The following is a 123,502-nucleotide window of genomic DNA, read 5'->3' as shown; positions in this document are numbered from 1 at the left end:
AGGGAGGAGGGAGGAGGGAAGAGGGAGGAGGGAAGAGGGAGAGAAGAGAAGGCACAATGGCTCATGCCTGTAATCCCAGCACTTTGGGAAGCTAAAGCGGGAGGATCCCTTGAGCTTAAGAGTTCAAGGGCAGCCTGGGCAACATAGCAAGACCTCATTCTCTACTAAAAATCAAAAATTAGCCAAGTATCTGTAGTCCCAGCTACTCAGGAGGCTGAGGCAAGAGGATCACTCGGGCCAGGGAGATCAAGGCTGCAGTGAGCTATAATTGCACCACTGCACTCCAGCCTCTGTGACAGAGTAAGACCAGAGAAAAAGAAAGAAAGGAAAGAAAAGAAAGGAAAGAAAAGAAAGGAAAGAAGAAAGAAAGGAAAGGAAAGGAAAGAAAGGAAAGGAAAGAAAGGAAAGGAAAGAAAGAAAGGAAAGAAAGAAAAGAAAGAAAGAAAGAATGAATGAAAGAAAGAAAGAAAAGTGGTACCTATTCATCACAGAAAATTTTCAAATTGTAGATCAAGAAGAGCTATTTTGGTTGTTATACAAATATACTAATAGATAGGATATTAAGATATTTAGGGGCTTTTCAAGTATATTGACTACTTTTAATCACAGTAAAAATGTATCATTGATTATATTTTTCCCCTACACGTTAGGATTGCACAGGGCTCAAATGCTCATGGATGGCTTCTCAGCCAAACCCTAGCACATTGTGGAATTGATTTCTTCTTGAGTACCAACTTGGAACAATTAATTAAAATGGTCAAGTGCTGTGCTACAAGAATTATGAGGCAATCTCTGAACCCAAATCAGGACATTGTGATTGACTGGCAGTGTCCATCAGCAGCATGGGGTTCGGTGGTACAGTGTTGGCTAGAAGACATTTTTTTAAACCAACCTTGCAAACTGCAAGGGACACTTCATTAATAAAAATCTCTGTGTAAAGTTTCTTGAAAAATCACCCATTCTTCTGACATATCCAAATATTATGTTGCATTTTATATTTAGCGACTATTATATATGGTTTTTTTGGTCCAATAAATTGTACACATAAAGACCAAAAAGCTTCAGACTTTTATAGGAATTAGTTCTCCATGCTCAGTCTAGAACACAATACTTCTTACTTCACTAAGAGAATGATAAACTAACAAGCATTATTTAATGCTGTGTATCAGATTTTATATTAGGCAACCATTTAATCACCAATAAAGTCATTCAGTCTATAAATATGAACACTGCTGTATGCCAAGGTTAAATGACAATGTGAGGTATCTGTACTGTGAAAACTCAGTCTATTGAGAGGATACTGATAACTATGAAACAATTATAATAGATAAGTACTCTTCTAGGGGCAGATAAAATGCTATGAGGAACCCCTAACATATGCCTATAAACTGGACTTGGGGATCAGAAAGTCTTCCTGGAAGGGAAGGTATCTCAAGTGATACCCAAAGATCAAGAGGAAAGGGAGAACAATGAGGCAAGATGAGAAGCATCCTAATAAAGAACACTTAAATACCAGAGTCCCAAGTAATCCCAGCACTTTAGGAGGTCAAGATGGGCAGATCACTTGAGGCCAGGAGCTCGAGACCAGCCTGGCCAACGTGGTGAGACACTGTCTCTACTGAAAATGCAAAAATGACCTGGGCATGGTGGCACACGTCTGTAGTCCAGCTACTCTGGAGGCTGAGGCACGAGAATCGCTTGAACCCGGGAGGCAAGCTTGCAGTGAGCCAAGATCCTGCTACTGCACTCCAGCCTGGGCAACAAAATGAGACTCTGTCTCAAAGGAGGGAAAAAAAAAAAAAAAGTCTGAAAGAAGAGCTGAGGTTAGGCTGAAAAGATATGCAGGAACCCAAGTCATTAAGAACAGAAACCATATTCCAGAATTTGAACATTTTCCTGATTGAAACATTTGAAACTGGAGAGTAAAGATTATTTTAGGATTAGGAACAAGGCCGGAAACAGTTATTGTTGTTAGTAGACTGTTGCAATAATCAGGTAACTAATGACAATCGTCTGCACAAGGGTAGAAAGTAGGGAGGCAGAGAAAATGAAATGTTACCAGAAATTCTAACTTGATGGTTAAGGATTAAACTAAAGTACATTCACATGTATGCCAGCATCTAAAGCCTAATACATATACCCATTGCTGGTAGTCTTGTTTTTGCCCCGTTTTCTGGAGACCAGAACTCACCCACACACGTATGGAGGCTGGCAAACATCACAACCACCTCCAGGAGATGCTTTGCTGAGGGGTCAATAAACTAGTATTGTAGTTGCCTTTAGAGAAATCTGGGAAGATTCACTACAACTGCCACACTATAACAGAAAGCTCTTCAAGAGAGGACAAACTCACTTTTCAGCACAAAGAAACTTGACCTTATAAGCCACTAAGGGTAGGTGAGTTTTTCCCCCTGAAAAATGCAGCTATGTGCCTTAATGAACCATCATTTGTAGAAAAAAAAAAGAAAAACGAGCTTCACCCAAAGTAATAAGGCTAGCATCAAGCCCCCTTTCGTCAGCACTGGCATGACTGCTGGCATGTCCTACCTGAGTTGGGACTCAAGGTCACAGCTTTTTGTATCCACTCAGAGCCACTGGCCCAAATCACAAGTCTACTCCCAAGAGAACAGAGCTGTGACTTCTCCAATGCTACCAGCTTCCTGGATCCAGCACCACCTAACAGTGGAAACTCAGCAAGAAAACCCAGATGCAGAAAGAAGATACAAGTGGCTGGAGGAGAGAAAAACCTTAAAATGGAGATGAGAGAGGTGAAGATAGGGATGAAGTTTTGAAGTAGGAGAAAACAGAAAGAACAAGTCTCCTGCTGAGAGCACAGGAGGATAGAGTAAAACAGATTGAGAAGACAGCTACAATATGGCTTAAGTGGAGATTAATAGGAACTCCGAACAACAGCAAGGGCCCAGCTGAGAACACACAGCATGAGTAGGAATGGATCCGGTCAACAAGGTTTCAGGAATTTTCTAACAACTAGAGACACAGAATTTAGAAGAGTCAGACTATTTTGGGTGGGTAAAGTGAAGCTGGATTGTAGAATCTCCCTCCCAAATTTTAAAATCTATAAAATCTAGCAAAGATAAAATTCACCAGCAGCAGCCTAAGGGACATTTCTTCATACCATAAACATCGAAAAGTAGCAGCCAAAAGAATTCTCACTGCTATCAAATTGTAGAGACCTGGACTGTAGAGTCATCAACTTTCCCTCTATCAAGTGGTTCAGGGTGAGGGGAGTAGGAATGAATGGTGGCTAGGCGACGTGGCTCACACCTGTAATCCCAACACTTTGGGAGGCCAAGACAGGAGGATTACTTGAGCTCAGGAGTTTGAGATCAGCCTGGGCAACAGAGAGAGACCCCTTCTTTGCAAAAAAATAAAAAACTTTTAAAAGTTTGTTTCTTGCAACAAACTGAACTAAGAAGTATTAAAAACATAGGACATTTATTTAAACTATTACTTTTCATAATTCATCAAGTTTTATTACAGGTCAATATCTTCATTCCACTACTTTACTGGGTACATTCACGAATATTACATAAAACTTCATTTAAAATTAAATAAGAATTAAAAGTACAGCTAAGAACAGAGTCATGATCTGTATGAGAGGCTTTACCATTGTGCACCCTAGTCCCTAATATGGTCATTTTTTGTTTCGTGGGCCTCTCAACCTTAAACTCATTTTTATTTTAGAGAGAATAAAAGTGCTCCTTTGAGCTCTCGCCCACCACGTGCCCAGTCGCTGCATCATCGGCGTGTGTTGACCCAGTGGTACCTGTCCACCCGGTGCACAGCAGGCCTGTAACACTTAGGGTGCTTCTGCGAGCCATGGTAAGTGTTTCCCAGGAGTCCAACATGGCTGTCTACCACATTCTTTTTGTGGGGGATTTGGAACCAAGATTGAAAGGGCTGTTTCAAGTTTTCAACCTGAAAAAAAAAAAAAGTATAAACATCTAACAAACTAGCTGTAAGGACTAAATATTAACCCATAATTCAAAAGTCAGGCCCCTCAAAAGCACAGGGAGCAAAAGTGAAGAGAATTGAAAGTACATAACCATCTTTGAAAAATTCTCTAGCACTTGGTGGGGACATAAGTCACTTTATACTGTACCTTTTTAAAAAGTTAATTAATTTAACTAAAAACCTCTTAATACACTTATCCAAGTTTGTGTTTATTCTTGAGTTGTTGACTTCCATCCCTACCTCACCCCTGCCAGCCAATCCAAAACTGCATGTTCGTGATCTCTGGGGCCACGGCCTAGAAATCTTCATTTTTAACACCTAAGATGACTGATACACTTTTTTATAGATCACACTTTGAAAATACATTGCTGTAAAAGAATATAACTGATTACAGATCTGATCCCCAAATGGAAGAAGACCTTTCTAAGCATAAAAATAGAATTAAGGGCAAATACCATAAATCCTCATTCAACATTTCTTGGAAACTAATTTTAAGTGAAATGACATAGAGCAGGTCTTTGAATAACAGTTTGGTTATAACACTGAGAAAAAAAATGGCTTTGTCATACATCGTTTTACTTAAAGTCACTGTTTCCAAGAAACTATAATGACACAAATAGTTTAAAAAACCAGGGACAAAACATTTGCCAGAAATAAGACAAGGAGTTAAAATAGTTCTGGCATATAAAGAACCTATAATAATACATTAGAATTTCAAATAATGAAGGAGTGAAGAAGGGAAAATTTGTAAGACAGTAGGTGCTAAAACATTTGGGCACATGGAAATTTAATTGTTTAATTTCACTAATACCATATTACATATGCATATCATGTTAATCTAATTATCTGTTTTTTAAATAAGAATAGCCAATTCTAGAGAAAGGCACTTTACGTACAGCTGGTGAGACTACAAATAAATACAATTTTCTATATGGTGATTCGGCTATATATTAAAGACCAGTAAAATACTCACACTCAGTGACCCAGTAGTTCTGTGCTCGAGAATCAAATCTCAAGAAATAACCTAAAATTCAGGCATCACTCTACAAGTTATCAGCTTTTTAAAAAATGTTACAACCATGTGGAAATAATCTAGAATGACTGCCAGTGATAAGTTACAAGGGAGACAAATGAATATTAAAATGTTAATTGCCTTAACATGTAATACATAGGTGATTAAGAGAATATACAGACAAGTATATATATATTAACAAATTCTCTGTAGATCAGTGTTTTTCAAATTGTGGGTCATGAAATCAATTTAGATGCTTGAAATCAAATGAATTTAATTGGAAGTGTTGGGAGCATTGCTCCTAGTAAAGATAAGCACTGTTTCATGAAACTTTTTAAATATAAATATGTATATCTTTCAAGGGGTTGTGGTTTAAAAAGAAGAAAAAAGTTGAGGAAAACTGCGCTAGTGGCAGAATTTATAGCCATTTGAGCTTTCCTAAGTCCAAATTTTCTATAAATGCCATGGTATTCTTAATTAACAAAAGAAAGAAAGAAGGAAAGACAGAAGGAAGGAAGGGAAGGAAGGGCAAGCCAGCCCACCAGTCTAATCTTTGATTATGTAGGAATTTAAGTAAAAGGAAACCTGTGTGTCTTCAAATACTGTATGAAGAAACAGGACAATAAAAGATTAGGGTAGATCCTAAAAGCTCAGTCAAGTGTATGGAATACTCTGTGCAGTGAAGGAGATAGAAAAAGTTTTGCCAAAATACTAAGATTGTGGCTTAAAAATCTTTATGGTTTTGTTCTTTCTATGTTTTGTTTGCTTCTTTGTTTTTATAACAAGTACATTCTTTTTAGAATTAGAGAGTAAAAAGTATAAAAAGAACTGGAACACACTTGACCTGATAAATACTCTTTGGATTGCTAATTTTAGGAATGACATGAGGTTCTTTGCTACAACTTTCTTCGTCGCAGGAAGTGCCAGAGGAATCGTCTGATGAGGCTCTACTAACTGCATAACTGATCTGTTGATACAGTTCCCATTCCTCCCATCTGCCTTTAAAAGAAGCAACTGTAAATGGATGGCTTTTCTCACCATACCTAAGTAGGAAAAGAAATTTAAGTACTGATTAGGGATTCAACTTCCTACAAGTTTTTTAATTGCATTTTAGGTTTTGGGGTACACGTGAAGGACATGCAAGATTGTTGCATAGGTACACACATGGCAGTGTGATTTGCTGCCTTCTTCCCCATCACCTATATCTGGCATTTCCCCCCATGCTCTCTCTCCCCAGCTCCCCACCCCCTGCTGTCCCTCCCCTATTCCCCCGCCCCACAGACCCCAGTGTGTGATGCTCCCCTCCCTGTGTTGATGGGTTCTCATTGTTCAACACCCACCTATATGCTAACTTATTTTAAAAGAAATTGCCTTTAAAAATTGAAGGACATTATGATCTTCACCTACTACACTGTTATAAATGAGGATATTCTATAAGAGCTATTTTGGTTAATTGCTCAGAAAAAACCCGACTAGTTTATTCTGATTCAGTTAATGAATTGTCCCATAGTAGATAACTCTTCTTCCTTTCTGATATTGCCTATAAAACTTATCTGCTATCAACCTATGGTATGTAATAGATACTGTTACCAATCTATAGTTTGTAACACAGTGCAGTGATTAAAGCCAGATTTCAAATATTTTGCAAAATCATTGTGCTTTCCACTTCACCCACTTTGAATAGAAGTCTGCATTTTCTAACAGAAGTTTGCATCTAAAATCTTAACCAAGAAGTGTCCCTGCTGCTAACTCAAGGTTTTGGGGCATCATCTTTTATGAAGGTATATGAGGTTGTCTAACCTAAGGTTTCCAGGAATCACACAGCACACAAACTATGAGATTACTCACCTACAGCACACTTCAAAGGGATCTACCCATATGGTCAGCTCCTTTGGAAGTCCCAGGTGAAAAAAATCCACCTTACTCTCTGCACACGCCCTTTCTAGAATGGGATCTTTATTCTGATTGTTGTTTATCCTGATGCACCTTTAAAAAAAAAAAAAAGTGAAGGGAGATGAAGATGTTATAACAGGTACTTCAGCAGGAAAATTACATTGTGCACACACTGTTGCAATACACATAGCTCCCACCTCACCCCCACCTTCCCCTCAGCCTCCCCTACCCTCCACTCTTACAAGTAAGACATCATCAACTTTGATACAGTGGCTCAGAATGTACGCTACATCACCTAGTCACCAAATTCGTTTACCAGATATTCACAGCTTATTTTTCATGGCAAACACAAATTAGAAATTGCTTAATCTACCTCACATAGGGTGTTTATTCTGTTGTTTCCATTCACACTGTCATCTACTATGTCTCCTCCTTTCGAGTCCACATTCAAACACATGTGATGTCGAGCCTATAAAATTTTCATTATTATATACAGAAAACAAGATCACTCCATTCTCCTAGGAGTTGGCTGTTGCTTGGTGATTACTTCCCTTTTCATCCCATGTGCTAGCTCTCACCTGAAGGCTTGCCCTTTAGAAGGGCAATCAGAGTGCCAGTGACTTCTGTATGTTTCAAACAAGATCGTCATCAGCTTTTCTGCAAAGTCTTCTATTTGCTTTTTACTTAGTTTATCATGTTTTTTCACCAATCTTGTGACAAAGAAAACTGTTGTTGCAATTTCATCCCTCATGATTCAAGAAAAATAGATAAGGTCTGAAATCATTTAAAGGGAGCAAGAAGAAATAGAAACAAATGTTTAACTCATTCTCAATATTTAATTGCCATTTAGAAATTTTACATGCCTTAAAACAGATAATTTGCTAGAAAGAAGTCTTTAGTAAACTAGATAAGTACACGAACACTATAAATCAACATAACAGCCAAGAACAGCAATTCCTCAAACAGCCCATGTTTAAAGGTTTTCAAAGAAAAAAAAGTATTTTTAAAATTTTAAAGCACTTAGTAATAAATGAAACATCACTGCGCAACTTAAAAATATCCGGATATGGGAGAGTAATTACCTTAAGCATCACTTTTTAAAGATATATTAACAAAGAGCAAAATATTTCAGGAGAGAGTAATTCCAAAATGTGGCTCACAAGTTGCATGCTCTAAGAATAAACAAACACATTACTTGCCAACAAAAGCTCTTTAGCCCTCGAGAAAAGTGAGAGAAAACCAACTGCAGGATCTCCTTTGTTTCCAACTCTCACCCACACCTGCTTACAAGTTTGAGGCTGAAGTTTATATAAGCCTGGGCCCTAAAGGCTGATGGGTGCTTCACCTTGCACAGGTGCTGCCTATTGAGATAATCATACAGCTTTTTCATATACCAATCTGGTCTCCATCTGACTGCTTCTTGGCATAAGTGGAGTTGGTTCTCTGTTTAAAGTGTTTAAAAATTTCAACTGGATCTATATTTTCTATTTTGCTGTTATAATCTTATCTTTTATAACACAGAGTGAGAATCAAGCATTCTTCTTCCGTATCCTTATATCATACATTCCAATAATGTCATCTCTAACTTAGCTGTTAACATATTAAAGAATTCTGCCTTTGATTTCTTACAAAACGTGAGGACCACTTTGAGCAGTCATTATGTTAACGACACATTTTTTACTAAAGTGTTTACTTGTAGGATAAGAGGAAGAGATCTGAGTTTAACCTCACCAGTTCTCAAAGGGTGGGTCTGTGACCATGTGATCTGGACTCATCATATTGCTTGTTAAAAATTCAGATTCTTGGCTGGGCATGGTGGCTCATGCCTGTAATCCCAGCACTTTGGGAAGCTGACATGAGCAGATCACCTGAGGCCAGGAGTTTGAGACCATTCTGGCCAATATGGTGAAACCCCGTCTTTACTAAAAATACAAAAATTAGCCAGGCATCGTGATGGGTGCCTGTAATCCCAGCTACTCAGGAGGCTGAGGCAGGAGAATTGCTTGAACCCAGGAGGCGGAGGTTGCAGTGAGCTGAGATCACACCACTGCACTCCAGACTGGGTGACTGAGTAAGACTCCGTCTCAAAAAAAAATTTTTTTTTTAATTTTCAAATTCAGATTCTTGGACCTTATTTCAGATCTGCTGAAGCAACTCTTCTCAAGGTAAGGGCTGGCAATCAGTAGTTACCAAGTTCCCCCAGGTGATTCTGATACCCACTAAGCATTAAGAACCACCACACCTGATATACCTAAGTCTTTAATGCTCATAATTGGTGATCATTCAGTTTCTTCATTAGTGAAAAAGATTCCACTGTCTTACAAAGAAGTCCATTTCATTTCTAAAAAGCTCCAAACAACAGCCAGCACTTCCTATCTATGTGGAGCCTAATCTACCTCTGATTTTTCTACACGTACAGCCTAGTTTCCTTCTGGAACTACACCAGTTGTGTCTAATGTTCCACCACTTGATGACATTTCAAATACTAGCTACTCAGCCTCCCTCAGCCTTCTCTTTGTGGAGCCTAAATAGTCTCAGCTTTTTAATAGTTCCTCCTATAGACTCAGCTCACCATGCTGGGTACTCACATCACAGTGAGTGTCAGGTGTGTGAGTAATCCTCTTTTTCCAGTGTGAGGCTCAGACTTGCACACGATGCTCCAGGTGTGCTCCACCCCTAGAGACTGTCACGGGACTGTTGCTTCCCTCCCTCTGAATACTGTATTCCAGAACACAGCCTCAGGTGGTTTTTACCTTGTTGGCAGTAGCACCATACCACTGACTCACATTGAACTTGCAAGCACTCTTTTTCACTAATGCTATCATGTTGTCCTATCTTTCCCTTCCTGCACAATACAACGTTTAAAAATGTGGGCATTAAGAACGGATACACCTGGGTGTGAACTGCAACTTTAGGGCTCACCATCTGTGTAACCTTGGACAACTTAATTTTCTGCCTGTGAAATGGGAGGTACAATAGCAACCTCATTAGGTTGTTATTAAGATTATAATAGATAACATTAAAGCACTTGCTCTTGAGCTGGGCAGAGGGCCTCATGCCTATAATGCAAACACTTTGGGCCCAGGCAAAAGGATCACTTGAGGTCAGGAGTTTGAGGCCAGCCTGGGCAACTTAGTAAGACCCCTGTCTCTATAAAAATTTTAAAAGTCAGCTTGGTGTTGCATGTACCTGTAGCCTTCTAAAAAGGCTGAGGTAGAAAGATCACTTAAGACCAGGAGTTCGAGGCTACAGTAAGCTATGAGCAATGATTGTGTCACTGCACTGCAGCCTGGGCAAGAGAGCAAAGACCCTGTCTCAAAAAAAAATTTTAAAACCTTTCACCAGTGATGAACTGAGATGAAATACATATATTAGGTAGTGTGCTGGCTATTGTAATATCTTTGATGCTTGAGAAGTATATGAAATGGTAAATATAAGGATTATCAAAGTTGGTTAAGGATAGAAAAATGGATAGAAGGAATTAGTCCTAGTATTCTAGTACAGTAGAGAAATTATAGGTAACAACTGTTGTATATTTCAAAATAGCTAGAAAATTTGTAATGTTCTTAAAATACAAAGATAAACATTTGAGGTAATGGATATCCCAATTACCTAATTTGATCATTATACATTGTCTACAAGTATTAAAATATTATGTGTAACCCCAAAATACATTATATATCAATTTCTTTAAATTGTTTAAAAGAACTATGAAATTGGATGGCTGAGTATCTTGATATCTAAGAATATGATTTAAGACTTAAGATTAATTCAATTTAGTAAATATCTAAACGTCTTCTATGTACCCAGAACATATTAAAATAAACAAAAGTGAAAGTAGGGCCTTAATAATCTTCCAATTCCATAGTTCTTGTTTGTTTCAACTGTCCATGATGTAGTTCTCATTCCTCTTCCTCAGTGGCTGGGGTACACAAAATGTTACACTTTGGAATCACATGAAGATCTTTTAAAAATACCAATGTCTGCCTCCTATCCCTTACCCCAGACATTCTTTTTTTTTTTTTTCAATAGAGATGGGGTCTCCCTCTGTTGCCCAGGCTCGTCTTGAACTCCTGGGCTCAAGAAGCCCTCCTGCCTTGGCCTCTCAAAATGCCAGGATTATAGGTGTGAGCCACCATGCCTGGCAAGACTTAATTGGTATGTAGTGCAACCTGCACGTCAGGATTTTAAAAAGTTTCCCAAGTGATTCCAATGTGAAGCAAAAATGGAAATCATTAGATACATACCACCTTAGTTGTGAAGATTTTAAGCTTATTTTACACTTTTGATTGCTTAATAATGCCTTAAGTTTAACAGATTATTAGGATAAATTTGCATCATTTATTCTCACATTTTCCTAGCCATTTGCTGGGGTAACTTTTGCAAAGATTATTTTTTAAAATTTAGGTTAGAAGAGACAAAGCTGAAAATTAGGGCAACTCCCTGTATGCTGCTGAAATTTTGCTTCTGAGCTAAAGGCAACAGATGCATTAGCAAACACAATTTTTTTCTTTTCAAATGGTTAGTTTGCATTTACAATAATAGAATGGTGCCAGGTGTTTAATAATTCTTTCATTACTTCATATTCCCGATGACAAACAGTTCCCTTGCACTTTGAGTTGGTGAAGTACATTAACTGATGAGGTTTTGAACCCTCTCCTAGCATCATTTTCTACAACAGGCCCAGGCAGGCCTTGGAATTTATGAATAGAACGGTAGAATAACGATGTACTTAGATTTCAGGAAAGAACAATCAAATAAAAAGTAAACATCATGCAAGATTTCCTTCAGTTACTTGCTTATGACTTGAAACACCTTATTTAAATCACTTCCTTTACATTAATGACAACTACACCTTCTGTTTTAATTAACACTCAGTGACTATTTACTGACCACCTACTACACAGACACTAAATATTAGTGGGGCTGGGGGTAAAAACAAAATTCAACTTTCCTTTCAAGAGGCTTATCATCTAGAGAAGGAAATCAAATATATACACAAGGGACTACTTGGATATAAAGTTTGGGAAATGAAATACTCAAAATTTACTTCAAAATACTAGTGACCAAGAGATGAATGTTATCATTAAAAGAATGAAGTTCAGTGGAAGAGTCAGCATAAAACAAACGGTGATTCATTCAGATTGAGGTATACTAAGCTTTCAATGGTAATTAAATGCCCAAGTAGTAATGTCCACTGACAAGATGTTAGAATTTAGGAGAAAGACCAACCTGGGCTGGCCTAAGCCAATCCCCAGCTAAGTAGAAGTAAAAGTGACTGCTGAAATTTGAACAACTCTCCCACTGTGCTTGTGTAAGGTCTAAAATTCTCATTATAAGACATTTGTTCCCTTGCTTAAAACTTTGTCTTTCAAGGATTTCTTTTTGAAAATGTCTGATGAGCTATCTGTAGTAGAGCAACAGGATGGTGTTCTGTTTGGGTGAGGGGAGTATTTCTGGGTAAAGAACCACACAAAACAAGAAATAGGAGGTTCTGGCCATTTGGAATGAGGATAAAGAACAGAAAGGAGGTGAAGCAGCAAAGACATGTTTTACTTCCCATTATGTCTGTAACAGAGAATCAAATGGTATAAAACATGAATATGGCTGAAATGACCTTGTACAAGTAACAATTTCTAGAATTGCATTCTTCATTTTAAACTGAGGAAATTCAACTTGATAGCTAAAGAATAGTCAAGCCCCAAAGTTCATCAATGAAGGTGAAAGTCAAAAATCTGGTTCCACATTTGTCTTCTGTGTTTTAGCAAAATTCCACTTATAAAATGAAAATATTTATGCTTATAGAAGTTTAGAAATAGACAAAATAAGTTTAAAATATCCTCTGAATTGAATATTGTTTGCTGGACTTATGATATAATAACCATTCTTATAACCCCATTTCATTTCTTTAGCTTCCCTCCCTAAACTACAACTTATTTCCCTAGGTTCACCCATCCATTTGCAAATACATGTCATTGCCAAAGAAGGGAAAGGTATAGATGTTTTAGCAAAATTCCACTTCTGACAGAAGTATATTCTTTTAATAACAGCCAGCAAGTAGCACTATTTTATAAAACAATGAACTGATTCTACCCACACATAAACTTAGTTCCATTATGGTCCTCACATAAAAGGAAGTTACACTAATTATTGAAACAAAATTGCATATCCCAAAACATTACCTAATAAAATTCCACAGCCATACAATGTTGATTTGAACCCAGAAGAAGTTAATTTTAGGGTAGCCTGATCAAAGTAAAATTCCTTTATTGATAATACTATGCAAGTGTTTTATTTGCCACAAGACCTTCTTCCTAATTTGTATTTTCTATGTGCATACTGAGCATTCACAATGTAAGTGGCATTGTTTCAAAGAGCACAAAAGATACATACACTTAGATAACATTTCAAGTTAGAAACCAAGATAACTCCTATTCAACGTAGTACTGGAAGTCCTAGCCAGAGCTATTAGGCAAGAGAAATAAATAAAAGGCATCCGAATTGGAAAAGTAAGTCAAATTATCTCTGTTCACTGACAATATGATTGTATACCTAGAAAACCCTAAAGACTCCTCTAGAAAACTCCTCGACCTGATTAACAACTTCAGTAAAGTCTCAGGATACAAAATCAATGTACAAAAATCAGTAGCATTTCTATAAATAATAATCAAGCCAAGAACCAAATTAAGAACCCAATCCCATTTACAATAGCCACAAAAAACAAGCAAACTATCTAGGAATACATTTAACCAAGTGAAAGATCTCTACAAGGAGAACTACAAAACACTGATGAAAGAAGCTGTAGATGACACAAATAAATGGAAAAACATTTCATGCTCATAGATTGGAAGAACTAATATGGTTAAAATAACCACTTGCTCAAGCAATCTACAAATTCAATGCAATCCCTATCAAATTACCAGCCTCATTTTTCACAGAATTAGGAAAAACAATCCTAAAGTTTTGGACCCAAAAAAAGCCCAAATAGCCAAAGAACTCCTAAGCAAAAAGAACAAAGTCAGAGGCATTATACTGCCTGATTTTGAATTATACTATAAGGCTATAGTAACTAAAACAGCAAGGTCCTGGTACAAAAACAGACCCAGAGATTAATGATACAGTATAGGGTTTTCTAACCCAGAAATAAAGCTACGGCCAACTGATCTTCAATTCAAGTCAACAAAAATAAACAATGGGAAACAAGACACCCTATTGAATAAATGAAGCTGGGAAAACTGGCTAGCCATAGGCCAAAGATTAAAACTAAATCCCTATCTCTTAACATATACAAAATAACCTACAGATGGATTAAAGACCTAAATGTAAAACTATAAAACTAAAACTATAAAAATCCTAAAAGAAAACCTAGGAAAATCCCTTATGGACATTGGCTTAGGCAAATAATTTATGATGAATATTCCAAACACAAATGCAATAAAAACAAAGATAGAGAAATAGGACATAAACTAAAAGTTTCTGCACAGTAAAATAAATAATCAATAGGATAAAAAGACAACCCACAGAATGGGAGAAAATGTTTACAAATTATACTTCCAACAAAGAATTAGTATCCAGAATCTACAAGAAATTCAAACAACAAACAAAAACAAACCCATTGAAAATGGGCAATGGACATGAACAGACATTTCTCAAAAGAAGAAATACAAGCAGCTAAAAAAATATGAAAAAATGTACATCACTAATCATCAGAGAAATTCAAATTAAAACCACATTGAGATACCATCTCACTCCAGTCAGAATGGCTTTTATTAAAAAGTCAAAAAACAACATATGTTGGCATGTATGCAGAGAAAAGGGAATGCTTACACACTGTTGGTGGGAATGAAAATTAATTCAACCTCTATGGAAAACAGTGTAGAGATAACTCAAAGAACCAAAAATAGAACACAAAATTCGACACAGTAGTTCCACTACTGGATATCTAACCAAAGGAAAAGAAATCATTATATTAAAAAGACACTTGTGTATTTATTGCAACACGATTTACAATTACAGCAAAGTCATGGAACCTACCTAAATGTCTACCAACTGTTGATTGGATAAAGAAAATATGGTGTATATATACACCATAGAATACTACACAGTCATAACAGAAGAATGAAATAATATCCTTTGCAGCAACATGGATGAAGCTGGAGGCCATTACCCCAAGTGAACTAACCCAGAGGTAGAAAATATTAAATATTCTCACTTATAAGTGTGAGCTAAACAAATGGTACATGTGGAAATGAAGATAGAGAAAACAGACTCTGGGGACTCCCAAAAGGGGTGAGAAGGGTTGAAAAATTACCTACTGGATACAATGCCTAATATTGGGGTGATGAGTACAGCAGAAGCCCAGTACTCAACATTATGGATGTAATACCCATGTAACAAACAAGCATATGTACCCTTTAAAAAAAAAAAAAGATAATTCACTAAAATAATTCAGTGTGTAAAAAAAGCTACAACACTCTATACTAATATAATATATAATATATATACTAATATAATATACGTGTGCATATGTATCAGCACTCTATACTATTATAATAAAATGCCAAATTAAAATTACAATCAAAATATAGAAAATAATGCTTTCTTACTAATGGAACATACTAATTTTAGAGTATTAAGTGTAAATAAGTGTATTAAGTGTAAAAGAGATTAGAGAAGAGAAAGGATCACAATGAACTAAAGGTACTAGGGAAGATTTTACCCAGGAAGTAGAATTTAAGCTTGAGATTTCAACAAACTATCGAGGAGCTAAGAGCAGGAAGGACAATATGAACTTTACCAAAAGTAAGAAAGATGAAATCCTTGAAATATATTCTATAAATACAGAGGAAATAAAGATAACAAATGAGGATTATGTAAAATTTTTAAACAAAATATAAATTCTCCACTTTAAAAAAAGCTTAAGAGCCAAATGAGGACAGTGGAAATAAAAACAAGAATAAGTAGACATAGAATAATGTTTAAGAGGATGGCATATTTTCATTCTTGTAAATCGATTAATTAGCAGGATAATCAGTCTGTTTTCTCCTTTTGGCTTAATAGAGTTACAGAATACTACCTGTTTTTTTGTTTTGTTTGGAAAGATGATAGAGGCCAATTAGTAATGGGACAAGGCCAGGAAAGTTCACCTGTTTAGTTCTAACCTAGAGAAGATCATTGATCCTTCACTGACTCAATGAATAAAGCCCTGGACAAAAAACTCTGGTAGAGCCAATCCAATCATCTGCTGCCTATTGCTAAATCTACTGACCAAACCTTGATGATGTGGTGGTGCCAGGGCAGCAGATTCTCTTGAATTCACAAGCATATGAATTTTAAAACAGCTTGGTTTTTGTGATACTCCTCTCTTCTGCTTCCTGTGGGCTAACCCTTCCCAAGATTTACTTCCTCCTGTCAGCCCCTGAAGAGGAAAGGGATCCTCTCAGATTTGATCCTGAGCCATTTTCCTCATTCTATTCTCTATTCGAGATTAATACATTACTGTCATCACCTGCTCTGGCATCCTTGCTAGCAGGAGCTGGTAGCTCAATGAAGAATCAGCCAGCATATCTTTCTTGGAGAACTCTTTATCCTTGCGACTTCAACTGGTAAGAGGATAAAAGAGCTTCAGTCTCTTTTCATTGTCTCTTTTCAGTTCTGGTCTCCTGCCAGAGTTCTAACTCCACATATCTAACTCCACCACAATATTCTTCCACGACCTGAAACTAAACATTCCTACACCTAAAATCACAATTATTCTCTGAGTAGACTTTCCCCCTCAACACCTCTACTTGTCATCGAAATCTGCAAGTTAATCTTGTTCACTTTGTTCACTTGAATCAGTTACCAACCATGTCATGCAACTTCTCTTCATCCCATATTTTCTACATCACTTTATATTGAAATTTACTAATCTAAATGGTCTTTAAGTCTCCTCTGTCTCACCCTCTTCTACTCTATGCTACTTTATTAATTCTCATAAAACAACACATTTTATACATCTGGGGCTCCTCGAGCAGAATATTGAAATTGAAATTCTCTGGACTTTTTGCCTTTTTTTTTCTGATGAACTTCATAGCAACATATAAGCAGGCAGGTAAGTAGGATCATGGAAGACTTTAAATGTTAAAGTCCTCTTTAATCTTATTTCCCCAATGAGAACGCACTCATTGCTCTTCCAATTGGCCTCAGACATTACAGTCTCCAGAAGCTTGCTTGTGTTTTTCCTCCACAAATGGCTTCTGCTACCAAAAACATCCCCTCTTCATCTCTAGTATTTTTGCTTCTAGGCTCAGCTAAGTCTCATCTTTCCATATAGCCTTTTCTGTGTCCTAACCTTTGATAATTTTCCTTTTCCTTTTTCCAAAATGTTGGCAATAATGTTGTATGAGTCATCAGGATTCCTGAAGCACTGTTTCATATAACCATCCTGATACTAAATAATGATATATAATATAAACAGAATATATAACATAAATATGTATTTAATCTAATAAAGTTATATTAATATAAAGATATATTCATATTACATACTAATATAATTAACATAACTATATTATCTATATATACACACATTGTGCATATCGCCAACTGGACCACATAAATCCCTAGAGATTGTTCTCTAAAGATGGAAAATATACAACTGTTTACTCCTACTGCTGAAGCCATAACTAAGAGCTCCAGCAACTTTAATTATAAAGCCTATTTTGTTAGACTGCTTGTGATTTACCTGAAAGATAAATTAATTTAACATTTTATACTGAAAGCAACAGTATTGATTAATCAATAAATATAAACAAGAAGCTAATTAAGAATCTGGTGCACTCTTACTAATGAGAGTACAATGAAATGGAACTAGAAATATGGAATTATAAAAACTGCTGTTAGTTCATTTTAGCTCAAAAGAAAATCTCCTCTCATAAATAGATTCAATAATTTTTAGTTCTTCAAAGGTACTGAATTGACTTCAATTTAGTCTTGCTTCAACATATAAACTAGTTTCTAAGTATACTATCATGAAGGTTAATAATCTGATATTTATTGGTCTATACACCAAGATATGGTTTTATATTTCCTAAGAGAAAATATGCATTTAAAAAAAAATAAAAGAAAAAGATTTAGACCCGGGGCAGTGGCTCACTCCTGTAATCCCAGCACTTTGGGAGGCCAAGGCAGGTGAATCACCTGAGGTCAGGAGTTTGAGACCAGCCTGGTTTCTCCATTTTTAATAGAGAAACCCCATCTGTATTAAAAATACAAAAAAAATAGCTGGGCATGGTGGTAGGTGTTTGTAATCTCAGCCTCGAGAGGCTGAGGTAGGAGAATCGCTTGAACCCGGAAGGTGGAGATTGCAGTGAATGAGATCGCGCCATTGCACTCCAGCCTGGGCAGTAAGAGTGAAACTCCACCTCAAAAAACAGGTTTAAAAAGCAGCTGCTAAAATCCAGTAATTTCTAGTTAGTCTAATTGTTCATTTTTTTTTCTCTTCTAACAACATCCTTCAAAAGCTGTGGGAGATGGTGAGTTTGTGTGTACTGAGGGGAGAGATATGTTGCCTCCATTGTCTCCACCTTTTCTTGTTTTTTTTGTTTTTTTTTTTTCAGAGTCTTGCTCTGTCACCCAGTCTGGAGTACAGTGGCATGATCTCCACTCTCTGCAAACTCTGCCTCCCAGGTTCAAGCAATTCTCCTGCGTCAGCCTCCCGAGTAGCTGGGACTACAGGCACGCACTACTACCCCCAGCTAATTTTTGTATTTTTAGTAGAGACAGGTTTCACCATGTTCGCCAGGATGTCCCCAATCTCTTGACCTCATGATCTGCCTGCTGTGGCCTCTCTAACTGCTGGGATTACAGGCGTGAACCACCACACCTGGCCTGTCTCCATCTTTTCTAATTCCCAACTCCCATCAATCTAGTCTTGTATCTAGAAGTGATAAATTAAGTCAATATAAATTTGCCAAAACTAAAGCAGAAGGTATTTGTTTTCTATACTCTTCTTGGCTTCCTCCTAATCATCAGCCTCATCAGTCCTTACAGCTCCTTTTCCATCTCCCTAATCACCAAAAGCCCAGAAATTAAACAGTAAACAATTCCCCAAAAGGTGGCTTCCTGGTACTGTCTAAAACAAATGCAATCTTCTGTGTGGGCATTTACAACACCACAAGCATTCTTACTTAGATTAAATCATGGGTCTCCCTGGTCTCCAGGCATGCCTAGACATGAACCATGAAGGGAATGAGATCCTTGGAGTTTCTCTAGTAACTGCAGGCCAAATCAACAGCAACCCTAAGAACAAGCATTCTCTTTTTTTTTTTTTTTTCAACAGAACTAGGCCACACACATTTTTTTGTCGTTATTTAGATTTTTTAGTTGTAGTACATAGAAAATAAAACTCCTTTTAAAAAATTATTTCAGTAGGCAATGCATCTTGATGACTTTTATATATGAGTTTTTTTTTAATTACTTTTAAAGAAAAGTCTGTATGCAACCATCGCCTTGGATGGCAGCAATCCAGCTCAGGTAAGATATTTAAGATGCAACTAATAATCATAAAACATCAAATGGGAAGAAGTATTCAATATAGTATCGGGTAAAAGTGACTAACAATTTGGTAGTTATAAAAACAGGATCGTTTTTATAACTATCTCCTAACCAAGATTTCTAAGTCTGCATATTGTTATTGGAATGTAGACTATTTTGCTCCTACTTTTATATATGTATATTTAAGTGAATGAGTCATTTATGTAATGTGTGCTAAAATATTGTGCCCCTCCCAAAAACAAGATGAGTACAAAATACAGTTATTGTAGATGGCTTGTCTTTCACAATTTAGTTCTACAAGTTAATTTTTACAATTAACATTTTCTGTGCTATACATTTTATATTTTGGTTTCTTTCTCTTCACTTTGGTTGTGTACAGAACAAAGTATGCATTTGAGGGGAAAAGTGCTGTCTTTCATATGCAAAGAAAATGATATAACTTATTTAAACATCCTTAGGCAGTTCTTTAATAGTGTGAGTTTGGAGTTTGTATTGAATGAGCCAGATGACCTGCCCATGTTCATGTTACTAGTGGCATCTGTGAGTCCATGTGCTGGTTTTAGGGAATCGATTTATACCTGGGAAGTTTTCTTTTGTGGAAACTAATTTAGAACTAAGCCTTTGGTGTCAGCAGTGAGTGCTCTGTATTGGATACATGAAGACCATATTTCTAGGGGAGGCTGCTTCCAGCTGAATTTCAAGGTGAGGATAAAGAGAACATTCCTTATCCTCTCCTGATTCATTCATTTAAGGCAAAGCGGAAAGGAGTAATTAAAGGAAAGTTATTAGCAGAGATCTCCCAGAAGTCCTCTGTAACTGTCCCTTTTGCCAAACTGCCACAAAACATTGTCTGGCATTGACAGCCCTAACCCTGAATATCCAAATGTATTCTTGCATCAAGGATCTACTCAAGTCTCACCTCCTCTGGGAACCTTCTTTGACCTATTACAGCTCTCATTGAGGGCCTCCCTTCTATTTCTATCAGTATCTAGTTTAGTAATTTATAATATATATGCTGTCTTGAATGGTACGGTCTTGATCTCAAGAGGACCACGATTTGATGTAACTAACAAGCTGCCTGGCTCACTTCGCATCACTGCATGGCCCTCTGAGAGTATAAGGCCAAGTCCCCAACACAGCACAAGGCTGCAGATAAGACTTTCAAAGGTATCTTCCCACATGTCAGAGGCTACCCAAGCCCGCCTCCATTTGGAAAATTCAACCTATAATTTAAGGTACCTGGGAAGCCGCTTTCCCAGGGCAGAATGGGCACGGAAACTGGGTGGGCTGATGGGTTTCTTGGGGAATGAGGGAGTGGGGAAGGAGCTCTTTGCCCCTCCTGCTAGATCAGAAAGAGAAACGTCTCAAGAATCTGGGCCTCCATCTTCCAGGCGTCTTCCTGGAGGCCATTCAGGGACCGCCCACAGCCCCTTCTCGCAGCCTCCTCCCCTCCCCCACCCTCCCCCACCCCTCCCCCCGCCCCGTCTCGCGCCCGCCCCGCCCTCGGCCCGCGGGGTTCCAAGGGCGGTTGGCCGCCCCCGCCACGGTCACTCGGCCGCTCGGAGCTGCAGGGCGCACGGGGTCTAGAGAGCCGGCTCTAGGGGTTCGGGCTGGGAGCTGAAGCGGGGCGTGCGGGAAGTGGAAGCCCGGGTGGAGGAGGCGAAGGGGAAAGGAAAAGCGAGGGGAACCTGAGCGGGAGGGCCCAGAGAGGTGCGGGAGGCTGCGGGAAGAGGAGACGCGGCACTCCCGGGAGGCCCCGGCGTCGGGGCGCGGCGCTGGAGGGCTCGGGTCTTCCCCCGCAGCGCCGCCCGCTGGCCTGGCCACGCGTACTTGAGCGGCGAGGCCAGCGGGGGTCCCCATGGGCCCGGGGGGCGTCCTCGGGGACCTCTCTCCCCGGGCATCGCGCCCAGCCACTGACGGGCGTCGCCCCGGGTGAAATGGGGTCCGAGGAGGGCCCCGACCCTGCGACCCCGCGTCGGCGCTGCGGACCGTCCGGGAGCTGCAGCCGCGGGCGTCCGGTGCTCGGTTTGTAGGCAGTGTCATTAGCTGATTGTACTGTGGTGGTTAACAATCACTAACTCCACTGCCATCAAAACAAGGCACAGCATCACCGCGGCCAGGCCGGGAGGAGGACGCCGGCTCTGACCGCCCGCAGCCTTCGAGAGAAGGTGCCTGAGAAGCGAGGCGTCGGCGTGGGTCCTGCGCAGGCCTGCTCGGCGAGCGCGCGCTCCAAGTGCGAGGAAACCCGCGGTTTCTCCAGATACAGTTAAACTGTTAGCTCTCTCTAGGAGTCACAGAAGATGGAACAGTCTCATGCCGGGCCAGGAAAGTGAAATCCCTGGAGGGAGAAGCCCCTCCACCCATGTAACGGTTAATACTGTATGCTGTGATTCACTATGTCTATTTGCCATTATCTAGTATTTACCAAGCCAGCAACTCAGTGGAGCTCCAACTCAACCAATGAATTGCCTGTTACAACGTGTGGGGGTACCAGCTTGAGACTGCAATTTTTTTCTATGAGTCTAGTTACTAGGCAGTGTAGTTAGCTGATTGCTAATAGTACCAATCACTAACCACACGGCCAGGTAAAAAGATTTGGGAATTCATCCAAATGAGCTGCCTGTACATCATCAATGTGCTTGGGGAAGAAGGGTGTTGGAGAATGCTGATTTCATCCATTATCAATTGCTCAGCCAAGAGAAAAAAACATCAACATTTTAGCTACTAAGTATACGATGTATGTAATGTGTATGTATGTGGGTTGTTTCTGTTTTTGTTTTTTGTCAATATTCCGTCAGGCTCTTAACCAAAATTTTAGACATAATGGGGAATAGGATTTTTTTCTTAGCTGATTGATGTAATTATATGAACATGTGATTATTAACTGAGACTATATTGTTGTATTTTTGAGACTATTTTGAAAGAATAAAATGCCATAAAGACATAAATTGTGGTTATCACCATGTGTCCGTTTCCTTTGTTAAACTGGCTTTATGTTGTCCATCTCAGTTTCTGCCACAGTAATTTTAACTTATCAGTGAAGTGGTTAGGTTGTTCCTGCCTTAACAAAAAATTTCCCGGGAAAGCTATTCACACACACACACTTGTTAATACTTTTATAAGAATACATTAACAAAATTTTTCATACTTTTTTTTGCCGTGAAGCGACTCTGTCCACTCATTAAGATATATCCCTTCTTTAATCATTTACAACTGTTGCAGTCTAGGCAACTTCTAATGGGAGTGATTAGTAAATGCAGTTACACTTTTAAAAATCCAGCCAAGATTTGTTTTCTAAGATTTGTCTTACAGGTTTCAGAATTTTTAAATCACAGAAACTATACGCATGGTTCAAGACTCTAGCTCCCAAGGGCTAGGCTTTCAGCCCCTCATGAATTCTCCAAGCAACGTTCTCAGAACTTCTACCTAGCAGGTGCTGTGCCTGGCAATCTGGTTTGGAAAGGGACATTGGGGTGACGGGGCTGAGGAATCTAAAGTTTATTTAGCTATCTTTGGGGGAAGGGGAGAGGACGTGGCGTGCCGACTGAGGTTATAAGAAGTTAAGGTACTCCCCCACTGACTCCGACAAGACAGGACACATCCCAAAGTTGTTTTGACTCTCCCATGCCATCTCCAAGGTTTGGACTGGTCCCGAAACCTGATCACCGCAGGGGTGGGCTTTCTGACGGCCCCAACGCGCGTGGCGGACACCAACACCTACCTATAGGAAATCGAGGGCTGCGGGCAGTGGCCAGTATCAACTTGGCGGTTCTCGGAGGGGCGGGGCGGGGGCCAGGCGGGGGGAGGGGCGAGGACGCTTGGAGAAGCGTCCTCAGTTGCCATGGAAACGGGACCCAGTGAAGAACCTAGCGGCCAAAAGGAGTCCCAGGAAATTTGCTCCCCGGGATTACTGGTATTTGCCGGCTCCTCAGAACAAGATGCCAACTTGGCTAAGCAGTTCTGGATCTCGGCGTCAATGTATCCCCCTAGCGAATCTCAGCTGATGCTGCGCAGAGACAGCAGTCAGCGTCTGCCGGTGGCCCGGCCCACGAGGAGCAGAGGGTCTGGTGAGTAGAGTAGCGGCCTCCTGTCTTACCTGCCTCCACCGTAACCTGCCTGCAGGATACCAGAGCCCCTTCCAGGAGAAGCTGCAGTGGTATATACAAATAGTCATAGGTACATACAAATACATTTATAAATAGTTCCTAAACCTTTCCAGCAATCCTTCCACCCGAAAAGGATCAGTGGTATATTTGTTACATCTAAAAACAGGTAAGTTTCCCTTAAATTATGGTGTCTATTTGTAAACAGTATAGAATAATCTGAGGAAATGGTATTTGTTGGCTGAAAGGATAGTTTACACAACTGAATTCAAACAGGAAAAGCCCTGGAGAAAGATGAAGGTGGAGTCAACATTATCAACAAACTTTCTGGACCTGTAAGCCCTTAGTGAGGTCTAGGATGTGGAAACTGTTATGCAATCGTTACAGGTATAAAAAATTCAAAAACCTTTAATGTTGTGGTCTTTTCCAATGATGTCTTTACTTTCTTTTTGTATTTTTTAGAGAAAGGTCACTCCTCACAATCTTTTCACCTTGCTAATGACAGTAAGTATCAAGTTTTATGCCTTTCAACATTCTGACTCCTTGGTTCATCAGAAAATAGAAAATACATACAAGGGTACTACTTTACGCTGTGGCATAACTTTCTGAATTGCACACCTAAGTCCCTGCTCAGGGACCACTCTGTTCATCCAGACAGCAATGCCTAAATTCCTTTAACAGTATGAACAGGAATGTAGAAATTGGAATCTCTGATCCTGCAGATATGTTCTCGAGATCTTTTCTTGTCTTTGGACTTGAGCTCACTCATCATCTAAAGGATTAGAGGTCCCTGCAGCCATAGCTAATTAATTCAGTCTCCAACTATTTGCAAATCTCGTTTACAAAGTTTCAAGACACCACATGTATTTTTGTTTGCCTTCCTACTCTATGTATTCCCTTTCAACCCATATCCAATTTTATGTCAATTTTAATGTAAATTCATGATTAATCATTTCAGATTGAATTTATTTTATTCTCTCTAGAAAACAGAGACATCTTTGCTGAAGCCCTAAAGATTCAGGAATCTGAGGAGAAAGTAAAGTATCTCCAAAAGGTACGCCAATATTTCAGAAGGTCATCTGATTGTCATTGTTTCTAAATAATCTTGATTTTTTTAAACACATGTATATAAAAAAAATCTGCTACTTCTAGTGCATTAGCTTGAGCAAATTAAGGAAAACCTTTATTAGAATTTTAATTGAAAATTAAGAAATTCTGTTCAACTTTGGCTAGTGTCAATCTCAGCAAAAGTCCAGGAATATACAGGAACAACAGAACCAGAGAGAAATAGAAATAGGTAGAGTCACACACTTTCCATCCAGTAAGGTGCCCAACCTTATACAGCATTCTAAGAACAGAAATGGCATAAGAGGTTGGTGCAGTGGTTCACACCTACAATTCCAGTGCTTTGGGAGGCCAAGGCAGGAAGATCCCTTTGAGGCCAGGAATTCAAGACTAGCCTGGTCTACATAGTAAGACCTCTATCTCTACAAAAAATTTTTTTTTAATTTGCCAGCCCTATTGGTACATACCTGTAGTCCAAGCTACTTGGGAGACTGAGGAAGAAGGATCCTTTGAGTCCAGAAATTTGAAGCTGCAGTGAGCTATGATCTCACCACTGCACTCTAGCCTGGGCAGCAGAGTGAAACACTGTTTTAAAAAAAAAATCAAAAGAACAGGAAAAATCAAGTAGAATCGATGGTCTTAATAGGTCAAAATTAAATGATCAGAAGAATGAGTCTGTCATCTAGACCTGTTTTGACCAAAGGCTGAAATTAAACACATTGGTGTGTCAAATCAGCTGAGCACACATCTCTTTTTGGCAACATCCTTTGTTTGCTTTTCATGATACAGGCATAGCCTTTAATACAGCAATTAATACAGTGATTTATAGAAACATTTTATTTGTTTAATGGATAAATTATATTCCTGTAACTTTTCTTATACTGTAAAAGCAAAGATAGAGAACTCTTTTGGGCCTAATATCTTTAATCATTGGACATGCTGGCAAACTCTGAAAGAGTTATCAGGAATTCTACATAAATTGCAGAACAATGCATTTGAGTTTGTTGATCACATTAATTCAATTTGTGGACTACTGGCGATTCCCTCAAACAAATTAGGTAATTAGAAATAGTCAGAATTTTCTTCTCTCTTTAGAATATTATGTACTGTATATTTATATCCAGACTTTATAGGGAGGGGAAAGGCCTAATTTTCAGTGGATTAAAAATCATTAAAAGTCAACTTCAGTACTTTTGGAATTTGATTTTCATTTTATTTCATTTTAGGAAAGGATTAGAAATAAAAGGTTAAAGACAAACTATTATATATTTTTATCAGTTTTTGTCAAAAAATAAGACAATATGATGTGAATTACCAGAGGAGAGGCTATGCTAATGGACTGTTAGGCTAATAATCTTAGAACTGGTTTCCTTGCCTTGGCTCCTTCTGTGAACTTATATTAATTACTCAATTCCACAAATATTTATTGAGAACCTGCAAGTACTGTACTAGCTGCTGGGGATCCAAAGATAAAATGTGGTCCCTGATCTCAAGGAGTTTACAATCCAGTGGAGGAGACAGCCAATTAAAGTCAATAATTATGACGTATTATAATATCATCATAGATGTATGCATATAATACTATAAGAACACATTCAGGGACATCAAAATCAAGTGTAACAAATAAAGAAACCTTCCCAAAGGTGCTGGGTTTTGAAGGATTTGAAGAATATGCAAAGCAAGCCCTCACAGCGTATTAATTGTCTTCCTAAAATACAAATATGATTATGCTAGTCCTCCTGCCTTTTTTTCCACATGGCTGCCCATTTCCTATTACAAGATCAAGGCCAAACTCCTTAGCATGTTCGAATTCCTTTCTAATACAACCCTAACCTGTCTTCTCCCACCACTCTCCCCACTTCTGCCTATGCTCTCACCCCAACTCTGTATGGTTGGATCTCAAGCATGTAGCCCAAGGAACACTCTTTACTCCTTCACATATATGCTTGCAAAGTGATGAAGAGGAAAAGTATATTTTTGTTATACCTAAACATGCATAGTATCTGCCAGGTTGTACCTTAAGCCTAATGGTCATGAATTGCAATATAGAAGATGATTCCATTTGTTCAGAGTAGAAGACAAGAGGCCTAACAAAACCATAAGGCATTGGGAAAGAAAGAGAAGTTACTGAAACTGTGCCTTCGTAGTATATAGGGAAATTTTGTCAGTACTATCTAATACAGTTCAATTCAAACAATGCCAAAGTACAAAAAGGCAACCAAGAGAATCCTGCAATAACTGAATGCTCTCATAGATATCCTGAGATAATATAATATAATATTCATAACAACTAATTATTAAATGTATATTAGGTACTATACACTAAACTAAGCAACTGACATACATCAACGCATATACTCCTCAAAATAGTCCATTATGATTATCACCATTTGGCCAAACAAGGCCTAAATGATTTTCCTATGTCCCCACAACTGGTAAGTGGCAGAGAAGATTCAAAGCCTGGAATCCTAACTCCAAAGTCCATGAAATTAATCCCATAATAGACTCATTGTATCATAACGATTGCTGGCCATGGCATGGTTCAGGTGTGCTGCCAAATATTCTAAAACGCGAAACTATGGTATGAATACAAATGTGAGAAACACTGTTTCCAGCCCTGGCACTATAAGCTGGTTCTTCATTCTGCAGTGCACTTTCATGTATCTACCTGAAATGCTCTTCCCTATTTACCTTCAAGGCCTAACTCAAATGCCAGCTCCTGTGAAGTCTTCTCAGGGGTTACCCAGAGCCTAGCAGAATGAATAGATCTCTTCTCTCTGCTCCCATGGCAAGTCACATATCCTCTCTCGTAGTATTTGTGGTTTCTGATCTGTGTTGTAGATAATTGTGTATGTTTCTCTCTTTCCTGCTAGATTATAGGCACCATAGTGTAGTAGATTTTGGAGACCACAAGATAGGTTTGGAAACCTAGCTCTGCCACTTACTATGTGTGTCACCTTGAGCAATTGATTTAAATCCTGGGATGCTCAGCTTCCTCACATATAAAAGGTGAAATTATTTTTTTTTAAATATCCACCTCATAGAGTTGATGTAAGTAAGGTATACGAAGCTCCTGGCCACAGTTTACCAACAACAAATGACATCTATAAGGTCAGGGGTCATGTTTTATTTGCTTAACCTAGTGCCTTTTTGGTTATAAAACTCAACAAATCTTTGTTAATTGAATAAATGAATGCATAATTAAATGAATTAAAGAGCAAATGAATCCCCTATATATTGATATTTCAATTTTGTTTAGCCTTTTTCGCATAGACGCATCTGGCAAATTTTTCTAGGCTGATAATCTTTGCAAGAATACTCCCAAAATCTAATCTGTTAGCACATCATCTCTCTTCCTAGTTTTGCTTTATCTCATGGGTCATGGATATAATGGGAGGAAACATAACTTCCTGTGATTATTGAAACAGAATATGGTTTTGGATAGCACTTTTTTTCTAAGTCCATAAAACTGTCTCTGCATTGCTGCCACCACTGTTCTAGAATTTTAAGCTTGATATGAGAAAATAGATGAGGGGAGGGTATCTTCTAACCTAACAAAACATTTACGATGATCTATTTAAGAGCATCTTCTACATGTTTTGAACATATACATGTTAAATATACATGTTTTTAACATGTTGATAAGTAAATTCCATATATAATTTTCATCTTAAATTGGGAAAAACATCACCCATAAATTCTCTTTAAGGTTTATTCTTCCACTTTCTCCTTAAAATTAGTGAAAATATAGAAGCTAATTTTCATCTCTCCTGAAAGTGCCTTTATAACCCTGTCTCCCCAACAGATACTGATTTTTCAGTTGTTACAGTTTTTTACACTTTAATATTATTCTCCATTTTGAAATATTTTCCAGGTATACATTATAACAAATGCTTTTGGTTAGTGGTCAAAATGCTATTAATCACAACTATTATTTCTGTGATGGATATCCATGGCAGGAAATCAAAAACAATTGAGTCTGTCAAGATTAAATGGCTTACTATGTCCATAAAGGAAAACTCACAGCACTACACTGGACCATTATTCTTCCTCTGAGAGTTCTAAAGTAGTCTGGAAACATTATAATAAGTGGATAGTCAGCTAATTCTTTGAAATCATAAAACTAATTTGCTTTTTAGTTTTGCCACCTTTAAGAAAGCTCTTTAGCTGATTATCCCTTTATGAAAAGAATTATAAATAATTCATTTGCTGGGAGAAGGAAGAAGAGGTCAGAGCAGTATTTGAAGACATATATGTAGATGACAGATTTGGAAATGATCTGTAATCAAGGCTTTAACATGAATGAATATAAACCAAAGGTTTTTACAGGGAAATATGCAATCTGCAGAACAGCATCCCAGGTATATTCCTTATTTGGGAATGGGGTTTTAATCTTTTCTATTATACATTCTATATAACCAGTAATGTCTAATAGTGCAAGTCTTTCTCAAAAGTTTGTTATATGACACTCCCTCGAACCAGAAGCAAGTCATGCTATGATGAGAACATTACAGTAGTCCTCCTTCCCATGATTTTACTTTCCTCAGTTTCAGTTACCTGCAGTCAACCATGATTCAAAAATATTAAACAAAAAATTCCTGTAATAAACAATTCATAAGTTTTAAATTGCTCGCCATTCTGAGTAGTGTGGTGAAATCTTGTACCAACCCGCTCGGGATATGAATCATCCCTTTGTCTAGTGGATCCACTCTGTAGACTCTACATGCCTGCTAGTGACATAGTAGCCAAGAGAGATAAATCACATTCACATAACTTTTATTAGAGTATATTGTTATGTGCTCTATTTGTTATTAGTCTCACTGTACCTAATGTATAAATTAAACTTCATCATAGGTAGTATATATAAGGAAAAGCATAGTATATATAGGGTTTGATACTATCCGCAGGTGCAGGCAACCACTGAGGGTCTTGGAACTTCATCTATCACCATTGCCCCTTAAATGAAATTCATATTATAGCCGTTTTGAACCACTTGTGGTTCCAAGAACCCCCCAAGGTGTTTCATTCTTCTATGACATTGAATCTATAGTTTCTTCTGCCTGGAAATGCCTTTCTCCCATTCCTTCCCATTTAGCTAATACCTACTTGAATTGCACTGTAATCTGCATTCTCAGAAGAAAAACAATCTTAGAACTTCAAAAGGTGGTATTTTTAGACACTGATCATGAAAGTGGAAAAGTTTTTAACATTATCAACTGTTGGATTATCACTTTCATAGTAGTGAAGAGGATACTTTGAATCATCGTAAGTCAACTTCAGAGAACCAAAGCAAAAATGTAGGGAATTTCCTGTGTCATTGCCAAAATGCTCAGATAAAAGAAAATCCTCTTTTGTGTCAAAATGATAGGGATTGGCTTCTTAGACAAACCTAAAATTTCCCAGTATTACCTGGCTTTTAGTTTTGCTTTCTCACCCTAATATAATATTTATAAAAATTCCTTTTCCTCCATAAAAGGAATACCAATAGGAAGTGGTAGATATCCCTTCACCAATAAAAGATGTTTAGTCATTTAAATTCTTGCTCTCTTCCTAATTTGGCAAAGCACTCAAGTGGCAGAGTCATAAAAACAGACTGTGCATTACAGTAACAAGCAAATATTTTGATAGCAAATGATAATTAAAAGATTATAGTAATATACAAATGTTTTATGCTTTTATATCATCCATAAGTACCACTTTGTTTTCAAAAGTTATTCAATGCTGGGGAACATTTCCAGTTGACACATAAGGTTCCCCTCTAAATCTTCTTTAGTAACATCTACAGTCTGTAAAATCATAATTGGGAGAGGAATGAGATTTGGGATCAAATAGCTGAATTCAGCTACTCTGGGCATGCTGCCTATGGGGTAGCCCTGCTCTGCAAGAAGTGGTAAAAAAAAGAATTGCTGAATTAATTTGCCTCGTATAGACCTACCCTCAGAGTTCCACAGGGACATATCCCAAATGCATCTCTTCCTCTTTTTCCAGAGATCTGTGTATTATATCTTCTATATCCTTCACCTTAAGAACAAAACGAAAACACTTTAAATGCTGAGATGATATTGGGCAATGATTCACATTCATTATCTGCTTATAAAGGGTAATTAAATGAAACTATTAAATGCAAAATGAAACAAAAAAGATCATGTACCTTTTTCCTTTTTTAAATTAATGCAGAACTATCAATTTGGCTCCAGTTACATGAATCCTTATTGTTCAAGTTAGTAAACACCTTATAAGCAGCAGGGCAAATCAAATTGTGAGTTTATTGAAGAACTGGAATGATTCTGTGGATCGGGTAACTCAGAGAATAACCATGGAAAACCTGAAATTAAAGCCATTATCAACCTTTGTGCTTTGCCTCTATCTAAGGCAAGATGAAAACGTTCTTAGACAATTATAAGAGGGCCAGATAATAAATGATTGATGTATCTATATTTACTTCACTTTATCATTTTCTGTGATAATGTATTCTAGTCACATAAAGTGTGGTCAAGAAAGCCTCACAGCTCGAGATGATACAGTCATTTGTCTAGTTTACTCTTGAAGTTGAACAGTTCCCAAGTCACTGTATTGCCAATATAGATCTTCATTATTCATGGATTCCTTATTTGCAAATTTGCCTACGAGCTACAGTTTATTTACAACCCCAAAATCAATACTCATGGCACTTTCATGGTCATTTGCAGACATGTGGAAAGTGGTTTTTAAAAAAATGGAGTTGCTCAGCACACACGTTTGCAGCTGAGACTGAACAAGGTGATGCTTTGCCTTTGTGTTTCACTCCCATAACTCCAAACAAGAGTCTTTTTGCTATTCAGTGCTAAGTCTTCACTTTTTTTTTTTTTTGCCCTTTTTTGGTGACTTTGCTGTTTAAAATGGCCTTGAAGTGCTAATGTTCCTAAGTGCAAGAAGGTTATGATGTGCCTTATGGATAAAATATGTGCATTAGATAAGCTTTGTTCAGGCATGAGTTAGAGTGCTATTACCGTGAGTTCAATATTGATAAATCAACAATATATTTTAAGATGTCTTTAAACATAAACACACATTAAAGAGGCTATGTATTGTTCCACTGATGAAACGTTACGACCAGTGGCTGGCAGGACCCTAGGAGCAATGGATTTAGTATTCGTCTAATTCAGTGTTTGTGGTGACATTCTAGAACATAACTATGACAAACAATGAGAATCAACTGTACTCCTAAAACTGGCTGAATCATAGTTTAATATACCAAGACTTTCACTATCTGCCTCCTGCCATACCTCCCAGCCTCATCTACCTACCATTCCCCTTAAGTGCAATTCATATTAAGCTATTTTGAACTACTTGTACTTCCAAGAACTCATCAAGGTGTTCTGTGACATTAAACCTACAGTTTCTTCTGCCTGAAAATGCCTTTCTCCCATTTCTTCCCATTTGTCTAATACCTACTTGTATTGAACTGTAAAACAGTTCAGTGGTCATAGTCAAGCCTTTTCTCACCCTCACCTATTGATATAATGCCTCTTTCTCTAGTCTGATAGAAATCCATCTTCCTTTAATTCTCTAGGACCCCGGGCATCCCCTGTCATCATCCTCGTGATATAGTACTGTGGTATAGTTGATCTGTTTCTCCTATAGTTTCCAAGTTCCTTAGGGTGAAGGACCATGGCTTTTTTGACATTATAATCACAGGGGCTTACAAATAGGTGATCTCCTGACCTACAAAATAAATGTTATAAATGAATAAATGGATAATATAACTTGTCTGGACTAGGATTCTGTATAATAGCCCAGTTCCTTGAGCTAGATGTCATATGAAGTATTCATTTAATAGGAAAACAGGCAAGAATCATATTAGCCAAGACCCAGAGGCCTCACAGACTCATGGATATTGAACAGACATGTAGTCAGTTGAGCAAAAGGATGTGGGAGCAACAGACAAGAGTGGAAGTACATTGTTCTCTGTAGGTCACAGAAGAAAGTCACCGTAGATGAGTACAGCATTGCATGTTCTCCAAAGGAAATGATTCCAAAAAAATTTAATAGAAGTTTGAAAACATTATGCCAAGGTTTAACAGCATGTAAGAGAAACCCTGCCATGGGAATTGAAATGTAGAGTCAGGAGTAGAAAATAGAGCAGAACCCTCTGTCTCTGAGAATCTGAAATGCTAGACAAGAAATTGAGACTAGGAGTTGGACACAGGGCACAAGACAATATTCCATATACTAGAACTTTGGTACAAAAGAGAGGCCTGGTCAAAAAAAAGGGGGGGGAGAGAAAGCAAAGTCCTAAAAGCATATACCCTTCCCCCAACTCCAATCATATTGCTAAATGTTTGTGTCATTCCTTACTGCCATACCCAGAAAACCCAGAAAGGTTTAAACCATCAATATAGGAGACAAATTGACCTATGATTATTTTGACTTTCTTGGCCAAGTCAAAAAAAAATTCAAAAATCAATTTACAAACAGTTGATTCTATTATTGATATAAGCTTTGATAAATAGCTTTTTAAAGAAAATGTCCATTTTTTTTTTTTGAGATAGGGTCTCATTCTGTCACCCAGAATGGAGTGCAGTGGCACCATCATGGCTCACTGCCGCCTCGGCTTTCCTGGGTTTAGGTGATTCTCTCACCCCAGCCTCCCAAGTTTCTGAGACTGCAGGTGCACACCACCATATCCAGCTAAACTTTTTGTATTTTTTATAAAGGCAGGATTTTGCCATGTTGCCCAGGCTGGTCTTGAACTCCTGAGCTCAAGCTATTCACCCACCTTGCCTCTCAAAGTGCTGGGATTATAGGCGTGACCCAACACATGGGGCAGGAAAATGGGGATATTTTCATTGTAACAATAATTTAGTACTTTGTTTAAAAAAAAACCTGAAAGTTATTTAAGATAGGGTATCTAAACTTTGAAACTTTTATTATAAAGGACATAGTTTTAGAGCACTGAATGACTAAAAATAGAAAAAGATAGTTCTTAACTGTGGTTATATTTTATATATTTCTTTGCATTCTCTGGAGTTTCTGGTCCTAAATGCTACCAGTAGATAAAATAGATGGTAGTATAAGTATAGACATTAGTCTGCACGTGTGAGGTTGGATTGGACATTAAATTTCACTCCAGACATGCGGGCGCCCTCCACTGAAGTCATGGAGCCAAGCTGAACTTTACAGAATGTTGGCCAGAAGCAACTGAAAACTCTGTAGGCTTCAAAAGAAATCTAGGCAAGTTAGAGGTCAACGCTGAAAAGCCAATGTCAAGTTCAAGCAGGAAAGGCCAAGCAAAGCCATAAACAGTAAAATGAATCATGGGCCCAAAAGATGGGACCATTTTATTTGGAAGAATTGTGCAAGATTCATTCAGCAAATATTTATTGAGCACGTCTATGTGCCTGGCAATGTGCTAGGCACTGGAGTACAAAAATGAACAACAACCAAAAAAACATGTTTTAACCCATTTCCCATTTAGAAAAAAAAAAAAGTGCAGCTTGCTGCCAGCAGTGTTCTTGGGGCAAATAGGAAACGGGTTAAAGATACAAACTCTGCCCTTGTCTGAAATTTGGAGTCTAATAAGGGAGAGAAATATTTCTGAAAGAATTGCATTGATAGATGTTACGAGAATGTTAGAAGGATGTATAGGGTGGTATTGATCTAATCAAAGGAATCAAGGAGGATTTCTACACAGGTTAACCAGACTGAGATTTGAAGGAAGAGTGGGCATTAACTAGGTCAGAAGGAGGGGGTGAAGGGAACATTGGAAGATCATTCCAAGCAGCAAAAACAGCATATGCAAAGACCCTGTGCTGGGAACTGGCACCGTGCAAATCAAAAGCTGAATGGCCAATGTGGTAATATGGGAGGAAGGTTAGGCTCCAGTAAGAACAGTTAAGAAGCTACTGAAGGGTTTAAATTAGGGGATGAGAATATCAGATTTGCTTAAGAAAGATCAGCAGACTGTAATATGGAGGATGTATAGAAAGTGGGCAGCGCAGAAGTGGAAAAACCAAACTGGAGGCCATCACAAAATTTCAAGCGGGAGGTGATTCGATGTGAATTAGGATCACACAGGTAGATGAGAAAGATGAGATAGACTGAAGGGATAGTTAGGAAGTAAAATAACTAGTATTTAGGGTTATATACTGGATATGGGAGGTGAGGCAGCAAAGTACCCAAGATAACTCAGTTTTCTGGCATGTGTAACAGGACGAATCGTGTCATTCTGAAACAAGGAACATTAGATGAAGATCAGGTTTGGAGGGTTTGTGGGGGAGGGGCTACAATTTTAGTTTAGACTTACCTAGCTTGAGATGCCTTTGAGATAAGCAGGTTAGCTGTCAGATAGGCCTGTGAATATATGGGCTAGAAACTCAAAGAAGTATGAGGCGGAGATGAAGTTTGAGGTCATCTGTGTGGGAAATCCCTAACCTCTCCTTCTTAAGTCCTTATGGGCAGGACAGGAAAGACATAGCTGAAAGATGAAGTCAGTCTCATTCACCCACTCATCATATCTGTATAACCAGCAACAATGAAAACCTTCAAGACTCAGTAGTCTTTGGTAAGGAAAAGCTTTGATAATTATTGTAAACTGAATCATCAATAGCATATAATTCAATCCTATAGAGTTAACATCAATATATGTATACTTTGCTCAATTTTAAAATGCAATGCTCATTTTATGCTCACATTTTCTCAACATTAAAATACAAGTCCACTTATTACCTTTTTTAAAAAATAAGTACCTTTTAAAGCAGTACTAAAGGAGTTTTTAAATCACTTATACTTCTTCTCTGCATGTATTTTGTGTGTGCATGAATGCTTTAAAATCTACATCCTTCAGGCGATTATTATTGGTTTTTCCATTAAAATATATGTAACAGAACTAAAAAAATATATGTAACAGAAACAAGAAAATACACACTTTTTTCTTCCTCACAATAGATAAATTCATACTTGATTGAAATCTGCATTTAAGAAAAGTTGTATTGACTCTTTCTTATGTAATGACTGATATTTTTTCTCATTTTAGTAAGATGTTATTTTTCAAATGAAAATTATATACATCAGACCTAGGAATTGAGCCAGGATCAGGCAATTTCCAGGAGGTATAGAAAGATGCTTAGGTCTGCATCTTTTTCCTGCAAGTCAGCATTCTTCCTTTCTCTGATTAATAACCCTATAACATCTTCCATCCACTCCCATAGATTACTATAGTTAGGTCTATCTTTTAAAATCAGATTAGTACTGGGGAAAGATTTCTCACTGATTATTCAGCCTGTTTTTTAAAGTGCATAGTAGATAATTTGAGGTCCAACAGTTCTGTATCTTATTATTATAGTAGATATAAATTTTCTATATGGCAGTTGTAGAATCAACATAGCAGATTTTAATTAATAGGCACAGGGAATGGTAGTAAATTCATAGAGTAAATTCATAGTTTAAGCATTTTGTTATCAAAATCAGCAAGACAAGGTGCATATTGCTTTTTGAAACAAGGTCCAAACATGAGATTTTTTAAAAATGATAAAGGGATAAAAACCTTAAGTCAATCATAATTCTCACCTTCCTCATGATTGCATTTGTAACATAAAGATGAAATGGGGACTGGGCATGGTGGCTCATGCCTGTAATCCCAGCACTTAACTAATACTTAGTTAAGTGACCCTGATTTTTTTTAATTATTTTTTTAATTAGGCTGAGGTGGGTGGATCAAAAAGATCAGGAGTTCGAGACCAGCCTAGCCAACAAAGTGAAATCCCGTCTCTACTAAAAATACAAAAAAAAAAATAGCTCAGTGTCATGGTGGGCGTCTGTAATCCCAGCTACTCAGGAGGCAAAGGCAGGAGATTTGTTTGAACTCGGGAGGCAGAGGTTGCAGTGAGCCAAGATTGTGCCATTGCATTCCAGCCTGGGTGACAGGGCAAGATGTCGTCTCAAAAAAAAAAAATGAAATGGAACCTACTGAGGAGGGAGATTCTTGCAGAACACAAACTGAAATTCCCTGGTACCCCTATAGACGATGAACTCTCAATTACCAGGATAGAATTTAAAATTAAGGCCAGGTATGGGGCTCATGCCTGTAATCCCAGCACTTCAGGAGGCTGACCGAAGTGGGAGAATAGCTTGAGCCCAGGGGTTCAAGCCCAGCCTAGGCAACATAGGAAGACCTTGTCTCCACAAAAAAAAAAAAAAAAAAAAAAAAAAAAAAAAAAAAAAAAACTTTTTTTAATTAAGTAGATGCGGTGGCATGTGCCTGTAGTCCCAGCTACTCGGGAGGCTGAGATAGAAGGATTGCTTGAGCCCAGGAGGTGGGAGGTGGAGGTGGCAGCGAGCCCTGATCGTGCCACTGCACCTCTACCCGAGTGGCAGAGCGAGACTGTGTCTCAAAAATAAATAAATAAATAAATTCTGGAGCCTCAGGAAAATAAAAATCAGGTAATGTTCTCAATTTCTGTTAAACCATAGAACCTTGGCTCTGCCTAGGTAATATTCTGAATTTGGAATGTAATTCCAATTTTACAATTAATTTATAATTTAAAAATCCTTACATAAATATTTTGTTCACACTAAATAAGATATTAGAAAGTTCCTCAGTTTATAAATACCACTATAATCCAACTATCTTTACCCTTTAGCCACATTTTGCAAAGGGCCACATGATACCTTCAAATAAGTAAATTAACTGTGATCAAGGCTGAGCTCAAACTGGATTAGCTCCACCTGCCGTATTCTGAGAGCATGTATTTTTTTACAAGAATTTTTAAGAATTTTCTGTGACAGCAGAGACTATGCTTTTCTTCTTTACCATGGTTACTCCTAATTAACTCTTCATTTTTAGCGTAAAGATTGAATGAAGAAACCATTCTGTCTCTGTGTGTGTCTGTGTGTGTGTGTGTGTGTGTGTGTGAAGTCTGTCAGCTTGAATCCTTGGCTCTGCTAGTTACTACTTAGTTAAGTGATCCTGATAACAATTGTTCATTTTTATGTGGTTGAGTTTCTTCTACCTGTAAAGAGGTAATAATAATCATGCCCACCTCACTGTGCTATAAAGATTAAATGAGATAACCTGTAAGGAACTCACACAAGTCCCGACATTTAGTAATTACTCAGTGAAAGTTTGTTTCTATCTTTTCTATTTCCCCCTCTTTTTTTTTAAACTCATGATTGAAAAATAAAATTTTAGCAGGTTCAAAATAAGCATTAGTATTAAATGGAAATGCTTTGACTAAAAGGGTAACTCTCAAAAGATGATGAATAGATTACTAAAAGCATGGTCACTCAAGTATCCACATCCTGATTAAAAGACACGATCAAATTGGCTTGCTCATACTGTTAAAATGAGACTTATACTATTTTCTCTTAATCATATCTTTAGTTATTTCCTGCAAAAAGAAAAATTACCACTGAAGTTATATTTTGAAATTTCAAACACAGAGCAGAAATGTCTGGCCAAAATTAATTAATGCTTTGCAGGTAGATAAAAAGTAATTAAATTTATCATAATGCCTCCTTCTACAAGTATAGATTAAGAGGTGAACGTCATAATGATTCTGAAAGTATGGAAGTGGCCTCAATTTGAACCCCATCGAAAATAAACTGGGAAAGGAATTTTCAACCATATACATGCTTTGCAACAGTTGTTGGAAGCCTATGAAAAGGCTAACTTACAGAATCTAAGGCACTATTGTATACTGGTGAATACTACAGTGACTATACCCAAGTTAACCCCAGATGAACCCAACTGATTAGCCAAATGGTAACTGAAATTAGTTGAGGTGATAAAGATGGTCCTACTCTACATAAACCTGTAAGTTTGGTTTCCTTGTTTACTTTGTTTTTGTGTTTGTTGGATAAATGGGACCACTTGCTGTTTCTTGAATTCTTTTGGTAAGTTTTTTTACTCTAGGATATTGTTCATTTCATCTACATGTTCAAATTTATTGGTGCAAAAGACTCGTGTTTTTAACATCTTTTTGATCTCTGCCTTAGCTCTAGTTGTTACCTCTTTTCATTTCTAATCATTTGTGTCTTTTTTCATAGATAATTACGCCAAAATATTATCTATTTTAGTAGTCTTTTCAAAAAACCAACATTTGGCTTTATTGTCCTCTATTTTTATTTTCTAGTTATCCATAGTTGATTTTTATTAATTCTTCCTTCAACTTTGGGTTATTTTCCTTCTAACTTCCTTCTCTTTTCACTTTGTGTCTTAACTTTCTGCTTTCTTTCCTAATATGCAAATTTAAAGCTATAAATATACCTCAAAGTTCTATTTTAGCTACATCTCATAAGCTATATAGCATTTTCATTATTATTCCATTTTAAGTATTTTTACATTTCTATTTGGATTTCTAATTTGTCTTATAAATTACTTAGAAGTATGCTTTTTAATTTCCAGTGTATGAGGTCTTTTTATGTTAACTGCTTTTATCTCTAACTTAATTATATTGAGGTAAAAGAACATAGTGCCTATCTTCTACTAAATCAAGTTTAAACAGAGGTATCTTTATGTCAAGGTTCTCAACATCCCATTCACCTATCCTACCCTTCATATCTCTAATCCTCAAAGCACACATCTTGCTTCAGTCAAGCAAGGCTTATCTTTAAGCATCTTTAAGTTCATTTAAGATCTTTAAGCATCTTTAAGTTCATTCCTACTTCCATGTCTCCATTTATTTTTAAGTGGACTGCTATCTTCTTTTCATCACTGGGTATAATTTTTTAAATAATTTCAATTGTTATTTTAGATTTGGGGGTACCTATGCAGGCTTGTTACATGGGAATATTGTATGATGTGGGTATGAATGATCCTGTCACTCAGGTAGTGTGCGTAGTACCCAATAGGTAGTTTTCCAGCCTTGTACCCTCCCTTCCTAGTCCCTCTAGTAGTCCTCAGTGTTTATTGTTCCCGTCTTTACGTCCATGTACACCCAATGCTTAGCTCCCACTTATAAGAACATGTGGCATTTGGTGTTCTGTTCCTGCTTTACTTCACTTAGGATAATGGCCCCCAGCTGCATCCATGTTGCTGCAAAGGACATGCTTTTGATCCTTTTTATGGTTGTATAGTATTCCATAATGTATATGTACCACATTGTCATTATCCAATCCACTGTTGATGAGGACCTAGCTTGATTCCATGTCTGTTGTGCATAATTTTTGTGTTCTAATCATTTTAAGCTAGCCCACAACTTCTTAGCTACCTTTCTCCTTTTGATGAATTATTTTTAAATCCATAGAATATTTTGGAGCTTCTTTAAGGGTCTTCTGAAATGTTTGCATGTTTAAAATATTAAAACATTTTAATATTTTAGATTTAGCAGTTGGATTTGTGTAAACATCATTTCCTTTGTATATTTTTCACATTTTCTGATGTTTATACCATGTACATATGTTGCATTTATAGTCAATGGAAAGAATTTTGAATGTTTTTAAATTATCATTTGAGTTAAAACATTTCCCTCAGTACTTCTGAGTCTGTCTTCTTTACGTTTTTTCTCTCCAGCTATCTGCTCCTCTCACTATATGATAATAATATTTTTGAGAACTAACTGCATGCACTAAATACATGTTGTGTGCATTGTGTCTTACTTTCTTATTTAGTCCTGAGAATAACTCTGTTGAAAGCACTATGATTGCCCCCATTTTACAGATGAGGAAGCTGAAGCTGGAATGTGACTTTTTCAAGGTCACACATCTAAACTATAGTATAAGGGTTTGAACCCAGATCCATCTGATAGTGGAGCCAAGGGGCTTAACTACTATCCCATGCTGATTTCAAGAGTTCTTTGATTCTCTATGTATTGAGACGATTGTCAAGTATCTAAGCAAATAACTGATTCTGGAATCAATTCAATATTCTTCTAAGACATTTTTAAAATTATATTCAGGAATTCAGCTTTCATACTATGATAGTCAAGAGAATGTTTCTTCTGGCTAAGTAGACAGATAATCAGAGAAATAAACACTACTTCATGTTATTTTTGATGAATGTTTGAGTCTAAACATTTCAATCATAATCCAAGAAAGAAACGCAGTTTTTATGTGGGAACCAGGCCTTGAGAAGAAAGGACCTTTCTTCTCAAATCTAGTGTTTATTAAGAGCTTTTTTTTATAATTAAAGATTAACTGAAAAGAAAGTTGATAACACACCAGAAAATTCATGGTCAGAGGAATTTGCACTGCATGTTTAAAAATAAATCATATCTTAAATATCTCTCCTTGTTTCCCCTTTTCTCCCTCAAACTGTATTCACTAACTGACCCATAGGTCAGAGGCTGAATCATAAGAATTCCTTCATGCCTGTACTCAAAAAGCAGACAATCTATCCTCTTTTTTTCTTAATCCTTTCAAGATTTTTTCTTTTTTTTTTTTTTTTTTTTTTTTAGACAGAGTCTTGATCTGTTGCCAGGCTGGAGTGCAAGGGCGCATTCTTGGCTCACTCACTGCAACCTCCACTTCCCCGGTTCGAGAGATTCTCCTGCCTCAGCCTTCTAAGTAGCTGGGACTACAGGCATGTGCCACCAGGTCCAGCTAATTTTTGTATTTTCAGTAGAGAGGGATTTTACCATGTTGGCCAGGATGGTCTCGATCTCCTGACCTCATGATCCGCCTGCCTCAGCCTTCCAAAAGTGCTGGGATTATAGGTGTGAGCCACTGCACCCAGCCACTCTTTTCAAGATTTTAAAAGCACTGAAAGAAAAGTTTTCTCTTCTAATAATAATAGTGTTATAATAGCTACCATTTATCAAATGTATGTCATGCATTTCATTAAGCAATTTTTGTTTTATCTCCAATTTTCACAACAACCTTCTTCACAGATTAGACATCCACAAGGGGGAGGAGTGGTTCTTTGGTTACCCAAGATCACAAACCTCTAACCTATAGGTCAGTGATTACTGCATAGTTGCAGGGAGGAAAGGAGGAACCAGGCGGGACAGTTAAGCTAGCACTTGCTATTCAATACACACCAGAACTGGGATTCAAACCAAATGTATCTGACTCCACGAATACACACTTGCCACTCAAGTCACTTGGCTCTGAAAAGCCAAAAAGAGAGAACCAATTTAACTCTTGAAGTGACACTAAAATTCATTAACTATCTATGAGACATTAAATGTATATGTTATATCACATCCTAATTTTCTGGAATCAATTTTATTTCACAATTTATTTTTTTCAGGAATAGTATCAATATAAAAAATAAAATATATCAATATGTTAATATTCAATGGTAAGATATTATAAATATAAATTCTGACCCCCTTGTATTAACAATTAAACAATTTTTAAAAAGTCTTGCTGGGCATGGCGGCTGACGCCTGTAATCCCAGCACTTTAGGAGGCTGAGGCAGGTGGATCACAAGGTCACGAGTTTCAGACCAGCCTGGCTAATATGGTGAAACCCCATCTCTATTAAGAATACAAAATTATCTGGGCATAGTGGTGCTTGCCTGTAGTCCCAGCTGCTTGGGAGTCTGAGGCAGGAGAATCGTTTGAACCTGGGAGGCGGAGGCTTCAGTGAGCCGAGATCGTGCCATTGCACTTCAGTTTGGGGAACAGAGCAAGACTCCATCTCAAAAAAAAAAAGTCTTATAAATATAAAATTCCATTAATAAGCCCAACCAAAATACTATAATTAGAAACGAAAATTTTTGTCAATATGAAATTAAGAAGTAAATTATGCTTCCTTACTAATAAGTTATAAAGATCTTCTCTTGTCACTGAATTGTATTTAGCTTTACTGACAGAGATTTCCTAGAATATTCCTCAATGTTTTCATTTAGATGACACATTTACAGTAGTTTTGTTATTTATTTCCAGGAAACATGTCCAGGAGGCACAAATCAAATCATATTTAAAATATTTGTTTCTAGTGCATTATGTGACATTTCAACACCAATTAGGTATCAAAATCCTTTATATTAAAAAAGAACTTGAAATCAAGGAAAAAAAATGAATGAATATTATTTGTTATTCTATTATTTTTTAATCTTGTAAGTAAATAAATATTTGTCATTTTATATTAGAAGCACAGGATGATATAACTTGTCCATGGTTTCCCAATAGTTACACAGAAAATAATCATATAATTTTGTTCATGGGGATTTAAAAAACTAAATTTACTCACTGTTTAATTTCACTTTCCAAAATTTTTTATTTTTTGCTTAGGCCAATAATTGTGGATTACACAGTACAATTATTGCATTCATATATCATGACAGTCAATTCAATTCAACAAAAATTCATTGAGTATTCACATACAAAGCACTGTGAAAGCACTAAGGAAGGATAAAGAGATGAGTAAGATTCTGAAAGAGACATGGTAGCAACTAAAAGATAAAGCAGGAAAAGTAAGATCAATACCATAATAAAGGTATAAAGTGCTATGTAATCACAGTGTGAGAGCAGTTAATACCAACTGAATACATGTGTAATGGAAAAGTTGGAAAAGAAACTAACATTGAATACATGCATTAAAAATATCCCAGGACGTTATCTACAGACATTATTTTACTCAATCTATGCAAGTTGACAGATATTGTGAAACAGTTTTTAAACATACTCTCAATATTTTTTCTTTCAGTAACTGTGATATATGATGCCTAAAACTCAAGTAAAAAGTAGAAATCCTATCTCAAAATAAATAAAATTAAAACTTTGTAGTCTTATAAAAGACAAGCTTCATACGACTTAAACAGAAAGATGCAAAGCCAAGGCACCCAGTTCGCCACTGATTACAGCTTCCCAGTGTGGACTCCTTCTCTATGCGTCTTGGTGGATCACACCTGAGATTTCTAGCTTCTTTTGCAGCTGAGCCATCAAGGCTGGGGAACCGCCCTGAAGAACTGCTTAGCCACACAGCAGCTTCTGGGGCTTTGCACGTGCTGTTTCCTCTGCCTTAAAAGCTTTCTTCCCCATCTTGTCTCCATCATTATCTGGTGACTATCACTTTCAGGTCTAAGCATGGACATCACCTCCTCTGGCACATCTTCTGAGTCCCCAACCCTACTCCACACACAACTTTGTGTTAATTAAGGGTCCTTGATCTTCAGTTCTTCCATTGTACCCTATACTAACCCCACATAGCACACTCAAAACTATTTACTTGTCTTTTGTACTTAAGTCTGCAGTCACCTGGAAGGCAGGAACTGTGTTATGTTCAGCCACTAGCACAGCAATGTTACATCATAGGTGCTTATTATGGGTTGAAACATGACCCCCCACATGCAAAAATTACATTGATGTTCTAACCTGCAGTACCTCAGAATGTGACCTTATTTGGAAACAGTATCTTTGCAGATGAAATTAGTTAAGACGAAGCCATAGTAGAGGAGGTTGTGCACCTAATCCAGTCTGATTGGAGTCCTCATAAGACAATTGCCATGTGAAGACAGGGACACAAAGAGAATGTCCTGTAACAACAAAGGCAGAGATTGGGGTTATGCAAGCCAAGGAATGCTGCAGCTTGCCAGCAAACCACCAGACACTACAAAGAAGCAAAGAAACCCTACAGGTTTCAGAGGGAGCATGACCCTACCAATACCTTGATTTCAGCCTTCCAGTTTCCAGAACTAGATCAATATTGTTTTAAGCCATGCAGTGTGTGGTACTTTGTCACAGCAGCTGTGGGAAAGTACTCAATAAATCTAGACAGATAGATGACAGAATCTATACCTGGTTATGACAAACCTGTGTCTATTCTCACTGCTTATTTCTTTCTTGCAGCCTTGATCTAAACAGAATTTCTTTGATTTTGTCTGGCTATTCGAAGTTACAAGTTTTGTTTGTTAGATTCTAGATTCTCAGCCTTTTCTTTTGTTCTCAAATACAACAGATGTGATTGTCTGCCTGGCTATCTCCAAAACTTAATATAGACGAATTCTATGAAAAAAAAATTGAACCTATATTTGCCCATTTTTACAGTATATATATTGATAAATCTTCATGCCTGCACTAAGTTAGTGTTTTGCACTTAGGAAAACTTTCCTGAGAATGTGCATATCTCAATAGCTAAGCCAGAAATAGGAGAGATGAGAGAATAAGGCTTTGTTACCCTATGCAAGCAACTAAGAAGACCCTCCTTACCATGGACTTGGTGGCATGCTGTTTGAGCTTGCTAATCCTGCTTCTTGACACCATTAGTGGCAATTTAATGTGATGGTTAATAGCTTGAACTTTGTTGCCAAATGGAGCTGGGATCAAATCCAGTTCTGCCATTTAATAGCCTGGGTAAGTTATTTAACTTTACCAAGCTTCAGTTTCCTCACCTGTACAATGGAGTAACAGTAGCGTCAAACTTCTGAGTTGTTATAAGAAAATAATGATATGTCTATAAAGCTCTTAGCATAGCTCATCTGGTAAAGTCTTAATAAATATTAGTTATTTTTTAAAAGTTAGTTATTATTAGGTGGAGAAAAACCCTCCATTTAGGATCAGTTATGTAAAGCAGCATTTTATTATTTTGCAACAATAAAATTTCACAGCATTTTAATATTTTACAAAAGTATTTTGTAAAGCAGCATTGTCTTCAATAAAAACAGGATTTTGGCACAAACAAAAATGTATAAATATATCTTGGGAAAAAATATTTTTAAATTCTGCCAATACAAGACAAAAATGGAAGAATTTTACCTTCCATAGGCATAAGTCTTCATTATTGAGTCAAGATACCCACTTTTTTCTTTCTTTAAACAGGCTAAAACAAGAGAAGAGATTCTCCAACTCTTAAGAAAACAAAGAGAAGAAAGGATCTCGGTAAGACCAATAGTGAGGGATTTGGATTAATCTATCTGAAGGGATGAGTTGTGGCAAATTTGCATAGGTTTTATAGATTGAACCCTTAAATCTAGATAGCTATAGTCCAGAGCCATCTATATACCAGAGTGGGGCAAGGTACAGACATCAGATAATTTGGCAATCCTTGATAAATCAAAGCTATCTCCAGAGTTTGCAGACCTCCTGGCATAAGAAATTAGGTATTTATTCTCTGTGGAGTTTATTGTTCACATATTATAAAGCTGTAAGATATTAATATGGACTGTTTCAGTGTTAATATTTGTTTACAATGATTGATCTTGCCTAGATCATACAAAAATAAATGTTAAATGAAGAGAAACAAACCTAATAAAAATAATAATAGTATCATGTAAACTTGTGTATGTACAAAACGCATACTCCTGAATAAACCCAAAGCTCCCTAATGTGCAACATTTCTGACCCCTTAGTTTCCAGGTTTAAGAAGCTAGTCTTTATAAACTCTGTGATGATTTTATCTCAGATTTTTTTTCAAGTGAGTAAATTGCAGTCCGTGAAAGAAGTAAAATTTTACGTTTTTGATTTTTATTTTGTTTTGTTTCAGAAAGAACTGATTTCCCTTCCTTACAAACCAAAAGCCAAAGAACACAAAGCAAAGTAAGTTTACTTCTGTCAAAAATATTCTCTCACCTTTCAACTTACTGTGTAGGGAAGCACTTCTTTTTTCTTACTTTGCAGCTTACCCTTAAATCTTCTAGAAACCCACCCCACTGTATTACAGATTTTTTGCCTTGAATAAACTTTCTTCTCCACTTAAATATTAAAGCCTGTGTACCCACTTGTCTGTTTGTGGAATATGCAAACATAAGTGAGTGCAAACTGGAAAGCAGCTCAGCCTTGAAGTTTTGTGCACATTTTCTGTCCCTCCCTTCTCATCTTGGGCTATATAGTCAGTCACCTGTCAATATGCCCTCCTGGCTCCACTATCCCCATCCACTCATACCTGGCCCGCTTCTTTAGTGAATCAGCAGGTGTTTGCAGTTCACCAGCTCTGAGTGGGCTAAGATTGCTAAAACTCATGTTCATGTAGCAAATTCTCAGTGATGAGTGAATAGACTTATCTCTGGAATAATGTTAGAACAGGACTAGGAACAGTGTAATAGTCTAGAAGAGTTAAAGGAAATAAGCTAGCACCAGTTAATCACTAATGCACCCCTAATAAGAAATTGCTCCATTTTTGTTATGACTAAAAACCAGTGTGCCTAACTCAACATTAATTTGACAAATATTTATTTTCATACTATGTTCAGGGAGAAACAGCAAGTGCTAGAATTTTGATTCTTCTCTCATTGCTTTGAGGCTAACTCCCTCTAATGTGATCAAAGTAATACCATTAAGAAAGAATATGTCTACACTAATTTTTAAAACATCTAAAAAAAATAGAAAGATCATTTAATCACCTAGCTATATCATCTACACTTAGCAACTTAATCTCTTGCTTTTTAGCCAGACAATTTGACTTACCTTCTAAAGATGAAGCAAAACTAGCCCAATTAAGAGTAACTTACCTGATACAAATAGTGGATGAAGACTGCTGCTTAAATAACATCAATAGATATGTCTGTGTGCCTTAGATTTCTGCATGTATTTTTACAGAACATTCCTGCTACTACCCATGTTGACCCACCTAATAATAAAACATTACTTCACAGCTTGGACAGATAATTTTCTTAATAATTTAAATAGTTGCTTAATTCCTTTTGTAAATTAACTTTGTCCTGCATCCTGAAGCCTTGAATTTCATTCTGTTTTGCTGTGATATCTTCTTACCATCAACTTCTAGTTACTTTTTTTTTTTTTTTTTTTTTTTGAGACTCACTCTGTCACGCAGGCTGGAGTGCAGTGGTACAATCTCGGCTCACTGCAACCTCTGCCACCTGGGTTCAAGTAATTCTCCTGCCTCAGTCTCCCAAGTAGCTGGGATTACAGGTGCCCGCCACTGCCCCCAGAAAATTTTTGTAGTTTTAGTAGAAATGGGGTTTTGCCATCTTGGTCAGGCTGGTCTTGAACTCCTGACCTCATGATCTACCTGCCTCTGCCTCCCAAAGTGCTGGGATTACTTAGACATGAGCCACCGTGCCCAGCCTCTAGTAACTCTTTGTACATTCTTTGGGCAAGTAATCATGCACTACTCTGTGCCCATATTTTATAATTATTTAACTCATACCATTCCTTGCATTACTTAACTTTTTCTGTATTTTTTATATTGTCTGTAACTATATTGTTAGCTCCATGAGGAATTGGGTCACCCAAAGTGCCAGCATATTGCTTACATATTACATTCAGAAAATATTTATGACAAAAAGTTCAGTTTAAAAATATCATGTAGCCGGGCGCGGTGGCTCAAGCCTGTAATCCCAGCACTGTGGGAGGCAGAGGCGGGTGGATCACGAGGTCAAGAGATCGAGACCATCCTGGCCAACATGGTGAAACCCCGTCTCTACTAAAAATACAAAAAATTAGCTGGGCATGGTGGCGTGTGCCTATAATCCCAGCAACTCAGGAGGCTGAGGCAGGAGAATTGCCTGAACCCGGGAGGCGGAGGTTGCGGTGAGCCGAGATCGCGCCATTGCACTCCAGCCTGGGTAACAAGAGCGAAACTCCGTCTCAAAAAAAAAAAAAAAAATCATGTAATTCAGTATTAGCCAATTTAGAAAGTGATGTTTTCATATTACACATTAATTTATAAACTTTAAAAAATATGCTAAATATTGTAGGCACAATTGTAAAATACTTTTAACTTTGCCTTCTTTTTCATGCCTCTGTCCTTTCCTCTCTGCACAAAACTCCCCTACATACACAGATGCCCCCTTACCATTCCTCCTTCAACAGATATTAGTATAATCCAGGTCACCTTCTGTTAGAAAGAACTGGAAAGTGTGTTTATGGTAAGGTTTTAGTAGCAATATGTTTATTATCTATCCCAGAATGTTTGCATTTTAAAAGAAGTCTGAATAAATAAAACAATGGATAATCCAAAGAAATCAATTACCAATGATGAAATCTCAGGAGTCTGACTCTTGAATAAACAAACTATATTTAGGATAGGAGGGCTCCTGTACCTCCAATCCACACTTCACAGTATCATAACCACTTCTCCCACATACAAGTTTATACTTGGTTGTAAAACCCAAAACATAGAATCCACAACAGTGAATTTTTACTGGGGAAATTTTCAAAAGTTGTTTTCATGCTACATCATATTCACAATGACAGAGTTCTGTGTATTGGAACTGACTGATATTACTACCAACAGGAAACTGGTATCAGAGTCAGATAAAAAGGACCAAGAAGAAGTCAAAGCCTTGGAATAATTTGCTTGATACATGGCAGAGGATGGCTCACTCACACCTTCACTTTGGAAATAACCTTCTCTTAGGATCATTAAGATCACTGGCCACATTATAGAAGACAAAGAAATACAAGTTAAGTATGCAGATTTCTAGGAATTTTACCAGTTATTGAATACTTGTGTTAAAATAAACTAAGAAATAAAAGTTAAATATGCAGACTTCTATGAATTTTGCCAGCTACTGAATATTTGTGTTTGTTTTACTTATTGGGTACTACTCTTTGACACCACACCATAATCATCTCTTTCATCTTATCACATTCTCAAACTCCTATTTATCTTATTTTCATTTCAAAGATATTTCCAGAATTTCTATGTCAGATCTATATTATGAATATCAGATAAGCAAGAAACAGGTGTTTTTATGTGTCTTGTAGACCACTAGTAAAAAAAAAATATGGCAATAGGAATGAAAAGGCAGTTTTGAAAACTTAAAGTCTACTTGCTTTAATAAGAAAACCTTTTAGCAAAATTTGGTTTGTTCCATTTCTGGAACATGTCTGAAGTCAGAAATGAGTTGCTTCTACCTCTGTGAATAACTGGCTTCACATGCCTTTGTTTTACACATGTACATAATCCCAGTGCCAACCTCCCTCACTTTCATTCCATTTTCTATATAATAGAAAAGATTAAGGATTTGTCCCTTCTGCATTGTCCAAATGGCAGTCCTACTCAGGGTTAGATGTTCTTCCCCATCCCTCCTTTAAGAGATCTTAGCATAATCCAGGCCCCCCTCTGTCAGAAAGAAAGAACTACAAAGTGTGTTCATAGTAAAGTTTAAGTAGCAACATGTTTATTATCCACCCCACGAATATTTGCATTTTTAAAGAAAGCTGAATAAAAGGAACAATGGGTAATCCAAGGAAATCAGTTCCCAATGATGAAATCTCAGGAGTCTGACACTTGGGTGAGCAACATATATTTAGGGTAAGAGGGATACCCAGTGTTTGCAGCTCTATTTAGGACACCCATTCCCTTCACTACTTGGCCTCCACCTGGAACTCTTGGACACAGACTCCATAAGATGCAGCCCCCATCCACTGTGCCAGCAGAAGACTGGGTGACCCACTGGTCAGGACTTAAGGACACATCAGTCTGTGAGGGAGGCTGGAAATAGTCTTTAGATAATGGGTAGGGGTCATGTGTCTAGTTAAAATTCAGGGATTCTATCACCAAAAGAAGTGGTGAATGGATATTAGGGGACAATGACAAAGTTCTGGCACAACACTATTTGAAGAAAAATGTTTGGAACAAAAGGAAAGTCCGGCCTATGAAAGGAAAAATTTTTAAGTTATAAATTGGAAGCCCCATCCCGGCACCAGTAAGAATAAAGGGTAACCTGTCTGGCTGATATATTTGTCTGTCTAATAGGTAGGTCTTTGTTGTGAAGATGGACACAGCAGCCTATCAAATCCTAAGTTTTAAAATCATATAAATAATTCCTTTCATTCTGATTTTATGCTGATAAATCTTTTTTGCCCAGAGAGAGAGTATGTGTTCCACAGGCCAATGCAAGCATTAGTTTACCTGAAAATTATATTTCTCAATGTGTAAATATACTAGTCACTTAGATTGGGTTTGTGCTTGTTAAACTAGGAATTGGACCCTGGACCAAGATAATTTCCCCAAGAAAAATTCTACTTTGGTGAACTTTCTTGGCAACCAGCCTTCCCCTGGTGATACCTCCCCTACACTGCCAAGTGTAATGGTTAGCTATTGCTGCAACAATGCTGCCTAACAAACAGGTTGAAAACAACATTTATTATTACTCACACCTCTTCAGGTCAGAGAGGAGTTTGGCTGATCTAGGCTTGGCCAGACAACTGTGACTCAAGCTACAGCACCTAGAGCAGCTCTGCCTCTTACTACAGGTTTGTCAATTGCCTGAGGTAGCTCTGCTCCATTTGTCATCCTCTTAGGGATACACATGGACCAGTGGGATATTTAAGGTATGTTTGTCCCAGAGAGTGGCAGAGAAGCAAAAGAAATATGAAGACTTTTCTGGTCTAGGTTCAGAACTACGTCATTCTGTTAGCCAAACAAGTCAGTCACATGGTCAAACACAAAGACAAGAGGTGGGGAAATATACTCTGCCTCTTTAGAGAAACTGCGAAGTCATACTGTAAAGGACGTAGGTACAGGGAGATGTGGAGAATCGGGGTCATTATTGTAATCTACCATGTTTGAGTGACTGTATTCCCTAACAAAGTCCATCTGAACCAAGGTTCAGGGTATCAAAGCAAGAAGTTGGGACGTGATTTAATTATGTGGACCCAAGTAACAGCTTTTTAAACTTGAAACAGATGGCCAGGCACAGGGGTTCACATCTGTAACCCCAGCACTTTGGGAGGCCAAGGCAGGCAGATCACGAGGTCAGGAGATCGAGACCATCCTGGCTAACATGGCGAAACCTCCTCTCGACTGAAAATACAAAAAATTAGCCGAGCATGGTGGCACATGCCTGTAGTCCCAGCTACTCAGGAGGCTGAGGCAGGAGAATCGCTTGAACCCGGGAGGCAGAGGTTGCGGTGAGCCAAGACCGCGCCATTGCAACAAGAGCGAAATGCCATCTCAAAAAAATAAAATAAAATAAATAAAGTTGTAGTAGATGTTATAATATTAGAAATTAATCCTTTTCAATTAACATTAAGTGCCTAGCTATCTGAACATTTACGTATATATTTGTCTTATCGAACACAAAACTCTTAAGGCAACTGTTAATGTTACCAACAGTTAAGTGAAACTTAGGCAAAAGGACTTGCTAAAGGCCACACAGAGGTTAAATAAAGAAGAGCAGGATCTGAAACAGAACCTCAAATGCCAACTCAGGTGCTTCACCATAACAGTTCTGTGGTTGTTTGGATAACCAAGAATTTCGAAAAAGAGTATGTGTTGTATGTAATATTGACGTGTTATGAGACATAGGGAAGGGCTATAAATGAACTTGCCATAAAGGTCAGGCCTCATCCTGTTGTGGCCACTCTGGCCTGCGACAGACGCTATTACCTGCCACAGCAGAGCTCCCGCACATTGTCAGCTGATAATGAAATACATCCCACTCCACTCTCACCCCCAGCCTGTATTCAGGCTGTGGGTCTAGAACTGCAGTGGCTAGAGGCCTTAGAAGCATCACTGCTTTCTTGGCTGTTTTGAAAAGCAGAAAGAGTAGGTAAGAAGCAGCAAGCTGGAACCAAAATCCAGAGGTCGTGGCCCAGATGGGGCTTCTGCTATGCTTCACAGCAGCACGGTGTGGCAGAAAAGGCAGAAACATCCAACTTCTGCTACTTAGTACCTTAATCTTTGGACAGGTGGCTCACTCTATTACTTGACTATACTTAAAAGCCTTTTGTTTATGAAACGAAAGTGAAACACACCTACTTTGGGAGTTTACAAGGGGAAGCACACATTGAGGGTTGGGAAAGCTTTTCCTGAGATAATAGTTTGATTCTTTCTTCGGGGGTTGGCAAGGCTGAACTCCCTAACTATGACCCTCACCTCCCAACATATTTCCTGCAAAAGCCAGAATCATTTCCTTCCTGGGGTCTGGGACACCTTTTGGCGTCTGGTGGAAGCCGCTCTCCGTTCCGCCGGGAGGACTCCAACTCAGCCGCGTTCTTTGGACGCCACCCGCGCGGTGTCCCATAACTTTCCCGGCCAGTGGGCACAGTGCCTGCGCGAGTATTTGCTCTCTAATCGACCATTCCTTGCTCAGGTGTCGCCCTTCGTGCCGGGACTGCGGCCTGCTGAGCCTCTGGTCGGAATCCACGCCTCGCCTCGCCCTCCGGCCTGCACCCGCACAGCTGGTGAACTTGGCTAAGGTCCGGGGAACGGAGGTGAGATGTGGCGCTAGTTTTAGGCACACTGTACTCGTCCACAGATTGCAGAGGAGCCGGACTGGAGGATTCCTTTGCCTCAGGCAAACGCGTGATCTCCCAGGAAAGCTCGGAGGGGGGCGGGGAGCTGGCCCACTCTGCCACTCGCTCCCCTCCGGCTGGCCCAGTGTCTGGGGCTGGCGCCAAGCTCACTGGACGAGGCTGTCGGGGGGCGGGACGGCCAGCTGGGCTGCCCTCCCCGCAGTGACGTCCCACGGGGCGGAGGGGCGACCGACTGACTCCGAGCGCTCCCCCTTCCTCCCGTGCGGTCCGTGGGTCCTCGGGTGATGCTGCTGCCGCGGTTACAGTGGTCGCGCACGCCGCCGCCAGCCAGCCCGCTCCAACGCCGTAGCGCCGGGGTGTCGGAGGGCGCACCCGAGTCGGGCCATGCGGCCGGGAACGGCGCTGCGGGCCTTGGTGCTGGCCGTGCTGCTGGTGGGGCTGCGGGCCGCGACAGGTCGCCTGCTGAGCGGTGAGTGCGCGCGCTAGGGAAGGGGTAGGTGCCGGGGCGGGGGCGGGGCGGGGGCTGGTGCCTGGGCAGGCTCGGCCAATGCACTCACTGCGCCCCAGTTGTTGCTGACCCTCTTCTGGGCCGCCACGCTTGCAACTAGGCAGACGTCCCATGCCCCAGTCCCAGACGCAGCCCTCCGGAGTCTCCGGCTTCCAGGGAGCAGTCGCACGGCGTGGGAGACCCGCGCCAGTTCCCGGGGCCGCCCAGTTCCCTGCGAGTCCTGGAACGCTCGAAGCCAGTTCCCGGCCCAGAGTTACGGGGTTAGGTTGGAGGATGTAGGAGAGGTGGGGCAGTGGGCAAACCTGCCTCAGTGGGTGCCTCTTCGGCCCGCTCCTTTACATGCATCGAGGTAGTCCCTGGGACCATCCCTGCAGGGGAGGCTTGCCAGCTGACCGCTGCCTACCTCGGGCTGGGGGAGGCTGCGGCAGAGACGGCGGGGTAGGGATGCTGGGTCCGGTACTCCTCGTGTCTGCTAGTGGGGAGGATTGCCGGGTCCAGCGCCTGGAATGAGAGCGCTTGGAGATCGGGAAAGAACTCCAGTTAGGGTGGGACGAGACTCGCCTGACTCCGGGGAATGACTCTCTGCTTCCTTCCTCCTGTTGTGTCACTGCAGCCTCGGATTTGGACCTCAGAGGAGGTACAGTGCTCTGGCCTCTGGCCTCTTTCAGTTGTTCTGCAAGTCGAGGGGAGAACATCCGTGCCCTTTCCTTGGGTCCCCTTTCTGGGTGCCAACAGGTTGACCAAATGGGACAGAAAAGACAGGGAACCTCCTCCCAATTTAAAGAATGTAAAGTTGGTTTCAGGATAGGGGAGGGGCGCGGGGCGGCAAAAGAGGTAGGAAACTGAATTGAGCTGCTTGGGTTAGGGCTGCGTGGGCTCAGTTCATGGTCGCGGGGAACAGAAGGCCCTTCAACACTTCCTCTTCCTGCAAACGAGAAGAGAAAGACACTTCCTGAAGGCAGGGGAACCAGACAGTCCCGCGGGCCTCCTTCCAGCTCTGACTGTCTCTGGCACTCACCCGCTGACTTGGGATGTGTGGCCAGCCTGAACCATACAGGAAGCTCGCTTAAGGTGTTCTGTTTCCCTTGACAACCCAATGTGGAAAGTGGGGATTGTCAGGAAGTTCCATTCCGGCTTGTTGTGCTGGTGTTTCTGGGGGCTCATTTGCCTTTCTTCTGCAACCCAATTTGGAGCCAGCTTTGAGGAATCGCCAGAGTGCCTGGCCCAGCCCCCTTCCCCGGAGTGGGGGACGGGATGGGCATCCCCGCCTCAGCCTCTCTGAACGCCTTGTTATAAGCAGGTCTGGCTTTTAAACCCTCCTAATGTGGTGCTGGGCCAGTCTAGTTAGAGTTTCTCTATTAGCAGCAATAGCCAAAGAATGAAAGGAAAAGGGAGATGTGGAACTCTTATAACTTGTTGCTCATTGAGAATTTCTTTATGAAAGTGACGAGAGAAGAAAGAAAATGAAGACTCACTGGAGCTTTCTGGGTAACCTGTATGTGCTCTTTCCCCTTTACCACTAACAACGTAGTTGTCGCTCTGTGGCCTCTTGCCCTGTATGCTGGCCAGTGTTGGGAATAATGAATGCTCTCTGGCTCCCTGCGCAGCTGCAAAACAAGTTGGGAAAATGGGAACATTCCAGAAATTCTGGGAGGAGGTTCCCAAACCAAAATCATTTACCCCTGGCACTGTGGCAGCATTTCACACCCACAGCCCACAATTTGGCTTTCTCATTGCAGGGGACTACTCCCCGTGTTGATATGTGGTTTTCACTTTTTTGAATCCAGGAACATATGCTGTGTCTTCCTGTGGACTAGGAAGTAGCTTTTGCTCCTGTATTCCCAGCACTCTGCACGGTGCCAGGCACAGAGTGTACACTCATAAATGGTGATTGAATAAAAGGAGCGATGAGGCTAATGTTTCTGTTGCAGCAAGGCTTCAGTCACACAGACACAAGCCAGAGCAGTGTGTACTGTGAGCGATTTGTTATTGGCTCCTCAGTAAAATCTCATTTGTTTGTCTGAGATGATCTTCAGCCCGTCAGGGGACAGTCTGATAAGACATATTACATCGTCTCCCAGTAAAACGTGACCCTGGGCTGCAGTGGGGAGCCAGCATTATAGTTCACTGGCCTAGCATGGTTTTGTAATTAGATCTGGGCTTAACACCGGTGATGCTGCTGATCACTGTGTGATCTTGGCCAAATTACTTAACTTCTCTGAGCCCCAGTTTTGTCATTTGTAAAATGAGCCATAAACAGTATGTACATCAGGGGACTATGATGAGGGGTTACATGAGATAAAGTATGGAAGTAAATGTTAAGCCCTTACCATAGTTCGTGGCACATAGTAAGAGTTCGTGGCACATAGTAAACCTTAACTGTTGTCTTCAGATCAGGGGGCTGACTGTTAGTGGCAGAAAACCCCTTGGATCTGATGCTGTTAGCTTCTGCTTACACCAGAGGCTGGGCACTCTCAGTTCTGCTGCACAGGCAGAGGGTTCCAGAGTGGAGGAGCCCATTCCTGACTTCAGAAAGCCTCTCTTACCTTAAAGAACCACCAGAGACACCCCACTTTAAGCCACATTATCCCCTGAGACTCCGTAATAAAAGTGTTATTTGCATGCCTTTCTGTGAAACCGTAAATCTTCATCTACTTCTCTTCTAAAGGATAGTCAAAATAAAACATCCTCTTTTTAAGATTCTGTAATGGAACAAACAAAACATGATGTCCCTACACAATAAAGACATCAGAGTTTAAATCACTACGTCTCTGTGCTGGAAGGAGTATTAATTTGCACTGAGAACCCTAACTGACATGATAACAGTCCACTGATGAGTAAACAAAATTCCTACCCAGGGATCCTTCCTTCAGATGCCTCCATGCATCCTTGCCCCGGTACACTTTTTGAGACACTGAAATAGGTTGGCTTCTTTTTTCTCTAGGGCAGCAAGTCTGCCGGGGAGGGACACAGAGGCCTTGTTATAAAGTCATTTACTTCCATGATACTTCTCGAAGACTGAACTTTGAGGAAGCCAAAGAAGCCTGCAGGAGGGATGGAGGCCAGCTAGTCAGCATTGAGTCTGAGGATGAACAGAAACTGATAGAAAAGTTCATTGAAAACCTCATGGCATCTGATGGTGACTTCTGGATTGGGCTCAGGAGGCGTGAGGAGAAACAAAGCAATAGCACAGCCTGCCAGGACCTTTATGCTTGGACTGATGGCAGCACATCACAATTTAGGTAAGCGTGTGGAACCCGTAGCGGCTGACTCACTTGACATAACGTAAAAAAGAGGCAGGCTGGATCCACAGTGCCAGATCAGTGAGGAATAGAAGACCAACCAGGCAGGCCTCTGAAGGGGAAGTAGCAGCAGAATAACTGCTGACCAAAGCAGTCAGTGCAGGTGGTGAACTCAGCCTTGATTTGTGCCCAACTGGTGTCCAAGGAGCTCTGTTCAGGTGAGCACAGCCCAGCAGCCATGTTTCAACAGCATACAATGCTTGAAGCCAGTGGCTATCTGGCCTTTTGGACCAGAACCTCATTGAGAGACTGAAGATCCATGGGGCTATGACTCAGGGTAGGACTCCAGTCCACAGGGAATTGTAACAATGGGCAAGAAATCAGAGCCAAGATGTATCTCTGTGGATTGGCCAAGAGTGGGACCTCAGAAAGGCTGCAGTGTGTAGGGACCTGCTAAATGCACAGCATCAAGACTCACTCATACCCCACCCTGGCAGCATGACATTGCCCTCTTCTCTCCCTAAGAAATGCAGTGACATAGACAAACATCTAAAAAATATCAAAATTAAGAGACAGGCATGAGACTGGGAGAATGTGTGTAACAAATCCAACAAAGAGTTAATATCTTTTTAAGATAAAGGGTTTATGTGTCAATACAATACTAAGACCCCAAAACATAAAGAGACAAAAGACCTGAGCAGACAGTTTATAAAATAGAAAATCTAATGGTAAACAATCATATGGGGAACAGTCTAAACTCATCAAAAGAATGATGATTTTAAAATATATTTTTTAGTACTTAGCTACTATGTACCCCTCAAAATTTTTAAAATTAAATATATATATATATATTTACCTATTATATTTAAGGCAGCACATCAGCATGTACCTTAGTGCACCCATTATGCTGAGCAGGTGCACATCTTCATGTAAGTTCTAGGAGTAGCTCCTCCAGGATTCTCATGAGCCTCCCTTCCTGGGAGAAACTTTAGAAAGGAGGGTTAGTAGGATGAACTACACTTGCCATCACTGCAACTGGTCCCAGGGCCACAAATGGTACTTACCGACCTCCCTACTCTACTAGCCAGTCCATATTCCCTCACCCTCTGCTGGTCTCAACGGTTGACCTTGTGGCATAATCCACATCCTCGTATCTGAAGAATCTGAGGCTCTAGTCACCTTGCCCTTATCATGCTAGCGTTGATGCACTTTTCCATTGACCGGCAAAATTGGGCAAGTGAATTTCAAGAGGTATCTGAATAGATAATTCCTTGTCCATAATATGTCCATGTATTATCTATTCGGTTATCTATTTGGTTATCTATCACCTCCTGATGGTTAAGGTCACTTACCTCTTGCCAGAACAATGGCATCACTTTTTGCCTGGTAGTCCCTGGACACAAGGATCCCAGAGTGTCCAAGTGGCAATGATAACTCATAATTTACTAAGATTCTTGTATCTTCTGGCAGAAGTATTCCCCTCTGGGAACCAAGACCTCTAAACTTCCAGAAGCCAATGTTGCAGAGACAAGAAGCACAATGTCCTAAGCGAGTCACTGCCAGTGATGCTAAAGCGAGGCTGCTCCTGCTTCCACCCCTTGGCTCCCAGGCCCATGTATTCTTATTCTTGGGAACAGAGGACTGTATAAAGGGCACTTGAATGATTGCCCCTTTCAGAAGTCCAGTGTAGTCAACTTGCCACCAAGTGCCACATTGGTGTCCTCAAGCGTTGGTGCTGTGTCAGAGACTTAGCATTGGTTTATGTTGCTGGAAGTTGAACATTCAGCAGTAGCAATAACTAGATTAGCCCTAGTGAGTGAGGGCCCATCTGTTGAGCCCATGCATAGCTTTCATCTCTGCCGCTACCTGTTAGTATCTATTGTACTAGCACTGGGGTGGCTGACGACAGGCAGGCTGGCATTACCTAGCCGAGTTATTTTGTCTCCCTGGTTGTTCAGTGCCTCTTCTACAGTAGATATTCCCTGGTGGTCTTTAACATCTAATGGAAAGAGTTGCATATTTTATGTTCACTTCTCTATGTATATTCACATCCCTCTATCCAAAACTTCCTAGTCCCCAACCTTCTGGTCTATTTCCATGTAGACTCTTGATCAGCTGGGCATGCCGTTTGCCTTATCCCTGAGTTTTTATATATTCTAATCTCCAATAGTTTCCCTTTCCTTACAAAGTAATTAACTAGATGTACCTGGGAGGATGTTCCCTTACTGCTTTCAAGGCCACCTCAGTGGGACTGCAGTGCAGCTGCTTTCCATTTCACTGTGTACTCTCATACTTAGCTGACCTATCCTTGAACCAGGCTCAGGCTGCCTGTATCAGCTAGTCAAAAGGGATTCCTCCACGCAATCACAGGTGTGAGCTAAGGAAGAGGCTCTGGTCCAACAGTCGCAGATGTCATGGAAGTCTGCTTTACCCGCTCCTACAGCACTCTTTGGTCTTGGATGTACCTCTCCCAGATAGATTCCGGGCTTGCCCAATCTCTAATTAGGTGTGTCTGACAGTACCTCGCTCATGATGGGCAGATTGTGCTTCGTGGTCTCTGGTGCTCCTTGCCTAGTAGCCAGCCAGGAATTGTTTCTCAAAAGGTGACTAATTTTCAGCTACAGATGGTATGGCCTTGCTTCAGACTCCTAGGGGTCTGCATTGTGATTCTCTCATTGAGACTTGTTGCAAACTCTATATGGCATTATTTGTCAGGAACTGTTTCTCAAAAGGTGACTAATTTTCAGCTACAGATGGCATGGCCTTGCTTCAAAATCCTAAGCATCTGCATTATTATTCTCTCATTGAGGCTTGTAGCAAACTCAGTGTGGCAGTATTTTTCCCACCACTGACATCTCTAATAAAAGGATCTGCTGCATCATATGGCCCAAGTGGCAAATCTGCTTGCACACAGCCTACACCCAATTCAGAGTTCTTTTCTGCTATGAATCCTACTCAAAAATGGCCATCTTTCATGTCACCTGATTTATGGGCCAGAGCAGTATTCCAAGCTGTGAAATATGCTGCCCCTGGAGCCCAAAGAGACCTACGAAGTGCTGTGCTTCAGGCTTCAAATTACTGCAAGGTGTAACAGTTTGTTCTTTAATTTGAAAGGGATGTTCTGGTATTCCCTAGATCACTAGACACCCACACATTTTATTGACGTAGTAGGCTCCTGAATCTTCATAAGATTTATCTCCAATCCTCTGGAGTACATAAGTCTTATCAAAACATCCAATGTACTAACCACTCTCACTCATCTGTTCCAATTAGCATGATGTCAGCAATACGGTAGGCCAGCATGATTTTCTGCAAGATGTCTAGGAAATCCAGATCTCTTTACACCATATTATAACAGAGGATGGGGAAAAAATAATATAGCCTTTAGTCAGGATCATAGTATATACTATGGTCCATTCCAACAGTTTCAGATTATCTTTCTGATACAGAAGGAAACGAATGTGTTCACCAGATCTGTGTACTAGGTACCCAAGGGCATGTTAACCTGCTCTAGCAAAGACACCATATACGGCACGGGCAGCTGCAATTGGGTTTCCACTTGGTTGAGTTTGTGCTACTCTATTATCACCTTCAGGATCTTCCTGGTATTTTCAGGAGTGAGACTAGTGAATTAACTAGTAACATAACAGGAAACACCACTGTTGCATTCTCTGGGTCTTTAAGGATGACACTACTTCCTGCCGTCTTTCCCTGGATAAGATATTGTTGTTGATTTATTGTCATGGCAGGGGTGGGGAGGAATGCAGATTCAAAGCCTTCCCTACTTGACATTCTCCTCTGTGATAGCTCTTGCCCCACAGTTAAGTAGACCAAGAGATGACGCAGCTCAACCTGCCCATCATAGGCCAAGTAACCAATGCCGAACTGTACCAACTACTATCAAATATGTCTATTCAATTCATACATTTGGGGACCTGGGAATGACGACTGGCTGGGTGCCACTATGAGCTGGTCCTGGGCCAGATCTCTATTTAATACCTTTCCCCAGTATGCTCCCACTCTAATGGGTAGCTTTGAGGACATTGTAGGTCTGAGTATTAATGTCAACTTGCACCCTGTGTCCAACAGCTCTAGTAATATTTGGATATTCCCTCTTCCCCAGTGTATGGTTACTTGAGTAAATAGCCATGGGTCCCTTTAGGGGAAAAATGGGAAATTATTACCATGTGCACCTGCCATGTGTTGCAGGGTCCTTCTTACTGGAAACCTGGCACCTCTATCAGTGAGTTCTGGGTCTGAAAATTGGCTCAAGTACAGAAATTATATGCCAAACATAATATTCAACCTATAAGACAAACTAATGTAAAGCCATAAGGCCAGTGGGGAGGAGAACAAGGCAAGTCAGGGTAGGAGGCCCAACAGGGCTGAAATCTGGACTGGAGATAACTAATGAGGTGGCCCCAGCTGTCCAGGCATGGTGTTTAAGGAGTGTTTATTGTAAGCCAAGCCATTTTCCAGGAAATTCAATCCAGTGGCTGCAGCAAAGGATCTTCCTTCTATAGACAGTAACAAAGGCCTCAAGCAGAGTCTTACTGTGGTGCGACAGGGAAAACTGCCTCTTAGCTGTCTCTTTCTTGCGGAGGGCTCTGACAAGAGCTAGGCAAAGCAGCATTGCCTGCTCTGAGCACCAGGGAAAGATCTGAGCCCCAGAAAGAAAACAGCTCAAGTGACTAACCAGGCAGACTACAAAGCCCAGCCCTGAGTCAACACATGGGGTGAATACTCACAGATGTAAACTCTCCATAGGATCCAAGACTTTAACCTGGCACCCACACATCCAACTGGGTGGCAGCACCATTTAATTTCAAGTGCCACTGGATAGTAGTGTAAGGTTGCTAATGCACCCATCTGGGGGGCTATGGAGACAAAGACAAGACATCTGGAGGTGGAGGCTGAGGGGCTCATCAGCCTGACCAAGTGGAAACGGCTTAAAAACTGAAAAAGACCACATGGTCCTTTTGCTTTGTCCCCACCCCTTCACCTGTTTTGACAGCCTCTATGTTTTGGAATGTCTTGCTCATGTGCTTGAATTTCTTATCTACTTCCCAAGGCTGAGTTTGGTGGCTATTGAAAGGCAAGGAGAGATTAGAGCAGGGCAAGCTCTGGATGAGGTAAGTCATGTCTCTTCTTAGTGCATCTGAGATCTAAAAAAAAAGGACAAACAAACCCAATTAGCAAAAAGCAAGAAAGAAACAGGATCATCCAGCCTACCCCTGCTAGCTGCTTTTTCTCATAATTACTTTGCAGACATATATAGTGACATGTTCCTCCCTGCAAAGAGGTTGTGGCAAATGTCAGCTGATTGATTGTGATGTCCATATGAGAATGCGTGTGGTTCTACTTATTGGCAGTACTTCAATTCCTCCCTCTCTCTGTATCATGTTCTAAGGCAGAATCTTATGTTTACGGCTCAGTGGGACTTGATGGGAAAATAAAGGCTTTGAAGTCTTAGGAGACCCTCCTCCAATTGCCTCCACTGCTGATCCCTTTCCTACAGGAACTGGTATGTGGATGAGCCGTCTTGCGGCAGCGAGGTCTGCGTGGTCATGTACCATCAGCCATCAGCACCCGCCGGTATCGGAGGCCCCTACATGTTCCAGTGGAATGATGACCGATGCAACATGAAGAACAATTTCATTTGCAAATATTCTGATGGTAACACATCCTCTCCCAAGCTATGCAGCTGAATTCTCAACCTCTCTCATTTCATGAGCAGCTGCTAATACCAAGAATTTGTCATGTGGTCTCTGAGAAAGCTTATTGCAAATGCCAGCAACATAAAACCTTAGGAGTTCTTGTAAAGGGCAATGTAATGACAATTCCTCACTGAGGAGTAATCCCAGCAAAGGAAAAGTTATCAGATGTTAAGAGAATGGATGAGAAAAAGAAAAGGTCTAATTTATGTGGAATAAAGCAAGTCTTACAAGAACATCAAGAAATAAAAAAACCCTCTAAGTGGACACCACAAATGATTACTCTTTCCACATGTGAGGTTGGCTGTAGGGGTTTAGAATAAGCTAGCCATTGCTCCTACAAGTCTTCTAACAGCCCTGTGAGATTATTTTCTGGGGCTTTAAGGAAGCAGGATACATAGGTAAATGATAAAGTATGCCAATTGAAATTTCACTGGGCAAAGATAGTAGGTACTTTGATGAGCAGATTTAAATTCCCAGACCACCCTGTATATAACGCCTTGCAAATTCAACTTACATTTGCTTTCAGATCTGTTCGGGTTTTAAACTGGCTACAAGCCTGTAGTTTCACCATACTGGGGTTTCCGAGACTTCTCCGTTATAACTGACATATTTGAACTTGAACTGATTCTTAATCTGCTCCTGAAGTTCCTCACCTCCCTGATGCCAACAGCTTAACCCCAGTTCTTCATTCTTTCTTGATAGGAGTAGAGTGACTTGTTAGTTATATCTAGTTTGGGGCTAAGTAATCCTGTCATTTTAAAATTGTTTGAATTGGGCTGTGGTTTGGTGGCAGTTTTTGCTGCCAAAAGATGTTTTTCTCTCTTTTTATCCTCTCGGATGAATTATTCTCTCCAGTGACCTGGCCCTCCCCACCATACAGCATTGTCTCAGGCAGGGAGATTGCAAAGACCTAGGCTGACTTAGCAAGTCACCCTTATAAACCGGTGAAAGCAAAGCACTCATTACAAACTGGCTTTCCATCACTTTTGTTAATTATATTCTATTATTAATAGCTCCATGGTTTAAAATTTTGCACTTCCTTTAACAGTTTTTGAAATGTGAGATTTTGAAATTTGCTTTAATATCCTTTTATTTTTGGACTTGGCACTTTAAAAAAAATCATATTCTTCATTACTTTTGCTTTGCCTGTATTAGTTACACTGAGTGCTGGCAGGAAAAAGATGGCACACACAAAGGGTTTAATGAAGAGAGTGTAATAAAAAGGACATTTGCTGAGGTGTAGGCGAAGAACAGAGATGGTAAAATATCCAGGGACTAGCTACAGTGGGAAACTGTTTCTCCCATGCCTAAAGGAGTAAAAGGAGGGAATGGTTTTAGCAGAACCCAGGAAAATCTTGGGGTCATGAAGGAGGACCCACCTAACAGGAGCCATTACCACAAAATGCAGCTACTGTCAAACCATGCTGACATGGGATGGCAGCGTGGGGAATAAATACTGAGACCTCTCTTTCCTCCTTTCCTCTGATCTTCTGCCTTTGTCTCTCATTGCCTAAGTCCAATTAGAGACCAAAGGACAAGGGAACAAGGATGCCCATTGAAACAGTTTATAGAGCTCAACCTCCCAAGGCACAGAGAAGGACAAAGAATGGATCCAACAGAGGGAGGTGGGCACATGGAGAAAAACTAACACACTGCCTGTATGTGGCCACCCATGCCCAGAACAGTTCACACACTTTAGCATGCCGAAAGAGGATCAGTGTGACCAGACCCTTGCCAACCTGTCCAGTTCAATTCTCACACTCTAACTCCTTCCCCATACTTTTCCAACACCTTTGTACCAAATGGAATCCCCCAATAGCTCTTAAATGCTGTTTCCTGTGCTTAAAACACCCCTTTCCCAGCCAATTCATTCTCACCTTTGGGCTTCAAATCAGACAACACCTTCTCTCCTAACAACTCCTAAGTGCAACCGGTGATCCTGGGTTTGATCCTGGTCCATGATGTGATGATTTTATATAAATGGCATTATCAGGAAAATTGGTAGAATCTGAATAAGGTCAGTAGATTAGAAAATAGTATTATATCAATGTTGATTTCTTGGTTTTGATCATTATACTGCGGTTATATATGTTAAGGCCCCTCTCCCTTTGTAAATATGGATGAAAGTCTTTAGTAGTAAAGGGGCACCATGTTGGCAACTTGTTTGCAGGAACAAAGTTATACATGTGTTTGTGTATGTGTGTGTGTGTGCATGTGTGTGTGCATGTATGCACACACACACATAAACACAAGTGTATGTGACACAAAGAGAGGCAGACAGAAAGAGAAGAGAGAGGGAGAATAATTAAGTAAATCAAATGTGATAAAATGATAAGGTGAAGGATATGGGATAATTCTTTGTGCTATTCTTGAAAATTTACATAAATCTGAAAATATTTCAAAATAAGACATTAAAAAAGCAACTTCCTTTGGAAAGCCTTCCACGGCCCCTCAAAGCTAGATTTGGTGTCCCTCCTATAAGGATCATAGCGCCTCACACGCACAGTACTTTAACTGCCTATTTACAAGGCTATCCCCTCCACTACATGATTGGCATGAAGTCTGGAAACTTAACCAGTTTAACCACTTGGTGTTTTAGGGAAGCTCACTTCTGTGGTTCCAGCAGGAGGGCACATCATCCCGTTATGCCAGAGTGGCAAGAAACTGGGTGAATGATAATATATAAAACTAGATTTGAGAATATAATCATGTAGAATAGGTGACATGCTAGCAATATCTGAACACTTGCTTACTTCTGGGGTATGCTAAAGGCACAGGCATCTTCAGCGAAAATCAGAAACAAATCATGAGTCAACACAGATGCACATGCAGGGATTGATGGGAATGCTGCATTGATGTGCTGTGTTTAATTTTGCACTGTGAAGTATGGAGGGCCAACAGTATGAAAAGATCATGTATTGAATAGATCATATTACATATGCCAGTGTAATGTTACAAAATCAATGTTCATTAATATTCTCCTGTATTTCCAGATTTTATTGCCATCCTGTGGAATATAAGCTCCTTAGAGGGCTGAGATTTTTTTCTCATTTGCTGTTTTATCTCTGCTACCTAGCACAGTTATGTCGCCTTACTATTTTAATTTTAATTTGAATTTATTTGGTTGAAATCCCTTTACAGCTACTTATTAGCTGTGAGATTTAGACAAGTTATTTAATCTCCCTGAATCTTGGTTTCTTCATGTACAAAAGCAGAATTATAATAAGGCCACCTCACAAGGCTGTTATTTGGATTAATTGAGTTCATTTTTGTAAAACACTTAGAAGAGACCAGGAACAGTGGCACATGCCTGTAATCCCAGCACTTTGGAAAGCTGAGGCAGGTGGGTCACTTGAGGTCAGGAGTTTGAGACCAGCCTGACCAACATGGTGAAACCCCATCTCTACTTTTAAAAAATGCAAAGTTAGCCAGGTGTTGTGGCACATGCCTGTAATTCCAGCTACTTCGGAGGCTGAGGCAGGAGAATTGCTCGAACCTGGCAAATGGTGGTTGCAGTGAGCCAAAATTGTACCACTGCACTCCAGCCTGGGCAACTGAGTAAGACTCCATCTCAAAAAAAAAAAAAAAAAAAAAAAACTTAGAACAGTTTCTCTTATATGTTGTATAAGTGGGTTTTTTAAAATAAGTGGGTTTACATCACCTATACATACACACACACAAACACTTATGGGAAGATGACTAAAAGTTTGTGTCCTTTCTGAGTGAAACTTCAGAATGGGCTTGACATCCTGGCCTTAGGATTGTGATTTTTAAGGTCTTTCCATCAAAGACCCTGTCCCTGGGAACACCACAGCATCTGACTGGCATAAGAGGCTCATTGCCAATACAACAGGTGAACATACTCCCAGTCAAAAGCAAAACCATTTTATGTCAGTTGTCTGTTAAATCTGATATTCTCAAGACACTTTGAAATACTGATTTACAGTAACTCAGAGCTCTAGATCACCAGCCTCTTCCTTGGTGCTGGCCACTGATCTACTGAGCCCCTAAACCACTTCCACTACTTGGAGATCAGCGTTTGTTGCCCTCTAAAATATTCCTACTATCAACTGATAAAATATCTTAGACTGTTTTAAAATAATCCAGGCCAGGAGTGCAAGGGGAGAACTTGAGTAGGCTGTTGTTGAAATTAGATTAGCTATATATCCATAGGAGTTGAAGCTGAGTACACAGGGTATATTACACCAGTCTCTGCTTTTTTGTATATTTGGAAATTATCATATTTAAAGGTTTCTAAATACTTTTTGAAAAATAAAAAAGGCACTGAAATAAAGCTGGGGAAGGTTAGTCTTTGCGCAAAAGCAATTCTTTTGATTTACTAGCCTAGTTAGTTCCTGATATCTGATAACAACCAATAAAGTTTATTGGAGGACTGAATCAGCAAATAAATGGAGACCATGATGTGGCTGATTTCATTCAGATGCCCTGAAAAATTACTTATTATTTTGTTTTTGTTTCTTTCTTCTGCAGAGAAACCAATAGTTCCTTCTACAGAGCCTGAAGGTAAGCCTGTCATTTGAGATTTGAGTTAACTGGGGCTGTTTAATAGCCCCTCTTCACAGGTTTAAAGCCATATGTCCTTTGGACCAGATTATTCAACAGAAAAACTGCTGGTATTAACCCAGGCAGTTGGACAGGTATACCCACACCCAGCCTTGACAGCTAATTTAGTCATCTCACTTTCTAGTGGTGTCTGTTTCCCTCACAGCTGAAAAGCAACAGTTACAAGTTCCATTTCAGCAACAGTTACAAATTCCGTTTCAGCAACAGTTACAAATTCTGTTTCAGCATCAGTTACAAATTCCGTTTCGGCAACAGTTACAATTTCTGTTTGGGGTGTTACTTGTCATTATTGACAATATGAATAATGTAATGAGACAAAAAAAAAATCAGCCAAACTGATCATTCACGTCCTAGAAGTGAGTCATGGGCCCTTCCCCTTGACACTTTGGTATTTTATGTACCTTGATGTCAGCTGCCTGTTGATTGTTTTGGTACTAGATTCTTGACAGCAAATGTCTCACCAAAAAGACAAAGACAAATTAAACCTCTAGGACAACAAATTCAACCCTTTACTTGTCTATGTTTATCGATGGTGCTGGTCAAATCGCTACTGCTTTTTTGCATCCCAATTTGAACATGGTAGGACCTCAAAGCATACTTGAATTAGGATGCCTTTCTCCAAGTTCACAAGTCCATGTGTCTCTCTCCAGGTGAGGCAACAGAGCTGACAACACTTGTACTTCTAGGAGAAACACAGGAAGAAGATGCCAAAAAAACATTTAAAGAAAGTAGAGGTCTGTACAAAACTCTCCTGGGAAAGATGAATAATGAGACTCCCTTGATCACAAATTACCCATGGTTTAATTCCCTACTTTGTTCTTTCCCTCAGCTACCTAATAGAATAGACAAGGCATGTGTGACTTTGCAAAAGCTGTACTCAGTGCTAGGTTTCATCAATGAAATATGCAAATAGAACTATCCTAAGATGACTGGAGTGACCAGACAGGAGGTGAAAATTTTGCATGAAGACAGAGACTTGGGAGCTACTCAGAGGTCAGGCGGGGTGAGGTGGAGTGAGGGCCGAGAGAGAAAATGTAGAGAAATAAGAGCAGAAAGACCCAACCTGTGATGCATAATATCCATGATTAATATTCATCAACACTGCCTCAACGGCCCCTGCTTTACTAAAGGAGGACAAAAAAAGAGGGACTCCTTTTTCTTTGAAAAAAAAAAAAAAAAGAGAGAGGCTTAATTAACAAAAATATGCTTCTGATATTTGCAAGAGACCCACAAATTTAAACTGATTTTCATTATTACTTAGGGTAATAGGATGAGTAGAAAATTCTCATTCGTTGAAATCAAATCTGCTAATTGGCTAGATGTGTCTCAATCACCTAGGAACAAACTCTTTGGAATACTCTCTTGATTAGGCTTTTTTGTTTTGTTTTGTTTTGTTTTTAATTTCAATAGATTTGGGGGTACAAGTGGTTTTTGATTATTATGTTTTTTTAAGCCTGTTTTGAAGCACAGAAAAACAAAACAAAAAAACAACCAGTGCTGATCATGTGCTTTCCTTCTTTTCAGAAGCTGCCTGGAATCTCGCCTCTATCCTAATCCCCGGCATTCCCCTTCTCCTCCTCCTTGTGGTCACCACAGTTGTGTGTTGGGTTTGGATCTGTAGAAGAAGGCAAGTAAAACTTTCACTGTGTAAATCTTTGCATCTTCTGCCCTCTTTGAGATGTGGATATTGCCCTGTTTACTTCATTAAAAGCCATGGTAGCACCAAGAGTGTCACCACTGCAGATCTGAGAGTAGATTCTCTAACAAACCAGGGCATTCAGAAGTACTGGGCATTTGTGCTTAGTTGTGATTAAGAGAGCGATCCTACATGCTTTACTGTGTGTATATGGAAGATTTTAAAACAACTTTCTTGAAGGATGAAATTGCATTATTCACCTCCTGTGCACCCACATGTCACCCAGCAAAAGTGCTCTCATGAATGTATGCCCTTGCTCTGAAAATGTTTGTGGACTGAGTGAAGAAATGAATAGTGAGCCACATGAAAAATGACTGTTGCAAAGCATTCTGCTAAACATCTGAAACTAAACCACTTAATTCAAAATGAAAGAGCCAAATTCCTTTTAATTGACTTTTCTTTTAATTCAGTACACAAGTATAGAGTGCTATAAAATAGCTACATTAGGTGGCATCAATAATATCTGTATATGGTCAGGATCATGTGCCACATTTTTTTTTTTTTTTTTTGGTACGGAAAGCTCTTCTTAGTTACCTTTTTATTCTCCATCATCATGGCAAAGATGTCTAGTATTCCCATTTTACAACTCGAAAACTAAGGCCCAATTTAAGATTTGACTCCTTTTAAAGACCAATTTGAGATGAATTAGTAAGATTCCAAAGTAAAATCTATTTCAGTTAACTGTAACTTCCATATAGGATTATTGTAAGGATTAAGGCAGTTAAAGCTTGCAGAATAGGCATATGCTAAGCACTTAAAAATGATAGCTATTATTAGGATTATTTTATTAGTTATTTCCTTTGAATCTAAAAGTAGAATTTAGTTCAAAAAATTACAAGTATATTTTCCAACTGCTTCCTCTGCATTTGGTTCTTGATTTCCCTTCCTGACCATCTATTCTGCACTTCACCAGGATTTGGGAATTGTGACTCTAAAGCTTGGGTGCCTGTCTATCCCAAGGGTTTTTGGGCCCAGACCCCTGCAGCAGACTGGTGAAGCCTAGGGACTCCCTCCAGAACAATATTTTATTTACTATTATATATATATATATATATTTTTTTTTTTTTTTGAGACAGAGTATTGCCCCGTTACCCAGCCTGGAGTGCAGTGGCACAATCTCTGCTCACTGCAACCTCCACCTCCTGGGTTCAAATGATACTAGTGCCTCAGCTTCTCAAGTAGCTGGGATTACAGGCACATGCCACCACGCCTGGCTAATTTTGTATTTTTAGTAGAGATGGGTTTCACCATGTGGGCCTGACCTCAGGTGATCTGCCCACCTCAGCCCCACTAAGTGCTAAGATTACAGGCAAGAGCCACCGCACCTGGCCCAGAACAATATTTTAAAAGCATAAAATACAATACATTGGGTTTCAAAGAGAGCAATCATACTGTTATATAGTTTAGCAAAATATTTCCAAAAATGGATAGTGATTAGTAATGCATGTACTCTTTTATTGACATGTCTTTATTTAGTGCTGGGTATAATTATTATAATTGTGAAATAGAGATAAGGGTAAAACATTTCAGGACATCTATAACTGTGATATGAAAATATAATTTCTAGTCGTGATCAAGTCAAAGATATTATTAATTCTGTTCTGTTTTATTGCTTACATTCATAATGGAAGGACATGCTAAATTTCACCTATGGATGAGTTGAGTTTTTTGTTGTTTGGTTTTTTGTTTTTGTTTTTGTTTTTGTTTTTTTGAGACAGGGTCTCACTCTGTCACTCAGGCTGGAATGCGGTGGTACCATCACAGCTCACTGCAGCCTTGACCTGCCAGGTTATCCTCCCACCTCAGCCTCCCAAGTAGCTGAGACTACAGGCGTGCACCACCATGCCTGTTTAATTTTTGTATCTTTTGTAGGGATGGGGTTTTACCAAGTTGCCCAGGCTGGTCTCGAACGCCTGTGCTCAAGTGATCCAGCTGCCTCAGCCTCCCCAAGTGTTAGGATTATAGGCATGAGCCACAGTGCCCAGCTGAGTTTTTGTTTGTTTGTTTGTTTTATAATGTGATTTTTTTCCTATTCAGTTCTATCCCTGGACCCTCCAGGGACTCGAGGGACCCCAGGATAATAACCCTGACCACTCTTGGGCAGCAGTGAATGACAGATACACAATCACTTTGAATATAATGTCTCCCTGGTTGGTTCCCTCCCACCTTGAAGCCCTGGCCTGTAAGTTACATAGGTGAGGCCTGCAGCAGGTGTCTGCCCAGGGCTGCTGCCTCCAGTCTGAACAGGAAGCACAGGGGTATTCTCAATTGCCTGGTCTGAAATACTCAGCCCTTGTTTTCTTTCTTCCTAGAAAACGAGAGCAACCAGACCCTAGCACAAAGAAGCAACACACCATCTGGCCCTCTCCTCACCAAGAGAATAGCCCGGACCTAGAGGTCTACAATGTCATAAGAAAACAAAGCGAAGCTGACTTGGCTGAGACCCGGCCAGACCTGAAGAATATTTCATTCCGAGTGTGTTCGGGAGAAGCTACTCCCGATGCCGTGTCTTGTGACTATGACAACATGGCTGTGAACCCATCAGAAAGTGGGTTTGTGACTCTGGTGAGCGTGGAGAGTGGATTTGTGACCAATGACATTTATGAGTTCTCCCCAGACCAAACGGGGAGGAGCAAGGAGTCTGGATGGGTGGAAAATGAAATATATGGTTATTAGGACACATAAAAAAACGAATCTGACAAGAATGGAAAAGAAATGACATGCAAAATTCTCTTATTTTCTGTGAGAAAAATATGCAGAAAGTCTATGAACAAGCTTAGATCAGGTCCTGTGGTTGAGCATGTGGCCCCCATGACCTCCTGTTGGACCCCCATGTTTTTGCTGTATCCTTTATCCCAGGCAGTCATCCAGCTCGACCTCATAAGAAGGAAACTTGCCCAGGTCTGACACATAGTATAGTCTCAATAAATGTCACTTGATGATTGGTTGTATCTAACTTTTAAGGGACAGTGCTTTACCTGGCAGTGATAAAGATGGGCTGTGGGGCTTGGAAAACCACCTGTACGTTCTGTTTTCCTCGCTTTATACAGCAGCACATATCATCACACAGACAGAAAATACAGAATCTTTTCAAAGCCCACGTATGGTAGCACAGGCTGGCTGGCACATCAGCAATTCTCATATCTGTTTTTTTCAAGGAATAAAATCAAATAAAGAGCAGGAAACAGAGTGTTAGTCTGTGTCTACAGCCCGTCCTCTGCATGTGGCCACAGGGGACCTTTTTTCTTTCTCCTGACATCCAAACTTGGAAATATCTGACTACTTTCAAAACTAAAAGTCGCCGGGCTCGGTGGCTCAAGCCTGTAATCCCAGCACTTTGGGAGGCCGAGGCGGGTGGATAACGAGGTCAAGAGATCGAGACCATCCTGGTCAACATGGTGAAACCCCGTCTCTACTAAAAATACAAAACATTAGCTGGGCATGGTGGCACATGCCTGTAATCCCAGCTACTCAGGAGGCTGAGGCAGGAGAATTGCCTGAACCCAGGAGGCAGAGGTTGCGGTGAGCCCAGATCGCGCCATTGCACTCTAGCCTGGGTAACATGAGTGAAACTCCATCTCAAAAAAAAAAAAAAAAAAACTAAAAGTCAGGTCAGGCATAGTGGCTGATGCCTGTAATCCCAGCACCTTGGGAGGCCAAGGCTGGAGGATAGCTTGAGTCCTGGAGTTCAAGACCTGCCTGGGCAACATGGTAAGACTCTGACTCTACAAAAAATTTTAACATTAGCAGAACATGGTGGTATGTGTCTGTAGTCCCAGCTACTCAGGAGGCTACAGTAGGGGACTGCTTGAGCCAAGGAGGCTGAGACTGCAGTGAGCTAAGATCACACCACTGCTCTCCAGCATGGGCAACAGAATGAGACCCTATCTCTAAACAAAAAGATTTTTGAAACTAAAATTGAAATTTGAATCTCAGCTTCTAGGCTTATTTTTACTCCCATCCCTTTATACTGCACGTTGTTCTATTTGCATGTTTGTTACTGGAGCATCAATGTAACATTACTAATAATGATGAGAATTCTACCTTTTGTTTACAGACCTCGCTGCTTCAGTTGTGTTTGGTCTCAAATTCAGAAAAAAGCTCCTCAACCCAACATCAATCACATACATGTTGGAAGTCTGAAAGCCATTATTTAAATCACCAGCAACTTCCTTCAATCAGCTTCATAATCTCATATTTTAACCTTTCCTCATTCATCTTATTTTTTAATAGTTAAGCAACTTTGCCTCCCATATGGGGCCCCAACCCCTAGAGTTAACTAGTCTGGGTCAAAGCAGTATCAAATATCATGGATTGTAATCCCTGCCAAATTATCTGCCCTACTGGGAAAGTGCATACAATGGGAAAAAAAAGCATCATGTCTCCCTGCTTTGGGAAGTGTGTTTTGTGGTTATATTTCAAGCAAAAACTGAGCACATGGTCCTGAAGGACCGATTCACTGCTCTAAAATGTCCAAGGTCCCATTCTTGCTTCAGACAGCCTGGCTCTGTCATCTACCCTCTATCCTGCACTGTGCCGCACAACTCTGGCCCTTATTAAGCTGCAAGCTTCACGAGAGTAGGCGTCTCACCTGCCCGTCAGCATCGTACCTCCCGTAACCCATGGCAGCACCTTGCAGGGTAGGCAGTCGATGTCTGTTGAAAGGATGAACAATGCATCTTTTTGGATTAATGTCAAATAGTTTGAGTATTTCAACTTAAAAGTTTGTTTTACACAGTCCCCCTGAGTGGAGGAGGTAACTGAGTCATTGTAATTGGAACGCCTCCCAATAAGGAAGCATAGTAACAAGTAAACAGATGCTGGTGAATTGTGCTAACAACTTACTTTAATTATGTCACTCATGCTTGAACTGAGGACCCACTGTTAATCTTAAAGGTAGTAAGGTTATCATCAGAGCAGACCCTCAGCATCTTCCCTTCCCTTTTTTCATTAATGTATTGTCTCTTCTGGGACCCACAGATCTCATCTGTGTTTGCACACAGCCAATCTTACCCCACATTTTAATTATTCACTTTCTTTATTTCTCCTCTGGTTTACTGGCCTGAGTTTACCCAACTCCACTTCTATCTCTAATAACTGCACTTCTCTTAGGTAACAAACATTTGCTAAATGTTAAGGGTTTGCCATGTTCCCGTTGAGCTTGAGCTTGTTCATTGAGCTAGTATCACATGGAAATTTAGTAGGCTTGTTTCATCATTGCTATGATGTGAATGTTTGCCTCCTTCAAAACTCAGGTTGGCCAGGCATGGCTGATTCCTGTAATCCCAGCACTTTGGGAGGCTGAGGCAGGAGGATTACTTGAGCCCAGGAGTTCAAGACCAGGCTGGGCAACTTAGGGAGACCCTGTCCTTATAAAAAATAAATAAATAAATAAATAAATAAGAAGAAGAAAATTAGCTGGGCATGGTGGTGCATACCTATGGTCTCAGCTATGCAGGAGGCTGAGGTAGAAGGATCACTTGAGCCCAGAGGTCAAGGTTGTAGTAAGCCATGATCGTGCCACTGAACTCCAGCCAGAGTGACAAGTGAGATCCTGTTTCAAAAAGAAACCAACCAAGAAAAAAAAAAAAAAACAACAACAAAAAATCTCATGTAGAAACGTATTTCCCAATGTGGCAGTATTGAAAGATGGGGTCGTTAAGTGATGATTGGGGCATGAGGGCTTTGCCCTCATGAGTGGATCAGTCCATTCCTAGAATAATGGGTTTTCACAGGAGTAGGACTTGTGGATTTATAAGAAAAGGAACAGAGACCTAAGCTAACACCCTCAGGCCCCTCACCATGCTATGCCCTGCACTTCTGCCTCAGGACTCAAGAGAGAGTCCCCACCAGCAGCCCCTCAACTTTGAAGTTCTCAGCTTCCAGAACTCTAAGAAATACATTTTGTTTCTTTATAAATTACCCATTTTTAGATATTCTGTTATAAACAACAGGAAATGAAGACAGCCACTTAAAACCGTATTTCCCAATCTTTTTTCCCACTGTGACACACATGACATAAAATGTATGTATCAGACAACCACTTGAGGCTCTTCAGTCGACAAACATTTCTTTTTTTTTTTTTTGAAGAAAGAAAGAGAAAGAATAAAAAAAAAAGAAAAAGAAAAGAATGAAGGAGAGGAAGAAAGAGGAAGAGGGAGAGAGAACAGGGGTGTTGCTTTATTGCCTGTAATTGTGTTTAATAATAGAGACATTTAAAAAAAGGCCGGGCGCGGTGGCTCACGCCTGTAATCCCAGCACTTTGGAAGGCCGGGGCGGGTGGATCACGAGGTCAAGAGATCGAGACCATCCTGGTCAACATGGTGAAACCCCGTCTCTACTAAAAATACAAAAAATTAGCTGGGCATGGTGGCGCGTGCCTGTAATCCCAGCTACTCAGGAGGCTGAGGCAGGAGAATTGCCTGAACCCAGGAGGCGGAAGTTGCGGTGAGCCGAGATCGCTCCATTGCACTCCAGGCTGGGTAACAAGAGCTAAACTCCGTCTCAAAAAAAAAAAAAAAAAAAAAGAGGGAAGAAAATAACTAACAAGCAGCCAACCAATATTTCATTTAAACCTATAAATAGGTGTGATGTGGTACTGATAAGAGTGTATATTTTGTGTATTTAAAGTGGGGAGTTCTATAAATGTTAATTAAGTCTACTTGTTCCAGATATGAGTTCAAGTCCTGGATATCGATGTTAACTTTCTGTCTCGTTGATCTGTCTAATATTGATGTTGAAGTCTCCCACTATTATTGTGTGGGAGTCCAAGTCTCTTTATAAGTCTTATATATCTGGGTATTTCTGTATTGGGTGCATATATATTTAGGATCTTTAGCTCTTCTTGTTACATTGATCCTTTTATCATTATGTAATATCCTTCTTTGCTTCTTTTGATCTTTGTTGCTTTAAAGTCTATTTTATCAGCAAAAATTGCAACTCCTGCTTTCTATTTATTTATTTTTGTTCTCCATTTGATTGGTAAATTTTTCTCCATCCCTTTGTTTTGAGTCTTTGTGTATCCTTGCATGTGAGATGGATCTGGATGTAACATACCAATGGGTCTTGGCTTTTTTTGCCTGTCTGTGTCTTTGGATTGGGGGATTTAGTTGATTTAAATTTAGAATTAATAACAATATATGTGAGTTTGATACTGTCATTTAATGTTAGCTGGCTGTTTTGTCCATTAGTTGATGCAAGTTCTTAATTATGTTGATGTTCTTTATTTTTTGATATTTTTTAGAAAGGCTGATACTGGTTGTTCCTTTCTATTTGTAGTGGTTCTTTCAAAAGCTCTTGTAAAGCAGGCCTGGTGGTGATGAAATCTCTGAGTGCTTGCTTGTTCACAAAAGATTTTATTTTTCCTTCGCTTATGAAGTTTAGTTTGGCTGGATGTAAAATTCTGGGTTGAAAGTTCTTTTCTTTAAGGATGTTGAATATTGGCCCCCACTCTCTTCTGGCTTGTAGGGTTTCTGCTGAGAGATCTGCTGTGAGTCTGATAGGCTTCCCTTTATGGGTAACCTGACCTTTCTCTCTGGCTGCCCTCAGTATTTGCTCTTTCATTTCAACCCTGGTGAATCTGGCAATTATGTGCCTTGAGGTTGGCCTTCTTGAGGAATATTTTTGTGGTGTTCTCTGTATTTCCTGGAGTTGAATATTGTCCTGCCTTGCTAGGTTGGGAAAGTTTTCCTGAATAATATCCTGAAGCATATTTTCCAGCTTGGATTGATTCTCTTCGTCACATTCAGGTACACCTATCAAACGTAGATTAGGTCTTTTCACATAGTCCCATATTTCTTGGAGACTTTGCTTGTTCTTTTTTATCCTTTTTTCTCTAATCTTGTCGTTTTGTTTTATTTCATTAAGTTGGTCTTCGGCCTCTAATATCTTTTCTTCTGCTTGATCAATTCGGCTGTTAAAACTTGTGCATAGTTCGCGAAGTTCTCATGTTGTGTTTTTCAGCTCCATTAATTCACTTATATTCCTCTCTAAATTGTGTGTTATTGTTAACATTTCGTCAAACCTTTTTTCAAAGTTCTTAGTTTCTTTGCATTGGGTTAGAACAAGTTCTTTTTATTCCCAGAAGTTTCTTATCATCCACGTTTTAAAGCCTGCTTCTGCTAATGGAACACAGTCTTTCTCCATCAGGCCTTGTTCCATTGCTGATAAGGAACTGTGATCCCCTGCAGAGGGAGAGGCGTTCTGAGTTTGGGTATTCTCAGCCTTTTTAGGCTGGTTTCTTCCCTTCGTTATAGATTTATCCATCTGTGGTCTTTATAATTACTGTCTTTATAGTTGGGTTTCTTAATGGACGTCCAACTTGTTGATTCCTGGCGCTTAAATCTGAGCAACCCACTGCGCTGGCCAAAACAGCGGCTTTAAGATTGATGGTGCTTTTCTGACTCTGCACCAAGGCAGCAGCAAAACCGCCTCACCGGCCTCAAGAGTTGCGCTGGCGACCCGTGGGGCTCCTCCGCTGGGAATCTCCTGGTGCTTGAGCAACAAAAATTGATCTGAAAGTGTGGCGTCCTCTCATTCTCTGCGCTTTCAGTGGGAGCTACAGTCCTGAGCTGCTAGTGATCAGCCATCTTGGATCTCTCTCCGACAAACGTTTCTGTTTGCTTGTTTGTTTTTTGAGACAGAGTTTTGCTTTGTTCCCCAGGCTGTAGTGCAGTGTCATGTAGGCTCAGCTTACTGCAGCCTCCACCTCCCAGATTCAAGCAATTCTCCTGCATCACCCTCCCAAGTAGCTGGGATTACAGCATGCACCACCACACCCATCTAATTTCTCTATTTTTGTACTTTTTGTAGAGACAGGGGTTCACCATGTTGGCCAGGGTGGTCTTGAACTCCTGACCTCAAGTGATCTGGCCACCTCAGCCTCCCAAAGTGTTGGGATTACAGGTGTGAGTCACTGCACCCAGCTTCGACAGGCATTTACTGAATACCCACCATGTGCCACACACATGTAACACAGCCAGATTTCAGACGGAGACTTGGATAAGTTGGGTTGTAGGTTATGTGTATTTCCCAATATGCTAGTTGTAAGGCTGTTTTCATTCACTTATTGAAAAGTTTTAAACTCACATACTTTGTATCAGGAAGCATGCTAGGTGCTAAGCAAATAATACACACAGGCTCCATCTCATAGAGTTTACATTCTAGTGGGGAAGAGAAGATACATTGGAACATAAGTGTGTAGAAGACAATTTGCTGTAATTTGTTTTTAAAAATTATTTACAGCTCTATTCTCTCTCTCCCTTGTCCTTCCCATCCCTTCCTTTCTGTTCCTGAACACTTGGATCCTAAAGTAAAAGGAAGATAGGCACCTGTGCTCAAGGAGGTGGGGGGACTTGGTAGCCTAATCGGGGTGTCAGGCCCTTGCAGGGTGAAGAAGGTGTCCACTGGTGCAGGTGTAGCCTGGATAGGCAAGGAGGCCATCCACACAGGAGATGGGCAGCAGCAACAACAGGAGATTGGCTGCATGCAGTGGGATTGATGAAATCGGTAAGCATGCTTAGGATACGGAGAGCCAGGTTTTTCACTAACAGGCAAGGCAGATACAGATATAAAAAGGGAGAAAACTCGCATGGACCCTATGGTGTTGATGAAAATTAGAAACACTGGTGTCCCCACATGGTTTTCAGCATTGAGTATACACAAAAATATATGTGTATGTATGTACATACATCTTTCTTCTAGCTAGTGACCTGATTGTGGCTTCTAAATACCATTGTCCACTAAAATAAACCAGAGATCCTTAAAAAAAACACTGGCTGATTCCAGGACCAGAACAGGGAAAATACAAGATTGTCTTGGAAATTATTTTAGTGCCAGAAAGCAAGGAAGTATTCAAGAATGACGGGAATACGGGCTGGGTGCAATGGCCCATGCTTATAATCCCAGCACTTTGGGAGGCCAAGTCTGGTGGATCAGTTGAGCCCAGGAATTCAAGACCAGCCTGGGAAACATGGTGAAATCCCATCTCTTAAAAAAAAAAAAAAAAAAAAGGAAGAAGAAAGAATTGGATATGTCAGTGAATTGGGTAAGTCTTAAGGTAATGAAAGTCAAACAATGACTGAGTGACAGCTCTAAACTAAAAGATGGTAAGGGAAAATGACAACTAAAGGCACCACTTGATTCTGAACTAGATCGTTTTTGCTGTTTGTTCGAGACAGAGTCTCGCTCTGTTGTTGCCCAGGCTGTAGTGCAGTGGCGGGATCTTGGCTCACCGCAACCTCCACCTCCTGGGTTCAAGCAATTCTCCTGCCCCAGCCTCCTGAGTAGCGGGATTACAGGTGCCCACCACCATACTTAGCTAATTTTTATATTTTTAGTGGAGACGGGGTTTTGCCATGTTGGCCAGGCTGGTCTCGAACTCTTGACCTCAGGTGATCCGCCCGCCTCACCTCAGCCTCCCAAATGTTGGGATTACAGGCATGAGCCACTGTGGCCAGCCTGGATCATTTTTCTATAGGAATATATTGGAACATCTGACAAAACTTGAATGGGGTCTGAGGATTAAATGGTAGTAATGTATCAGTGTTAACTTCTTGATTTTGGTGGTTGTATTGAGGTTATCTAAAAGAAAGTCCTTGTGTGTAGGAAATACACATTAGAGTATTAAAGGATGATGGGACATCCTGTTGGCAACTTACTCTCAGATGATTCTGAGGGAAAAAGTTCTTTATACTCTATTTGCAACTTTTCTCAGTTTGATATTCTTTAAGGAACAGCATCTGCAAACACAGGTACTAGAATCGTTGGTAACACATTACTTGTGGCACGCCTTGCGTCTAAGCTCAGCACACTGTTTGCCGTGATGTTGGAGTTGAGAACATCTAAGAACCTTTGATCCAAGATAAAAATAAATCGTTGGTAAAGCTTGTCAATCAGTACCCAAGCCCCAGACTCAGGCCCAGTCCCCAAACCCCACCTTTGCCATTTCCTGGCAGGCTACAGGGAGCCATGATGAGCCACCCCACAAAAGTGAATCCAGAGATTCCTTTCCTCCAGAATTTCCTGTCCCTCCCATGTGAGAACGCAAATAGGTTGTGTGATCTAAGGTGACTTCCAGCTCTAAAACTATTCAATATGATTCTTTTTTAAACTGTTTAAACATGTTATGCCCACATTAATTCCAAACTTGTAGTAAGACACACCTAATGGTGGATAGCAAACTGAAGACAGAGGTGTCAAATGAGGTCTAGGAAATTGCAAGCCCAGAGATGGAGAAACAACAGAGCCGATTATTCTGTACTGCCCCTTCCTTCTTTCTTCCAAAGAACAGTAAATGATTACTAATGGCTAAAGAATCTTAAGTTATTCTTGAATCTTGAATTTGAAGAGTAGAAAGAAATAGTGACTAGAACAAGTCTTCAGGGCACCAAGAGAAACTGGTTTTTAAAGCAGAATAATACCACTTATAACAAGGGTCCCCAGCCACCAGGCAGATAACTGGGACCCATCCCTGGCCCGTTAGGAAGCAGGATGCACAGCAGGTGGTGTGTGAGCATTACTGCCTGAGCTCCGCCTCCTGTGAGATCAGTGATGACATTAGATTCTCACAGAATCTAATGAGAATCTAATGTCGTCACCGATCTCACAGGAGCTTGAACCCTATGAACTGCACATGCAAGGCATCTGGGTTGTGTGCTTCTTATGAGAATCTGACTAATGCCTGATGATCTAAGGTGGAACAGTTTCATCCCGAAATCCTCCACCCCCATGGAAAAACTGTCTTCCACAACATCTGTCCCTAATGCCAAAATGGTTAGGGACTGCTGATGTATAAAGTTTCAGCAAAATTTATATCCCTTCAGGGGATCAAAGTTTGTGCTGCTCCCTTCTGTTTTCATCTGCCCTGTGCTTGATTTAAAGTAGGATCAAGGCTGGGCACCATGGCTCACGCCAATAATGCCAGCACTTTGGGAGGCCAAGGCGGGCGGATCACCTGAGGTCAGGAGTTCAAGATCAGCCTGGCCAACATGGTGAAACCCCATCTCTACGGAAAATACAAAAATCAGCCGGGAGTGGTGGCTCATGCCTGTAGTCCCAGCTACTTGGGAGGCTGAGGCAGGAGAATTGCTTGAACCAGGGAGGTGGAGGCTGCAGTGAGCCGAGATCACACCACTACACTCCAGCCTGGAGGACAGAGCAAGACTCTGTCTCAAAAAAAAAAAAAAAAAAAAGTAGGATCAAGCAGAATTCACCTTTGCTTGACAACATTGATATATCAGGGAAAAGGCCTGTCAGAATTTTTGTGTGATGCAATTTTGCCCGGAAGTTCGAGGCTGCTTTGTTTTCACCACCAGGTGGCAGTATTAGGCTGCCATAGAAATTTTACCTAATTACAATGACCAATTTCTGGCAAGCAACTGTAAAGAAAAGGGGAGGTAAGGATATATGGAGAAATAAGAAAATACAATGCAAGTTAAAATCCTGTATTCTGGAATCAGGTTGTTGAGGTTATAAGTCCTATTACTGCTACTTACTGGCTGTGCAATCTTGAACAAACTACATTATTTAACCTCGGTTTCATCATCTCTAAAATGAGGATAATATGACCTACCTGGAAATACTGCTATAATAAAAATCGCAACATATGCACAAGTCACCTGGTTCATTTTGTGGATTGAATTTCGTCCATCACCACCACCACCCTCAAAAGCAGTATCGAACTCCTAACCCCAAATCCCTCAAAATGTGGCCTTTTTTGGAACGAAGGTCATTTCAGATAAACTTAGTTAAGATGAAGTCATTAGTGTGGAACCCTGTTCCAGTGACTGGTGTCCTCCAAAAAAGGGGAAATTTGGACACAGAAATGCATACAGGGAGAGTGCCATGTGAAGATGAAGGCAGAGAGCATGGTGATGCTTCTACAAGCCAAAAAATGTCAAAGATTGTTGGCTAACCACCAGAAACTAGGCAAAAGGTGCAAAACAGATTTTATCTTATTGCTCTCAGAAGGATCCAACCCTGCCGATATCTTGATTTTGAACTTGCAGCCTCTAGAATGATGAGAAAACATTTCCGTTGTTTAAGCCACCCGGTTTGTGGTACTTGGTTATGGGAGCCCAAGCAAACTGATAGAGCAGATAAGCCCTCTTTAAATATTAGCTAGTGTTAGTCCTATACTCTAAATCTAATTGTACGGAGACAACAATATTGCTTTTACTGTAAATTGAAGCTCATTATCCAGCTATCATGGGTTTACATCTCCTGCCCTTCCCCTACAGAATCATGGCATTCTGTGGGGCTACAGAGGGCAAAACTAGGACAGACACAAAAGTCACAGCGAGGGGGGGTTTCCATGACATACAGGAGGATGCCTGCTTACAGTGAACACTGCAAGACCTTCACCCCTCCAGAGGCTCACAGAGAGACCACATGAGCCCTTGGGAGAGGGGAGGCTTCCAAGCCCCCAGGTGCAAGTTTTTGCTGATTGATGTGCTATAAGGAGTGACACAGGTGTCGGCTCTTATTGCCAGAGGGCTCTTATTCCACCTGATGGTTGAAAACAGATTGGGTGTCATAACCTTTAGGACCCCTCCATCTCATCTCAATGCACGCATCTCAGCCACTTTCCTTTGAGCGTATAGAAGCTGGGAATAGAAAGTGGGCAAATAAGGTTGGTGGTAGTTTGTTTCTTTTTCTTTGGTGGGACCTGGAATCCCTAACAGCTGTTTTTATTAAAGGCTGAGATCAGCTAGGTAGGATCAAGGTTGAAGAACCCCAACCCCCAAGGCAATAAATAAGAGTGTTGAATAAATTGAGCTGGAATAGGCAGCTCTGAAAGTGACCACATTTGGCAGACAATTCATCCCAAATATTCTCTTCCACAGGCTCAAAAAGAGACTTGACCTTGCTAGGTTGGCTGGGGTGCTGTCAGCAGTCAGCGGGATTTGGAGCTGCCTCTATTGTATGTACGATAGAGAAAACAGGGAATACAATTTGTCCTTCACATTCCCAGGTTCTACATCCAAGGATTCAACCAACCATGGATTAAATATATTTGGAAAAATAAAGCAAAATGAACTCTAAGAAAAAGAAAACATTTAAGAAAGAAAGAAAGAAAATTAAAAAAAAAAATACCAGAAAATGTTATGTTGTTGTTGGAGTTAGGCCTAGATGGTTGCATCTGTACCCAACATATGTAGCCTCTTTTTTCTTGTCATTATTCCCTAAACAATACAGTATAACAACTGTTACGTAGCATTTACAGCATATTAGGTGTTTTAAGTAATCTAGAGATGATTTAAAGTATACTACATGTGGTGGCTCAACCTGTAATCCTAGCATTTTGGGAGGCCAAGGCAGGAGGATCACTTGGGCCCAGGAGTTCCAGACCAGGATGGGCAACATAGGGACGCACCGTCTCTACCAAAAAAAAAAAAAAAATAGCCAGAGGCTGTGGCTCACACCTGTGGTCCCAGCTACTAGGGAGGCTGAGGTGGGAGGATCAGTTGAGCCCAGAAGGTTGAGACTGCAGTGAGCTACAGTCACACCACTGCACTCCAGACTAGGTGACAGAGCAAGAGCCTATCTCAAAAAAATAAATATATTTTATTTTATTCCCAAATAAAATATATGGGAAGATGTACTTAGGTTGTAGGCAAATATTACCCCATTTTATAAAAGGGATGTGAGCATCCACGGATTTTGGTATCCACGGGGGCCCTGGAACAAATATCGTGCAGATACTCACAGGCAATTGTATTGTCTGCCAGGGTGGCCCCAAAAGCCCCACACCCAGGCTGATGCCACAAATTGCCTCTAGGACAGACCTCTCCCTCAAGATGGATTAGAATTTTAATCAAGAGGAATTCTAGATATGATGGTCTTGTTTAGATCCTGATTTGAACAAGCTAATCAGAAAGAGACAGCTTGAGATAATTAGAAAAATCTGAACATGAACTGAGTATTAGAGAAAATTAAAGATTTTTTTTTGTTTGTTTTCATTCGGAGTCATAGTGGCATAGCGGTTTTATAAAAGATAAAAGGTCTTATCGCTTAAAGATGAAGGTAAAATGACCCAATTTCAGCTGGGTGTGGTGGCTCATGCCTGTAATCCCAGCTCTTTAGGAGGCCAAGGCAGGCAGATCACAAGGTCAGGAGTTCCAGACCAGCCTGACCAACATGAGGAAACCTTGTTCCTACTAAAAATACAAAAATTGGCCGGGTATGGTGGCATGCACCTGTAATCCTAGCTACTCAGGAGGCTGAGGCAGGAGAATTGCTTGAACCTGGGAGGCAGAGGTTGCAGTGAGCAGAGATCTCACACTGCACTCCAGCCTGGGCAACAGAACAAGGCTCTCAAAAAAAAAAAAAAAAAGACCCAATTTCTTGGGCCTGTTTTAAAATATGCTATTAGATTGATGCAAAAGTAATTGCAGTCTCTGACATTACTTTCTCTTTTTTTAGACAGAGTCTCACCCTGTCACACAGGCTGGAGCACAGTGGCACGATCTGGGCTCGCTGCAACCTCCACCTCCTGGGTTCAAGCGATTCTCCTGCCTCAGCCTCCAGAGTAGCTGGGATTACAGGCGCATGCCACCATACTCAGCTAATTTTCTTTTTTTTAATTAGAGACTGGGTTTCACCATGTTGGCCAGGCTAATCTTGAACTCCTAACCTCAGGTGATCCTCCCCACCTCAGCCTCCCAAAGTGTTGTCTTTTGAGGCATGAGCCACCATGCCCAGCCTGCCATTACTTTCAATGGCAAAAAGCGCAATTACTTATAGCAAGAAAAAAGGCAGATAGAAATGAATGAAACAAGATCAGCAAACTGATCTTGTCTTTTAAATAAGTGAGAGGCACATGGTGGTTCATTATGTTATTTTCTCTCAACGTACATTTTTATGTATGTGTGAAAGTTTCCATTAGAAACTTTTTAAAATAAAAATAATGGGAAGGAAAAAAGAATCACAGTTCTTTCTCCTGCTGAGGGAAGAACTTCTACTGGGGTGTGAAAGAGAAAGGCTTAGAAATTCCACTGAGTTTCTCCTCACAGGAAATAATAAAGTGGATGGAGGGAACATTACGAGAACTAGTTTATCATGCACCCAACTTCTGCTGTCTCCCAGGGCCCAGGATATCATAAACAAGAAGAAATCTTAATTCACAGAACACCCACTCTGTACCAAGTACTTTCACAAACATCATCTTTGTTAATACTCATAACAATATTGCTCAAGTAGATGTGAATGTTTGAATGAGACAGAAAGATCACCCAACCAGTAAGGGGCAGGGCGAAGAGGCCTTTTGGTTTTGTTGCACATTCCACAAATCATTCCACAAATAGCCAAGCTGTGTATCCCACGGTGGAGGCAAACGGGGATGTGATTTTTTTTTAATTTGTATTATTTTTTCTATTTATAAAAGCACATGTGGAAATCACTTGCATTTCACATCAGCCCTCCCATTTTTTCACCAACATACGTGTCTTAAGTACTTTCTGTGTTTCCAACACTGTGGACATGAAGATAAATAAGGCCCTACCCTCAAGCTATTCACAATTCAACTGGGTAAGCAGAGCTGGAAATAAATGTCACTGGGTGTTACGTGCTCCCACAGGGGGATGTCACAGAGGCAACTAGCACCCACAAGGGGGAACCTGATGTCCTACCTCCTCCTCTTCACCCCACCAAGAGCTTTACAGAAGTTCCAGCAGCCCATGGAAGCTTCCCCAAGCCCCTGGGCAAAACTTGCCCACTCTTGCTTCCTGCAGCAAACCCTTTACCGTGGCATCCTTCACAGTTGCTCAAGTAGATGTGATTGTATGAATGAGACAGAAAGATCACCCAAACAGTAAGGGGCAGGGCGAAGAGGCCTTTTGGTTTTGTTGCACATCTAGAATTCATGTGGTTCCTCTGGGTCACCCAATTGCAGGAGCCACCTGCTATGCATTGTTGTGACCCCCAACTCTTAGGGCAGTGGCTTGGACTTAACATGCAATCAATAAATGCATTAAATTAAGACAAAAACCTTTCCTGGCAAGTGCAACCAGTGTTAATTTTCCACCCTCCCAATTGCCTTTCAGTTTGTCTTTTCCTTATTTTACTAACTAGAAATATTCAATATAGAATCTTTTAACAGAAATCAATGTTTTTAAAAGTATCTACAAAATAAGCAAAGAAAAATCCAAAGATTGAGTCACTTTCTATAAAATATTGTTTATTTCATGAAGTCCAATACAGAGAGATCCAACATAAATATTTACATTCTATGAAGTTGCTCTGCTCTAGAAAACAACTAGCCAGCCCATGTTTTTGAAAGACTGTCCTGCATTGTTTTGTTTTTGAGAAAGAAACTGGCCTCCCTTTTGGAAGAGATTGCATTTTCCTCCCCCTTTATTTCTAGAAAGGAGCTTGCTCCAAATGGATTTTTGAGGGTCAGTGAGCCATTGAACAATGAATAAGTTCTTAGCATCTTGGGATCAGCTCTTTTTTTCTACCAATCTGTCCTTTCTCTGTGTCCTCCCCAAGCTAACTTCACACTTTTCTGCTTTTCTACTAAACATAATGGTGAATGTTTCCTCTGTTGATAGATGCCCACAAAAACAAAAGTCCTTATCACCTCATGAGTTTTAAGAATCTGCTCCTGGATACAAAGATGTGTCATCTGTTACGTGCTGCCGATGGAATGAGCGGGAAACCAGGTGAAGGAGACACTGTGAGACATAAAGCCAGCCCCACCTGCCCTGTGGATTTATAGGGAATCACTTTAGTAATACGCACAAGGTGGCCATTTATAAGGTTATAATGCATTCCTAAATGGACAGATGTCCCAGCATCTTCCTTCTGATCTAAAACCATCAATGACTCCTTGCTGTCTACAGAATCCAGTTCAAACTCCTTAATCCAGCATCCAGTGGCCTCAATGATGTGGTCCAATTAACTACCTAATCTTACTACCATTCCTGTAATGTCAGTCAAGACCCATTGCTCTCCCACAAACTCAGCACACATTTTCCCATTGCTGCCTCCACTTGTCCTCCTTCCTCAGACTGGAGTGTCTTTTCCTCACTTCTTTATATGACACATCCTACCCATCTGTCAAGACTCAGTTAAGTGCCACCTTGTCCTTAAAGCCTCTTTCTTCTTCCAAAGTCCTTTAGCTCTTGGCCTGTTTCTGCCTTTCTCGTCATTCTCAGTATGTTTTATGTATAGGAAGGGCATGAACAACAGGAGAAAACACCCTAGACCTAGAAATAAAGGGGCCATATGAGAATTTAACCATGGAAATCAATTTGTACATGTATGATGACTTGCAACTGAAGAAGTGTCTCCAAGACATCTGAGTGTGACCCTCAGGTGAAGACTAGCTTAGGCCTGTAGTTACTGGAGAGTAAATGATATTCATGTGTCTATTCAGTGAATAAACAAATATGTACTGAGCACCAAAAGGACAGTTACTGTGCCTGACAGTGGCGATGTGCAATGGGGAATAAGATACAGCTTCCACCCTCATGGCAGTTATACTCATACAGTAAAAAGCCAGATTAACACTAACATTGATGTAAGTCATTATCATCAATGACTTACACGATGATAGGGCTGTGCTAGCGATATGGCGGAGCCCAGGATACAGATACTTCCTAGGGGAGGGGTTGCCCAAGGCAAGAATGTGGCATATATGCAGGATTTCAAACAGTTCAGCATGATTGAGCTGAGGGTGTTGGGGGGCTGAGTGACAAGAGGTAAGGGGGGACAAGACTGAAGGGGCTACAAGGAGCTTGATAGTAAATGGATTCATAAGCCTTGCTAAGGAATTTGGACTTCAGCCCCATGCTGATTATTCGCCATTTGCCATCTCTCACCAAATCCTGCCCACATCCATTTTCTACCCTACTCGGACCTGCTCTGTGCCCCAACAGGATGACCCCTGCAGACTACATCACCCAGCTCCCTTGCCAGATGGTTTCCTGTACAATTTGGGCAATGAGAGGCTACAGTAGGTCAGCTGTGGGCAAGGGGAGTGAAAAAAAGGTCATGGTATTGCTTGCACATTCCTTTCACATCAATAGCAGCAGTTGCACTCTCTACAGTTCAATCTCCACCAGTAGGCCCTTTCTCCAGCTCTCGCTGTTACCCAGTAACTCTACTTTTTCTTCCTTGTCCCCTTCTAGCGTGGTAACAGCTTCCTACTGTTGCTAACAAACTCATTCATAGTTTGCATCCTTAACCCTACCCATATATCTGCAAGCGGTACTTTCATTAAAGTCTCTTCTCTCCCTCTGAACCATCCAAGATGAATTCTGTTTTCTGACAAGACCCTAACTGATACAATCCTGTAAGTTATAAGGAGACATTCAAGTGTAGGGAGCCACGCACAAAAATATGGCAATCAATGTGTGCTTCCAACACTACTTAAGGGGCAAGGCCCTCAAATTTTAGCCAATCTCTTCTCAATGCTAGCACCCTGTGTATTGCAGAGATGCATGCATCAGCAATCACAGACCAGGAACCTCTGAATCTTTCAACTAACCCCCAGTTCTGATGCAAGATTGCAAAGGCAATCTTATATATGTAAATAAGCTTCTTGCATAGTTCTAACAACAAATAAGGAAATAGGACATAGGTGCTTTGGTCTGCACGATATTTATTTTGTTATAGACACCACTATGAGGCCGGGCATGGTGGCTCATGTCTGTAATCCCAGCACTTTAGGAGGCTGTGGCAGATGGATTGCCTACGGGCAGGAGTTCAAGACCAGCAGGGCCAACATGGTGAAATCTGTCTCTACTAAAAATACAGAAATTAGCTGGACATAGTGGCAGGTGCTTGTAATCCCAGCTACTTGGAAGGCTGAGGCAGGAGAATCACTTGAACCCAGGAGGCAGAGGTTACAGTGAGCCTAGACAGCACTGCCACACTCCAGCCTGGGCAACAGAGCAAAACTCCATCTCAAAAAAAAAAAAAAAAAACCCAAAAAAAAAAAAAAAAAAAAAACAGTATGAGTTTGGTTCCTATAACTTTATCTCCAGAGTCCAGTCCATTCTAAGACTCTGCAAAGAAACTGGATCTTCAAATAAACTGGATACAGGTTATTTTCCATCCCAGGACCCCATGTGTATCTGCTGCTCCCTTTCTTACAATATACATTCTGCCCCATTCTGCTCTGTCTGAACTCTAATTCATCCTTTACAACTCATCTTCAAGGTTATTTTCTCCCTTAGGCCTTCTCTAACCCCTGTATTTATCTGTCTTAAGTTCGTGGAGCAACATGAAGTCAGGAACTTTGTTCACCTCTGCATCCCCAGCACCTAATTCAACGCCTGGCCCACAATTTGTCTTCCTTATTGGGTTGAAAGTAAATTGAAATCACCATATTTGCCTGATTCATTTTTGTATCTTTCCAGAATGCCTAGAACAGTGCCTTGTACACAATAGGAGATCAATAAATATTTGTTAAATACATAAATGACAAAATGTAACAAGTGTGTTCTTTCTTCCTATACTTCAAGGGAATATACAGTAAATAATCATGATACCAGAGCTAAACAAATCCACAGGAACCTCCCAGGAAACCAAAACGTGCAAATGTGCCAGGAGGTTTTACAGAGTAAGTCCATATGGGGCTTTTAAAAAAAACAACACAAGTGCTGTAGGACTTTATTGTGAATTGGATCTGCCAATATCAATGCTGAAAAAGCCAACCCTGAAGCCAAATACCAGCATTTGTTTCCCAAACACTGATTAAAACAAATATTTTTCAGTTGCCATAGCTTTTGGATCTATTTTTGACATGCACACTGAATGTAGCAAATAACATGGAAACTCTGGCTCCCTTCATTGCTGCTTGATATTGAGATTCTAACTGCCCTAGTGAGGTCAGAAAACACCAGCTACACAACCACCAAAGGTACCTTTCCTTGCTTCTAGGCTGCCAACTGCAGTACTATCTTTGGGATGGTTCGTCATGTTCACTAGCTGCACGTGCTTTAAAACTGAATACAGCCTCAATGCAGCCTTTAACTTTGGAAACTAGTCAAAAGTAGACTAAGTCTGGTGTCTTTGTAGGAAAGTATTGACAATACCTCTTTGACACACAGTGTAGCCCTGATAAACAACTTTAATTTTTTACTGTGCAAATTTAAGAACATATACAAAATTAGAGAGAAGATTAAAAGGATCTGAAGTACCTTTCACTCAGCTTAAACAACTATCAATTGTGAAAGGAGAACTCCGACACAAAACCATTAAGAACATAATTTTTACTTTCACTATTCTGTAAGGCAGATCATACTTCGGAACAAGTGAGCTATCTAAACAAAGAGCCCAGCAGGTTTTTAGAGAAAAACACAAGAGGTTACCAAGTGTACAGTTAATCTGTTCCTCACATGACTATCCTGTCTGCAAGGGTTATCACCTATATGCAGATATTAATATTGCAAAATCAGGAATTAAATTGTTTGCATTAGGTTAGCAGCTTACAAAAAAAGGCATGGGTCTTCAGTTACTGAAAACTGTTAGGGTGTCTCTGTCTTTTTTAGTACTTTTAAGAATTCCAAGTGTTTGGGGTTTTGCGGGTGCAGGGGTGGGTTTTTGTTTTGTGTGTGACTGTGCTGTACAATGTGCTAAGGCAAGATGGCAGCAAGGCAAGATATCATTCCTGCTTCCTCAGCCCCTCCTTCTGGCCACTGGCTGCTAACGTGTAGATTTGACTACACGGGTTTGTTCAGAAATTTTCTGATCCATATTATTAACTTGATGGGTTTTTCTCTTTGACCAGTTTAATTTACATAGGTTGCCACAGAAGATGTTGATTAATACTAGGAGATTTCTTTGCTGTATGGTTTTAAAAATTAAAGCCTTAAAATATCAAGGCTTGGAGAATTAACTTCTGTCTAGAGGTTTCATAAAGCCCCTAGTCAGACTTGGATCACATCCGTTTTGCAAATGATTTTGAATTGTTGTTCTTAGTCAGCTTGTCCTTTCTAGGTCTAAGAGAAAAAAGGCATCCAGTTTGCCTGTTTGCCTGGACCAGGCTTTTCCTCAGGAACCACATAACTAGGATGTCCTTCCTTCTCTGAGGTCCCCAAGTCTGTCAATGTTCCTGCTGTGTCAGCAAGTGACGTTCTTTACTAACTGTAAAGCTGAGATTTCACTACCAGAGAGCAGGTACAACGTAAGTTTCCTGGGAGGGTTCTGTGGGCATCATTTCCACATATCAAGTACAGTCCGTGTTTTATTTATTTATTTATTTAGAGATGGAGCTTCACTCTTGTTGGCCAGGCTGGAGTGCAATGGTGCAATTTCAACTCACTGCAACCTCTGCCTCCCAGGTTCAAGTCATTCTCCTGCCTCAGCCTCCCAAGTAGCCGGGATTGCAGGCATGTGCCACCATGCCCCGCTAATTTTTGTGTTTGTAGTACAGACGGGGTTTTACCATGTTGGTCAGGCTGGTCTTGAACTCCTGACCTCAGGTGATCCACCCACCTCAGCCTCCCAAAGTGCTGGGATTACAGGCATGAGCCACCTCGTCTGGCCCAGTCCCTGTTTCTTGAAGTGAGCTTATCATGCCTAATTAAGTCAGACTTGCTTTAAAATGTTATATTTCTTGCAGGGAAACTGTGACAAATTTTCTCTATCTAACCATATCCCAAGACAGAGGTGTACTGATCCTATATAAATAATGACGTGGTCATGAAAAATAAAGGGAAAGGGTGCTTTAATAGTAACCACTGTTACATGCCATTTTACAGACAAGCCAATAAATGTGTGTCACTCTTTCTCAGAATCATTTTTCTTAGGTTTTTCTCTTGATTTATCCACTTATAATCTATGCCTGAAGATATTTTATAGATTTTTTTTCTGAATTCTGAGGGATCAATTGTAATGCGATACCATTTAAAGAATATTTTGTTCCACTTTGTAGAGGGTTTATTAAATCGACAATTAGTGATAGATCAAGAAGAAAGAAAGGATTGTTTTTCTCATGTGTCAAACAGAATATAGATTAGCCCAAGCAAATTTTCTTTTTTTTTTTTTTTTTTTTTTTTAAGATGGAGTTTTGCTCTTGTTGACCAGGCTGGAGTGCAGTGGCGCAATCTCAACTCACGGCAACCTCTGCCTCCCAGGTTCAAGCAATTCTCCTGTCTCCGCCTCCCAAATAGCTGGGATTACAGGCATGCATCACCACGCCTGGCTAATTTTGTATTTTTACTAGAGACGGGGTTTCTCCGTGTTGGTCAGGCTGGTCTCAAACGCCCAACCTCAGGTGATTCGCCTGCCTTGGCCTCCCAAAGTGCTGGGATTACAGATGTGAGTCACCACACTCAGCCGTGAATTTCATCTTAATTTATTTCCATCCTGCATCATTAATTCTTGTTTTCTAATCTTGGTTTAAGTAGCCCTACTATCACAAAGTCATCTGCTTCTGGACTAAATAAAAGGTCCTAGAAATGCTCAGTCACATAGTCCAACCATGGGCTCCTGGTGACAGTGTCAGCTTATACTGGAAAGCCTATGTCCATGAATCTGCTCCATTTAGTGTCAATAGTTAAAAGAACCTAGTTCAGGCCATTGCTAAGGTTATGATCCCTTTGATGTTTCTTCCAGAAGACTCCATTATTGATTTATTGCTTAATAGCAAGGCTGTTTAGATAACTGCAAAGGAAAAGAAGAAACTACCTATTGATAACAAGACTGAATGGCTTGGGTTAATTTACTATAATAACAAATCCCAGCTACTCAGGAGGCTGAGGCAGGAGAATTGCCTGAACCCAGGAGGTGGAGGTTGCGGTGAGCCGAGATCACGCCATTGTACTCCATCCTGGGTAACAAGAGCAAAACTCCGTCTCAAAAAAAAAAAAAAAAAGAAAGAAATATGAAACATAATGCACAGTATGTTTTAAGGATTTAATCAACAATAGCTCTGAAAGTAGTAACATCATATAGACAACAAAGGCATTGACAGATCTCCAGGAGTTTTTAATTTATCCCACTGTGTGTATTTTATTGTAATTAATTGACACAGGTATTTTAAAACAGAAAACTTTGAATAAATCTTGCTGACAGTTGTGGTGCCAGTCTTCACACATTACCTTGAGTATGCTCTATCCATCCTGAAAGACTGCAATTGCTGAAACATGTTCATTTTAATATTAATAACATGCCTTGTATATAATTGACCTAATATTAATAACACGCTTTCTATATTTTTTGTATATTGACCTCAGGAGATTGGTTTGCTAGCTCTTCCCATACTGCGGGCTTGGCAAATGCTCTCACAAATACAGAGAATTCCAAGGATATTCGATGACTTCCAGCACCCCTCCTTTTACAAAATGAGAAAACAAACCTTGATGTTGTCTAAGAAAGAAGCCTCAAAGTATAGCTTGATTGTAAAAGATATCTTAACAGTTCTATTATTCAGAATATGAGAAAAGCCAATATAAAAAGTTACAGGCGGTGGCTCATGCCTGTAATCCCAGCACTTTGGGAGGCCAAGGTGGGCAGATCATAAGGTCAGGAGTTAGAGACCAGCCTGGCCAACATGGTGAAACCTCGTCTCTACTAAAAATACAAAATTAACTGGGCATGGTGGTGGGCACCTGTAATCCCACCTACTTAGGAGACTGAGGCAGGAGAATTGCTTGAACCCAGGAGGCGGAGGTTACAGTGAGCTGAAATCATGCCATTGCACTCCAGCCTGGGTAACAGAGAGAGACTCCATTGGGGGAGCGGGGGGCGGGAGTTGTCAAAGGAGACAAGATGGGAGTATAAATCATAAGTGCCTAAACTTGGGAAATGGTTACAATCTTGGTTATGGTGAAAATACACACTAGTGTATAACAATAGTAGGAATTGTAGTCTTTTCAGAAGCAGATTTTGTTTAAAAATTATTTCAGTAAATGATTTTTAAAATCAGACAAAATATTATCAGGCTTCAAATAAGTATATTTTAGTGACACCTGGAATCTCTGCTAGTTGCACACAGAATAACTTTTGTTATTTCTTGTGATATGGTTTGGCTCTCTGTCCTCACCCAAATCTCATCTCAAATTATAATCCCCAGGTGTTGAGGGAGAGACCTGCTGGGAGGTGATTGGATCACAGGGGCGGTTTCCCCATGCTGTTCTCATGATAGTGAGGGAGTTCTCATGAGAGCTCATGGTTTTATAAGTGTTTGGAAGTTCCCCTTTTCAGCACTTCTCTCCCTCCTACCACCTTGTGGAAGGTGCCTGCTTCCCCTTCACCTTCTTGCATGATTGTAAGTTTCCTGAGGCCTCCATGGTCATGTGGAATTGTTAGTCAGTTCAACATCTTTCCTTTATAAATTACCCAGTCTCAAGCATTTCCCTCCCTTCCTCTTTCCCTTCCTCCCTCCCTCCCTCCTTCCCTCCCTCTCTTCCTTCCTTGCTTTCTTTTTTTCTTGACACAGTCACACTCTGTCACCCAGGCTGGAGTACAGTGGTGCCATCTCAGCTCGCTGCAACCCCTACCTCCTGGGTTCAAATGATTCTCCTGCCTCAGCCTCCTGAGTAGCTGGAACTGCAGGTGCATGCCACCGTGCCGGCTAATTTGCGTATTTTTTGTAGAGATGGGGTTTCATGATATTGCTTGAACTCCCGAGCTCAGGTGATCCACCAGCCTTGGCCTCCCAAAGTGCTGGGATTACAGGTGTGAGCCACATCACCCAGCCTCAAAGGCATTTCCTTTATAGCAGTGTGAAAAAGGACTAATACACTTGTTACAAGGAGATCATATACTCAAAGCTCAATGTTATTCTGAAATATTTAACTTTCTCCTCATCACTTAAAGTTCACTTTGCTCGATGAATTCAATATTCCATTATTTAGACATACAAAATGCACCTAAACATACAAAAATAAACATATATACTTAAATGGCAAACAAGAGGCTTTATATTTAACTTTAAAATACATTGATCTTACCAGAATATTATGAGGTAATGTTTATCCACATTAAATTTACCATCTTAGTAAAACTATAATGCTTCTCTTGAAAAATAAATGGGGCCAGGTGCAGTGGCTCACACCTGTAATCCCAGCACTTTGGGAGGCCAAGATGGGCAGATGGCCTGAGCCCATGAGTTCAAGACCAGCCTGGGCAACAGAGGGAGACTCCCATTTCTATAAAAGAAAATTTTTAAAGAAAAATATCCAATATCTTGTGTATGCATTTGTATCTCTTTGGAACAACTGTGTAGCTTCAACCACTATGCGTAGTGCTATGATGTCACTTAAAATGTTCTTTATCCCTATGTTTCCCATAGTGTTAGTTGAATCTAAAGGCTTAATCAGATTCAGACTCAATCCTTTTTGTTTGTTTTGCAAGATGTGTAGAAAAGAATATAATCTTGTCCAAAAAGTGGTCTGGCCTTTGCCCTCTATTTGGGGAGGTAATTCCTAAACCCTTGAAATTTCATAATAGGAGTGGTTTTGTTTGTGTGCACTCCTTGAGTTAAACTGGAGAGATAGTGTGTGACAGAGTGGGAGGTTTGAGAATAATCATAATCAGCAATCAGCTCTGAAGCGGCTGGAGATGGAGAAGTCATGTGCACAGCTAACCAAATAAATCTCTGGACAGGAAGGCTCAGGTGAATTTCCCTGCTTGACAAGAATCTGTGCATATTGTTATACACTGATAATGGGAAAATAATGGTGTACACAACTCCACAGGGAGAAGATAACTGGAACATCCATATTTGTAACTCTTCTAGACTTTGCCTTATGTGATTTTTTTCCCTGGACTACCTTTAATCTGTATCCTTTAGCTGTGATAAACCATAGCCATTAGTATAACAACTTCTAGTGACTTCAAGTCCTTCTAGCAAATTATCAAAACTAAGTTTGAGAATCCCCAAATTTGCAATCGATGCCAGAAGTAAGGACAGCTTTGTGAACTGTTCCCCAAACTTCCCACAAGACCACTGCACTGTGGTGGTGTCTGGCAGGAGGTCCATGATATCCAGTTGTTTCTTTTTCTGCTGTTCTCAGCCACTGATAATCATTGCTTACGGTCATTGCCTCTTTGAAGACTGCAAAATGGTGATATTCTATTTCTATCCTTTCTTCTTTATTAACTTGAGTCTTCCCCTTCATCGATTATTTGGTTATCTGATATAGGCAATATAAAAAAGATAGGAAAAATGTTTCTTTTATTGACCAGTTTTTAAAATTAAGAGGTAGTTTTGCATTCTTCAAAGTGACCAATGACTTTTTAAAAATATTTATGTCATGAATTTAAGCATCAATCATTATTGGTGTTCTTCTTTGACAACCTGTGGCCAAGGAGAGTGTATGTCCTTTTGACAGGATCCTAGTAATCTTTCATAGCTTGCCTCCTTGTTTTCTGGTATCACAAGATGTTCCAGGTTTTTCTGCCATATCTTCTGATTCAAACCTGGAATCAGACATTTCTCTAAAGACTGTCTCAAGTTGGGTTCTTCCAGAAAATTGAGTCTGAGTTGAATATTTACATGCAATTAAGGGACTACCCTTAAATTAACACCTATGGGAGAAGGGCAAAAGTAGGACTGGGCAGAGAAAGCAGTGGAACCACAGTGCAGTTACAGCCAATTCCACAGAGAACACTGGAGATGGTCTAACCCTCTAAGATGTCCTGGCTTGAGGCAAGAGAGCCTGACCTTTATAATCCACATTAAGCCATCACTGGATGTGGGCTGCTTCTGAGGAGAATGGTATATAACCTTGGGTGAGGTGCCTCTCTTCATGTTAGGGAAGTGGTTCTCAAGCAAGGCAATTTGTCCCTTAGGGGACATTTGGCAATGCCTGGAGACATTTTTGGTTGTCACAACCATAGGTAGGGTGCCACTAGTGTCTAGTGGGTAGAAGCCAGGGATTCTACTAAACATTTTCTAATGCACAGGACAGTCCCCAACAACAAAGTATCCTGTCCAAAATGTCAATAGTGCTGAGACTAAGAAACTTTGGTTTAAGGCCATGCCCAGAGAGTGAGTGATTCAGGGACAGCCAACAGCCACCACTGTTCCCAGCATCCCAGGCCTCAGTCTGAAAGGAGAATCTGGATGGCAAACCACAGCATCCACTATGTCTTGATTATTTTTAGAGAAAACTAGTAAATAGAGACCTCCGTCTGGGAGCTAGGAGTGCTTGTTGCCTCTGGTTTGATATCTATTTCTAGGCCTGTTCAGGGGGGAGAACTAGGAAATTATCTTTTTAGTACACATCCTTCATTATGCCAATATTTCCAATTCAAAATCAGGACTCTGATATAATCTTTCTATTTAGAAGGTATAATCCTTCTATTTTGAGAAGCTTGGAACTAGTTGACCCTAAGAAGTTTCCTGAAAGCCATCTTGGTAACACCATTTTTGAATGTCATTAAGTTTGCATATTAGGGGGTTACAAAAGTAAAGGAAAACTTTGCAGGAAAATGTTCAAAAATAATCCAAAATAGGAACCTAAGAGATCATCTAAACCAAAACTCTGATTTTACAAATGAGGAAAAGAAGGCCTAGAAAAGTTCAGCAGACTTAATCTAAGGTCCATACCTACTTGGTGTCCTAACCAGGCCCAGCATCAGGATACTAGCCCCTCATATTTGTAACTTTTTTCCTGCCTCAGCACTCTGACTCCCTAATATTACCTCTCCCATCTTGCAGAAGAAGAAAATAGAGCAGAGAGGGACCGTAAAGGAAATGAAACTCACTCCTTTTTCACAATATACCTTACTGGAACTGAGAACTCAGATCTGTATGCAGAGAGCTGAACACAGATCTGTAGGAAGGAAGTGTTTCTTATCCACTGTTAGTGGAAACATCTGTTTAGTTGTTTTTCCAAAGCACTATTAGATTTTGCTGTGCCTTCCACATTCTCTCCTGCTCTCTTGCTAATGATCAAGAGCAGTTACACCCCAGCAAGGTTGACCAAGGTAGGGACGTCTTAGCAAAGGAAGAGTTCAATTAACCAGTCCATGCAGGGACGGAATGATTGATTTGGTCTCATTAGCAGCATACACGAAAACAATCAATTAAGCTGGCAACATGGTGTAATGCCTTTTCAAATGAAGATAACCCTTTAACCCTTTTTTTTTTTTTTTTGAGTCAGGGTCTTGCTGTGTCACTCAGGCTGGAGTGCAATGGTATGATCACACGTCACTGCAGCCTCAGCCTCCCAGGCTCAAGAGATCCTCCATTCTCAGTCTCCTGAGTAGCTGAAACTACAGGCATGCATCAACATATCCTGCTAAATTTTGTATTTTTTGTAGAGATGGGGTTTTGTCATGTTGCCCAGGCTGGTCTCAAACTCTTGGATCTAGCCCACCTCAACCTCCTAAGGCGCTGAGATTACAGGTATGTGCCGCTGTGCCTGGCCATTAGGAACCCTCTTCTTTCACGCCTTTCCTAGGCATACTAATCTGAACTCTTCTTATCCTAGTAAATTGTTTATTATTTCTTCTAGTGCTTCTTCAACTTTTCCACTGAAGTACTGAGAGAGAAGAATGAAAGCTACACAACACACACACACACACACACACATACACACATACACACACACACACACACACACACACACACACACACCCCGGTGTGCACTCAAAGCCCTGGGAAAGTGACCCAAAGCAAAATTATTGGGAAATGCAAAATTTTTCCAAAGTCCTGTGTTTATCTTAAATATTCGTTCAAGTCTCAGAACTTACTCTGTTTTTCTTAATGAAACAGAAGTTTAAAAAGGAAATTGATATTTCAGAACATGCAGTATGTTTAACAAGGGCTTTGAGAAATCCCTTCCCCTCCCAAATCATGACATACCTCTTATATCCCCATTTAAGAAACTTAGATTGAGAAATCACTTATATAATAGATTTCTATTGCTCTGAGTAGAATTCATATTCGTAAAAGCGGTTTGTCATTTAAAAAAAACCTGCATTCTATCTACTTATGAAGTTCCTATTTTTCTTGTTTTTATTTTACCAAAATCACTAGTTTTTGTTTTGTTTTGTTTTGTTTTTGTTTTTTGTTTTTTTAAGAGATAGGTTCTTACTTTGTCACACAGGCTACAGTGCAGTGGTGCAACCACAACTCACTACTCCTGGGCTTAAGCAATCCTCTTGCCTCAGCCTCCCAAGCAACTAGGACCACAGGCTCATACCACCACACCCAGCTAATTTTTAAATTTTTTTGTAGAGACAGGATCTCGCTATATTCCCCAGGCTGGTCTTGAACTCCCGGCCTCAAGTAATCCTCCCACCTCGGTCTCCCAAAGTGCTGGGATTATAGGCATGAGCCACACCAGGCCCAGTTAAGCTGTAATAATCAAGATTTTCATATAATTTGTATTTTATCAACTGTAGTGATAAAAAAAGATTAAAATTGTAAGTATATTCAAGGTATATAAAATTTTACATTTTTCTCAAAAATATAATCTATAAAAATTTAAATGTGAAATTGTTTTTCATGTATTGCCAAAAAGTTATCTCTTCTAAAATATTGAAAAGCATCTATTAAAATCAAAAGACAAAATATAAATTAAACTTTGTAATTTTTAAATTGGGATACCACAGACTGCAAGCCTTTATTTTTATTTTTATTATTATTATTTGAGACAGAGTCTCGCTCTGTCGCCCAAGATGGAATGCAGTGGCGCAATCTTGGCTCACTGCAGCCTGTGTCTCCTGAATTCAAGCAATTCGCCTGCCTTGGCTTCCAGAGTAGCTGGGATTAGAGACACACGGGGCCAGTCCAAGCTAATTTTTGTATTTTTAGTGGAGACGGGGTTTCACCATGTTTGCCAGGCTGGTCTCGAACTCCTGACCTCAGGTGATCTGACTGCCTTGGCCTCCCAAAGTGCTGGGATTACAGGCGTGACCACCATGCCTGGTCCAGCCTGCAAGCCTTTATGGCATTCAGATGCAGCCACCTGCTGTTTTGAGGACATAAGGCAAGAGATGTAGAGAAGGTTTTCCTGGGGCCTAACCAGTGTTAGTGGTAAGAGCAGACATTTAGGCCATGCTGTGTCAGTGCTGAATGCCAAACTGAGAGAGGGGTCATGTGCTCTTTAATAATATGTGTGTGTGTCCAGGGGTGGGGCAGGGGTGGTTGTGGGTGGTTTATGATACGCAGGGCCTTCTAAGCCCCAACAGTTTTCACTTGTCCCAGTCTGAGGACAGTCTGAAGTCTTCAGAATATGAATGCATAATGGAGAAGGGAAAATGGTTCTGACACCACAGCCCCACCCCTCACCATTCTAGACAGCACACAGAGTTTACAATATGTTACCTACCTACCCAGTGAAGTTAGTATATAAAGCAGATATGATTATTACTACCTTACAAATAAGGAAACTGTATTTGTCCATTTTATACTGCTATAAAGAACTGCTGGAGACTAATTTATACCAAGTGAAGAAGGAAGAGCCCCTTATGAAACTATCAGCTCTCAGCAGGGCACAGTGGCTCACGCCTCTAATCCCCCACACTATGGGAGGCCAAGGTGGGCAGATGACCTAGGGTCAGGAGTTCGAGACTAGCCTGGCCAACATGGTGAAATGTAGTCCCATCTACTCAGGAGGCTGAGGCAGGAGAATCACTTGAACCTGGGAGGTGGTGGTAGCAGTGAGCCTAGATTACACCACTGCATACCAGCCTGGGTGACAGAGTGAGACTCCATCTTAAAAATAAAAAATAAAAATACCATCAGATCTCGTGAGAACTCACTCACTATCACAAAAACAGCTTCGGGGAGCCTTCCCCATCATCCAATTATCTACACTTGGTCTCTCCCTTGACACATGGGGATGATGGGGATTATAATTCAATATGAGATTTGGGTGGGGACACAAAGCCTAATCATATCAGAAACTGAGACGCACACTAAAATGAAGTGACTCTCCCCTGGTTAGCTAGCTACAGCATGGTGGATCCAAGAGCAGAACTCAAGACTCCTGGCTCCTTGCCCATAGAAGCTGGCTGCCTCATGTCTCACTTCCTGATGCTCAAAGTTGCTTCTATATTACTGTCAGGGTTTTGTGGTCAAGTGGTGTGTGAGTTGAAAATAATAAAAGAGCCATATTGTTTAGCCCTCTTCAGTGTTTAGGGATTTGGAGGTTCAGAGGTGGAGGAAAAGGGAAGTCATTTTAATAGATGTTTTCTGAACCTGATCATTGAACTCCAACATCTTAGAATCAACATGTCCTGAAATGTTTCTGGTCAAATAGTGATTATGGGCACAACAGTAAAATTACTGTATTTAGTCTTCTGGTTCGTGGTCAGCATCTTCTTTTATCCTTTTGATTTGGATTTCCTTGGGCTACTGAGTAGGGATGTTTTCTGTTCTTACGTGGCAATTTGAGAGGGGTAGCTAAGTAGCATAATTGTTATTTACCATGTGCTATGCACTATTTGGGAGTTAGGGGCCGAACCTGACAGAAAATTAAATGTGATTTCTGCCCTCGAAAGTCCTCATTTTACTCTGATGAATAGATTTGACATGTAAACACAGGAAGGAGAGGAGAGCACCATTTTTAGGGGAGGTGGATAGAGATATATGCAATAAGATAGATGTCTGTGAGTACCTAATACATTTAATTGGATGATGAATTGAAGAAAATTAACAGATTATGTTTAATTTTTAGTTTTGGGTATAAAGCAAAAGCTACAGATGCCGCCTCTAAAACTGATCTCTACACCTCCAATCTTATTTCTCCAAAATTATGGTATAAGTTCAGTTATATGGCATCTATCCAAAAGCCAGATTCATGGTGACATTTTATCTTCTTCACACACACACATACACACCATACACACACACACACACACACACACACACACACACACACACACACTCTTCTCGCTTTCCCACTGCCAACTCTCCTCTCCAAAGACTCAGGGCACTAGAAATAAGCATCTTTGTTCACAAGGATGGATGGTTGGATGCCTATTTAGAAAGACATTTATGACAAAATGTGGCTGACCAGTAGAGGGGGCATGGGACTTACACTTGATGTTCTTTAAAGAAGTAAGAAACAAAGGTGCTTGAGTAAGGTCACAAAGCAGAATTCATTAGGTGCGTAGCAAGTTTACAACTGCTAAAAAAGTTTGTGAACGTTCTCTTTTTATATTCCTGTGTGGGCATGTGGAAGAGGAACATTGTGCAGACTCCAGGAGTGAATCACTCTTGATCCAACAGTGCATGACATTTCTTACTTGATCTCTCTTGAATTCAGATTCTTATTGCTCAATGATATATATGTGACTTCATTTTAACACAGCTTTTCCATTATGACACACATGTAAATTCCTCAAGTTGCTATGGCACACTTTGTGTGGCAAAACATTTAAATGTTAGGTCAACTTTTACCTTCGTATATCTAGAGATTGTTATCCTGGGCAATAACTACTCTTAGTGGTACCTTCATGAGTAATATGGTCTTAAGTGACTGGGGGCCTAAACCTAATTGTTGAGAGCCAGGCTCTAGAGTCAAACAGATGAGGCTCAAATTCTTGATTCTATCATATGCTAGCTTCATGGACTTGAGTCAAGTTATGCTAACTCACTAAGCTTTGATTCATCTGTAAAAAGGGGATTATAGTAGTAACCAAAAACAGGATTCTTGTGTAGATTAATGATAGCTAATAGTAAAAACAAAATATGGTTGGGATAGTTGATGTTTTTCTGCTCGAGTGCACAGATTATCTTTGATCTGTGACACACTGTTTTTCATTGATCCAATCATAGCACCCTTTTGTTTTTATTTATATATACTTATGTACTTATTTATATATTTGTTTATTATGAATAAAAATATGAATACTTGTAAGCCAACCACCCAATATAAGAATTAGAATATTAATAATCATACTACCAACTATGAGCTTCCCCTCAATCCATTTCTCTACCTTCCCTTCCTTGAGTCTCACATTTATGGTGGATCTCACATTTGATTTTCAGAAGTTCTTAATTTTAATATAATCAGATTCATTAATATTTTCTCTAATGGTTGGAGGCTTTTTTTGTGTACTTAATATATTCTTCCCTAGCCCAAAGTCAGAAAGACATATATTTTCTAATAAAATTTATAAAATTTTACTTTTAACATTTAAGAACTTAATTTATGTGTTTATTTTTATATATGGTATAAGGTAGGGATCAGTGTCATTTTTTCCATATAGCTTTTTGCTCTGTTGCTCAGGCTGGAGAGCAGTGGTGCAATCACAGCTCACCACAGCCTTGACCTCTCAGGCTCACGCAATCCTACCACCTCAGCCTCCCGAGTAGCTGGAACCACAGGCACATGCCACCATGCCTAGCTAATTTTTTCGTAGAGAGGGGGTTTCACTATGTTGCCCAGGCTGGTCTGGAACTCCTGGGCTTAAGTGATCCAACCACCTCAGCCTCCCAAAGTGCTGGGATTACAGGTGTGAGCCACTGCACCTGGCCTAGATAACCATTTTTTACAAGTCCATTTATTGAATAGTCCCTCCTTTTCCCATTGATCTGCCATACCACTTCTATCATATATCAAAATTCCATATATGGCCAGGCATGGTGGCTCATGTCTGTAATCCCAGCACTTTGGGAGGCCAAGGCCAATATATCACCTGAGGTCAGGGGATTGAGACCAGCCTGACCAACATGGTGAAACCCCATCTCTACTAAAAATACAAAAATTAGCTAGATGTGGTGGCATACACCTGTAGTCCCAGCTACTTGGGAACTCAGGCAGGAGAATCACTTGAACCTGGGAAACAAAGGTTGCAGTGAGCCGAGATCACAGCACTGAACTCCAGCTGAGTAACAGAGTGAAACTCCAACTCAAAAGAAAAAAAAATCCCATATATCCATGGGTCTGTCTTCTGAGTTTTCTATTTATCCAAAGTTTTGTATATTTATTTCTGAACAAATCCCACACTATTTTCATACATGATAGCACTATTTTCATGTATGATTTTCAAAGTAAATCCTGTTATTAGTAAAACAAAACTAGATCAATAAACGTTGATTATTATGCTTATTTTATATTTGTTAATTTTGTTAACCATCTGATCTAACATATTTGCTTCTGGTGGCATCTATAATCCAAACTGTTGCTTTATTTTGAACTAACTGCACTCCTGAGATGTCTCATTACTTTGGCCTGTGAGTATATATTTCTCTGATAGTATCAGCTATTCTGTTTGAGCATTCATAATGGAAAAAAACAGTCTGTGTCAACATCCAGTGAACTCAAGGAGAGGGGAAGGGACAAACACTAGGGTGGAGAGATCCAAGCACCAGACTATCATAACTAATTGCTTAGGCTGGGTATCATGCCACTGAGCAACTCTTTAAGTCAGGGTCCTATCTTTAGACTCACACTATCCTCCACCCATCAAGGAGAAGCAGCCTAAAGAGAAGGAACTTCTGGATTGTAATTCACCAGCCCTAGGGGATGAAGGGTGTGGTACAGTGGGAGAATAAATGCTCATAGTCATCCAATTCCCACCAGTTTTATATTTCTACAGTCTAGCTTCTGTTCCGTCCTGATTGTTATCCTTGTGGACACTATGTCTCTAAGCCTCTGCTTTTAATTTCCACAGAAGTCTCCTGCCCCAGGCAACAGACATACATCCAAATACACACACATCTACACACATCCACACATATACACAGTACACACATGGAAATACACATACCAATTCAAAACTTGTTCCTCCAAGATTGATCTTGGGGTACACAGCTAATTCTTTATCTTGGCAAAAATCAGGGGTTTACATACTGGACAAAATTGTGAAACAAGTATCCCCTGGGACCTTAGGTATGCTAAGACAACCCAAGGTTTAAAATATCCTTCACAATGCTTAACCTCTCTGAGCCTCCCATTCCTATCATCCCCCCAAAGGTTACTGCTCTGTTCTTTGCTTTCTTCGCATTCCACTTACTGAAGCTTCTCTCTCCCCTATGCAAATACCTAATTAACCCAATTGCTATGGTCTGAATGTACATATCCTCTCAAAATTCATGTGTTGAAACCTAACTCCCAAGATAATGACATTAAGAGATGGGGCCTTTGGGAGGTGATGAGGTGGTGAGGGTGGATCCCTCATGAATGATATTAGTGCCCTTATTAAAGAGGCTGTAGAGAGACCCCTCCCCCTCTTACATCCCAGGAGGATGCAGCAAGAGGCACATCTATGAGGCAGAGAGCAAGCCCTCACCAGACACTGAACCTGCTGACTCCTTGGACCTTGGACTTATCAGCCTCCACAGCTGTGAGAAATAGATTTCTATTACTTATAAATTACCCAGTCTAAGGTACTTTGTTATAGCAGCCAGAACTAACTAAGACACAAACTGTGAAGCTAATGGAAAAAAAAATCAGAATAGCAGAGAGGAAAGGGAGGCTTTTTCTCCAGGTAAACTAAATACATTTTAATCATGGCTTCTGGAAGTCTGCCACATTTGCTTTATTTAATCCAAAGGAATAAGGTTATGTAGAAGGGAAGTAGCAGTATGATGGAGGAGATATTTTAGACAAATATAATATTTCAGCTTTCAAATCTCACTGCGTAGAATCACATCTCCATAATATTAATTCCTAGTGATGCTTATAAGCTACCAACAATTATAAGTCAACTCTTTCCATTTCAAGTCTCATGGGTCACAACGTTCATCATGAATGAGCACATACTGGACCTCACGTAATATAGTGCCCCTCCCTTTCAGCCCCATCCCTCTGCTCCTCCATCACCACCCAGCTGGAACACTTGCAGCTTTTTCTCACCTCAAGATACTCAGACATTTTTGTCCCTGGTAAGGCTCCCTCCTCATCTCCTCACTGTCTCCAGCTGATTCTTCCTGTCACCCCTTAAATTTCATTTCCTGAGGAAAACTTATTAACCCGCAACCCCCAGAGTAGATCCGGACTACTAGGAAATTATTTTAGAGCATTTACTGTAATTATGAATATGTAAAAGAGTGAAACTGGAATAACACACTGGAAAGCAGAAAATACTGAATTTTTATTCAGTTTTTGAACAAATATATATTAAGGACTTACTATGTACCGGGTATTGGGTCAGGGACTAGGAATACTGTGGAGAAAGAGGCAGACCCCTTTCTCTCACTTGAACCACCCATTCTTGAGGATATCTCCTGGATCTTATCACCATCTAGAACAATATCAAATTCAAATATGCCAGCACAGAACATCCCTTTTCAAGATCTCACATGCTCCCTCACTGTCATCTAATTTAAGCTCCAGACTCTTTTTGTTTCCTTTTAGAGACAGGGTCTCACTCTTTAACCTAGGCTTAAGTACAGTGGCATAATCATAGCTTACTATAGCCTCCAACTCCTGGGCTCAAGTGATCCTCCTGTCTCAGCCTCTTGAGCAGCTAGGACTATAGGCACATACCACCATGCTTGGCTCACTCCAGACATTTGAGCCCACCATTTCTTCAGCCTCATCTAAAGCTTCCTAATCCTCCATCCTCACACTCCCTGCAGATATCTGCTTCCTTCCTCACAGAGGAAATAGATGCCAAAGTTAAACTTCTGCACTGTGCGCTTCCCACTTGCCGGCAAGCAAAGCTGCCCTTGCTTCCTTCTCCCACCCACATCAGAGTAAAAGAGGGGTCTCCATCCTGACTAAAGAGGCTCTTCTGTTGTAGATTCCCTTGCCCTCGATAGGTTATCTCTAATTACCTTTATTTCAATCTTTCTCTCTTCTGGCTCTTTCCAGAAATGCTTAACTCTACCAGTTAAAACACACACACACACACACACACACACACACACATTGTCATACACACACACACACACACATACTCACACATACACACTCACCACCAAACTTGACTCTATATCCTCTTCTATCTTCATTCCTTCACAGACAATTTTTTTGAAAGAATGGTCTACACTCATTTTTCTTCATCACTTCCCACTCTAGCTTGGCTTCCACCCCCAGAACTCTGAAACCCTCTGCAAAGATCATCAATTATCTCTTTGTGACTAAATCCAATGAATTACTTTCAATCTTCATCTTGCTTGACATCTTTTCAGAGATTGAAAGTACTCCTTCCACCTTGAAATTCTCACTTAAGGTATCTTTTCCCTAGATTTTAAGGTAATTTTCCCCTCTTTATCCATTCTCCTGTTTCTCTGGTCTCTACTCTTGGTGGGGAGGGGATGCTTCTCTTTATTTGCCCACTACTGTGGTGCTGAATAAATACTGTAGGATTTGCCTTTTCCTTCTTCAGTTTAATTTTTTTAAAGAAATGAGGTCTTGCTATGTCACCCAGGCTGGAGTGCAGTAGGATAATCATAGAGCATTGCCGTCTTGAACTCCTTGTCTCAAGTGATCCTCCCACCTCAGCCTACTGAGTAGCTGGAGCTACAGGTGCATGCCACCAAGCCCAGCCTCCTTCACTCTTGATACTCCCATTGAATGATACTGCTCACATTCTTGACTTCAACTATCTGTACTACCAATCTATATTTTCACCCTAGATTTCTCCTCCGAGAGCCAGAACTATGTATCCAGAGCCCATAAATGGCAATGCAAAAAAATTGACTCCTATCACAACTTATTTTGCTCCAGCATACAGACATAATATGTATTGAATTCTGCAAGTTAGTTAACAGTCTTCCATTACATCCTTATAAATATTAGACTCTAATGATTAGAGGAATAAAGACTAAATGTCTAAATGAAGTAGATTACATGTTCCTTGAGGGCTGGGACCATATTTCATCTATCTTTACATGTTCAGTGCCCAGCAGAGTGAATGGCATGCGGTGAACTCTCAGTAACTGATTGCATCTGTTCACTCCAATCAACAACCTGGGAGCAATCTTCAACATCTCCCTCCCTTCATTCTTCACATCTTATCACTGCCACAGTTGGAATTGATCACTTCAGCAGTTTCCTATCCAGCTGCAACTTCAGAATTTCTATATAGAGGGGTTTAGGAGCAGCAGTCTGGCTGAAGGGACAGAGAGGGCCTCCCATGACCTGGTCCCAGGTGTCTTCCAGTTTTATCTATGGACACTCTCATCACTGAATCTAGATGTTTACAACTGATGGTAGTTACCTGAGTACATCATGCCTCTTCCTACCTTTGGACCCACTGCTCATTCTGTTTCTTTCTCTTCAAATGCTCATCCAATCTTTTTTCATCCAGCCTTACTAGGCCTTTATAACTCTTCTCAGTTTTCATCTTTTGGAAGCCTCACCAAAGACCTTTGAATTGAGCTGAGTGGCTCTCCTTTGAGCTCCCTGTGCAAACCTTTCATCTTAGCTCTCACCACATCACATTAAAATAGTTTGTCTACCCTGTTCACAATAATCCTCAGAGGTAGGTACTATTATTTAGCACTATTTAACAGCAATTCAAGCAGAGAGAGGTTAAGTAATTTCCCCAAGGTCACCAGCTAGTAAGTAGTAGAGCCAAAGTTCACACTTAAGCAGTCGAATTTTATAGCTCCCTCTCTAAGCCATCAAATTATCAAGGGCAAGAACTGTGTCTTACTTATGTTTATATCTCCGATGCCTACCATGGTGCCTAGCACATGAATGCAGTGAATGGCAAACTAAACACTTGCTGAATCTGCCAAAAAGTTTTGAAATTTCAAAACTTACTGAGATATGATCCTTACCCTAAAAGAAGTTCATGGCCTAGTAGAGCTGGGGAGATTAGTAAAATACTCCAATAATTGACAGGAATTAACTAAGGAGAAAGTAACTGAGAGTTAAGTAGCTTATATATTGAAATACTGGTATTAGAATGTCAAGGTGCCACTTTAAAATCTTTTTTTTTTTCCAAGAGAGGATCTTGCTCGGTCACCCAGACTGGAGTACAGGGGTGCAATCTCAGCTCACTTCAATCTCTGCCTCCCAGGCTCAAGTGATCCTCTTGCCTCTGCCTCCGGAGCAGCTGGGGCTACAGGCGCATGCTACTACATCCGGCTAATTTTTGTACTTTTAGTAAAACAGGGTTTCACCATGTTGGCCAAGCTGGTCTGGAACTCCTGACCTCAAGGGATCCACCTGCTTCAGCCTCCAAGGTGCTAGGAATACAGGCATGAGCCACCACACCTGACCCCTCTTTAAAGTCTTTTTCCAGCAGCATGAACATAGAATATTCCTAGAACTCAGGGTTATATGAAAAACCAAATCAGGCACAGTGGCTCACGCGTGTAGTCCCAACTACTCAGGAAGCTGAGACAGGAGGACTACTTGAGCCCAGGAATTTGAGACCAGCCTGGACAACATAGCAAGACCCTGTCTCAAAAAACTAAAAATAAAACAACAACAAAAAGAAGCGCCAAATCAAATGAAGGTGGACCAATAGATTATGGAAGTTAAATTGGAAGATGTTTAGTGGCCAGGTCTAGGACTGTGGCCCAGGCTTTCCCCTATTTACCAGTTTACCAATCCACAGTCATGAACCTACTATGAGCCATACACTTGTACTAGGAGCGATAACACAAAGAAGAATGACTCCAATAAAGATATAGAAAACATGTTGGTGGGGTCTGTGGATAGCTTAGAAAACTAATGATTAGGTAATGTGATAGGTAGCAGAGCAAATAATCAAAATGATTCTTTTATCTGGAACAAGGAGCAAAATCAACAAGATGACATCAGAATTTCCATTTATATTTTTAAAAAATCAATTGTCTAAGAAAATTATAAGGTTGACTTAATGCAATAGTAATTGTTATTTTTAAAGACCCAAGGGTTTTAGTTGGCCTTTGGTCTTAACTATGGGATGTGGCTGCTAAAACAACAACTAGCCCAATTTTTGGTGAATTAATATGAACATGGAGTACAGATCAAGGGAACCAATGTATACAGCCAATGGCCAGTATTCTGTACTGCTTAGACTACACCTGGGATACTATGTTCAATTTTTTGAACAGTATTTTAAGAAAGACATTGAAAAACCAGAGTCTAGAGAACCACAAAAATAAGGGTAATCATAGTCAGCTAGACAGTGAAATTGGGAATGTTTTGCCTGGAAAACTGAAGAAAGAATATGAGAATGTGTGTGTGTGTGTGTGTGTGTGTGTGTGTGTGTGTGTGTAATGTCTTCTTCTAGAGAAAAGAACTAAAATCTATAGGCAGAAGTTAGAAGCAGATGTGAAACTAATAATAAGGAAGTGCTTTCCATTGATGCTAACTGTCTCACAATAGATTGTGTTCCTGCATGAAGCAGTAAACCAAGGCTTAATGTCACCCAACAAATATTTAGAAATTTATGTTTCGGATAGGAAGATGAATTCATATGATACTATCTAAGACCCCATTTCAAATTTAAGGTCCTGAGAAAAGCTGTCATCTGGGAGAAGATAAAAAAAAATTTGGAAATTATTTTAAAAATTAGAGAGAGTCACATATTCTTCATTTAGAGAAGATCTATCACAGCTAAAACCAAACTAGGGCATGGTTACCCATAGGCTTTCCTCTTAGTCCTGCTTTTGCTGCACCCCATAAGTTTTGGCATGTTGTGTTTTCATTTTCATTTGTCTCAGGATAATTTTTATTCCCCTCCCCACCTGCCTTTTTTGAGATGAGGTCTCACCATGTTGCCCAGACTGGCCTTGAATTCCTAAGCTCAAGCAATCCTTCCACCTTGGCCTCCCAAGTAGCAGGGATTACAGGCATGCACCACACCCTGGCTCTGATTTCCCTTTTGATTTCTTCTTTGACTCACTGGTTTTTCAGAAGTATGTTATTTAATTTCCATGTATTTGTGAATTTTTAAATTTTCCTTCTGCTACTGATTTCTAGTTTCATTCCCTTGTGGTCAGAAAAGATACCTGGCATGATTTCAATCATCCTACCAAAAAAAAAAAAAAATCATCCTGATTTTGTTATCTAACTTGTGATGTATCCTAGAGAATCCTCCATGTGTGCTTGAAAAAAAAATGTGTATTTATATGTAACCATAAACAACACTGCATAGCCACACCAATCTTGAGCAAGAAGAATAAAGCTGAAGGCCTCAAACTTCCTAACTGCAAAATATATTACAAAGCTACAGTAATTAAAACAGTATACCACTGGCACAAAGACAGAAATACAGACCAATGAAATGAAATAGAGAGCCTAGAAATAATATACGGTCAACTGATCTTCAACAAGAGTGCCAAGCATACAAAATGAGGAAAGGATAGTCTCTTCAACAAATGGTGCTGGGAAAACTGGATATTCACATGCAAAAGAATAAAACTAGATCCTTACACTATATAGAAAATCAGCTCAAAATGGATTAAAGACTTCAATGTAAAACTTTAAATTATAAAACTCCTAGAAAAAATGTAGGGGAATATTTTCTTGATATTGGTCTTGGCAATGATTTCTTGGATATGGCATCAAAAGCACAGGCAACGAAAGCAAAAATAGACAAGTGGGACTACATTAAACTAAAAAGCTTCTGCACAGCAAAGGAAACAATCAACACAGTGAAAAAGCAACTATGGAATTAGAGAAAAAGAATTGCAAGCCATATATGTGATAAGAGTTTAATATCCAAAGTGTATAAGGAACTCCTACAACTCAATTTAAAAAAAAAAAACACCTGATTTTAAAACAAGCAAAGGACTTGAATAGATAGTTCTTCAAAGCAGATACACGATTGGCCACTAGGTTTATGAAAAAATGCTCAACATCACTAATCACCAAGGAAATGCAAATCAAAACCAAAATGAGATAGCATCTCACACCTGTTAGTGTGGCTATTATTTAAAAAAAGATAATGAGTGTTGGCAAGGATGTAGAGCAATCAGAATGCTTGTATACTGTTGGTAGGAATGTAAATCAGTACAGCATTATGGAAATCAGTATGGAGGTTCCTCAAAAAATTAAAAATAGAACTACCATATGATCCATCAATCCCACTTCTGGGTATTTATCCAAAGGAATTGAAATCAGGATCTTGAAGAGATATCTGCACTCCCATGTTCATTGCAGCATTATTCACAATAACCAAGATATAGAAACAACCTAAATGTCTATCAATAAATGAATGGAAAGAAATGTATATATACACACACACACATGCACACACATACACACACAACAGAATATTATTCAGCCTTAAAAAGGAAGGAAATCCTACCATATGCAACAACATGGATGGACCTGAAAGACATTATGCTGAGTAAAATAAGACAGTCACAAAGACAAATTCTGCATGATCCCACTCATATGAGCTATCTAAAATAGTCAAACTAATAGAAAGAGAATAAAATGGTGGTTGCCTGGGGCTAGGGGAGAAGGGAGAAACAGCAAGTTGTTTAATGGGTATAAAGCTTCAGTGATGCAGATGAATAAGTTCTAGAGATCTGAACAATATAGTGCCTATAGTTAATAATATTGTATTATAAACAAAAAAATTTAAGAGAGTAGATCTCAAGTGTTCTTACCAACCCCCACCCAGCCCCCTGCTCCTGGCACACACACATGGGAGAAGTGGGGAGCTTTTGGAGATGATGGATATATTTACTACTTTGATTATAATGATGGTTTCATGGGTATATGCATATGTTCAAACTCATCATGTTGTATACATTAAATATGTGTAGCTCATTATATGTTATGCACACCTCAATAAAGCTATTTTAAAAATAAAAGTGCTAAAGAAAGTTTTCTTTAAATAACCTCAATCCTTTAGTTTATTTCCATAATAGTACCTTACATGTAATGGCATTCCCATGTTCATTAACCTGACTGATTGATGCTTGTTTTATGAATAGCTGACTTTACACTTATCAGAAGCCCTTGGAATGAGCACAGGTCAGTGTTTTGGATTTCCTTGTGTACTCTCTGTCTTTGTTAATATAAGAGGCAAAGTATTCATTCTAGCATTGTAATCTTTTTTCTAAGCAAAGCCGTCTAATAAAGATTTCATCAGTATTTTATTTGAACTAAATCTAAATCCAGGCCTAAGTCTATTATTATATTGACTTTCCTTCAGTCGGGAAATGATAAAACAGTAAAAATGCAGACATTGTTCATGATCAAGGAGATAAATAGTACATATCTTTTTTTCAAGTTCACAGGCTGTCTGCTTCAGCAAAATAATATACAGCATTGTGAGTCAAAGTCTTCTTTCCTCACATTTCAGATCACTTTTTCATTACCTCTTTGCTAACTCCTCTCATTCTACATTTTTATTTATAATTCCACTTTATTCTAAATATGTTATAGAATTAATTCTTAGTCTCTCACCATCTTACTTAATTCTTTCTCTGTGTATACCTTTTTACCTTTTGAAGTGTTATGTTAACATTTTTTAACAAACTCAATGCTAAATATCATAGACTCACAGCATCAGCTGGGAATGCTGCATCTGAAAGATCAGGCAAATAGGTATTTGGTGACAAGAGCGCTTTATCTCATTGGTACTAAAACCAGAAATGAAAGATGGGGATTGTACGAAGGTCTCTTTCTTCTCCTTCTCCCTCTTATCTTTTATTCTTTTTTCCTGCAGATGAGTGTGTGTGTGTGTGTGTGTGTGTGTGTGTGTGTGTGTGTAAGGAAAGAGAAAGAGGAGAAAGTGGGATAGAGGAAGAGAAAAGGAAAGCAGGAGTTGGATAAAAATAATTGATAAAATGTATACAGCTATCATTTAATTGGAAAGAAAAGTACATAGGAGACAAATAGGGTTGAAATAGGACAGGGAGAAGTAGATCTTTTGGATTAAGGAAACAGAGTTGAATTACAGAATCCAAGATTGCAGTATTCTAAATTAGTCCACATATATGTATTTCTTCAGGTTTTCATTTACAGCCTACCAGTAACGCTGAGTAGCACACCCACTGCATTTCCACATGAGCAAGGCTGATTTTTGGCATAGCCCCTTCTGTCTCTTCCCTCTTTCTGGCCTCCTGTTCTCTAACTTGTAGACACCCAGAACGGTCACATTGAACTCTGGCTTTCCAAAACCTTTTGGTACTCTCTGTCATCCCTTTTCTTCTTTCCAGTCCCAAATCAATTCTTATTCCCAGACTGTGCAAGTAGGTGTTTGGCTTGGTTATCTAATTTAAATACTCAAATGAGTCCATTTCTGTCCAACAATATACTTTAAAGGATGAGGTTGTTCACTCTAGTGGGTCTCCATGTATATTTTCTGAATCTTGAGTAAGTGACTTGTCATCAGATTCCCAGAGGAACCCACCCCCAGAACAATTAAAATATAATCATCTAAGTGGCAAAATGCACATGGGAACTATTTTTGAACTGGTATACATATGTAGGTTCCTGGCTTAATTAGAGTACCTCTCACCTAGTTAGAGGACCACTCATATAGCACTCACTCTCATCAATCCAGAAATCTGATCAGTCTTACAGTCTTCTCCCATTCTCCCCTCACTTTTGCAAACAACATACCTCATAGTAGAATAAGGTATTGCTTGGGGAGAGGGAAGAGCAGAAGCACAGTGAGCAGTGGAGGGCCCAAAGGCCATCTTGCACTAAATACATATATTTATATAGTGTATTTTATTTTTAAAAATATATTATCTATAATACATATATTTTACACATTTATTATGTATATTTATTATATTATATATTACATATTTCTTATATATTTTTTAAAAATAAAATATACAATATATTAATTTTCATTAAAAAATTAAAACTACAGAAATGTTGTAAGAACAGTACAACAATCTACCATATACCCTTTTACCTAGATTTATCAATTTAACATTTTGTCACATTTGCCTTACCTATCTGTGCTAAACCATTTGAGAGTAAGTTGCATATATCAAAAGGTTTTTTTTAGACAGAGCCTCACTCTGTCACCCAGGTTGGAGGGCAGTGGCGCCATCTCCGCTCACTGCAACCTCCACCTCCGAGGTTCAACCCATTCTTCCATCTCAGCCTCCAGACTAGCTAGGATTACAGGCGAGTGCCACCACACCCGGCTAATCTTTGTATTTTTAGTAGAGATGGGGTTTCACCATGTTGGCCACGCTGGTCTTGAACTCCTGACCTCAAGTGATACACCGCCTTGGCCTGCCGAAGTGTTGGGATTGCAGGTGTGAGCCACCTCGCCCAGTCCACAATTTTATGCCTAACTAGTTTAGCGTGTATCTCTTAATAAGAGATACGCTCTTTTATAATCACAGTACAATTATAAAATTCAAGAAGTTTAACACTGAAACAATATCTAATATGTAATCCATATTCAAATTTCAGTAAAAGTTCTGAAATACTCCTTTATAGCATGTTTTTCCAAATCACATGTTGCCTTTAGTGGCATGCCTTTTTAAATCCCTTAAATCTAAAATGGTTCCTCAGCCTCTCTTTGGTTTTCATGACATTGATGTTTTTTAAGAATGCAGGTCAGTTGTTGGGTAGAATGTTTCTCAGTTTGTATCTTTCTGATTGGTTCTAGATCATAATATGCATTTTTGACAGGAATACTACATAAGAGATATTGTAACCTCAGTGCCTCACATCAGGAGGCACATGGTGTCATTGTATCACATAATTGGTGACATTAATTTTGATCATTTGGTTAGAATGGTGTCAGATTTCTCCACTGTAAAGGGACCTTTGTTAATCCTTTATCATGAATAAGAAATCCAAAGACTATGCAAATATCTTGTTCTCCGGCCAAATTTCACTCAATGATCTTAACATCTATTGATAATTCATGTCTAAATCCATTATTACTGTAATGGTTGCCAAACGATTTGCTAATTGTCATTTTTCTAACATATATTAGTTGGCATTCCACCGTCATTTCACTTCTCCCCCCTTTATTTATTTATTTAAAAGTTTAAAAGCAAGTATGCTCTATGGATTCTTTTTAAAAATTCAATATGTTAAAATCCATTTCTATCATTATTTATTCTTGATTCTCAAATTGTCTCAGATTTGGTAAGGGTGAGCACCTTCAAGACATCTCTTTTCTTTTGACATATCTTCCTCGACATAGCAAAGAAACCTCCCTACTTTAAGGCACAGGATCTTTCAAGGGCATTTTATACTTTCCCTGTCTCTGCCCTCGAATCAGCCTTCTCGCCACGGAGTCTGGCTCCTTTAGGTGAAGAATCGTATTTAGAAACCAAGATATGAAGGCACATAATACATTTCAAAATATTAAAGTGTCACTGTCCCTGTTTCCTTGGGTCATATTTGGAAGCGTGGTGTGATTTATAATTCTACCTCTAGAATTAGCTGTGTGACCTTGGCAATTCCCTTTATTCCTCGCGGTCTGCTTCGGCCTCTGGAGAAAAAAAAATTGGATTAGAGAAATATTTCTTAACCTTTTCAGGGTCACCAACACGTTTGTGAATCTGATAGAAGCTACGAGTCCATCTCTGCAGAGACATGCTCACATAAGCAAAAACTGGCCTATGTTGTAGGGAGTTCCAGACTCGGAAGCTCATTTGAGGCTCCAAATCTCTTGGATTAAGTGATCTCCAAGGTCTCTTCAGCGCTGACATTCTGTGAGTCTATAAGCGGCTGTACTGCTGTCAGAATGACTCCTAGGAGAAATCAAAGCGTGGAGGGGTTTATTATACATAGAAACGAGATGAGAAAAGGATACAAAGGAAAGAGCCTGTGAGCAACGCATTGCTCTGCCACAGTTCTTTGCCGGTGCCAAATTTAGGGCTGGCTGTACTTGTAGGTGAGAGGTTTTGGCGGGAACGTCCCCGGGTGGGCGGAGAACGCCGGGATGGGGAAGGAGACCTCAGGTCGCATCCAGGTCTCTGCACCGCTCTGCACGGTCCGCCAGGGCTCGCTCTTGCCCTTCGCCTGGAAGGCCGAGGAATGGAGCGGGCCGGGCGGCGACCCCGCCCCTGGCAGCGGCAAGGCGGAGAGGCGAGAGGAGGGCGTCTGAGCCCGGAAGGAGTGCGCTGGTCCGGCCCGCGCCCCTCCCCGCGCGCCTTCCCCCACTCTCCCCCTCCAGTCGCGGACAACAGCGGTGCTCTGGTCGCCATGGTGACCAATCCAGGCCCGGGCCCGCCCCCGTCCCCCTTCCCCGGCCCCCTGACGTCGGCGCACGTCAGCGGCGGCGCGCGCCTGGCTGGGCCCTGCAGAGCGGGAGGGAAGGAGCGAAGGAGCAAGCGGAGCTGCCGTCGCCCAAGCCGAGACGCGCTGCCAGCCCTCCCGCCCGCCCGCCCGCGCTCCTGTCCGCCGTGTCTAGCAGCGGGGCCCAGCATGGTCATGGCGGATGGCCCGAGGCACTTGCAGCGCGGGCCGGTCCGGGTGGGGTTCTACGACATCGAGGGCACGCTGGGCAAGGGCAACTTCGCCGTGGTGAAGCTGGCGCGGCACCGGATCACCAAGACGGAGGTGCGGCCCGGGGCTTGGCGGGAGCGTCGGAGGCGAGGGTTCGGGAGAGGAGCTGCTTACAGAGAGGGGCGGCCGCAGTGGTGGGACCGGGGAGACCCGAGAGGCCGCGCCACTGGCGGAGGCGAGTGGGCCTGGGACTGTGAGGACCCAGGAGGTGCAGGGGGTCGGTGAGCAGCGAAGGGATTGGGCCCGGGCACCCGGACCCGAGTGTCGTCCGACTGGAAACGCGATCAGCCGGGGCTTTGCTTTCCCCTACTTTCCCCTACGCCACCCGCGGTGGCTACCCGGAATTTCGCCCAGAGCCCCCCAGTCGGGCCGTGACCTGGTCTGTGGCCTCCGCTCCGGGGCCCAAGTTCCGCGTCTTCCCTGCTTTCGGCTGGGGGTGGGGTGGGAGGGGAAGTCTCGGTGTTCCCAGGCTGCGCCGTGAGAGACGTCGCCTGCCCGAGGAGGGGACCGCCTGTGCTTGGGCTCCGCGGATGGGCATCGTGCGGCCCCCGTGACCCCGGCGCCCCTCCCCTGCCTGGCGAGGAAGGGCCCCGTGGCTGGGAATGCCCGCACGGCCACTGTCCATCTTCTCTCCTTCGTTTTGCCCCACGGTGTCTCTGATTTGGTGTCTGGCTAGCTTGATCTCTTGCCTGGGGCATTTCCATTTAATGCTCCAGACAACAGAACTGGTTAAAATGGTCATCTCTGCACTTGCAAGTAAGCGGGTTGATCTTTCTTGTCTAGGGTTGTCCCTGTACCAGGTGTGCTTTCTGGCTGTAATACGCATTCTTTAAACCACATCAGATTCTGCTTCTACTCATAAAGCCCTCAGCTGCTTCCTGACGGTGAATCCTGCACTCTCTTCATTGCACATTCTAATGCACCGCACATATTCTCTCACAAGTCTCTGTTCTTACCTAACCCGCCCCCCTTCCTTCCACTGCCTCAAGCTGCTCTCCTCAGGGTCTCTATTTTAAGACGTGCAAATTAAATACCTTAGAAGAACAGTAGAAACAAAACCATTCTTTAGAATAAAACCTAGTCGTTTTGACGTACTCTACTCTGCCTTATTGTAGTTCCTCCTGGAGTTTCATCCTTTTCCTGTTTTTTTCGTTTTGTTTTGTTTTGTTTTTGCCCCCCGGTTTTGCTCCTATTCTGATTTTTTCCTTATTAGTATGAATGTACTAGAGTTTGAACGTAGAGTAAAGTAGGACTTTTTTTCAGAATGACTTATATAAGGCGAAGGGCACTTGCAAACCTGAGTGATTTTTATAGTTGCAGTTGTGCTTAGAAGTTTTGCTTAATGCCCATTTCCAGAAGGAAGGGATATATGTCATTCTGTCTTCTTTACTTTTTGCCTTCCTCTGCTGATCCTGAAACAGTCCAAATCTGACTTATCTTTTAGAACCAGGACCGAGGTCAGATATTTTCTTCTCACAGATTTACCTGTTAGCAGTTTAGATTCTTTGTAATGGTAACTTGACTATAGTGATATTGATAAATCTTTGCATAGTTTAATCTGATCCCAGTATTTTTTAAAATGAAGAAATTGGTTCCATTCCTCTGCAGAGCCATGGCCTAATGCCATGGCATTTCCCTTTAAGTTACATAAAAGAAGGCATTTTAAATGCACATTTTATGAGCCCTTGCTTAATGTCTTTCTAAAAGCAAACAAATTGTGAGTTATAGAGAGGTCCTACAAAACTTTTGAACTGTAGTGTATTGTGTGGTTGAATTCCAAATCCATCAGTTCACAGTATTTTTTTTCTCATCGGCTCTTACTGGGATTAGTAGCAAAATTTACTTAAGTCATCTATTATTTATCAGGTCAAATTTAGTTAATACAGTATCTGTTTAAGAGCTGCCTAAGTAGAATGACTGACACTATCTTGAGATTGACGATTCAAATGGTGTCCCTTTTAAACTGATACATCTTAAAGAGCTAGGGGGCACTATGGAGTAATATCGTGGTTTGGTTATCTGAGTGAGATCAGTGCATTCATTTGTAATTGAAAGCACTGGTCAGATCATGAAAGAGGACTTAGATCCTAAATCGTGTGTGTAGTGTCTGTGTGTGAATTGATTGACGTTAAAAGCTAACTGTTTAGTCCACAGAACCCATTTCCCTTGTGCTTTTCTAAAGAAGTTGTTATTAACATGTAAAAAGAAATAGTGTAAATTTGACTTGGGTGAATGTGAGTATCTGTAATTTGGTGAGTATGATTGGAGATACTAAGGTAGAGAGGGATAAGTAAAATGTCAAAGCAATCGTTGAACAGAAAAGTTCTGTAGATCTCTAGGTTGTAAAGTTGCTCTGAATTTTTTTTTTTTTTTTTTTTTTTTTTTTTTTTTTTAAGACAGAGTCTGGCTCTTGTTGCCCAGACTGGAGTGCAGTGGTGCGATCTCCCCTCACTGCAACCTCTGCCTCCCGGGTTCAAGTGATTCTCCTGCCTCAGCCTCCCAACTAGCTGGGATTACAAGTGCGCATCGCCACACCTGGCTAATTTTTGTGTGTGTGTTTTTGGTAGAGACGGGGTTTCACCACGTTGGCCAGGCTCCTTTTGAACTCCTGACCTCAAGTGATCTGCCTGCCTCAGCTTTCCAAAATGCTGGGATTACAGGCGTGAGCCACCTTGCCGACCCGGTTGTTTCTTAAATTATTCCACTGGAGTAACAATTCCATTGTTAATGAGGTTTTTTTACAGCAGTTATTTATCCTTATTCATTTGCTGGGTAAATGTTTGTGTGTTTTTAATAAATAAAACTACCTTAAAAACTGTAAGATGGCTAGTGAAAGCTTTTGTTTTAAATTCAGTTCTTGTTGCTGAACATACAACAGTAGTTATCGTGAGAACAATGAATATGGTATAAAAATAATATCAGCAAAATATCACAATTACACTTATTACTGATAAAAGTTTCTTCATATACTATGCTTTAACATCGATACAAGTTTGTGTTTTAAAACTTAGAGGTATTTTTTCCCCAAGTTAGATCCTGAGGCAAATTTTAGGTCTTAAACATCTATGTAATGAACATTTGGACTCTTATTTTTAATTTGCTCTTCTCTGACTCTTGTTCTATGTCACTCACAAATGATGTATATCTACAGAACTTGGGAAGTTCAAGTCTGTTTCTCTTTTAGAAAAAAAAATAGTAGACAAAAGAGATCTTCATTTTGGTCAAATCTATCAAATAGGTTAACATTATTTATGAAATATAATTATATCATCACCTGAAGTGGTATTGTGTTAGTTCTCTATGTGAATTTTGCACACAAAAGGGAAGACAGGTGGTGGTAGAATTCAGCCTCCTAATACACTTTGTAAAAGCTTTGTAGTATTAGTTTGTGGTTTATGAATTAGAGATGCTAATTTTATAAAATTAGCATAATGGGAAAAGATTAATAGCATGTAAGCTGTTAAACTTTCAGGCAGTAGTGGTTACTTGTTTGCTGTTCTGCGAGTGTTCTTGAGCAGTTTATTTTATCAATACTATGCAATACTAGGAAATAACTTTTTCCTTCTAGTTAATGGTATAGCTAGTTTTTTGTCTCTTAAGTAAAATTCTAGAAAAGCCAATTGTACACTTAAATTTTTTTGTATTCTATTTAAGAAATAGTTTCTTTCTTGTTCAGGACGAAAGAAAGAAAAATAAATAAAGAAGTAGTATCTTACTATAACATAAAAAATAAGAGTATAATGAACAAAAAAGTGTACATATAATTCCTCCACCAATGGGAATAACCCATCTTTAACATTATGACACTAGTCTTTTTATTTAAATGCATTTTTTCCACATGAGAGCACATGGTACATATATATAAATTATGTTCTTTTTTTCTACTTAATATTATAACCTAAGCATTTTGCTTATTATATGTAATTTTATAAAGATATTTTTGTTAGCTGCATGGTGTTCTACCTTGTGGATGAATACCATTTTACCTAACAATTCCCTTATTAATGAATATTATGTAGTTTTCAGTTTTTGTTTATAGCAAATAATTTGCGGTGAATATTTTTGTGTCTATAGCTGTGTGTACATTTTACATTTTTTGGGAAGGGGAGGAAGAATTACTGGTAAAGTCCTAAAAGGAAATTTACTAAGTAACAAGGTATTATTTTTACATTAAAGAGTAGTGTATTTTTATTACCAAATCTTTCATGTTTATTATTGAAAAATTTAAAAGTATAAATAGGAGGCCAGGTTAGAAGGCTGACACCTGTAATCCCAGCACTGTGGGAGGCCCAAGCAGGTGGGTGTTTTGAGGCCAGGAATTCGAGACCAGCCTGGTTAATATAGCAAGACCCAGTCTCATTAAACACACACACACACACACACATACACACACACACACACACACACACACTATAAATAAATGAAAAGAATTCCTCATAAAATCACAACCCCAGAGATAGCCATAACTAGTTATTTTCAGACCTTTTCTGTAATAGATAACTGAGTTTTTCTCAATACCATAACTCTTATATTGCTTAGCTAAAGAGCATGGAAATGTATAGTCTATGGAATCTTAAAGATATTTCACAGAGATTCTATAAATGACCTTATTAAAATGGCATGTGGGTGTCAGGCTGCTTACTTACCCTTAAGAGAATTTGGAATGCAAAACTGATAACAAGGACATTCTGAAAACTGCATTTGTTTGCTGGAAAGCTTTCTATGTGCATTTTGGGGATTTTATAGTTAGGCATAATTCTTTACTTCCTTAAAATGTAAGATTTGTAAAGGTTTTCAAAATTGTTAATGTATTCAAATTGCATTTTTATAGCAAAGGTAGAAACAAGAGAAAGGCATATTACACCCTGATTATGATGTTTCTTGAAGAGAACTCATTTTTAAAATACTGTTGAATTTTCTATTTTGCTTTAAAATTAATTTTAAGACTCCTTTCAGCAGTCTTGGTATTAATCTTGTAAAATGAAATATTCCAAATTTCAAGTAGCAACTGTACTATGTGCAACAGAAGCACTTGTTAGCGAATAACTCAATCACTGATACTTATATCTAGTCTTATGTATGATCTTTGTGTATTGAAATAAAAATTATATTTGTCATGGAATATATATGCTTTCATAGAATTTTTCTCTAGTTTTCTGGCACCCCGGACAAATAGTATTTGTTAGATTATTCTGCTAACTATTGTTCAAAATGATCTGCTCTTTTTTGGGAGTAAAGCAAACATGCAAAATAAGAGTTGTGTAAATGTTTATATTCTGTAGAAATTTTAACTTTAACAGAGTTTAATGTGTTCTGATTTTAAATCCTCTGGGAAATTCTCAGTACCAGTCAATTAAGAAAACATTTATTTGGAAATAACTGAAATTGGCCTATCTTCTTGGATTCACATGATAACATTTGATTTACGACTCACTGCTGATTGCAGATTCATTTCCTTGGAGGCAAATGGGTTCCAGAATTCATTAGGATATCTTTCTTTTCGCTTTAGTGTATCTAGTACCTCTTCTTTCTTCTACCTTCCACCTCCATCTTTTCAAAATAAATTATATAAAAGTTTCTCTATTCCGAACATTGATGTAGAATACTTTCCCATCCTTCACAGAGAAATAGTCTGTATATCCAGTTTGAGGTATTAGAAGATTGAAAGATAAACTTGGGAATTCCATCAGAAACTCATTTAAAAAATTTTTTAAAAATACTTTAAACAGATTAAGAGATGAATATTAGACAAATTAAACTGAGGACCAATACTAAAATTTATTTTAAGTTCTTCTTGAAAGTAAACATAGTATTTATGTGACTTCCCCTAATTACGGAAGTCAGTGCATCTTCATTGTAAACATTGTTGAAAAGCCCAAAGAAGAAAATTAACATCCTTGTTTACTACTCTGCAGACCCAGAGATAATGGCTGTTAATATTTGGTTCATCTTATTCTAGTTATTCACATATATTTTATATGTGTATAATAAAGTTGATGTCATGTATACATGACATAATCTGTGTTTTTTACTTAACATGTTATTAACATTTCCCCAAGTTTGAAAACTATGTGCAGCAATGGTTAAATAGTATTTGTGCATTTGACTATCCATCTTTTATTTAATCAATTTCCTATTGATTGCTGTTTCTCTTCCTAATATAATGTTTCACAGAATATCCCTCTACATACATTTTTGTGCATGTATTTGATTATTTCCTCAGTGTAATTGCATAGCAGTGGAATTCTTGGGTCAAGGAGTGTATTCATTACCTATCTTATGGTGTAGGTTGCCAAATTACCCTCCAGAAAAGGAATACTCATTAATTTTCACCAGGAAGAACTCACATTTGGCAGATATATTATTTTCTAAATCTCTGCCAGTTTGATAACAGAAAGTAATATTCTTTGCTACTTTTAAAAATTTTTTCTACTTTTTAAATTGACAAATGTTTATATTTTCTGTTACTTTAATTTGCATTTCTTTGATTACTTTGTACAGTTTTATATGATGATTTGCATTCCTTTTATAAATTCTTTTTGTCCTTTGACTCATTTAATTGTATTGTCTTTTTTGTTGATTTGTTTAAATACTTTTTACAATAGGGGATTATTTTTAATCACTTCTTTTATAGTCTTAAAAATTCTCAGTTTAATTTTTGTGAGTATAAAACCATAGGACCATTTACCTTTCTTCCAATCTGTTTTTCTTACCTACTATTATAAAAGTCAAATCAATTTTTGGGGGGGATGTGGGGGACAGGGTCTTGCTCTGTTGCCCAGGCTGGAGTACAGTGGCAAGATTACAGCTCACTTTAGCCTCCACCTCCCAGTCTCAAGTGATCCTCCCACCTCAGCCTTCCAAGTAGCTGGGACTACAGGTGCGCACTACCACACCTGGCTAATTTTTAAATTTTTTGTAAAGACAAGGTTTTGCCA

At 40.0% G+C, this 123,502-nt stretch overlaps 4 protein-coding genes and 1 long non-coding RNA gene across 14 annotated transcripts in view; 3 read left to right on the top strand and 2 right to left on the bottom strand.

Moving 5' to 3' along the window:
* Positions 1 to 3,437: 3,437 nt before the first annotated feature.
* Positions 3,438 to 7,651, bottom strand: BTG4 (BTG anti-proliferation factor 4). The gene is made up of 4 exons (XM_032285627.1): positions 7,459 to 7,651; positions 6,836 to 6,973; positions 5,832 to 6,030; positions 3,438 to 3,939 (listed from the first exon to the last, which is right to left on the bottom strand). Exons 1-4 carry the CDS (start codon positions 7,629 to 7,631, stop codon positions 3,760 to 3,762), a joined length of 690 nt encoding a protein of 229 aa, XP_032141518.1. The 5' UTR covers positions 7,632 to 7,651; the 3' UTR covers positions 3,438 to 3,759.
* Positions 7,652 to 22,512: 14,861 nt separating this feature from the next.
* Positions 22,513 to 34,971, bottom strand: LOC116556317. Its single transcript, XR_004270939.1, has 2 exons — positions 34,871 to 34,971; positions 22,513 to 23,565 (listed from the first exon to the last, which is right to left on the bottom strand). It is a non-coding gene; the product is annotated as an uncharacterized LOC116556317 (long non-coding RNA).
* CUNH11orf88 (chromosome unknown C11orf88 homolog) lies at positions 23,239 to 48,904 on the top strand. Of its 5 annotated transcripts, none has more exons than XM_032285623.1 (6): positions 23,239 to 23,484; positions 23,983 to 24,024; positions 24,504 to 24,574; positions 45,268 to 45,327; positions 45,932 to 45,984; positions 48,644 to 48,904. In XM_032285623.1, exons 1-6 carry the CDS (start codon positions 23,259 to 23,261, stop codon positions 48,699 to 48,701), a joined length of 510 nt encoding a protein of 169 aa, XP_032141514.1. In that variant the 5' UTR covers positions 23,239 to 23,258; the 3' UTR covers positions 48,702 to 48,904. The 5 variants fall into 5 exon arrangements, with proteins under 5 accessions (XP_032141514.1, XP_032141513.1, XP_032141517.1 ...); XM_032285622.1 differs by having other exon boundaries at positions 45,265 to 45,327; XM_032285626.1 differs by lacking the exon at positions 45,268 to 45,327.
* A 3,312-nt stretch (positions 48,905 to 52,216) lies between these two features.
* LAYN (layilin) lies at positions 52,217 to 71,546 on the top strand. 6 transcript variants are annotated; one of them, XM_032285619.1, is made up of 7 exons: positions 52,217 to 52,572; positions 56,067 to 56,364; positions 61,883 to 62,040; positions 66,573 to 66,605; positions 67,316 to 67,399; positions 68,190 to 68,292; positions 70,674 to 71,546. In XM_032285619.1, the coding sequence occupies exons 2-7, from the start codon at positions 56,249 to 56,251 to the stop codon at positions 71,035 to 71,037; spliced, it is 858 nt and encodes a 285-aa protein (XP_032141510.1). In that variant the 5' UTR covers positions 52,217 to 52,572; positions 56,067 to 56,248; the 3' UTR covers positions 71,038 to 71,546. The 6 variants fall into 6 exon arrangements, with proteins under 6 accessions (XP_032141510.1, XP_032141507.1, XP_032141508.1 ...); XM_032285616.1 differs by lacking the exon at positions 52,217 to 52,572 and adding an exon at positions 52,656 to 53,083; XM_032285617.1 differs by lacking the exon at positions 52,217 to 52,572 and adding an exon at positions 52,817 to 53,083 and having other exon boundaries at positions 68,190 to 68,287; positions 70,672 to 71,546.
* A 44,773-nt stretch (positions 71,547 to 116,319) lies between these two features.
* SIK2 (salt inducible kinase 2) overlaps positions 116,320 to 123,502 on the top strand; it is a 120,824-nt gene continuing 113,641 nt past the window's right edge. Inside the window, exon 1 of the mRNA XM_032285610.1 lies at positions 116,320 to 116,618. Coding sequence (XP_032141501.1) covers positions 116,484 to 116,618 — 135 coding nt within the window. The 5' untranslated portion in view covers positions 116,320 to 116,483. The remainder of the gene's footprint in view (positions 116,619 to 123,502) is intronic.

Source organism: Sapajus apella, unplaced genomic scaffold (genome assembly GCF_009761245.1).
Source record: "Sapajus apella isolate SASKATOON/1434 unplaced genomic scaffold, GSC_monkey_1.0 scaffold16, whole genome shotgun sequence".
Taxonomy (NCBI): domain Eukaryota; kingdom Metazoa; phylum Chordata; class Mammalia; order Primates; family Cebidae; genus Sapajus; species Sapajus apella.
The sequence above is the reverse complement of the archived record's forward strand: the minus strand, read 5'-3'. Positions and strand labels throughout refer to the sequence as shown.

What these genes read in the sequence shown, in the direction of transcription:
- CUNH11orf88 (XM_032285622.1), top strand. Translation starts at nt 23,259, where the DNA reads ATGGAAACGGGACCCAGTGAAGAACCTAGCGGCCAAAAGGAGTCCCAG. An exon ending in TTTTCACCTTGCTAATGACA is followed by an intron (nt 24,025 to 24,503) that starts GTAAGTATCAAG and finishes TATTCTCTCTAG; the next exon opens with AAAACAGAGACATCTTTGCT. An exon ending in AAGTAAAGTATCTCCAAAAG is followed by an intron (nt 24,575 to 45,264) that starts GTACGCCAATAT and finishes TCTTTCTTTAAA; the next exon opens with CAGGCTAAAACAAGAGAAGA.
- BTG4 (XM_032285627.1), bottom strand. Translation starts at nt 7,631, where the DNA reads ATGAGGGATGAAATTGCAACAACAGTTTTCTTTGTCACAAGATTGGTG. An exon ending in CCCTTTGAAGTGTGCTGTAG is followed by an intron (nt 6,031 to 6,835) that starts GTGAGTAATCTC and finishes TTTCCTACTTAG; the next exon opens with GTATGGTGAGAAAAGCCATC. An exon ending in ATCCAAAGAGTATTTATCAG is followed by an intron (nt 3,940 to 5,831) that starts GTCAAGTGTGTT and finishes TTTTTTTTTCAG; the next exon opens with GTTGAAAACTTGAAACAGCC.
- LAYN (XM_032285616.1), top strand. Translation starts at nt 52,999, where the DNA reads ATGCGGCCGGGAACGGCGCTGCGGGCCTTGGTGCTGGCCGTGCTGCTG. An exon ending in AACATTTAAAGAAAGTAGAG is followed by an intron (nt 67,400 to 68,189) that starts GTCTGTACAAAA and finishes CCTTCTTTTCAG; the next exon opens with AAGCTGCCTGGAATCTCGCC. An exon ending in GTTTGGATCTGTAGAAGAAG is followed by an intron (nt 68,293 to 70,673) that starts GCAAGTAAAACT and finishes CTTTCTTCCTAG; the next exon opens with AAAACGAGAGCAACCAGACC.